The 112,998-nt window shown below is 50.5% G+C and overlaps 25 protein-coding genes across 25 annotated transcripts; 15 read left to right on the top strand and 10 right to left on the bottom strand.

Annotated features, from left to right (window-relative positions):
• The first annotated feature begins 1,290 nt into the window (after nucleotides 1-1,290).
• THITE_2117040 (uncharacterized protein) lies at nucleotides 1,291-3,135 on the top strand. Its single transcript, XM_003654172.1, has 2 exons — nucleotides 1,291-2,319; nucleotides 2,381-3,135. Exons 1-2 carry the CDS (start codon nucleotides 1,372-1,374, stop codon nucleotides 3,011-3,013), a joined length of 1,581 nt encoding a protein of 526 aa, XP_003654220.1. The 5' UTR covers nucleotides 1,291-1,371; the 3' UTR covers nucleotides 3,014-3,135.
• Nucleotides 3,136-5,221: 2,086 nt separating this feature from the next.
• THITE_76756 (bifunctional delta12/omega3 fatty acid desaturase) lies at nucleotides 5,222-7,103 on the top strand (the record flags this gene model as incomplete). Its single annotated transcript, XM_003654171.1, has 2 exons — nucleotides 5,222-6,257; nucleotides 6,369-7,103. The coding sequence occupies 2 exons, from the start codon at nucleotides 5,222-5,224 to the stop codon at nucleotides 6,779-6,781; spliced, it is 1,449 nt and encodes a 482-aa protein (XP_003654219.1). The 3' UTR covers nucleotides 6,782-7,103.
• Nucleotides 7,104-8,635: 1,532 nt separating this feature from the next.
• Nucleotides 8,636-9,524, bottom strand: THITE_2117036 (uncharacterized protein). The gene is made up of 3 exons (XM_003654170.1): nucleotides 9,078-9,524; nucleotides 8,856-8,986; nucleotides 8,636-8,794 (listed from the first exon to the last, which is right to left on the bottom strand). Exons 1-3 carry the CDS (start codon nucleotides 9,317-9,319, stop codon nucleotides 8,715-8,717), a joined length of 453 nt encoding a protein of 150 aa, XP_003654218.1. The 5' UTR covers nucleotides 9,320-9,524; the 3' UTR covers nucleotides 8,636-8,714.
• Nucleotides 9,525-12,293: 2,769 nt separating this feature from the next.
• Nucleotides 12,294-15,052, top strand: THITE_2117033 (uncharacterized protein). The gene is made up of 2 exons (XM_003654169.1): nucleotides 12,294-14,356; nucleotides 14,409-15,052. Exons 1-2 carry the CDS (start codon nucleotides 12,620-12,622, stop codon nucleotides 14,907-14,909), a joined length of 2,238 nt encoding a protein of 745 aa, XP_003654217.1. The 5' UTR covers nucleotides 12,294-12,619; the 3' UTR covers nucleotides 14,910-15,052.
• A 775-nt stretch (nucleotides 15,053-15,827) lies between these two features.
• THITE_2117031 (glycosyltransferase family 31 protein) lies at nucleotides 15,828-17,756 on the bottom strand. The gene is made up of 2 exons (XM_003654168.1): nucleotides 16,464-17,756; nucleotides 15,828-16,279 (listed from the first exon to the last, which is right to left on the bottom strand). Exons 1-2 carry the CDS (start codon nucleotides 17,593-17,595, stop codon nucleotides 15,870-15,872), a joined length of 1,542 nt encoding a protein of 513 aa, XP_003654216.1. The 5' UTR covers nucleotides 17,596-17,756; the 3' UTR covers nucleotides 15,828-15,869.
• Nucleotides 17,757-19,215: 1,459 nt separating this feature from the next.
• THITE_2117029 (uncharacterized protein) lies at nucleotides 19,216-20,576 on the bottom strand. The gene has a single exon (XM_003654167.1). It carries the CDS (start codon nucleotides 20,486-20,488, stop codon nucleotides 19,478-19,480), a length of 1,011 nt encoding a protein of 336 aa, XP_003654215.1. The 5' UTR covers nucleotides 20,489-20,576; the 3' UTR covers nucleotides 19,216-19,477.
• A 1,185-nt stretch (nucleotides 20,577-21,761) lies between these two features.
• THITE_160478 (uncharacterized protein) lies at nucleotides 21,762-23,165 on the bottom strand (the record flags this gene model as incomplete). Its single annotated transcript, XM_003654166.1, has 1 exon — nucleotides 21,762-23,165. One exon carries the CDS (start codon nucleotides 23,163-23,165, stop codon nucleotides 21,762-21,764), a length of 1,404 nt encoding a protein of 467 aa, XP_003654214.1.
• Nucleotides 23,166-24,693: 1,528 nt separating this feature from the next.
• On the top strand, nucleotides 24,694-27,090 carry THITE_2117028 (glycoside hydrolase family 76 protein). Its single transcript, XM_003654165.1, has 3 exons — nucleotides 24,694-25,223; nucleotides 25,295-26,007; nucleotides 26,105-27,090. The coding sequence occupies exons 1-3, from the start codon at nucleotides 25,109-25,111 to the stop codon at nucleotides 26,690-26,692; spliced, it is 1,416 nt and encodes a 471-aa protein (XP_003654213.1). The 5' UTR covers nucleotides 24,694-25,108; the 3' UTR covers nucleotides 26,693-27,090.
• Nucleotides 27,091-27,621: 531 nt separating this feature from the next.
• THITE_132251 (uncharacterized protein) lies at nucleotides 27,622-29,110 on the bottom strand (the record flags this gene model as incomplete). The annotated part of the gene is made up of 1 exon (XM_003654164.1): nucleotides 27,622-29,110. The coding sequence occupies exon 1, from the start codon at nucleotides 28,720-28,722 to the stop codon at nucleotides 27,622-27,624; it is 1,101 nt and encodes a 366-aa protein (XP_003654212.1). The 5' UTR covers nucleotides 28,723-29,110.
• A 558-nt stretch (nucleotides 29,111-29,668) lies between these two features.
• On the top strand, nucleotides 29,669-30,448 carry THITE_2117024 (uncharacterized protein). Its single transcript, XM_003654163.1, has 4 exons — nucleotides 29,669-29,952; nucleotides 30,039-30,146; nucleotides 30,217-30,244; nucleotides 30,321-30,448. The coding sequence occupies exons 1-4, from the start codon at nucleotides 29,885-29,887 to the stop codon at nucleotides 30,348-30,350; spliced, it is 234 nt and encodes a 77-aa protein (XP_003654211.1). The 5' UTR covers nucleotides 29,669-29,884; the 3' UTR covers nucleotides 30,351-30,448.
• A 503-nt stretch (nucleotides 30,449-30,951) lies between these two features.
• Nucleotides 30,952-33,992, top strand: THITE_2117019 (uncharacterized protein). The gene is made up of 8 exons (XM_003654162.1): nucleotides 30,952-31,191; nucleotides 31,321-31,602; nucleotides 31,670-31,756; nucleotides 31,807-31,896; nucleotides 31,956-32,296; nucleotides 32,358-32,664; nucleotides 32,719-33,565; nucleotides 33,632-33,992. Exons 1-8 carry the CDS (start codon nucleotides 31,048-31,050, stop codon nucleotides 33,955-33,957), a joined length of 2,424 nt encoding a protein of 807 aa, XP_003654210.1. The 5' UTR covers nucleotides 30,952-31,047; the 3' UTR covers nucleotides 33,958-33,992.
• Nucleotides 33,993-34,920: 928 nt separating this feature from the next.
• THITE_2117018 (uncharacterized protein) lies at nucleotides 34,921-35,982 on the bottom strand. The gene is made up of 2 exons (XM_003654161.1): nucleotides 35,716-35,982; nucleotides 34,921-35,621 (listed from the first exon to the last, which is right to left on the bottom strand). The coding sequence occupies exons 1-2, from the start codon at nucleotides 35,851-35,853 to the stop codon at nucleotides 35,094-35,096; spliced, it is 666 nt and encodes a 221-aa protein (XP_003654209.1). The 5' UTR covers nucleotides 35,854-35,982; the 3' UTR covers nucleotides 34,921-35,093.
• A 484-nt stretch (nucleotides 35,983-36,466) lies between these two features.
• Nucleotides 36,467-38,592, top strand: THITE_2117015 (uncharacterized protein). The gene is made up of 3 exons (XM_003654160.1): nucleotides 36,467-37,412; nucleotides 37,488-37,533; nucleotides 37,593-38,592. The coding sequence occupies exons 1-3, from the start codon at nucleotides 36,663-36,665 to the stop codon at nucleotides 38,291-38,293; spliced, it is 1,497 nt and encodes a 498-aa protein (XP_003654208.1). The 5' UTR covers nucleotides 36,467-36,662; the 3' UTR covers nucleotides 38,294-38,592.
• Nucleotides 38,593-40,101: 1,509 nt separating this feature from the next.
• On the bottom strand, nucleotides 40,102-41,796 carry THITE_2117012 (uncharacterized protein). The gene is made up of 3 exons (XM_003654159.1): nucleotides 41,442-41,796; nucleotides 41,312-41,377; nucleotides 40,102-41,244 (listed from the first exon to the last, which is right to left on the bottom strand). The coding sequence occupies exons 1-3, from the start codon at nucleotides 41,581-41,583 to the stop codon at nucleotides 40,283-40,285; spliced, it is 1,170 nt and encodes a 389-aa protein (XP_003654207.1). The 5' UTR covers nucleotides 41,584-41,796; the 3' UTR covers nucleotides 40,102-40,282.
• Nucleotides 41,797-41,942: 146 nt separating this feature from the next.
• THITE_2117010 (uncharacterized protein) lies at nucleotides 41,943-47,084 on the top strand. The gene is made up of 2 exons (XM_003654158.1): nucleotides 41,943-42,079; nucleotides 42,148-47,084. Exons 1-2 carry the CDS (start codon nucleotides 42,046-42,048, stop codon nucleotides 46,944-46,946), a joined length of 4,833 nt encoding a protein of 1,610 aa, XP_003654206.1. The 5' UTR covers nucleotides 41,943-42,045; the 3' UTR covers nucleotides 46,947-47,084.
• A 980-nt stretch (nucleotides 47,085-48,064) lies between these two features.
• THITE_2078678 (uncharacterized protein) lies at nucleotides 48,065-50,116 on the top strand (the record flags this gene model as incomplete). Its single annotated transcript, XM_003654157.1, has 4 exons — nucleotides 48,065-48,822; nucleotides 48,880-49,297; nucleotides 49,403-49,794; nucleotides 49,882-50,116. The coding sequence occupies 4 exons, from the start codon at nucleotides 48,065-48,067 to the stop codon at nucleotides 50,114-50,116; spliced, it is 1,803 nt and encodes a 600-aa protein (XP_003654205.1).
• Nucleotides 50,117-50,881: 765 nt separating this feature from the next.
• THITE_2117008 (uncharacterized protein) lies at nucleotides 50,882-51,729 on the bottom strand. The gene has a single exon (XM_003654156.1). The coding sequence runs from the start codon at nucleotides 51,489-51,491 to the stop codon at nucleotides 51,309-51,311; it is 183 nt and encodes a 60-aa protein (XP_003654204.1). The 5' UTR covers nucleotides 51,492-51,729; the 3' UTR covers nucleotides 50,882-51,308.
• Nucleotides 51,730-52,077: 348 nt separating this feature from the next.
• THITE_2117007 (uncharacterized protein) lies at nucleotides 52,078-54,890 on the top strand. Its single transcript, XM_003654155.1, has one exon. The coding sequence runs from the start codon at nucleotides 52,398-52,400 to the stop codon at nucleotides 54,672-54,674; it is 2,277 nt and encodes a 758-aa protein (XP_003654203.1). The 5' UTR covers nucleotides 52,078-52,397; the 3' UTR covers nucleotides 54,675-54,890.
• Nucleotides 54,891-57,047: 2,157 nt separating this feature from the next.
• On the top strand, nucleotides 57,048-57,986 carry THITE_2117005 (uncharacterized protein). Its single transcript, XM_003654154.1, has 2 exons — nucleotides 57,048-57,305; nucleotides 57,429-57,986. The coding sequence occupies exons 1-2, from the start codon at nucleotides 57,176-57,178 to the stop codon at nucleotides 57,797-57,799; spliced, it is 501 nt and encodes a 166-aa protein (XP_003654202.1). The 5' UTR covers nucleotides 57,048-57,175; the 3' UTR covers nucleotides 57,800-57,986.
• Nucleotides 57,987-58,336: 350 nt separating this feature from the next.
• Nucleotides 58,337-59,751, top strand: THITE_2117004 (uncharacterized protein). The gene is made up of 2 exons (XM_003654153.1): nucleotides 58,337-58,835; nucleotides 58,943-59,751. Exons 1-2 carry the CDS (start codon nucleotides 58,573-58,575, stop codon nucleotides 59,346-59,348), a joined length of 669 nt encoding a protein of 222 aa, XP_003654201.1. The 5' UTR covers nucleotides 58,337-58,572; the 3' UTR covers nucleotides 59,349-59,751.
• Nucleotides 59,752-59,855: 104 nt separating this feature from the next.
• THITE_2117002 (uncharacterized protein) lies at nucleotides 59,856-61,100 on the top strand. Its single transcript, XM_003654152.1, has 5 exons — nucleotides 59,856-60,058; nucleotides 60,142-60,187; nucleotides 60,250-60,264; nucleotides 60,336-60,611; nucleotides 60,767-61,100. Exons 1-5 carry the CDS (start codon nucleotides 60,025-60,027, stop codon nucleotides 61,083-61,085), a joined length of 690 nt encoding a protein of 229 aa, XP_003654200.1. The 5' UTR covers nucleotides 59,856-60,024; the 3' UTR covers nucleotides 61,086-61,100.
• A 3,242-nt stretch (nucleotides 61,101-64,342) lies between these two features.
• On the top strand, nucleotides 64,343-66,435 carry THITE_2078668 (uncharacterized protein). Its single transcript, XM_003654151.1, has 2 exons — nucleotides 64,343-65,842; nucleotides 65,937-66,435. Exons 1-2 carry the CDS (start codon nucleotides 64,424-64,426, stop codon nucleotides 66,102-66,104), a joined length of 1,587 nt encoding a protein of 528 aa, XP_003654199.1. The 5' UTR covers nucleotides 64,343-64,423; the 3' UTR covers nucleotides 66,105-66,435.
• Nucleotides 66,436-70,707: 4,272 nt separating this feature from the next.
• THITE_2116996 (uncharacterized protein) lies at nucleotides 70,708-73,264 on the top strand. The gene is made up of 5 exons (XM_003654150.1): nucleotides 70,708-70,936; nucleotides 71,003-71,649; nucleotides 71,727-71,816; nucleotides 71,905-72,229; nucleotides 72,376-73,264. Exons 1-5 carry the CDS (start codon nucleotides 70,809-70,811, stop codon nucleotides 73,064-73,066), a joined length of 1,881 nt encoding a protein of 626 aa, XP_003654198.1. The 5' UTR covers nucleotides 70,708-70,808; the 3' UTR covers nucleotides 73,067-73,264.
• A 24,573-nt stretch (nucleotides 73,265-97,837) lies between these two features.
• Nucleotides 97,838-100,897, bottom strand: THITE_2052168 (uncharacterized protein; the record flags this gene model as incomplete). Its single annotated transcript, XM_003654149.1, has 2 exons — nucleotides 97,838-97,939; nucleotides 100,736-100,897. Coding segments are annotated over 2 exons (264 nt in total), but the record flags the coding sequence as incomplete, so codon positions are not given.
• An 11,426-nt stretch (nucleotides 100,898-112,323) lies between these two features.
• Nucleotides 112,324-112,738, bottom strand: THITE_2116993 (uncharacterized protein; the record flags this gene model as incomplete). The annotated part of the gene is made up of 2 exons (XM_003654148.1): nucleotides 112,324-112,476; nucleotides 112,542-112,738. A coding segment is annotated over one exon (153 nt), but the record flags the coding sequence as incomplete, so codon positions are not given.
• Between the last annotated feature and the right edge of the window lie 260 nt (nucleotides 112,739-112,998).

Genomic DNA, 112,998 nt, shown 5'->3' with positions numbered 1-112,998 from the left:
CGTGACTTGACCCCAAAGCGTTGCTAGATCGAAGTCCTTCGGAGGAGGTACTGGGTGCTTCTGGGTAAGTTCGCCAGCTTTGGTTGATTGGTTTCGTTCGTCGGGTACTGTTATTGTGAGAGGGTGGGAATCATCGCCTCTGCATGGATCCTCTGAGACTGGGCAAGAACGATGCCGGCCATCACCGGCACTGGGCAGGATGGATGGAGTGGCTGTCCTTGGCGTCGCCCGGCTGGCGGTGGAATCGCCTCGTGGCATGGACCTGGACCACGAGGGTGGGAGCGGGACCTGGACTGATCGCCTCTAGGCTGGCCCCAGGGGCGAGGGAAGAGGGGGGCTTCGGCACAGCAGCATCCGACTTTAACGGCAAGATATGGGTTCTCGATCGAAGCATTGGTGGATGAGGTGGACAAGATGAACTCCCTGATGGCTGTCGGCGCCCGTGGGTCTCGCTGAGAGATGGCAGAGCGTCCGGCTCTGAGCGGGGATGGATATGGGCACTGGTGAAGGTCTCGTTTGCAGGGTCGAAGTCAGAGTAAGTTGCCCTTTTCGATCGATACGAATATGAAGGAAAGAGGCTAACGGCGTTTCTTGTGTGTGCGGGCTAGCGGTACAGGAGAGACCGTCGGCCATCGGCTCACAGGCGCGGATTCCAACTTATACCTAACCTAGGGCCTGCGGTGTTGTGATGCGCTTGCGGCATTCCAACGAAATCTTGGATCACATCGAAGAGGTCGTTCCCGGTCGCTCCACACGGTGAGGCACATCGGCACGGGCCGAGTCCCAAGTTTCAAGTTTGTCGTGTAGGGCTGAAAGGTGTGAGTAGGGCTGGAAGGTGAGTTCGGACCTTGTTTCTCGCCCACGAAACTCTCAGTTTAATTCTCGTTCGCAACAGTGCGAAGCATTGGGCTCTTGTCCCTATTCTATCGGCATGCTCAAAAATTTTCGAATTTTCAACGCTTAATTTTCTCCAACACCGCAGATGGCACAAGTCTCCTGCCTGTCCACTGGCAAAGGCAGAGCGGGATGCACTACGGGCTGGAGCAACACTGGGAGCTCAGAAAAGTAGGGAAGAACATCCACGACCTTGAGGCGGCGTATGAAGCGTGTAGGGCTCCAAAAGACGACGACAGAGGGAAGAACGTCGCCCACGCCGTTGCCAGTGTGCCGCAGCCGAGCCGGCCCTTGACCGACCCCGAAAAACTCAGGCGCGCACTGGCGCAAGAGAAGGCAGCCGAGGATGCGAGACGCTACGCGGCCTATACTAGACCATTCCGCGAGGTTTGTTGTCCGACCCGAATAGGAGAAAAGTCGCATCGGCTAACGGCGACACAGCTACTGAGGCGCGTCGGCAAGCCTCCTGGCCGCGTCATGACTTGTACGTCGAACGGCCGGGCTTCCGGCAAGAGTTCTTCGGGCAACAATTTGCCAGTCAATCATTCCCCTAGCCGAAAGCGTCGAGGTCCTTATCCTTCGGCAGACACCCCTTCCGACCGGCATTCCGGCAATCAGCCTTTAAGAAACCAGTCCTCGGGCGGACGCCATTCGGAGTCTCACGCCTCGGCTAGCCGTCCTTCGGGGAGAATTACCCATAATGCTTCCAGCAGCCGCCCTTCGGATAATCCACCTTCAAATGATCGTCCATCAGGTAACTATGGGCCGCGTGGCCCTGCGTCGCCGAGAAACCCGTCCGGTAGTCACACGTCAGGGAATGGTCGTGCGGCACCTACCGAACCTCGTGCCGATCAGCTGAGGAGAGAAAGCGGGAGTAGTCGACGCAGCCAGACTAGATCGCCCCGGCGGCCGAAGGGTAAGCAGAAACAAAAAGAGGGAAGCCAAAAGCCAGCGGAGGACCGCAACGCAGGGCATCCTGGTGGCGACCAGAAACGGAATGTCCCTTATCTGAGGAGCTCTCGTGAGGTCAAAGAAGACCCAGTTGCGGAGCGACCATCTCGTGAGAAAACCCTGCGGCCTGTGCAGGAAGCTCATTCCAACGGGCGACAACCGACCAAGCCCCGCACCGCCGCCGAAGAATCCCGCCAACCTGAAGAGCAGGACCAGGGCGCCCGAGGCGGCATCGACGTCCGGAATCATGGGCGGGACAGGGAATCACCGAATGCAGAGAACGAAGAGAGCCTCCGCGATCTGCTGCTGCATATGCAGGAGACGCTCGACAGAGAGCGGGCCATGTACCGCGAGGGCCTGCAACAAGTCAAGAGGATGGCAGAAGACATTCTAAGGGAACAGCGCCAGTCCAACCAGGCGCTTCAGGAGGAAAGCAAGACTATCACGGCCCAGTTCAAGAAATGTAAAAAGCTGGTGGGTGGCGTGGCTGCGGTATTGACGACCAGCGAACGCTTGGTGCTAACAGAACTCTCAGCTCAAGAGACAGCAAACCTGGATCCAGAATCACTTGCCGGAGGAGGTGGTACCGAGCGTCGAGACGACGCAACCCCGGGGTCGCTCCGTAGACAGCAGAGAGTGGGACTATATCATGCGGTCGGTGAGCGTCAGCGAGGGCGACCCCGACGACGAAACATACAGGCCGTCGAGGAGCCCCAGCACGGAACACAGTTGGGAGGGTAGCAGCATCGAGGAGGGTTCGCTCGAGGCCGAAGAAGAGGAACTGGAGGACGAAGAAGAACCCGGCGACGAACCCGGTGACGAACCCGGTGACGAACAGGTGGAGGGCTCGGACGAGCCCGAAGACGAGGGATCCGAGGAGGAAAAACCGGCGGTTGATGAAGAGCAGCCCGCTCCGCCGAGGGACCCAGCCACCGCCGATCGGGGCAGCCGAAAGCGCAGGGCGACGCCGTCGGCGACGCCCAATCCGCGACCGAACAAGAGACCGGTCCGGGAGACGCCTGTGGTCAACCCATATCTGACCAGGGCCATTGAGAATCTCACGCTGCAGAAGCAGGCCATAGGGCAGCAGGTCCTAGAGCTGATGCAGCGCCGCGCCCGCGCATTGGAGGGCCGTGGGACCCGGTGGAATCCGCTGGTCTTGGAATGATAGATCCTCGGTCGGCTCAGCCCAGCAGATGCAGGCGGTCACTCACTCGGATGGGAATAATCTGTACAGTACAGGGTATACGACGGGCGGATATGTACGGAGTACACGGTGTGGTGTGGACAGTTGGGACCGTGCTGAGAGTATTCTCGCGGCACAGAGTTGTTTCAGGCGTCCGCTAGTTAATGGCAGATCGAATGTTTGTCGGGAACGTCCCCCGTCGGGGCTTGCTGAAAGTTCGTGATCCATGCTTGTTGTTTGGAGAGGCCGGGGCAGGCTATGGCCCGGCGCCCGGGTGCCATTGCCAAGCTCCGAAGGCGCAGCCTCCGGGGCGGGGCACCCCCGCCAGTCTGCCGCCGGCAGCCGAGTGCGCCGGAAAAAGTGCCGGAGCCATTCAATGCCTGGCTGCTTCTACAATCTGTCTGTCCCGGTCGAGGCGGGTTCATTCCACTTCATCCAATTTTTCACCTCCTCTCCTTTGGCTCTCTTTGGCCTCTTGGCAGGAGTCAGGGACAAGGAGCATCGGATGATGATCTCAACAAAACCGGCAGGGACCTTGGCGTTCCCCAACAGAATTCAATTACTACTCCACTTTCCCATAAGAGCACTGCAACACTCGACTTGCTCCCGATTGGTTGCGAGAGGGTGCCACTGCGGTTTGTCTCCTGTTGTCTCGCTGTGACGAAAACACGAAGAGATCTCCGTGTGACTTTGGGCTGGAATAAGGTATTTACAGTCACCCTCCTGACAGCGTTGCTGCAACCGGGGAATTCTTGCCATTGCGATGCACACACCTCTCTACGTAGCGTTGGTCTACCGACCGGAACCTTAAAAATCCAATGCTTGGCTACAGTGGGATGGAACGCTGGTTCCTGAGAAACTGTTTCGAGCGAACCCCGCATCCTCGGTTTGAAGCCGGATTGGACCGCCCCTTGCAGGGTTATGCAGGGTCCACGTGCAGGGCATCCCGGCAAGCAAACCCCTGTTGAGACCATCCATGGATGACCGGCAGAAAAAAAAAGTTTGCCAGGCGACATCGCGAATTTCGAGCTCTGCCGCGGTCCTTCGTGGTCCAGAAGGGATTGGCAAATGCTCTTGACTTTTTTTGCCATTGGTACAGGATTGACACACCTCGGCTCCCCCATTCACGGTGGGGTGTCTGCTGGATCACCCGCGCCCCTTCTCATCAGGGCTTTCATGATCTCTGGCCCGCACCAACTGGCTGGAAGCATGAGACAACACGCGAATGCCGGGCGAAAATGCACCCTGTTGATCTTCGATAGCCCTCTCCGAGCGGCTTAGCCCGATCGACGGCAGCCAACCGCCTGGGCCTCGGTAAGACAAGTTTGTGTTTTGCGAGTCTGTCCAGTTCACTTCAGCTGCGAATCTGCATCCTGCAATTGCATTCACATGCCAACCAGCCGAGATCCCGGAGGGCGGTGAGCCATGTTTCTTTTCCACTGTGCCGTTCCCGGGCGACATGCCATTGCCGAATTACGGGGCGGCCCCCTGAGCTCCCCCGGCCCCGGGACTGCCTAGCTGGAGTTCCAGATGTCGCCTTCCGCGCGACACGGGAATGAGGCCAGGAGAGACAGACACCGCGCCATGTGTGGAGCTTTCGTGGGGACCGTCCCGGAAGCCGACTCATGCGCAAGTGCCGCTGGTGAAAAGGTCCCATCAACCCCCCTTTTGCCATTGTCCCTTCGATGTTAAGATTGCCCAACTGCCACTCTCGGGTTTGTGTTGGCGTTCCTGCTGTGCTTCTGTAACCACCAGCACGCCGGGCCGTTCTGCCGTGTCCTCTTGTCCCTTTATTCTCCTCCTTCTGATCAAGTTTGCTGCTGGTTACTTCGCGGGCGGTGTCCCGAATAGGCATTCGCCCCAACAAATCGAAGAATCGGCCCACGGCACGGCGGAAGGGGCAACACCCGCACAGGAAATTTTCTGGACCCCTGGACTGACGGAAGGAGCTTCCCGGCCTCTTTTCTTCCCCCTTGACCCCCACACTCCCTCTCGAAGGTTTCTTCTCTGCTTTTGTGTCGATCGAGATTACGCTTGACGGTATGTAGCGCTTCGCGACGTCGCCATTGCGCACCCAGCCAGCAGTCAAGACTGTGTGCTAATCGCCTCCAGACCCCCTCGCCGTTGTCCTCACAGAACGCGGTGCACTTTCGTCCGGGGCACCAATTGACCCCGTCAAGGTCAAGCAACATGGCTCCTGTGACCGGTTCCAGCCTCCCGGCTGCCAACAAGCCGTTCCTGCGCAGGAACCTCACCGCGACTGCCATCGACTCGGACTCCAGCACTGTGGTGTCTCCTGTCGACTCGCCCCGTCCTTCGCCCTCGACCACGTCGCTGTCCTCGCTGGCTTCCGAGGATGCCGCACCCCAGAAGAAATCTGAGCAGTATGGCAAGCTGATTGACACGTATGGGAACGAGTTCGAGGTCCCCGACTTCACCATCAAGGAGATTCGGGACGCCATTCCGAAGCACTGCTACGAGCGCTCCGCCATCCGCAGCCTGGCCTACGTCGCCCGCGACATGATCTACCTCGCCACGACCTTCTATATCTGGAACAAGTTTGTGACGCCAGAGTACGTTCCGTCGCAGCCGCTGCGAGTGGTCCTCTGGGGCGTCTACACCTTCCTGCAAGGCCTCTTCGGGACTGGGCTCTGGGTTCTTGCCCACGAGTGCGGCCACGGCGCCTTCTCGCCGTCGCAGAAGCTCAACAACTTTGTCGGCTGGGTCCTGCACTCGGCCCTGCTGGTGCCCTACTTCAGCTGGCAGCTCAGCCACAGCAAGCACCACAAGGCGACCGGCCACATGGAGCGCGACATGGTGTTCCTCCCGCGCACCCGGGAGCAGCACGCCACCCGCATCGGCCGCCTCGCGCACGAACTTTCGGAGCTGACCGAGGAGGCCCCCATCGTCACCTTCCTCCAGCTGCTGGGCCAGCAGCTGTTCGGCTGGTGGAACTACCTCCTGACCAACGTGACGGGCCACGACAACCACGAGAGGCAGAGAGAGGGACGAGGCAAGGGCAAGAAGAATGGCTTCGGCGGCGGCGTGAACCACTTCGACCCCCGCAGCCCGCTGTACGAGAACAGGGATTCGATGTACATCCTGCTGAGTGACTTGGGTCTGGCCATTGCCATCTCGGCGCTCATCTACCTCGGCAAGACGTTTGGCTGGTCCAACATGTTTGTGTGGTACTTCTTGCCGTATCTCTGGGTCAACCACTGGTTGGGTAAGTTGCCAACTCTTTCTCCTCTCTTTTTTGTTGGCAACGACGAAAAAGAAGAAAAAAGAGGACACATGACATTGAAAAAAGAATGGGAGAGACACTGACCCGCCACAGTCGCTATCACGTACCTGCAGCACACGGACCCGTCGCTGCCGCACTACACGGAGGAGGAGTGGAACTTTGTGCGCGGCGCGGCGGCCACGATCGACCGCGAGTTCGGCTTCATCGGGCGGCACCTGCTGCACGGGATCATCGAGACGCACGTGCTGCACCACTACGTCAGCACGATCCCGTTCTACCACGCGGACGAGGCCACCGAGGCCATCAAGCCCGTCATGGGCCGCCACTACCGCTCCGACACGCGCGACGGACCCGTCGGCTTCATCAAGGCCCTGTGGAAGAGCGCCCGCTGGTGCCAGTGGGTCGAGCCCTCCGAGGGCGCCGAGGGCCGCGGCAAGGGCGTCCTCTTCTTCCGCAACCACAACGGCCTCGGCACAGCGCCCGCCAAGATGCCGCCTGTTGCGTGACGACGACGACGACAACGACGGTGAAGGCTGTACAATAAATATATAATGCGTAGTCGCGGCGGTTGTTATTGCGTGTCTCGTCCTGTCATATAACTGAAGTAGAGCTGGCGGGGAGAACGGTCTGACCAATGCCGCGTGCTTTGCACCTGGCACTACCTGTCGACTGTGGTTCTCTGTGCTCCTCCGGGGTGTATTGTTCATAGATGGCGGGATTGAGAGCTCAAAAAAGAAGGAAAAAGAAAGCTCGTCCGCGCGAGGTTCGGTTGGTTGGTTCGAGGCAGGGCAAGCAAAATAGAGCATTGCAGTTTCGGTTTCGTTTGAGTGTCGGTCGAGCCAAGGGAGCGACGGCGTCGCGGAATGCGGTTGACTAGACGGATAGACTTGTGTGTGCCTGTGCATCCATCCATCTTAATGAGACCACGGGCGCTTTGCCGAGTTCGCCTGCTCTGGGTTTGCCGGGTTGGTGGTTATCGTGATGATGGCTTGCTCTCTGCCAGGAGGCTGGTTCAGACCGGTGGAATGGCGGGCGGTGTGTTCAAACTACCTGACCTCAGTCTGCATCCTTCCAGGTTTGAATCGATAGGGGTGTGGCGCAGGCAAGATAGTGCTGCCGGGGGAGGGAGGGGCTGGCCGGGACAGTCGGATGGCGGCTCCTGGGTTGGAAACCCGGTCCGAGGCAGCGGAGAAGCATGCCTGGATGGGCTATGGGACCGATTTGCAGAATAACGTTATCAACTGTCTCAGTCTTCCTGCTTATGCATCCTCCTTTACGGGCTTTGCTTTGCTTTGCTTTGCTCTGCTGCCTGGCCGCCGACCTTCACTCATCCGTACACTACCTCATGTAGGCACTTGTGCTTGTTGCCTGGTGAGGTTCTCCGCAGTTTACCATCTCTCGCCTCTTCCTTGCTCAGGACCAGCTTCCCGATCCGGTTGTGCTCGCGTGTGTGCAGTGCGGGGAACTGCCAGGCAGATGACAGATGGTGGTGGTGTTGCATGTTGCATGGCTGAGCCACGGGCAGGTTGCTGAATCGAGAGGGGCCTCCCGGGGAAGGGATGGATGGCTGAGCAGCCCAGGTTTCTCCAAGATATCTCTTTCGTTTCTTCATCTGCCCGGTCCTGTAAGTGTCGGAGATACCTGAGGGACCTGAGAAACGGAGGACTGCTTCGTTGGGTTGGGCGCAGCCTGGTGGTGATGTGGGGTGTCTTGGCATCCCCGTGCATTGTCAGGCCAGGAGAAGGTAATTGCTACACATCTACAGTTGTGTACAGCGCAACGTCTTATTTCGATTTTCGCCGACGTTGATGTACTAGTAGTTGTTTTCTAAAGGGATGTTCAGCACAGCGTGAGGAACGGAGAGTGTGCTGGCTGCTGACCCGGATGTGATGTGCTACTGCTGTTTCTAAAAAGGGAGAGCGCGATGTAAACAGAAACGGAGCAGCCTGTGTGGCATGGGGTGTCGTTTCCTTGCGGCTTACACTCGTGTACTGCGAGAAATCTCGTTAGGTTGGTCTCACGATACCTCCCAGCGTGCAACGACGAACAGTCGTGGAGTTGTGGGACGATCGAGGCCAGGTTGGTTTGCTTGTGTGAGCCCTCCTTCAACTCCCTACTGTAGTGCAGGACTGCGATGGGGTGTTGTGTTGAAACATAACCTCATTTCTTCTCTTGCCAACTTGGTGACGAAAAAAAAACATCCCCCACACATAGGCACGGCCAGTGTTATAAAAGATATGGCTCCGTTTGCTGCCCATCGAAAGAGCGTTTGCTGCTGGTGACGGGATCAGCGTCCTCTGCCGCAATACAATCCAGACGTCAACCAGCCCGCAAGCATTACGACCCAGTCAGTTTGAGTCCCTCTCCAGACAATCCCCTCTTGGAGCCGCGGCCAGATCGAACCCTGAGAGGGTAGAGGAGCGAGCAAAGCAGCCCAAGCTAATCCTCGTTGGGGTCAATCATGTTAGCCTTGCCCCCAGCACACTGGAGCGTGCCCATGTTGTTGCTGATGCCGTCGTCTGATGTAAGTTAGCAGCAGCCAGCAGAAGTCAGGCCCGGACGCGGGCGGCATGGACATACCCAAGTTGAGCGTAGACCATATGGGGCCGCGATCGCCGATCAGTGGCGTGCAGGCGCAAGTGTACAGGTACTTTGCTCCGCCCGCCGCTTCCAGCATGGTGCAGTTCTTGCAGAAGTTCGAGAACTTGCCGCTGTTGACACGCAGGCCAGAGAAGGCCCGCTCGTTAGCACGGGTTCTTGGATCGCCCTCGTCAAATGGATAGCCTGAGCAGGGCAACGTACTAGACCTCCCACTTCATGTAGCCGCTCACTTGGTCCATACCGATGCACATGGGCAGAATGAGCTCGTTGTGGGACTGGGCCTCCACGCCGTCCGTGCTCGAATTGCAGCAGGTGGCGCGGAGAAAGAAGGTGTGGACGAGCTTGATGTCAGTACAGGTGCGCGAGAAGTTGCCGTAGGAAGAAGCCATGGCAGTGACGAAGAGCGATGCCACCGCTGGGAAGAAAAGCGTGGAGAAGCGCATCTTGCAACGGCGAGTCAATGCCGGAAAGAGGGAATCCTTAGGACAAGATTCACGATTCTGAAGAACGGAGTACCTGTCACCGTGAGTCGTGAGTAGGGCGTGTCGGCTGAGCTGGAGGAAGAAACAGCAGAGGCGAGGATGGTGGGTTGGCGGTTGCGATTTAAGCTGCCAGCAGTCTGTTTAGAGGCAAGTGTGCTCCTTCCCAGCGTGGTCGGAGAGAGAAACGGGTGGTGCCTGACCCAAATGAGAGATTAAGCAGCGGCTCGTGACAGCCAAACACATACTCGGGATGAACAGCAAACGAGGCAACTGCTAACCCAGAACACCAACGACAACCGCCCTCCGCCAATATTCACAGCCACTGCTGGAGAGCAAGTCCTGTGCTGCTCAGGTTCAACAACAGGGCATTGCATGATCTCGATCTGCGGTGGTCGCACAACATCACGGTGTGACCTCGGAGCGGTTCGAGGGGCAGTCAGGCCTCGAGCACCTCGACATCACGGCCGTGCGGTGTTCATTGGGGTAGTTTGGCCGACGGAAAGGCCGCTGCATCGGTGCCGCGACTGCCCACCACCGCAATTGCCCCAAGCTCTCACCGATCCCCGTGCAAAGTCCCCTCCCCCAGGCTCAGGCAGCCAACGTGGAGCTTCCCGGGCTCTTGGGTTCGCCGTGGGCGAGACCTGTTTGGCTTCCGGCCGAGCGCCTGTGCTGAAAGACATTCTCAAACGGCTCCCCTTTGCATGGTCACACCTAGTCAGCTGGAGCTTTCGGTGCATAGCGAACAGGGAAACCGATGATGAGAGATGTCTCAACGGATACGGCCGTGGGCAACCATGGCATGTTGGCGCGAAGCGCCGTGCCAAGCCGGAGAGGTGGGCTCGTGGGAAAGCTTGAATGGGCGTGCGTCACCACCGAGTTGAGGTGAGCCCGCCAGACCTTTGACCTCTTCCATATGGAGTATTCCGTATAACTAACTACGTATGGGCATCGTCGACACGGTTGGGCACTGCAGTCGACGGTGGTCTGGAACCGACGGACATCCAGTCTCTCATCCGGTGGTGAAACAAACCAGCCCGGAAAGCAGGGCCTGGACAAGAGTTAACAGCCCACGATTCGGCCCCCACAAACGACCATCAACGGACCGTCCGCAGCCGAGAGAAGATGAGCGAGAAACAAAGGCTGGAAGATCTCAACTGTCTGTCATCTCGGGGACAGTGCAAAGCGGATGCCTGAACTCCAAACAAACGGTGCCCCGCCGCACTTCTGCAATCGAGATTGCTGGCGGCCCCTCGTCATTTCCCACCCCTGTCTGGCCTGTGGTCTGGCCGCTTGGGCATGGGAAGCCATCTTTCCCCCCTTCCAGAAACTTTTAGCACGGAATTTTCCGTGCCTTGGTTATCCTCTGGACTCCGTACCTTGAAACTGGATCAGGTCAACAAACAGCCCGTTGCAATGGAATTAGTCGCAACTGGAATTTTTATTTAAAAACAGCAGAAGTAAACATTTCCACCACGAAGAAGCTTTCTTGAGACATCATCAACAAGCAGGCAAGATTGCACTATTCTCAGATCAGATTGGCGGTCCTCCCTCGCATTTGGTCTGCTGGCATTGCCAAAAGGCATGCAGGCTGACGTGCACTGGGCCGCGTTTCTTAGGTGGCACCCGCAGCCACGCCATTCCTTTGCTGTCGTGGGCCGTTTCATCAACATATGCTGGCGGTTGGCCCATTGCCCTGGCCTGTTTCCTCGTGAATGGCTGTACTCTGTATTTGGAGTTTATCGTGGCCGGTGGACCTACGCAGTAGTCTGGACCACTCCCGCTGTCCACAGTTAAACTCGCCCGAGTTTTGGGCCATCCATCACAGTGGATGCATACCATCGTCGCCTTCTTCTTCCTCTTCATGCTTGGGTAATGTTCCTAAGAGAGAGGACAGGGCATTTGCAAGCAATAAAAAGGTTACTGCACCGATCCCTGCGCTCCACGGTTGTTGTGGACGACCTCATCAAGAGAAGACAAAAAAAAAAAAAAAAAAAAAAAAAAAAAAAAAAAAAAAAAAAAAAAAAAAAAAAAAAAAAAAAAAAAAAAAACCAATAATAAAAAGTTGACTACTACGTTACCTACACTGGTGATATCTCGGGTATCCGTACTTCGCAGATACCGGAAATACCAACGAGATCAACACTTGTTCAGTAGGCAACGCTTACCTCAATTCCAAACTTGACCTTGGACGCCGGCCGACCGGGCGAAGCGCCCGCAGAATGGAGGCCAGAGAGGAGTTTGGTTCCGTGCCGCCGTTGCATGTTATCTCTTTCGGGATCTGCTCCTCTGATATCACACTCCGTTGTCAATTCCGCGTTGGCGACCTGCTGTGCCTTGATTTTGGCCCGTTTTTCTGCCTGTCCCGGCCGCCGCTTTTAATAGGTCCAGCAGTTGCAGTGCCTCCACTGACAAACTGGCTGGCAGACGACCTCCACTCCGAGTTTCCCGCCCCGCGCCTTCCCTCCCCCAATCCCGGCTCGCCCATCCCCGGTCGCCCATTCGCTGGCTGCATGAACCCTCCGAGTTAGCTCCCTCCGTCATTTGCTGCTCTTTTTGCGCTGGGATTTTCCTGCTCGACTCCCGCAATCTTGATCTCAAGTCACCATGACGCTTTTTCTTTTCGCTCTTCTCCGCGCATAAGATCGTCACCCGGTCGGCCCGTCGCTCGTTCGCGGTTTCTATCGCCCTCCTGGTTGTTAGGTCGCCGAAAGACGCCTAATTCCTGTCCATTCGCTCTAACTAAAATATTCGCCGCCAACATCGATCCGACTTTCGTTCACCAGCCCCTGCATACACAGTCACCCGAGTTGCCGCAACGCCGGCGATAGCGCAGGCAACATTCAATCGCTTTATTCCATACAGTTTATAATACGCCCTTGTTGTTTGCATTGTTCCGTGTGGCTCGTTTCCTTGCCGTCGCGACGCGTCTCCTTTTGTCCAGTTGTTGCCCTGTTCCTGGAACCCGGCGGCATTTGTGAGACACTTGCTCTCGGGAACTCGCTCTCAGGGGCTAGCCGCGCATCCGCGCATCCCCCCCCTCGATCGTCCCCAGACCCTGCGATCGACCTCAAGCGCCACACTCTCGGAACACTTGCTGCCTCATCGACTGCCGCTCCGCGCGCATCTCTCCTCCGTTTCTGTTCAGGCGGATCCAGACAACAACAAACACCGCGCATCTGATCGACGCACCACCGGAGGCAGGGCCTTCGAGTTCTCGCACACGCCGAGGCGCCGGGTTTCGTGTGCACGCATCATGCCAAAATGATGACCTACGAGCGGCCGCTTCACGACGTCGTTCTGCCTTCGCCGGGCTCCCCGCCAGGCATGACGGCCTCAAAGTCATCCAAATCGTCTTCGCTGAGCTCTCTGCCTTCGGATGACGGCAGTGTGCTCGCCGACGTGAACCACTTCGAGGACATTGGGCTTGATGATGCACAGATCGATCCGCGGGCCCTCTCCGACCAGCACCTCAAGACCGCGCCAAACCCTTACAGTGCCTCCTTCTCCGAGCTACGAGTCGTAGCGAAGCGGCCCGTGTCGGCCTCGAGTCCCCGGCCTCAGTACACTCGGGACTCGTCGAGGAATCGCCAGCAGCGCGACTTTACCACCCTCCCCAAGTCGCGGCCGAGCCTGCCGGTCCTGCAAAGTCAACTTCGAACCACCAATGGGAGGGTCGCTAGCCTGGGACTCCTGCCCGAGCCATGCACGAGTCCTCTTCCAGTTCGCGGCCTCGGCCGCCAACGTTCGCACACGTCGATGCGCCACCGAAGTCCGAGCCCGAACTTGTCCCTGTCGCTATCTCCGAGAGATCCGAATGTCGTGATGCAGCCGAGACGGAGCAGTTGGCAGTCGAATCGAGAGCGGAAGACGGTGCTCGAACTGGAACTGGAGTGTGACGAAGACGACGGAGACGAGATCCCGGACGGTCTCATTCTGGATAACGTCCCGATTTCTCCACGGCCACCTTCGGAGAGGTCCCACAGCCGGCCTCCATCCAAGGCGCCATCCCCGGAGCGTGCCCCCAAGGAAAGGGTACGAAGCATCGGCAATGGCACGCCGCCGGTAGCGCTCGCCCAAGGATCCCTCCGGTCGCCGACTTGGAAATCAGATTCGGCGCTGTCCACGCACAGCTCCCCTGCTTCCAGCCGCGTTTCAAGCCCCACTAGCGCGAGGGCCAAGAGCTGGTCGGCTGCGCTGGCGGCCCTCAATGACGAGGCTAAGGCGTTGACGGAGAAGCTGGAGGAACACGCGGAGGAGATGGAGCACAAGATCCAACAACGGTCGAGCACCGGCTCCATGCCCAACGCGAGGAGGTCGTCGGACCCAGAGACTGCTAAGCCGAGAGTGAAATCAGCGCTGGCAGAGTTGCCACCCCTGCGCCGTTCGAACATCATGATCGATCCCTTGCCGATTTCTAAAGAGAAGGAGGCGGTCCTGTCGCGCACCCGCCCGTCCTGGCTTCCGCCCAAGGATCCCGCCGAGGAACGTCGCCACCTGAAAGAGTACCAGAAGATGATGGCGCAGAGTCTCGAAGCCGATCGCCGCCGACAAGCTGCCAAACGAGCCCGGTCCGAGTGTCGCGACGTCGCTGCCGACAGCATCATGCAGATCTGGGAGCAAGACATCCTGCCGCGCTGGAACGATGCGATCCGCGAGCGCAGGACCAGGGACATGTGGTGGCGCGGGATTGCGCCCCGGAGCCGAGGCGCCGTGTGGACCCGCGCGATTGGCAACGAGCTCGGGCTCACCAAGACGTCGTATGAGGCAGCCTTGAGCCGCGCGCGTGAGGCCGAGTCGAAGGCGAAGTCGGGACACGGGAGGGCCGAGGATATGCGTGCCCTGTCGTGGTTTAGCGCCATCAGCAAGGACGTTCGGGAGCGCACGTGGCCCGATCTGCGCATCTTCCAGCCCGGTGGCCCGCTCCACCAGAGCTTGGTGGACATCCTGAGGGCCTATGCCATGTATCGGAGCGACATTGGATATGTGCCAGGCTGCAATGTGAGTTGGTTTGGTGGTTCAAGTGGAAAGGGACGAAGCTAACCGGGCGCAGACGATTGCGGCGCTCTTGCTCCTCAATCTCCCGACACCCACGGACGCCTTCATAGCGCTGGCCAACGTGCTGAACCGCCCTTTGCCGCTCAGCTTCTATCTGTCGGATGCCGGCGCCAAGAGCTCAGCATACAACCTGCTCCTGCATAACCTCTCGCAGAAATCCCCCATTCTGCACGAACATCTGACGCATTTGCCTGACCCCGACCCCGACCTATATCTTAATGACGTATTCACCGGCCTCTTCACGCGCCACCTCGCCCTGGACGCAGCCACTAGGCTGTGGGACGTCTACGTCTTCGAGGGCGACGCGCTGCTAGTCCGCGCTGGAGTCGCGCTTCTCCTGCAGAAGGAGATGGCGCTCCTTGGAACCAAGTCTATCGCCGAGGTCCGGACCGCCCTCGGGACGGCGCCGGGGGGTGGCAACAGCCCGCGTGTGGTGGGCGGGAGCGACGAAGAGGAACGCTGGATGAAGGCCGTGCGCGAGGCGGGCAAGGCCTGACTGACTGCGCTGAGGCTGGGTATATAACACCGAGGAATGGATCTAACGTGGTATAAACGGGGCAGTACTCGGGGCGGCGTTACGAGCGATTTGCTTTTCTCTGGGATGTTTGTCCCTGATCCTCCCTGTGGGTCAAGGACGGTGTTGAACCGTATGCGTTATGAATTCTTCTGGGCGTCCGACTTTCGTTGCTTTCTTCTTCTTCTTCTTCTTCTTCTTCTTGTTTCACCCTCTCATTCTTATCGCCCACCTCTTACCGTGTCCCTCGCGACTCGGCTATTGTCTATTACTTAATTTTCGACAGTGCCGCCTGGCGTGGCTGTTGGAGCTGTGTCTTGGGGGGAAATATTCTCTGCGCGACCACTCGCGAGAGGGCAGCGAGAGGGCAGACCGAACTGTCTTGCCTCTCTCTCTTTCTCTCTCGGAACGGAGCGCTTAGTTCTCTCTGCCCTGCCTTCGTTGCAGGGAGAGTGGCCTTGTTTATAGCTTTGTGATCTTGGTGGTTTTGTATACAGTGTTGGGAATGCAAAGCGGTGATGGTCTGGTGCACGTTCAGTGACTCACTGCGCCTACTGTGCGCGATCTTCCTTGCTTTTGATGATGTGATACGCCCGGGGTAGATATCCGTGGTAAGGAGATCGACGTGGTGATCATGAGGCAAGGCCGATGGGTCCCCCCGTCTTTCCTTCGCTTGGTGGTGGCCGTCCAGCACGCCTGGTCTCTTGTTCCCTCTTTCACACTGCTGCTGTCTCCAAGACGTATCGTACACAAGAAAAACCCAAGTGGTCCGTCGCAAATTGACCTTCCCGCGAACGCCCTTTTCCAATCCCATTACCAAAAACCCGTTGTATACACCGGAACAAAACATCCCTCCTGATTTAACCATTTTTCCCTTTCCAATGCCGTCCCACGCCAGTACCTTGCAAAACGTAGCATTCCTTCCCACCCCGTCTCTAGTTATTACCCCTCCCAAACGAGCTCAATCACCTCGTCCATGGCCGAGTCCTTCCCCTTCTTCTCCTCCTCCGTCGTGGTGCGATGCACATAGAACTGTCTGAGCTTGGCGGGGACTCCGTTGACAGTCGCCGCCGGCTCCTCGGCCACCCCGACCAGCCGGTAGCTCTTCTTGTCCTCGGGGGCCAGCGGCGGCCGGAAGGGCGCGTAGACGAAGTCGAAGTCGGAACCACCCCACCCGCCCCACGTGCCCTCGATGCGGCCCAGGTCCAGCGTCGGCAGCAGCCCCGCCCGGTACACGCTCACGCTGTACCCGTTGGCCAGCAGCGTGTCGTCGCCCAGCCGGAAGCGCTGCAGGAAGCAGTCGCCGCACACGCGCACCACCGCCGCCATCTTGTCGACGGGCGCGTTGTACCCTGCAGGTGGCGCGGAATGGAAGTGTCAGCGGTTTTTTTGGTCTTTTTGCTCTGTTGTTTGCTTGCTTCGTGTTCAGAAAGGGGGTTTTCGAGGGCAAGAATAAAAGTTCTCCTGTCTCGAGACACATGGCGGCCAAGGAGACAATGCATCGTTAAAGCAGAGGAGATTGTGCTTCTGACTTACATGACTTCCAGTGATGCACGCTCAGCACCCGGCGCCCGCTCTCGTAAAAGCCGGCCGGGTCGCCGCGCATGTCGTGCTGGTACAGCTCCGGCACGACGGTCAGCTTGGTCGGCGTGTTCAAGTATATGCAGTCACGCAGCATGCCGTCGCCCGAGATGATGGTCGTCTTGCGGATGCACGAGTCCAGGTGGGGCGCGAGCTGCCGCGCTAGCGGCATTGACAGGAACACGCCGGCCCCGCCGTACGACATGTACCCCCACTTGCGGATGCTTTCGAGGTTGTCGGCCAGCGCGCCGAGCCAGACCGGCGCGCTGTGGTTGTGCTGCTGGAGCATGCCGGACAGCGGGTGCAGCGAGGGGAAGAATGTGTCGTCGTCGAGGACGCCGAGCCACTGCGTTTGCGGCGTGGCGAACTCGAGCATGTCGCGGATGAGGAGGAAGTGGAGCTGCTCGACCGGCGCCGGGGACGGGAGGGGCTCGTTGGCGGGCGTGTCCTTCCGTGGCAGGCCGGTTTTGAGCTTGGGTGCGATGACGGTTGCGTCGATGGAGAGGTTGCGGTATGCGGCTTCGAGGGCGGCGAGGTCGAAGTTGGCGTCGGGTTGGTCGGCGTCAGCGACGACCACGATGAGTGCAGCGCCGCTGCCCGAGAGCCAGTGGGCAAAGGTCGGGAGGGCGTCTTGGAGGCGTCCGTATGAGGACGCCACGCCGAAGACGAGGTGCTGATACTGATGCTCGGGCTTAGGATACGCGGGCGGGACATGCAGTGAGAGCGGCTCGCAGGGGGGCGGCTCGGCACTCGAGCACCCATCAGCCAGGTTCAGGATGGTCTTGGTGGTGACGAGCGGACTGCTGACGTTGGCAACGACATCGCGATCGACGTCGCCGCGGACGGGCCGGATGCAGCGGCGGGTGTACACGATTTTTTGGGTCAAGGCCAGGTCTTTGGTGCGCAAGAATTCAAGGTCTTGCGGACAGGCCTTACTCATATCGCCATCGCGCCAGGTTGCACGATCTGGCGGAGGTGGTGGGGCTCGGGGATTGTGAACTCGGCGCGCGGTTAGGAAGACAATGGCCAGGACGAAGACCAGCAAGATCGAAGAGGACGTTCTTGCAGAGCACCGGTGAGCGAGCATCATGCGAGAGGCATGGACGATAATCGGGGACAGATCTGGTGGTCCCTCTGGTACAAGAACCGCAATTTGGAATGCCGCCAGAAACCCGGAAAAGACTCAAATCGTAGTGCGCCGCAGTCGAAGCTACGATAAACTGTTCGGGATGCCAAGCAAATTCGCTGGGTGCGTAGTGAAACGGGAAGCGGCAGCGAGACAATCGAGGGTGGTGATGTCGGAAGACTAACAGCCACGGTTTCTCGGCATGAGCATGAATGATCAAGCAGAGAATTGTGTTCCCAAATCAGACTCGGAGGTTGACGCGGCCGCAAAGATATAAGGCATGTGGGATAGAAGGCATGTGCGGCCTCGCACGACGCCACCGCCCCCAACACTGCTCTCGGCCCAGCAGCCTGTGATAAGTACTCCTGGTCCGGATACAATTTCGGCGTTTCAAGGATGCGGGAAGATCTTGGCTGCGGAGGTGGTTGATTGGTTGGTTGGCTGGATGGTTGGCTGGACGGTTGGTTGACGAATGTTCTGCTCCTGCTCAGGCCTTCCGCGAGCGCTGTGCGGATTACTGTGTACATACATCCTGTACTCCAGCTTGTGATCCTTCCAAAGGCAGCGTTGTTGGGGTGGTCCTGAGAGAACCTTCCGACTTGCGGGATGTCGGCGCTGGACTTAAGTTGCGGCTTTGCTATGCTGTTCTCGCGTAGTCTGTTCCACAGATGAGGCGCAAAACCGGCTTGTGAATCCTCGTGTACTGTAACCAAAGTGGGCCGATTGGAAGGCGAGGATGCCGCGCCTTGCGAGCCGTATCTCGTGCGCGCGGAATATTTTGTACCCGGAGGATGGTTTGGGCTGTTGTGTGGTTCAATGGTTAGTAAGCAAGACGGAGACGCTCAGAGCGTGAAGTACTGCGAGTAATCTCCGTCTGTGCAACCGCTGCGAGACTGTGGGCCGGGTTCTGGCTGCAGTGCCCATCACTGGCCCCTGTGCCGCTGTCCACATGCCAACATGCCTGGCCTGGGTACTGTACTCAACCCAGACGGGAATGGGACGGCAACACTGCTGCCTGAACACCTCGAGAGTCGCACCCCAGCTGTTGGCGACGGATTGGCCAGGGCTCGGGACACGCCTTTCTGGCGGGAGAAGACGACAGCCTCCCAACACGGTATGAACTGTGGGCGTGTGGTACTCGGTGACCGACAAAGACTGCGACTGGCAAGCTGCCTTATCAAGCACCATACACCAGCTCCACCGCTTCGAACGATTCGCGCGATTCGCCGCCTCAGAAATAGTTGCCCAAATCGATGTGGCCGCCAGTCTCGAGCAGCGGGAAGAGGTTGAGGGCACCAAAGGTCTGCTCCGCGTCGGCATCGAGAGATCCACTCATCAACGAGAAGTCTGGCGTCCGAGGGAGGGTCTCGGTCAATCCGAGGAAGCTGTGCTCAAGATCGAAGCTGAACCGCGGCGATTGACCGTCCACTTGCATCAGGCGTGACTTCTCCGATCTGCGAATGCCATCGGGAGTGTCGCTTTGCAAACTCCCTGAAAGCGCCTTGACCTGGCCCCTAGTCGCAGTCGTGCGTGGTGTGCGGGGAATGAGCCCGAAGAGCTGGGACGAGCTCTCCGTTCTCTGTTGGCGCTCCTGGATCTCCCTCCTCTCAAGATACTCCAATGCCGTCGTCAGGAGGGACTTGGCGATGAGTGAGTACTGCAAGGCGTGAGCATCGGCCTGGGCAAAGTACTCGAGGGCAGCGATGCAGGCACGGCAGTGCTTCTCGATGATGCGCCCGAATCCACCAAGCAGTCCAACGCCAAGCACAAGCGATGAGGCAAAGAGCCACGAGCTGTCAAGGGGCATGAGCCATTGGAGAGGAGAGCGGGGCAAGCAAGCCACTTACACGATCACAGGTGCGGCCCGTATCATCAGGCCTCGCTCGATGAGATCTTTTACCGGCTCCACCATCAAGATTGCAGCATCAATACAGGCATCGGCCAATTTCGACTTCCCAGTCATGGGGTAAGCTCTACTCTCTGCTGCAAACTGGCCGCCTTCGGATAACCGCCGGTGCAGTTCCACCATGAGAAAGGGCCGGGAAACGAGAATGACGGCGTAGTAGTAGGAGCAAAGGATTTGGCAAGCGCCATTCACCATCCCGGGTTGGTGATATCGCGAAGTGCCCTCAATGATGTCCTTGAGCTGCTGCAGCCACCGGGTTGACCACTCCCGAAGCTCTCGCGAGATGCCTTCGGTCAGCCGGGGGGATATCTTGCGGCGTGAGTAGATCTCCACAACAATGGCTTCGATCACGAGGAAGATTTGGGCGGCCGCGTCCAGGAGATCAACCGTTTCGTGGCCTGCTTCGTCATCGTGTGCCCTGTACTGGACCGTGCAGTCCAAGTCTGACGTGGCTGGGGGTCGTCCCATGGACGTGCTGAGAAATAGATCGAGAACCCTCAGGCTCTTCCAGAGACGATCCCTCTGCCGATGCAGCTCTGGGCCAAATCTGGCATTGACGGCCGTTCGGTGGATGCCGATCGAGTAGGCCGCGCGGGCTGCGATGCCGAAGAAAAGAAAGGCGGCATTGATCTGGCACGCCGTGAGTGAGTAGAATGTAACAAGGATAAAGAGCTGGACGCTGGCGACTCCAAGGTCGCCGCTGAGGCTCTCAAAGGCGAGGCTGCGGGCGTAGTCGAAGTACCGCTGGGCGGTGTTCTCATCCGACTTCCGGCAGCCAATGGCGAGAACGAGGTAGTTCACGGCCGACGACGTATTGGTAGCCCTATCCCGCGGACGGGGCCGCTCGGCCCAGGCGTCAATATCAGCAGCCAGACGTGTGTTGTCGAAGAGGTCGATCAACCCGGCGGTCACGTCGAGGTAGCTTGACACAACCGGACCAACAGGCATGGTGATAGGTGGAGGTTCGGCCCCATAATCCTCTGACGTGAACTCGCGTGAGTAGACATTTTCAAGAGCCGAATATCCACTCGTCTCGGGGGCAAACGCATTCGCGTCTACGCGCGTGGTGACAAGCCGCCGGACTGTCTGGAAAAAGGAGAGGGGCGCACAATCGCCGATGAAAATCAGCTTTCCCTGAGCATCACAGAGCAGGCGCGCCTCACGGGGCACCTCTGTCTCTTCGTGTTCCTCGAGAACGGCGAGAACGGTGTCCCGGTCCAGCGGGCGGTCCGGCCCGGGAAGCTGGGTGGGTCCGGCGGCGCCCGGAGAGGCAGCGGCAACAACCACAACCGGCTCAGCATTGGACGGTGCCGGCGTCAGCTGAGGGCGAGGTTGGACGGAGACATCCGAATCCTGACGGCTGGTGCTGATCCTGGACTGACCGGAATGCCTCGAGTGCGACTGCGTCGACGATGACGGGGAGCCGAGACTCTCCTGGACGGCTATGTCATCGGAGCGGGGCCTCGGTCGGCGACGCGGGGCCGTGAAGCGGCAATTGCCGGGCTGCCGCCTCCTGACGCAGTACCCGCACGGCTGGGCGCCGCTGCATTTGATCTTGCGCAGTTTGCAGAGATCACAGGCATTGGCTACACGGGTGCGGATTGTCGACCGGGTATCCATTGTTCTGCAGATTGAACTTGTTGGGTGGACGACTCGGAAGGAAGGGAGAGAAGGAGGAAGAGGGTCGGAGCCAAGCAACGGCTTCGGACGGCCCCACCTGCCTGCACCGACGACCCATGAACCCAACCTGGAAAGCGCACTTTCCGAACTTGAGGCCAATCTACTCTGGACACCACCCAATTTTTGACATGTGGATCACGCCTTCTGTTAGAGAATCGATGCTGCCTAGAACAAAACGCCTTCCTGTTCATGGCTCATCCTGTTGCCGCCCAATCATGTTTGGTGATCCTCGCGCTCCCACCGCAATGCTCCGCTCCGAACCGTGCGAAAGAGAGGCTGTCAAACGTTGGTGAAAGAGCATCAGATTTACCCTTCAAGGTTATCGACAACCAGCGAGGCAGAGGATCGCTGTCGATGTAGGCTCCGCACCACCCCAAATGCAAGACTAACCCCAGAAAGCCTCCTGCCCTCCTGCTTGACCGTCCGTACGATGACAGCCGTATGAGGGCCCGGAAACGAGAATGAAACAACCTGTGCACCTGGGCAAGTGCCCCGGAGAAAAACAAGACAGCCGGCCCCAAAACATCCATGGCCATCCCTCTCAACCCAAGGTCTTGAACAGATCCCCCGCGTACTGCACACACAGCCAGCCATACCGCTCCACCTCCTCCTTGGTACTGGCCCGGTTCATATCCTCGGTATAGATCCTCAGGCACTGCTCGAGCGTCTTCCGCGACTGCTCCAGCCCGGCCCTGCGCTTGCCTTTGACGTCCATCGTCTTCTTCGCCGACCGGGGGGTACCGCCGGTGCCAAGATTCTCACGTCCCGCGCCGCCAGAGCCGGTGCCGGCGTGCTCGCCGGCGTCGCCCATCTCTGCGGCGTAACCACCGTTACCGCTGGCAACACCGTAACTGTCATAATCAGGGTGCCAGGGATACTGCTGCTGCTGCTGCTGCTGCTGCTGCTGCTGCTGCTGCTGAGCCTGAACGCGGGCGCTCAAGGCCGCCACGTCGCTTGACACCTTGACCAGCGCGTTGAAGAGCACCTGGTGGCGGGCTGCCTCCCTCAGCCCCTCGATCTCTACGCGATCCTGCAGCTGGGCGAGGTCGGTGCGCAGGGACTGGAGCGCGGTGTCCTCGATCTTGTGGGAGTTGTTGTTCGCGTGGTCCGCGCAGCTGACACCCGCTGTGAGCTTGGCCTCGAGCGACTTGAGATGCTTGTTGATGGCCTTGAGGGTCTTGGTGTCCGCTGGGGCGGAGTCACCGGGGAGGATGGGGGAGAAGGGAGATTGTGCTGTCTCGCCTGACTCGCGGGGAGGCGTTTTCGGAAGGGTGGTCTCGGAGTGCTGGGATTTGGACTCCTTTATATAGGAAGGGGTCGTCGGGTTGGGGAAGGCCTTGAAAGTATAGTCGACTAAGGGGGCGATGTCGCTCGGGGAACTGATATCCATGGCAGACTCATCAGCCGCCCAGTTCTTGATGGTTCTGGGCTTAGACGGGCCGGCAATAGCCGGGACATATGTGTTCCAGTTGTTGATCGCATCCTCTTCCTCTTTCTTGATCTCCCGCTCGGCCCTTGTTTTCCGGATGTTTGCCTCTGGCTTGGGGCCGCTCTGCGCTGTGGGTGGCTCTGCACGATTGCGCGGGTTTTCAATGATCTCAGCTGCTAGCTCTTTGCCCTTGCTCTTCGATTCGACCTTCGCCTTCTCGGCCGAGTTCAGCAACCGGATCTCTTTGGCCGCCCGCTTGAATTGGAACGGAGTCGGAACCCTGATCGGGGTTTGGTTCCCGGCGACGGAACTGCCAGTCGCAGGACTAATGTCAGAGAAAGCCCAGTCGTTCTGTTCGTTGTAGGCATTCGACTGCTTCTCTCTGTTAAAGTGACGCCTCTTGTTGCGCTTAGCCCGCTTGGCCCGCTTTGCTGTGGGCGATTGCTTCAACTCTTCGGCCAGGCCACGCTTGATCGGTCCGGCCGGCGCAGAAGAGGAAAAGAACTTGGACTCCATCATGAAAACAGAGAACCTCTGGTAGTTCGGAAAATTGGCGTTAGAACATCGGGCAGAAAAATGTGTAGCAAACTCTGGAGCAAATCCTGAAATGAGATCGATCAACTCACCAACCTCGCGACAAGGCGGATTGTTTACCTTGGTTGGCAGACGATGCGCAATCAACAACAAGCTGGGAAGTGAGAGGTGAAGAAAAAGGCAGAAAAGAGGGCGCCAGGAATTGGCGATGACTATTCGCTCTGTCTGGCGACTGAGCGTATCGCGGGGAAGCAGACTCGGTCGATGAGCGCAAGTAGCGGAGGCATAAACGACGATTGTTGAAAGAATTCGTTGAGCGGGCTGCAGCAGAGTGTTGAATCAAATAAATTGCGCCCAACGCGGGAAAGCCGGGGTTTGGTTTGGTCCTGTCACCTGAGTAAAGAGTGTTTTTGGAGAGGACGAGAAAGAAGAGCAGCTGCCAAGGAAGAAACAGTGCAGCAAGTGAAAATGTCTTCCTTCTCTGATTCACTGTTTCGTGCTGGAAGTCTAGATTTACTTCACCGCAGGAATCAGCGGAATGACTAAGTCGCCCTAGGAACTCTAGAAAGTTGGTCCCAGGAAACTCGAAGCTGAGGATTCGCTTGGGATGGGAGCGATTTAAGGGTTCAAAACACGGTTTGGAGAGGTAAAATAAGGCAAGAAGCTTCAAGTTCGGAGTTCTGAAAACTACCTGATTGAGACCAAGGCTTTGCAAGAACTACCTAGTTCCTGAGCTAAGGAATCAGTACCGTGAAGTCTTTACGCTCCTTTGATCATGACGGTCTTCACACACTCAAGAGTAGCTCTGGAAAGAGCACAGTGCAGCAGTTTGTAGATCTAAAAGACTGGTACTACATGACCAGCCAGAAGACTGACTGTGAGAGATGAGCCGAGTGATTCCGGAGTTACTGGGTGTTTAGTGCCTAGGTTGCTGCCATGAAGACTATGTGACGGGAACTGGGTTGCTTAGAACTGGTTTGGCGAGCGCTGAGATCAAGACAATGAGCCGGGTATCTTCAACAAACTACAAACCGAGCATGGCAATTCGCTTCCCCACCTACCTTATGTACTCCTTACTTGCCTTGGCTATTCATTGTTGGATTCGACACTCCTGTAGCCTGGATGCAAGGTGAGGCATTCGCAATAATTAACTTGCTACATATATAGATCCTGAGGGAAACTCCCAAGTTGACGTCTTTTTTTGCTTTTATGTTGACAAGGGCTGTAGAGGTTGACACAACCAACCTGGAAGACAAGACAACGGATTACATCGAGTTCAATATCTCCACTTTTGGAAGTCCTGATGGAGGAGTAGCTCCCGCCAAGACGCCGCGTGGTCAAATACGAGGAGGCTAGAACCTTTGGGAAGCACTGCGGGCTTTGTGGACCAACAAACTCGGAAGTTTCGGCCGAACGTTCGCCCCGCAGAACAGCAACCACGCTAATCTTTCTGTCGGTTACCAACCTGTGTAACGTTAGTAAACCATTCGTGCCCTTTTAGTGTAGTGTGCCACAGTGCCAGAGAGGCGCAGCCAGGGCGCTAACAGAAAATCCAGGGAGCGCGCTCTGCGTTTCCTGTTTAGCACTGTCTCATCGGGCTCGGTGTTTGGGTGTCGCAGGAACAGACAGGCGCTCGGATCCTCAAACCACCCCTGGCCAACAGAGCGGGCCTTACGTCAGGGAACGACGGCCAACTGCCATAGGCGTTCAGCTGACGGTCAACGAGATCTGATGAACTTCGCAATCCAGTAGCTCGGGTCTCCCGCACATCGGGCCACTCAATTCCCTGTCATATCTCCTTGGAAGCCACTTTCCCTGCGCTGCGCCGCTCCGACAATCTTTATTTCCCCGCCAAACACGCGGGCTAGGTCCCGACCTCAGCCCGGCCGAGCGACCAATGCGTGAGGTCCGAGTCCGCCGACAACATGGGATGGGTATCAACCTCCAAGGCGACCGCGCTGCTGAGCGCCGTGCTCCTTGCCGCGACAGGCGCAATCGCAGCCGGCGAGGCCAAGCTGCAGGTTGATCTGAGTTCCCCTGGTGAGTTTTTTTTTGGCCTGGCCGCGGGGGAGGAAGAAGGCTGACATGAAAATGGGATGGGACGACGGCAGACTCGATCAGGGCAGCCGCGAAGATCGTCGCGGCCAACCTCTTTTCCTACTACCACGGCAATCAGCCCGGCCAGACCCCCGGCATCCTCCCGGGGCCGCCGCCGGGCGGCCCATACTACTGGTGGCAGGCCGGAGCGATGTGGGGGACCTACATCGACTACTGGTTCTACACGGGCGACTCAACATACAACGATGAGACGGTCCGGGCCATGGAATTCCAGTCCGAAAACAGCTACCAGCCAGCGAATTGGACGCTATCGTTGGGCAACGACGACCAGGGCTTCTGGGGCATGGCGGCCATGCTCGCCGCAGAGACGAACTTCCAGAATCCGCCAGATGGTCAGACACCATGGTTGACTCTGGCCCAGGCCGTCTTCAACACACAGGCCTGGCGCTGGGACATGGAGTATTGCAACGGCGGCCTGCACTGGCAGATCCCGACCACCAACGGCGGGTACGACTACAAGAATTCGATCGCCAACGTCGTGTTCCTCAACATCGGCGCCCGGCTGGCGCGCTACACTAAGAACGACACGTACGCCAAGTGGGTCGACACGGCCTGGGACTGGATCGAGGGCGTCGGCTACATCACCAAGGACTACAACGTCCTGGACGGCGGGCACACGGAGGAGAACTGCACCGATATTAACCCGGTTCAGTTCTCGGCTAACATGGCCGTCCTCCTCCACGGCAGCGCTATTATGTATAACTACGTATGTGGCTGGCCTGTTTTTTTTTCCCCCTCTCAACCCTCCGCGCCCATTTCCAAATCAAGGTTCCCCCACTAACACCCCCATCCGCCCCTCCCAGACCAACGGCTCCGAAAAGTGGCGCGCCCGCGTCGCCGGCCTGCTCAACCACACCATCGACTTCTTCTTCCCCGACGGCATCATGGTCGAGCGCGCGTGCGAGCTGCCGGACCGCGTGCAGTGCAACACGGACCAGCACTCCTTCAAGGGGTACATGCACCGGGCGCTGGCGACGACGGCGGTCGTGGCGCCCTTCACGCGCGAGCAGATCGTGCGCGTGCTGCGCTCGTCCACCGAGGGCGCCGTGTCGTCGTGCCTGGCCGACGGCACCTGCGGCTTCCGCTGGAACACGGGCTCCTACGACGGCGACAACGTCGTCGGCCCCGCCGGCCAGGAGATGAGCGCCCTCGCCGCCCTCAGCACCCTGCTCATCGACCAGCAGAAGGTGCTCAACGGCCCGCTGACCAACACCACCGGCGGCACCAGCCAGGGCGACCCCAGCGCCGGCGGCACCTTCAATGCGCTGGCGCCGCCCAAGCCCATCACCACGGCCGACAGGGCCGGCGCGGGCATTCTCACCGCCGTCGTGCTCGCGACGTTCCTCGGTGGGCTCGTGTGGATGGGCATGGGCTGGTCCGAGGGGTCGTAGGACGGCTTCGAGAGTTTGGGTCGTGATTAGCGTCTGTGAATGGACTTGTGTAGGGGGACTTAGAGCGTGTGTAAGTAAGCTGGCGTGGCGAGCATGTGGCGCCAGAGACGCGAGCGGTTGGACGGGACGCAGCGCTGAGCGGATTGATGTTCGACTGGGATCTCAATGTGCTGTCTGGCGTTCGGGAGGTGTGCTTTTATATCTAAGGGCCAAATATTATTAGGTTCTACTTGTGCTTGACCTTCGCTCCCTCCCTGAGGTCCTGCTCTCCTGCCTGTGTTGTATCCCTAGCCGCCCATGTAGTCCCTAACCGCCCACATAGCTCGTTCGCGAGTGGACATAAACACAATGCCGAAGGGTTCCTTGTGTCACTGCTTAGAGTCGGCCAGTCGAGTTTTAGAAGACGTGGCCTTCTCGTCAGATGGCGGTCCTCCAGTCTGTTGGGGAGCGCGAAGGATGATTGCCGGAATAATAAACAGCGTTGACTGGTGTAGACTGGGGCGCATCACTGCCATCTCGTCCGCTGCCAGCGTTGGGAAATACAACGCGTTCAGCTAAGTACCTCGATCATCCCGGAGGGCAAAAGCAAACGAGGATCAATTTTGAGTACAGAGTGTCCGCCTACCCTTTGGGCCTTCAACGAATGACGGGCCTCAGAAGGGATATACATGATTCCACAACAAACCCTCATACTGGAGGTAAAGTCAGGGCCACAAAACAAAAAACCTCCCTGGACTTGCCCCCCAAAAAGCCTTCCTGGCATCAAACGGAAGGAAACCTGCCAACTTCCACCTGATTCCACCTTTATTTTTTTTTTTTTTTTTCGTTTTCTCCTTTTTTTTGGTATTGTGTTTTTCCTTTTTTTTTCTCCTTTTATTTTTCAAACGTCCTCATTTCCATCCTCCCTCCCCCTTTGCTCTCTCTCCCCCTCAGCCTCCCCCTCGGCGATACCCAGCGCCACGGCCAGCGCCGCGCCACGGCGCCCACGAACCGCCAGGGGGCTGGTGCTGCCCGGGGCGCTCTTCGACAGCCCCAATCACATCCCCAAACTCCCTTCTGATCCAATCCCCGGCAGAGCTTTGGCCGTCGCCCTGCGGATAATGGGCCGTCGTGCGGGGCACCAGACTCGTACTCGGGCCCGCGGTCGCGTTCGGAAATGCGACGGCATTCACATTCGCATTCGCAGTCCCGGTCGCGGCCGTATTGGCGTGGGTGCGGGTGCTGGCGCCCGCGTGCCACGCCCGCGTCTGCGCGTTGAGCAGGCTCACGATGTCGCGCTCCTGGCGGGCCATGGTGGCCTCCAGCGCGGCGAAGCGGCCTTCCGCGGCGCCGAGGCGGCCTCGGAGCTCCGTGATGGCGGCATTCATCTTGTCGAGACGCGAGTCCTGCCTGTTGATGCGGGCGTCAATCTTGTCGAAGCGGACGTCCTGCTTGCCGAGGCGCGGGTCGAGCCTGTCGAGACGGATGTCCATCTTGAAGAGGCGGTCGTTCGCCGCCCTGTCGCGGGGCTGGCTGGCTTGGCGGTACTCGGCGAAGTCGGCCTCGAGCTGCTCGACGCGGCGGAGGAGGTCGGTGGGGGACGGGTGCGCGGGCGCCTGCGGTTGCTGGTGCAGGCTCGCTTCGCGGGCCTCGTCGGCGAGGGCGGAGAGCCGGTCCGCGATGTTCGTCAGCAGTTGCTGGTTGAGCGGCGCTTGAGCGGGCGAAGCGGAGGAAGAGCCGGCGGAAGAGAAGACCGACGATGAGGGAGGCGGCCACAAGCTGGATGAGGACGAATCAGCTTTGCTAAGGTTCAGTCCGATCTGTGCGGCGGCGTCTATGCCCTTGGACGCTTCGCCGGCGGCATTGCTGCTGCTGCTGTTGTTGCTACCCCTACGGGGCCGCTTGGCCAGGTTGGGACTGGGCGTTGTGGTGCGATCGCGCTTCTGACCCTGCTCAGGGACGCGCTCGGCCGCGGGGTCGTTGCCGGACATAGTCGCGTTCCCTTTGTGCTCCGACTGGGCTCGTCGCGAGCGGCGATAGCACCTCGGCATGGCTGAGAATGGAACTCTGGACCGGAAGCCTGGTTAGTCGCAACTTCGCCGACATCGAGCAGCAGAACCCAACTGGTCGCTTGGTAATAGCAACCAGTCGGTGCCATAGGTGGTGCCATACCTTAATTGTCGACCGACTAGACGAGTTTCAACGCGCTTCGACTGCTCCGAGCTGTCGAAACAGGCGACAAAGGTTGCAGAGATTTCAATCTTCTTGTCTTCTTCCTTTGAGATAAGAAGAAAAGGCCAGCGGCGGTAAGAGAGGAGATCAGCAGATGGTGCTCCGCCCGAGGTGGTATGGAAGAAATTGGTCTGGGAGGAAGAATGGGTGGAAGAAGCGAGAGAAAGGAGGGCCAGGATTCCAGAGGAATAATAGGAAGCAGGCAGCAAAAGAAAAATAGTCGGCCGTCGCCGGCCCGGAGCCAGCACCGGCCAATCACGGTTCCAGCGCCGATGCTGTCGGACTGGCGGAGGCGGGAGGTTGGACCGGGGCCGGACCGGGGCGGGGCCGGACCGGGGCGGGGCCGGACCGGGGGCCGGGGCCAGGCCGGGGGTCGCACATTCACGCTTGGATGCTCCGGCTCACAATTGTCATTGAGGCGCCAGGTTGTCTGCATAATCCTGTAATCGACTCGCTTGACGCAACCCAGGAATTCCATATTGAAGGCAGCAGTCTCCTCTCTCAATGTGCGAAGAGAGCTGCTCAACGACAGGTTCACAGATGGCTCTTTCAGGGGTGACTACCATTATGCAACTCCGTAATGCGGCTTCCCTTCTCTCCTTTGACGGGCTCACAGTTGGGTGAACTGGTAAATGGATCTAGCTGAACGTTTACTCTGTCAACATTCTTGGGTGAGTTTGGAGGAATTGGGATGTATGGACAGATTCATTGGGTCTTTGTGGCAACAGATCGTTGAGTTCCCGCCCCCTTATTGACACCGTTCAGGGGCTGACCCAAGGCGTTGCCAGGCGGGTATTCCAGGAATCCCCTGGGGCGTGTTGGCCCGTGCGATAAGGCTGTCCCATGCCAGCCGCATGCGGGTCAGCGCTAAGACATCCGACGTCGCAAATCCCGACGCCAGCTGTTCTGGGGCTAGGTGGCTCGCGTCTTCAACATCGCTAACAAACGACGAATCTGCCAGCCTAGGTAAGCGAGGCTGCGATGATGGCGTCGACAGCAATCAACGAAACGGAGCCCTGGAACCGGGAGACAAAACAAAAGTTTGAATCGTGTGTCCGCTCTGCTCCCCCCTTCCCCAATGCGCTCGATGCCGGCTTGCTGCTAATGTTCGAGCTTTTGGCCCACATCACAACAGCAAGGACCGCAGCGAATTCTTCGACCCATGCCAAGAAGCAGCCGCGCGGAGCATTCGGTGTTTGAACCGCAATGGGGGCGACCGGACAATGTGCACAGATTACTTTCAGTCAGTGCCGGCGGCCTGGCGGAGAACCACCGGATCGGAATATGTGTTCGCTGACGGGGCTGTTTCACAGGGCGTATAGGGACTGCAAGAAGTCATGGGTACGCATGCGACGACACCTGTTTGCCCCTCCTCCATCGAACGGCGACCGCTGACTCGAAGCCACCATGCGGACAGATCGAGAAGCGGAAGATGGAGAAGCGATGATGGCGCCCGTTGAGATACGTCACTCCAGGTCGACGAGTCGGTCCGAGACGGCATTCACAAGCCAGCATGGGGTTACTTGGTGGGGGACTGGCGGTGTATGATTACATGCAATTGTGCGGATGATTCGAATCGGAGGCTACTTGCGGCACCGACCGGGCCGATGGTGGGCGTTTGGAGGTCGAGTGGGAGCTAGACCATGGGAAGCTGGATCATGCACCACGATTTGTCGACTCGGAGGAGCAACACTGTTGGAGTTGGAACTCGTCTCGCGAAGAGCAAGACGCGAATCTCTCCCCCGCGGATCTGCTGCTGGCGGATAGGTGGTGACCCTAGGTGGGGCCCAAACTGGTGGAGCACGGACCAAGCTCAGCAATCACCCCGCCAAAATGGGACCTGGTTGCGGCCACCCACCGAGGCTCGTCGACATGACTGTTCGATCTCCTTCGCAACTTACGAACTAGCTCTTCTGGCCTTCTCTACGTTGGAGGGCAGGCGTTGGCACTGATAGCCGAAGCAAGATCGATCGTCAACCCGGCCGCGAGGGAGTCGAGGGCCAGGGTGTGTGTGTCCGGATTGCTCGCGGCCGTTTGCAGCGCGCTATCCCGCCAAATTGCCCCTCCCCCACGTTGGGCACAGCGAACCTTAATCCGTGCTTTTTTGGTGCCTTGCACAAGAGTCGCAAATCCCGCTATCTGCCATGTCTGCATACAGGTATGGCCGCCCTGCCCTGCGCGGCAGCGTCGACGTACAGTTGCAGACGGCCTTCAGCGACGGGAACTGGAACACGGTCATCCGTCTCGCCGCCAAGCGCGCAGCGGCCACGAAGGATCCCTACTATGAGGTGTGTCTCACCAACCGTTCGTCACACATCTCACACCTTATTCATGATGTGCCGTGTCATGTCCGCCCATGCATGTGACGATGAAGTGAGCAAGCAGCCTGGTACTCACGCATCCGTCTCGTTCATCAGGCTGTCAAAATCTGTGCTGAGTCGCAGCTGGACGGCACCGCCGAAAAGTGTGCCGTCCTGGCCGCCGTCGACGAGCTCGTCAAGAACAAGAAAACACCCGACATCGACATCATCGAGCTGTACGAGTGGGCATGCCGCGACTTGTTCAACTATGATGTCGAGTATGCCGACACCCTGGGACCCCTGAGGGCCCGCTGGGCCAAGGCCAACCCCAGCAGCCCCCTGGCCCTGCAGTGCCTCCAAGCCTGTTTGGAGAAATGGGATCTCGTGAGCGCGCAACAGGTCCGTTGCCCCCAAAACTCTTGTCCCCGGCGTGGCACTCATCCCTAACGTGACTTGTTCCCGCCAGATCGCGACCACCTTGGACAAGACCCACGCCAACACGGCGGACCGCCGGTACATGTTCTGGAACATCACGCTCACCTTCCTGCTTTCAGTGTGTCTCCCTCTCTGACCGCGTGGCCTGCTCGAGACTGACATGGACAGGTCAGCCCCCAGTGCACTGATGCGTCTCGCAAGGTGTACAGCCTTCTCGCCGTTCGGCAGCTCGAGCGAGCTGCTGACCTGACCGAGAGCGTAAGTCGACCGTCATTCCTGGAGTGCCGAAGTCCTGCTGACCTGACCTGCTCCTCAAGTCCGCGAAACTGGAACCCACTGACAGGGGCTTGTTGACCGAAGAAGAGATCTGCCTCTATTACCGTGTGCTGCGCAGCCATGGAACCAAGGAGGAGTTCATCTCTCGGCTGCAAAGCCCCAAGTTGGGCGCCATCAGCCAGCTCAAGGAGGGCCGCAAGCTGCTATTTTGCGAAGGCTTAGACGCGCTCGAATCCTGGGGCGAGTGGGACCTAATCTACAAGCTCTGCCGCGAAGCTTTGGTCCTCGGTCTCGAAGGGGCTACCTCTCCCTTCTTCGTATGCGACCTGCAGACATGGAGAAAGTTCGCGACGGCCGCCAGCAAAACGGCCGATCCAGACGGGTAAGGAAGCCCCCTTCCGCAACATTCCGGATCTTTGCAATGTTTACAGGTTCTGCCTCAGTTCGCTCGCCGAGGTCCAAAACATCCTAAAGCGGTACATCGAGATCAAAGACAAGGCAAGCGAGATGTACAAGAAGAATCTTAGCTTGGCGCTCCTCGAGACTACTTTCCGCCTGCCTGCGACGGCCGTCAACCCGACCCGCGAAAACGAGCGCTTGTCCGCTAGGGTCATCCAGATAGGGCTGTTTCTGGATCAGTACTTCGAGAGGCTGTCCGCATTCGACGACATCAAGGGCTACGTGGCCGAACTGAGCTTCGAGGAAGTCAAGGCTCTGATGGAAAGCGTGGTGCCTCGAATACTAGACGAGGTATGTCTTTGCATTCGCTTGCCTAGACTGCTTTCTGCTGACCAAAGTGTCCAGGATGCCAACAAGACACGCAAGATCGTGCTCGAGGCCTTGTCATGCAAACTCCGCTATCTTCTCTCCACATGCCCGCAAACACTCACCCCCCAGCCCTCGGTTGTCGAGGGTCAACCGCAGGATAAGCCGTTCCAGTGCCGGCTCTGCAGCAGCCCGGCCTCTCTTCCGTGCGAGTGCTGCCTCAGGAAACTTATACTCGACGCAGCAACTGCATATGAGCGAATAACTGGCGAGAAGGAGCTTTTGGCGGCCATCCCCCGCTTGGATAAAGATCCCAGGCTGGATTTGGCGCTCGTCATGGGCGCAGCTCTCCTCAAGCTGTCAGGGCTGCGGCCGCGGACATCGGACGTGACCCGGTCGCTGTGGCAGGATGTTGACCCAGGCCTGTTTTTGCAAGCCGTGCTCCTTCTCGACGCCCAACTGAAGGAGACGCCGGGCGACACCGAATTGCGCCTGTTACTTGTTAAGCTGTACCTGCTCCTCGGCTGTGCCTCGTACGCGTACCAGCTCTGGATCCCGCTCGACGTCAAGAGGACAATCCAGGATGCCCTCAGCCCCCTGTTCTTCGACAGAATATCTGCACTTGCTCCCGGCCTGTTTCAGGGGAATCGTGGCTTGATGGAGCCATTACGCAGTTTCTACAACCAGAGCCTGCGCGAGAAATCGCCGGTGCGCATCTGGGATGCCTTTTGGGCAGGCAGCTACACCAGCATTCTGGACATGACCGAGTTCGACGGCAACCTTCGCAGGAGTTGCACGCTGATGATGACGCTGGTAGAAGAGCGGCGGGCGATCAGGTGCTACGGCGGGAAGATTGACTGTGAAATCGAGGAGCACCCGCTTACTGGTGAGTTCTCGCTGCACCATATCCTTTTCCAGCTCTGTGTATGTACCGGCTGACAACCAGCCTCAGAAAACATCGATGACGACACGACCCTGGTCGACAAAACTGACCACGGGCCCTTCCCCAACCTCGAGAGCTTCCACGGCCCCGCGATGCACGAGTTCCTCAGCCGCGGCCCGGGGCTTTCGGTAGGTTTTCTACATCCCCGCTCAGTCACACCCAGTTCAAGATTCCTGACCCGCCGCAGAACGAGCGTTCGCACCTCGCCTTCCTGTCGGAACAGTACCTCGATCTCCTGTTGTACAAGCCTCCCAAGGACTACAAACCCTCCTCCAAAACAAACGAGGTCGCCCTGCGCGACCGCGACTACGCGCTCGAGACGCTCTCGCGTCTGAGCAACTCGCTGACCGACTTTCTGCACCAACCGTCCACCGCGTCGCGCCTCACGGCGCCCGAGACAACCTACTACACCGTCCTCTCCCTCCTCTCCGCCGCGCTCCTCATCGCCCTCTCCACCCCGCGCTCCGAACCCGTGCCCAAGACCCTCTCGCTGCTCAGCTCCTCTATCAAGACCGCCCTCACCACCCTCCGCACAAGCATTTCCCCGCCCTCGCCCCCATCCCCGACCACCAACGGCACCACCGGTGCCGCAACCACCGCCACCACCCCGACAACTCGCAGCCCCCAGCTGCCAACAGCGTGCACGACGCTGACGGAGCTGCCCACCCTCGCCGCGGTGCGCGACACGGCGTTGGCGATCAAGCACAGCGCGGCCTTCGCGCTGGCCGTCCACGACCGGGAGCTCGCGCGCGACCGCAGCGGCCGGTCCGGCCTGCACCGCGACGCCCTGGCCGAGATGAAGGCGCTGCACGAGGCCGCCGCGCGCGCCCTGGCCGAGGCCAAGGCCGTCGTGATCCGGCTGAAGGAGGCGCTCGGTGAGCCCGGGTGGTTGGATCGGCTGCTGGACGTGGCGTTGCCTCTCTCGGAGGGTGACGATGAGGGCGGACGGGGGAAGGGAGGGGAGGGGGAGGAGGTGGTGGTGGGTGGATACCGCGGGGAGATCGCGAGGTTGATTGAGGAGGTTGTTGGCGGCAGGGCGGCGGCGGAGGAGTGGGCTGGCCGGGTCGTGGAGAGCTGGCGCGAGGTGGTGAAGGGGTGGGGGATGGTCAGGATGGAGTAGTTCATGGTGGGAGACTCGGAAATGGCTGCAGTTGGCAAGGGGGTGTATGTGGAGGGGCAGAATTCAAGGTATGAAGTTAGTTGGCACCCATCTAGGAAGTCAATACATGCAACGGTGGCTTCTCCAAGCTGTCCCCTCTCATATGCCTATGCCCCTACCCATGCTCCCTGGCACCATCGCTCGCTATGTATGCTGAGTTGTCATCATGTCCTAAGCCAAGCATGCACTCAAGAGAAAATCAAGACCACAGTTCAATGCTCGCCTCAGAGATAGTTTATATCGCAACTCTTGACCACGATATGGGTCACCAAACGAAGAAAAAAAAAAAAAAAAAATGAATATCGCCTGCCTTCAACGCCCCACCGGGTATCCGGAGCTGCTACTCCGCCGCCTCGCCTTGCGCGCCAGCACCTCGCGCCGCTCCTCCTGCAGCGTCACCCAGACCCAGAACCAGCTCATGGTCTCGACAAAGACGAAGGTGAAGAACAGCCGGTTCTGGAGCGCCGCGCCGCCGCCGCCGGCATCACCACTGCTCCCGACCACGGAAGGGTGGGCGAACCAGCGCCCCGGCGACGACGACGACGAGGACGAGGACGAGGACGACGAGGACGAGGAGGGGAAAGCGGCATGGTTGTTGGGGTCGCCGTTGCGGCCGGCGAGGAGGAAGGCGAGCGGCGAGGACGCGCTGAAGAAGAAGGAGTAGAGCGCCAGGCCGAGCGACAGCGTCAGCCGCAGCGGCGCCTGCATGCCCCAGTAGTGCACCAGGCAGATGTCGTCTGGCAGGGAGAGCGTCGCGAGGTCGCTGATGCCCGAGGTGGCGAGGACGACGGCGAGGAAGGCGAGCGCGGGCGAGGGTGTTTCGAAGGCGCGTGAGTGCGGCTGGAGGGCGAGAGGGGAGGGGGGGTGTTTGGTTAGTGGGAGTTTTGAGTTAAGAAGGGAGGGTAAGGATGGGGAGGAAGCTTCAGTAACGTACCAGGCCCATGGATTCGCCTAGCAGGTAGACCACTGCTTGATCGGCCACTGTGCCTGGGTTGGTGAAGAAGAAGAAGCCCAGGGTGATGTGGAAAAGGCAGAGCGATGTGAGTATGGTTCGTGCCGAGATGAGTGCCATGATGAGAGAGGTTCGGTGAGGATGGAATTGTCAAGATTGGACATCAGAGATGGCGCGCGTTCGATGATTTATGGACTGTTGGGCCGGGAGACCAGCGCCATGCGGCAGGGAGCCTGGGTGCCTGGGTGGTGCAAGTCGCACGAGCTCTGCTGCTGTGTACGGAATACTGCGTCGAGAGGTAGGGGGTGACTCGGGTAGGCGCAGCGCATGTGGGCGCAGCAGAGCGCTGGTATCTGCAGTTATCCTCGTGACGGTTATGTCAGCTCGTTCGTGGTTCTAGGTTTGCTCCCCGTCCTCGTTGGGCCCGTCCGTTTGTGGCCGCCTCCACGAGGCGGACGACGCGCTTCTTTGGCTTGGTTGGCTTGGATTGTGCCACGGATTGACAGAACGGAAGGGGAAACAGGCTGATGTGCCTTATCTTGCGATAACTAGACTAGGGCATCTGATTGGCTCCATGCGCATAAATGACCCACTCAGCCCACCAGCCACAAGTCGTGCTTGGTGTTTTGAGAGCCACCGCGGGGTAGTTAACTACTGTGGCTGTAGCTACCCCTGTCGACGCTGAGGATAATGGTGGCATATCCGCACAGGTAGCGGGGTTCCTCAGCCTCTCATTCAACGCCATTCACGACTTGCTGCCTCCGGGGGGCAGCATGCTGAAAAACCGGTTAACAATCTGTTTTATTTATTTCCCGTAGGATCTGAAGGGAGATCAAAACCATGCATTGCCCACAATAACAGCATCGACGACGAAGACGACGACGACGGCCGGAAGGAAGAGCCCCCTCCAACCCCAACCCTCGGGCACCATGGCAGAGGCACCAGACCAGCCCGAGCCAGTGCTCGACCACGAGCGCCACCTGCGATACTGGAAGATGTGTCTGCAGTCGCCGCTGCCCCGGCACTACCTGTCCAACGAGGGCAACCGCATGGCGCTGGCCTACTTCATCATCAACGCCATCTCCATCCTCACGCCCCCACCCGCCGCAGCCAGCCCGATGGGGGGTGAACAGCAGCAACAACAACAGCAGCAAGAACAGCAGTCCGCTTCCCAGCGAAAGCCACCACTGATCCCCCCCGAAGATCGCAGACGGCTGCGCGGCTGGGTCCTCTCGCACCAACAGCCCGGCGGCGGCTTCGCCGGCACCTCGTCGCTCGTCTTCCCCCTCCAGGCCCCGTACGAGCAGTGGGAGCGCGAGACGGGCGCGCGGGAGGCGGAGGGGGCGGGGCTGGCCAACCTACCGGCGACGATGTTCGCGCTGCAGCTGCTCGCGCTGCTGGCCGACGAGGACGACCCGGCTGGGGCTTTCCGCGGCATGGACCGGGTGCAGACGCTGCGCTGGCTGCGGCGGCTGCAGCGCGCGGACGGGAGCTTCGGCGAGGTGGTGAAGCTGCTGCCGGGGCATGGCTGGTTCATTGGTGGCGGGTACGATATGCGGTATTGCTACCTTGCCGCAGCGATCCGTTGGATGTTGAGGGGGGATGTGAAGGAGGGCGAGCCGGGGTGGGTGGAGGACATTGATACCCGGGGGCTGGCAAACTATATTCTGAATAGTCAGGTACGGCCCCCTTCGTAGCAGACCTGGTGCTGATCTTCCCTTGTTTCCTATAGTTATGCTGACTGAATGCGCCAGACCTATGACGGCGGCTTCGCGGGCAGCTCGCAAGAGGAGCCACACGGTAAGTAGCAGCACCACATCTCCCCGCTCATCATGGTCGCATTTCACTCACTCGACCAGCCGGCTACGCCTACTGCGCGATCGCCGCCCTCTCTCTGCTCGACCGGCCCCTCGAAAACAGCACGGCCTCCCACCCCAGCCAGACGCTCCACTCCGGCATCCGCGACATGCCAGGGCTGATCCACTGGCTCGTCTCACGCCAGTTTGCCTACCTCGAACCCAACTACAATAGCGACAACACGGACAACAACAACATCGAAGAGGGAGAAGAAGAAGAAGAAGCCAACTTCCTTCTCCCGGCCCGCCTCTCCGACCTTTCGCTGTCCCACAACCTGCGGCATGTCGCCTGCAACGGCCGCTGCAACAAAGTCGCCGACTCGTGCTACACCTGGTGGGTCGGCGCGGCGCTGGCCAACCTGGGCCGGGGCGACCTGCTCGACTGGCCCGCGTTGCGGCGCTTCCTGCTCGACAAGATGGCCCACCGCGTCGGCGGCTTCGGCAAGCACCCGGGCGACCCGCCCGACGTGTACCACGGCTGCTTCGGCCTGGCCGTGCTGGCCGTGATGGGGGAGCCCGGGCTGAACAGGTTGGACGGCGCGCTGGCCGTGCCGGTGGGCACGGTGAAGATTATCGAGCTGGCGCGGGCGGCGTTGGTTGAGAGCGCCAGGGAGGAGGGGGCAAAGCTCGGAGGCCGGGCCGTGGAGATGGGAATTGCCATGAGGGGCGCAAAGCCGGCTTGGTTGATTGAGGCCGGCGGCTAGGTCGACGTGGGCCTGGAAGGGGCCGACGCCAGTGTGTCCCACCGCAGCGGTTGCATGCGCTGTAATAAAGCATGCTGCAAATCAAGCAGGAGTATCTCGTCGTCACGATGACGCGTTCACAGCATGCGTGATTAACCGCTTGTATCCCTCCACCGCCTCCTCCAGATCCCGCACCAGCAGCCCCTCGTCCTCGCCGTGCGCCACCAGAATGCTGCCTGGCCCGTACAGGTAGTTGACCTGCTCGCCCTCGAGATTCGGCACGTCCGTCCCGTAGTTGGCAACCATGGTCTCGAAACCTGTCACCAACGAAGTTAGCGGCTGCCACAGCCCCCCTCCTCATCACATCAAATCAATGTTGAACCCTTGGAACTGAGCTCTCACCCTCGACGTCACAATCGCACTCCACCGGCCCATACCCCCCGCGCACCTCCAGCTCCAACGCCTCGGCATCCGCCTCGCGCAGCACGGCCCTCATCCGGCCCTCCACGACCCGGGCGCCGGCCGTCCGATTCCCCACCGCGACCCTCACCGCGACCCGCGCGCTGGCCTCCTCGGCGATCACGTTGGCCGCCACGCCGCCCGCCAGCACGCCTACGTTGACCGTCGTCCGGCCGAAGCGCGCGCTCGCGCCCAGGTCCGCGTCCAGCAGCGCCGCCAGCCCGCGCACCAGCGCCGCCGTCGCGCTCTTGCCCGTCCCCGGGTACCCCGAGTGGCCCGCCCGCCCCCGCGCGCGCACCGTCGCCCCCAGGATCCCCTTGTGTCCGCACGCGAGCCGGTTCTCGGTCGGCTCGCCGAACACGGCCGCGCGGAGGCGCGGGCGGCGGGGGGAACCAGGGTCGTCGTGATCGGGGTGGTTGGGGTGGCGGTCGGTGTAATTGGCTAGCGAGGCGGAGAAGTGCTTCATCCCGTCGCCTGAGGTCTCCTCGCCGACGACGAAGAGAAGCACGACGGCGCTGCGGGGGATGGACCCCGCCGCGAGCAGGGCGGTGGTGGCGACTATTTGCGCGGCGAGGCTGGCTTTGGCGTCGACGGTGCCCCGGCCCGAGAGGAGGGTCGTCGCGGGGATGGAGGTGAAGTTGTAGGGGACGTGGGGCGGGATGGCGGTGTGGTTGATCGCGTAGGGGATGTACGGCGGCACGACGTCGATGTGCGAGGTTACGAGCACGCGGTCGTCGAGGGTGCGGTCGGCGTCGCGGCCTGGCCACGCAAGCACGTTGTACCGCTCTCGGCTGTCGGGGTTGTTGTCGCTGGAGGGTGACGGCAGGCGCTGTAGCTCGACCGTGTAGTTGAGGTCTGTGAGGACCTTCTCGAGAAGAAGGGCGGCGGCGCCTTCGGAGCCACTTATTGAGGGGACGTCGACGAGGGCTCTGTGGAGAGAGAGGAGCGGTACGCGGTATGGAGGCGCATCGCCGTCGTTGCTGGGTGTAGTTGTTGTTGTTGTAGCTGCTGCCTCCGTGTCCGGGCGATGGACGAGAGGATGCTGCGGGCTGTCGCTAATTGATGATGCCGAGATCAGACCGTATACCGCGCTGCAAAGCAGCAGAGCCTGCTTTGCAGGCTTCATCTTGACTTCTCTGCCTCACAACAATTCAACCGGGAACTTTGGGTCCCGTCTGCTGTCCTGCGGGGCGGAGAGAAGCTGTCAATGTTGTCGGAAGCACAATGAGGTCATCTTCGGCGGAGCAACCCCAGCCACTCAGCACCCCTGCCAGGGCGGGACAGGCCGCTAGCGCGACCCTGGTTGTTCCATGTTTCATATCCGTACACAATACACTATAATCCGTACAGTAAACTCGAGAGCGTCTCTGGGAGCCTCAAGCAAACCGGTGTTGTTGCACTACTTATTGGCTCGGGACGGGATCGCAACCAAGAGCTGGGTGAGTGGTAGGTGACCAGAAATGTACGAGTATTCCCTTGTCTAAAATCTATACTAAAGACAAGCCGCAATCTATCCCGCATCCTTCCCTTCTCGTCTGGAATCGACATATCCTACCAGCGCCACCTCTCGGGCAGCACCTGGCTAAAGTCGAACCTGCCGTCCGCCCCCTTCACGACGGTGCCCCGCTCGGTCACGATGGCGTCGATCAGCGCGTGAGGCGTGACATCAAAGGCCGGGTTCCACACCGCGATCCGCTGGTCGGCAATGGCGACCCTGGCGGTCCTGCTCGGATCGATGCTCCCGTCGGCGTTGACGACGGCGCCGCTGATCTGCGTCAGCTCCTCGGGCTTGCGCTCCTCGATCTTGATGCCGGCGCCCGTCTCGGTGTCGAGGTCGATGCTCGTCGTCGGGGCGGCCACGACGAACTTGATGCCGTGGTGCCGCGCCAGCACGGCCAGCGCGTAGGTGCCGATCTTGTTGGCGGTGTCGCCGTTGCGCACGACGCGGTCGGCGCCGACGATGACGGCGCCGATGTTCATGCGCTCGCGGTGCTGCGCGAACAGCGCGCCCGCCATGCTGTCGGTGACCAGCGTCGCCGGGATGCCCTCGAAGACCAGCTCGAACGAGGTCAGCCGGCTGCCCTGGTTGTACGGCCGCGTCTCGGTGCAGTAGGCGTGCCGGAGCAGGCCCCGGGCGTGCAGCGTGCGGATGATGCCGAGCGCGGTGCCGTGGCCCGACGTGGCCAGCGAGCCCGTGTTGCAGTGCGTGAGCACTGAGATGCGGCGGTCCGGCGAGGCGTCGAACTGCTGCTGCAGCCAGGCGGCGCCGAACGAGCCGATCGACGTGTTGTTCTCGAGATCCTTGGCGAGGATGTTCTCGGCCGCCTCGATGTACGAGTTCAGGATGGCTTCCTTGGCCTCGGGGTGCGCCAGCCCCTCGAGCTTGGCGGCCCGCGCAGCCAGCTTGAGCAGCGCGATGGCATTGGAGAGGTCGACGGCGGTCGGCCGGCTCTCCTTGAGGAAGTCCAGCCGCGACTCGATGTAGGCGATGGTGTCTTCGGGCGTCGTTGCGGCTGTCCAGTGTCAATCGGCATGGGTCGCGGTCGTGAGTGTTCGGGGGGCCGCGAGGTGTTCACCCACTGCAGCTCCCGTTGTGCAACTCCACCGCATGCGCCAGAGCGGCCACGATGGCGATCGCCGGCGCCCCTGAAAAGTTTCAGCCAGAGTTCCGTCGAGGCGTTTGGCTGTCAGCTTCTGTGTTGCTACTGACCCCTTACTCGCATGGACCGGATGCAGTCAAAGGCTTCTTCGGCCGTCGACACCTCATCGTAGTGGTGTTCGTGGGGCAGTCTGAGCTGATCCAGCACTAACAGCTTGCCCCGCGAATACTTGATCGCCTGGAGGGTTGCCATGGCGGCCAAAGGAACCTGGAAGTTTGGTTCGCAGAACTGTGAATTTGAGGAAAATCAGCGAGTGCAAAATGGGTATATGTGAGCGATTCGCAAAATATCAATATACAGTTCACTCAATTCAACGAGCGAAATGCAGGGAGAAGGTCTGCTGAAAGTGAAAATGTCTCTCCTGGGGACCTCGACCTCGACCGCCCGCGATATGCCCCGCTGTGGACTTGGACTGTCCAAAGGTTTTGGCGGGGCTGCAATCAGGTTGCAGGGGTAGCACGACATCCGGCGCTATTCCCAAAACGTGTGCCACTCAGCTCCAGCGTCCCGCAGTGCGTTGCAAACCACCCCTGTCACACCTGTAACTGCTGCCACTGTCCAACAAGAGCCGTTGCGGTTGAACCGGCAGCCTCAGGAGCTTCCGCAGCGTCGCCCGAGGGTCATGCCATTGACTCCGCCCGCGTGCTGTCCAGCATGGAACAGCCATTTTCGACCTCCAAAGTGACAGGTATATTTTGATCACGAACTCCCTCCACCAGAGACTGCCACGCAATTGACGATTGACTTCGGCTGCAGTCGAGTACTTCGATCCGCACGATGTCTACAAGCTGCTGGCGCCGGGGCTGATCCCCCGACTACCCCTCCGCGATCTCAACTGGCAGTCGCACGCCGGTCCGCTGCGGTCCATCGGCACGCTCCATGTCGAGCTCGTTCCTGCGGGGGCCAACCATTCGGCCGTCTTCAGTCCCGTCTCTTCGTCGAGCCCGAATCCGAACCCGAAACCGCCAGTGCCTGGCGACACCGCCGCTCCCCAGAGCCGCGACGATGGATTCCAGACAGCCGCTATCGGGGGCAGGGCAGGCTCCACGGAGCAGCAGCCAGAGACAACGAGCAGCACGCTTCGTCCCGTGGTGGGAGCGGCTACGAAGGAACGCAGGCACCAAATCCCGGGCCTGCGCCGGACGCCATACCTGAAGGTGCTGCTGGTGAGATGCGACGACAACGAGACGTACAAGTCGACGACGCGTGCCGAGATACGCGAGTGGATCAAAACCAACACGGCCGGGTCGCAGGGCAAGTCGGGCAGCCACGCGGAAAACCACGATGCATTCGAGTGGCTCATCATCCACGTGGTGCTGCCAAACTCCGTCGCGGCCACCCAGCCGCGCTTCTCCGGCAAGGCGCCCGACTCGGGCTCCGAGGCGACCAAGACCTCGGCGGCATCCCGTTGGCGCGCCGGTTCGAGCACCCTCCTGGAGAAGATTCGCGCCGACTTCAACGGCTCCTCCAAGGGCGCCGTCGACCGCGTGCGCCAGATCCGAATCGGCATCAACGACGTGCCGTATCACATGCTGCCGCGCGTTGTCCCGGCCGTGCCCACCGGATACCAGGAGACGGAGCAGGACAGCGAGAACGCATGGGCCGACCTGATTGCCAAGTTCAAGGAGCTCATCCTGTCGAGCTTCGACAGGCGAGTCTCCCAGTACGAGGAGGACATCAAAGAGAAAGACGCCCAGAGGAGCCTGCCCGGCTGGAACTTTTGCACCTTCTTCATCCTCAAAGAAGGCCTCGCCCGCGGCTTCGAGAGCGTCGGTCTCGTCGAGGATGCCCTTGTAGTGTACGACGAACTGAGTGTCGGGCTGGACAATGTCATTCAGGAGCAGGCAATCGCGGGATCTGCCGAGACACACGGCGGCGCGCTGCTGCAGTACACAGAAGATCTGAAAGAGCTGGCCCAGAAGGCCATGGCCGAGATTGCCGGTGGCCACCTCGAGTTCGACGACGAAGAGGCTGTCGATCTCCAGTCTGGTGAGAAGAAACAGCCCGACAACTTCGATAGCATTCCCATCAGCTCGACCAAGAAGCTGTACCGGGATCTCATCCTGGCGAACAACGTGTCGCTGTTCGACTTCAGGTGCTACATCTTTTCTCGCCAAATCGCGCTGCTCCTCCGGCTGGCAAACGCGTGGTCCTCGCGGGAGGAGCTCCTGGCTAAGCTCAAGGAGCAGCAAGAGCTAGTCCCCCGCGGCGTCGCCCCACGGACACCTCTACCGAAGATGGCTGAGGAGCCGGAGAACCTGCTGCGCCTGGCCGAAGTCTGCAGACGAACCCTCGAGTTCGTCCCCGCCGTGTCCGCGGTCATGAGGGCGGATATCATCTCAGCAATGGCATCCGCGACCAGGGGCGACGGAGGCGCGGCCGAGTCCCAAGTCTCCTTGGACCCGCTGCTCTCCGAGGTGGTCGATAACATGGTCGCCTCTTTCGCCTTCTCGGTCGCCCAGCAGATTCTCGCTCAGACGTCTACCAAAGCCCTCCCGATTCCGCCGTCCACTCTCGGCCCCCCGGAAGGCCACGAGCAAAAGACGTCGATACCAGAGCCGAAAACGATTATGCTTCCGACCAGGAGCTCATCGCTTCACATGCAACCGGCGCAACGACCCCCGCCCAGTCCCGCCGGGTTTCCCGGTCCCGGACGCCCCGAAGACAGCATACCGCCTCCTCCGTATGTCAAAGCTGGTCTCGAGGAGCTCGCGGCGCAGAGAGCCGAGCTGTGCGCCTTGTCGAGGAATGTCCTCGAAGAATGCGGCAAAAAGCGAGGCTGGACTGACGGCTGGGCAGCCGTGCCCACCGTTGGCGAGACCCGCATTGCCGAAATGGAGGACATCAGCCTAGACGCCGAGGACGACAAGGAAAAGCCACAGTCCGAGACAAAGGCTGGGGAGAGGTTGCAAACGTCGGTCGCTGGCGTGGGCAACACCCTCCTCCGCACCGCCCTGGCCAACAAGGACGACTTCTACCGCCTGTACGAGACGCTGATTGATAAGGCACTGCGTCACTACACGGTGGCCAACCACACGCACTCGGTCCAGTCCAACCTGGCCGACCTCGCCGTGCTCAAGTTCCACCTGGGCGAGTACAGCGAGGCGGCCTTCTATTTCTACCGTGTGATTCCCTTCTTCGGCGAGAGCGGATGGAGCCTCCTCGAGCTGTCCATGCTGGTCATGTACGCACGGTGTCTGAAGGATCTCGGGAGACTTGACGACTACGTCAACCGGGCGCTGCGCCAGCTGCTGTGCAAGGCCGCCGCCGCCGAGCGGGACCGGCTGCAGCAGAAATCGCGATTCCGCCTGGGCCTCTCATCGCCCACGCAATACCCCGAGAGATCAGCGATATCGGGGTTTTTGCCCGACCTGTTGGATGTGTCAGCGTCGCTGGAAAAGGATACAAGAATCCCGTTAACAAGCCTGTTTTGCGACATGGGCCTCGACGGCCCGCCGTTCTACGACGACGGCCAAGACAGCTTTTCTCTCTTTCTGGACCTCTATAGCTTGCTGGTTGACGAGTTCGAGGCGACCTCGGTCAGTATGCGGATCTCAAGTCCCGCTTCTTTGGGCAACAAGGAAATCTGGCTACAAACTAAAGGCCCCGTTACCCTCCGACCAGGACCGAACAAGGTGAAGGTGCAGAGCACTGTCATGATGACGGGCACTTTCGAGGTAGACCTGGTGCGCGTACGCAGCAGCAAGGTGCTGCTGCAGTACGAGCGAGACGGCAGCCAACCGACAGAAAAAGCCTCGACCGCGCTGAAGAACCCTCGCGTGACCCTGTACCAGCGCACCAGCTGCCTGGACGTGCAGCTCGTCGGTGCCCGAGACCTCCAGCTCGACAAGAAGAAGTCGTTGGATCTCGAGCTGTCGACCGGCTGGAACGAAATCACCAGCTGCGAAGTCAAGATCAAGTCCGCCACTGGCGGTCTGAGGCTCGTCATGAGCGAGGCCGAAGTGATAGGGTCGCCGCAGCCGACAAAGTCCCAAGGGGGTGTCTTCACATTCGGCCCCATGGCCGCCCACAACGTAATCAAGATCAGGTTTCCTTTCACCGTCGAACAGGACCTGCTCGACGTGGCGGTAAGGGCCGAGGTGACCTACTCGACAGACAAGGGGTCGTTTACCTTCTTCAAGGCATCCTCGGTGCCAATCTCTCTAGCGCTCGAGGTCAACGTGCAGGACATCTTCAAGCACGATGCGCTCTTCTCGAGGTTCGCCGTATCGACGGCGAATGACAGCCCGCTGCGGCTGCTCAAGAGCGAGTTGCTCAGCTCGGATCTGTTCGAATCGCACTTTGGGCAGCCGCCGAGCCATCCGGTGCTGGTTTTCCCCAAGCAGCCGGCCAGCTTGCTCTACAAGATCACCAGGAAACCAGGGTCCAAGCTCGGACCCAAGGTCAAAAAGACGCTGTACCTCAAGCTCTACTACAGCATCATCCAGGACGAGATCGACGCGCTCTTCGAGCAAGCTCTTACCGCGGCGCTCGAGTCGACTCCCTTGAAGGAGTTCTCCAAGCTGATCATCTCCAAGGTCCGCAGCCGGGTCCGAACAGGACTCTCGGCGTACGACCTCGAGAAGGCGACGCTCCTTGGCGAGCTCCCGACGTCCTTCCTCTTGTCCACCAACTGGGAAAAGCAGTTCGCCGGCCTCGGGTCGGGGCCCCAGGACGGCAGCGGCAGCGCCGCCGCCATCGCGACCTTCCTCCGCAACTGGTTGCACAGTCACCCTGTCCTCGACCTCCCACAACCCGAACCCAGCTCGGCCTCCACCAGCACCACCGACGCCACAACCGTCATCCAACAACAACAAAAAACGATCCTCATCCCGGTCGACATCCCCCCGGTCTCAGTCGTCCACACAGCCGACATCCGGCTGCACCCGCCGCTGCAGTCCCTCGCCGGCTTGTCCGGCCTCGACCCCGGTCTCAGCGAGCGCGAGAGCAGCAGCGGGACGGGCGCCAGCTGCCCGACGGCGGTGGTCAACCAGCTCCTGCCGGCGACGCTGCACCTGCGGTGGACGCGCGCGTGGGACACGGCGGCGGACGGCCGCGCGCGGGCGCAGGACCTCGAGTTCGGGTACGAGGTCAGCGCGCCGGCCGACACGTGGCTCGTCGGCGGGCGGCGCAGGGGCCATTTCGTCATCCCTGCCATGGGCGAAGACGCCGGGAAGGAGGGGAAACCGGGTGAAAGCACGGTGATAATGATGAGCTCGACGGTGGAAACGGAGGCCGAGATCCCCCTCGTGCTGATCCCCCTGCGCGAGGGGTATCTCCCCTTGCCCTCGGTGGAGATTAGGGAGGTGGGGTTCGGCGATGGGGAGGGCGGCGCCGGCGGTCCCGGCAGTGGTGGTGGTGGTGCTGGTTCGGGGCCAGGAGGCGGAGCGTATGGGCATTGCGAGATGGACTACAAGAACGTGGGCGAGGCGGTGTGTGTCGTGGCGGACCGCGGCAGGGTCACGGTCAGCCTGGATGCGAGCGGCGCGTCCGGGGGCCCGCTGGTGCTGGAGTGCGAGAGCAGCGGGATGGGAATGGGGCGGGTGGTTGTTTGAGTCGCCCCGGCGGCAGCGCGGATAGTTACGGGATGGGTATGCCCTGACTTATTGATGAGAATGAGATGAAGGGTGGGTGGAGTGGTGATTTGGAGGGCGGTTCGGTTCTAACAGACATAATAACTAGTGACTGGGTGGTTCAGAATCCTGACATATATTCAATGTCTTCGCAACGCTTTGCAGCTTATAAGGGGCTGGTATCCGTCTAAACGCGATGGATTGTCATCGGTACCTCTCCAGCTCCCAGTTGAGATGGCTAAAGTGAAAAGTGGAGCATGCCATTACATACAACCGAATGCAGCTCGTTGAAGCTGGTATCAAACAGTTTTCGTTGTCCAACATTGATTTCCGAAGCAGGCATGACGTCACCCTTGACACTGAGCGCGTCCAGGTTACACACACGCTACCTGACCTTACTGAGGTGCACAGCAAGGCATTGGGCTCGGGTATCCGTACATAAGATGCCGTCCGATGGATCCTGTTCCAACAACCGGGCATCCCAGTCTGCACGCGAGTGTGGTGTATTCTTCAACAACCCCTAAGCAGCCAATAAGTTCTACCCTTGAGGCAAGACGCGGCGGTTTCCATCCATGAACTTCATGTTCATCCCGCGTCGCAATTGAGCAGAGTCATGCACGAGACCCCGAGTCGCCGGCTGACCATCCGATTCCAATCTCACTCAGAGCGCAATTCCAAGAATTTTCTTTTAGCACCGCCCAAATTCCAAAATTATACAGCATTGTATTACCTGTTAGCCAACGCACTTACATTGGGTCCCACGGTGACTCTGTCTCAGTTCTCCAAATCTGGCGGATAGCCAAGCTGTCGTGGCATAACGCAGCAAAGACTCGGGGTGATCAGTGATCGGTCACACTGCCGGACCATCGGCGCCGGTTGAGATGCAGACTCGGGACCCTCCTCCGACGGGGGAACCCTCCCTCCAGCGGAGCACCTCCTCCCCATCTCTCGCGGACGGTTCCCTCCACCCGCACCTCCCAGAGCGGCCTGCCAGCACGCCGGCCGAAGATGGTGGCGCTGGGGCAAGCAAGCACGCGCCGCGCCGAGACGGCGGAAAGGTCCCGCTCCCTCCCGCAGCCAGCGACCTGCGCGAGAAGTTCATGGTCCAGAAGCACAAGCTGGCCGAGAAGAAGGAGCAACTCAAGCAGAAAACGAAGCCGCCCGGCGGCTTTGACCCCACGCCGCTCCCGGACGCGCCGCCGGGATACACACTCCGCTTCATCTTCCACCGGGCCTGGAACCTGCCCGTCGGCGACTTCCACCTCAAGTCGGCCGACCCCTACCTACACGCCACCCTGACGGCCGCCGTGCCGAGGCGACACAAGGAAGACCCCCTTCTGACCCACCGCACCCGCACGCTGCGGCGGACCACGGAGCCCGCCTGGGAGGACGAGTGGGTGGTGGCCAACGTGCCCGCGTCCGGCTTCACGCTCAAGTGCCGCCTGTACGACGAGGACTGGCCGGACCACGACGACCGCTTCGGCAACGTCACCATCCGCGTCCCCTATGTGGACGAGCACTGGGAGGGGCTGGGTCCGGACGGCCGCGTGTTCGACGTGAAGAAGCGCGCCGGCAGCAAGCGGGCCTACCTGGTCAAGGGCGCCGCTTCGGTGCTCTGCAGGGCCGGGCCCATCACCCCGCGGCTGCACGTCAGCATCAAGGTGCTGGGCAAGTCGGCCCCGCCGCACGCGCAGATGTACACGGTCGGCCCGACGACCTTCGTGAAGCACTACAGCCCCATGATCGGGAGGCTCACCGGCGTCAAGGTGAACAAGGACGAACAGGCGGACGCAGCATCTCCTTCCTCCTCCTCGTCATCCGCGCCGAAGAAGCGTGACCGCCGGACCAAGAAATATGAGTGAGTGCAGAACGCGCCGTTCTTGCCCGCACGTACGGACGGCACTGACGGCTCCAGCTTCCAAGCAAACGAGATCCAATTCTCGGGCCCGGTCCCGCCGAGGCTCTACCACCGCTACGTCGAGTTCCGCCCCATGATCGGGCGCATGTTCTCGTCGCGCGGGCTCCGGGGCCGCATCCTGCACAAGGTGCTGCACAAGCAGCACAACCGCATCTACAACTTCGACGCGAGCACCGAGTACGGCACGTTCGCGCCGTGCAGCGAGGCGGCCACGCTGCAGTTCCTCCGCATGGCCCACTTCGACGAAGGCGGCCGCATCTTCACGTACGTCCTCACGCTCGACGGCATGATGCGCTTCACCGAGACGGGCAAGGAGTTCGGCATCGACCTGCTGAGCAAGCACACGATGCACTCGGACGTGGCCGTGTACGTCGCCTGCGCCGGCGAGTTCTTCATCCGGCGGCTGGCCCGTCCGGTGGATCATCACCCCGACCAGCAGCACCACCACCACCGCCATCACCACCACCACGGCGACAACGACGAAGGCGACGACAGCCACCACCAAACCCACGACTCCAAGCCCAACTCATCCACCAACAAACCGCACCACCCGCACACCCCCTCCACCCACACCCATCCCCCTCCCGAACCACCGGACCCAACAGCCAACCACCCCCCAACGCACCCCCCACACCAACCGGCAGGCGGCCCGCCGTCCGCCCCCCCGCCGCCCAACCCGCGACTGTACCAGCTGATAATCGACAACGACAGCGGCACGTACCGCCCCGACGCGGCGGTGCTGCCGGACCTGCGCGGGTTCCTGGCGCGCAACCTGCCGGGGCTGGACGTGGCGGCGCTGCACTGCGCGGACCCGCGGCTGGCGGACCTGAAGCGCGCGCAGCGCGAGGCGAAGCGGCGGGCGGCTGGTGGGGGGGTGGCGGTGGCGCTTGGGAAGAAGAAGAAGAAACGCCGGTCTAGGTCTAGCATAAGTAGACTGGCTGGTGGTGGCTGTGAGTGTGTGTGTTGGGGTGGGAGTGGGAGTGTGAGCGACGTGGACAGTGCGGCGAGCTCGGCGGAGAGTCGGCTTGGGAGGATGGAGGCGGAGGCGGAGGAGGAGGGGGCGCGGGGCGGGACTGGGGCTGCCGGTGCGGGAGCGGCAGCGGCAGCTGGAGGGGGTGCGGCGGTCAGGAGTAAGAGGGAGAGGGTGTTTGATGTGGTCAGCGAGCCGGGCAGGTGGAGGGAGGCGCTGGGGTTGAGGGCATCGCGGCAGGGGCAGGCGGCGGGGAGGGCGTAGTCGGTGGTGATGATGGTGATGAGTTATGGCCTCTTTACGTTTAGGGTAGTTGGGTGTTTTGGGTGGCCATTTCTGCGGTGGCTAAGTGCTGGGGCGGGTAATTGGCGGGGGCGTTTGGGTATGGCGTTGCGTAGGGGGTTGGGCGGGCGGTTATCTCCTGGGGAGAGCAACTCGAGAACCATTTTGTGTCCTGCCTTGTGTTCGATACGGTTCTCGGCTGCGTATAACAGCTTGAAGTAGGTGATATCGACCCTACGCCTGTCAATTATCTTCAACCCTCATACTGGACCACAACCACTTCCGCCCTAGGCCAGGCCATTCGAAATGGACGGATCGATGGAAAACAAACATATATAACGACAGTAGTCTCTCCGAGGGCGACGCAGCTACGGAGTAGTTGGCGATGGTTTTCTTGTGTCTCCTGCATTCTTGTGTCTACTGCACAGGTTAGTGGGCATTGGCTTGCAGGGACAATCCACAACCAGCGCAAGGCGTGTGACTTCACATGTGCGAGGTGTTGAAGAGTCATCAGCATCAGCGAAAAACTCGTCGTCGCATTCTGATGATACATAGGGTTGCTATTGACAAGTTTGGATCGCACTGAGCTTGAAAAGGAAAAAAAAGAAAAAAGAAGAAAAAATCGAGAACATTGCCCAAAATAGTATGTGCCCCGCTGTGGGTCTGACCTCAAACTGCCCGGATGCATGGGCGGACGATGCTAACTTGAGCGACACCAAACTAACGTTGGTTACGGAATAGTTGACGACGGAATACTGTCGTATTCATGTCCAGTGTAACAATTTTGGACCTTCTGCCCGAAGACCCCGTTCCACAATCGCGTCCCAGCTCCGTCCAGCGTGTTGAACGCTGTCTCGCCATCTGGCGCCAGCTCCCTCCTGTCTAGCCTACCACGAAGCATTCCTCTCGTTACCCCAAAGAAGGCGGCCGCATTTGTGCCGGCGGTAGCTAGTCCTCGGGTTAGCTAACGCTAAAGTCCGTTCCGGGCACATGTTAACGTTTAACGCCTGCTGAGAACCCCACGGCCGATCCGCTCGTGAGCCGCCTCGTCCGACCCCTGAACTGACCGGCGGACCCACTTCGACTGCGTTCGGCTTGCCCAAGCTCCAAAAGCCCGACGCCATCTGCGAACGTCGGGAAAAGCGCCCACGGTAATTCCGTATTCGCAAGCACCTCAGTCGGGCCGCGCAAGCCGTTGATCTCGGCCCTCGCACACCGTGACACGCACGCACTGGGACTCCCAGGTCCTCGATCCAGCAGCGGATGACGGCCGGATTCCGCCCCATCGCGGCGGAGGAATGCTCGCAACCAAGGTGAAGGCTGAGGCGCTTGGGCGGAAGGCCAAGGTGCGTAGCATCCTCTCTGTTTCTCTATCTCTCTCTCGCTCTCGCTCTCTCTCTGTGTGTGTCTCTCGCATCTTCGGAGTCTGCTGGCTGGGAGTGTTTGAGTGTTACTGACCCAGACCGTGTCCGTCTTAGCTTGCCCAGTCGTACCAGGAGCTTCTCGAGTAAGAGACCCGCGTACTCCAAGCATCGTCCCTCGCCCGCCGCCCGCCGCCCGCCGCTCGTCGCATCCCGCTAACTGTCGCTGTCCGCAGCGAGTTCTCCAACAAGGACCTCAAGTCGGTCGGAAACTACACCCTGGGTCGGCTGATCGGCAAGGGCTCGTTCGGCAAGGTCTACCTTGCCACCCACAAGCTCACCAATGGCTCCAAGGTGCGCGCGCTGCTAGACGCCAGATGTTTGCCGCGGATGGGACCGACCACGGCTGACGCAACCATGGCTCCAGGTCGTGCTCAAGTCGGCCAACAAGGACGACTCAAACCTCGCTCGAGAAATTCACCACCATCGTCAGTTCGTCCACCCCCACATCGCCCGCCTGTACGAGGTCATCGTGACCGAGTCGTTGGTGTGGCTCGTTTTGGAATACTGTCCTGGTATGTCCCGCCGCCGCAACTCGGTAGACCGGTCGGTCCGCGCTCGAATGCTAATTCCGCCCGCCAGGCGACGAGCTGTACAACTACCTCCTCAAGCACGGCAAACTCCCCGTCGACAAGGTTCAAAAGATCTTTGCGCAGCTGGTCGGAGCCGTCTGCTACGTCCACCAGCAATCCTGCGTCCATCGGGACCTCAAGCTCGAAAACATCTTGCTCGACAAGCACGAGAACGTGAAGCTCTGCGATTTCGGTTTCACGCGCGAATACGAGGGCAAGGCCAACTATTTGCAGACCTTCTGCGGGACAATATGCTACTCCGCCCCGGAGATGCTCAAGGGCGAAAAGTACGCCGGCGAAAAGGTTGACGTATGGAGCCTTGGCGTCATCCTCTATGCGCTGCTCTGCGGAGAGCTGCCCTTCGACGACGATGACGACGGCGTGACGAGGACAAAGATCCTGACCCAGGAGCCTACCTACCCGGACCACCTACCCCCAGACGCCCTCGATCTACTGAAGGGGCTCCTCTCAAAGCGCCCTCTGCTTCGGCCTACCCTGCCCGACATACTAGCCCACCCGTTCCTCGCCGAATACGCCGCGCAGCAGCAGGAGATCCTGAGGGTCGAGCGTCCTGAACCCTTCTCGACGCCCCTGGAGAAGGAGACACTGCATCGGATGCGATGCGCCGGCGTGGATATCGACTCGGTCATCGAGAGCGTGCTGGCCCAGAGATGCGATGCTCTGGCGGGCTGGTGGACCCTTCTGATCGAGAAGGAGGAGCGGAAGCAGAGGAGGCGGGAACGGAAACGCAAGGAAAGGGAGGCGGAAAACAGGTCCTCTCGCCGCTTCTCGCAGGCGTCAAGTCGGCTGAATGCCTTGGCGACCGTGGAGGAAGGGGGGTTTGTGAAGCTGTTGGATCCTCCGCCGCCCAGGACACGGGGCAGAAGCGAGAGGAGGAGCGGCCACTATCCCGGCCTGGCAATCCCGGACATGCCCGATTTCTCGGATCTGTCCAAGGTCGCAAACGGAAATCTGAGCCCAGATAGCGAAGTGCCGCCGCCGCCCATCGACAAGGACTCGATCCGATCAGTTAGTTCCTCCAGGAATCGCAAACCAATACCCCCGCCCAAGGAGGGCGTCCTACGGAGCGCACGGTCCAGGGGCTCGACGCTTCACCTGGTGACGACGAGCGACGCTTTGGAAGCCAAGGGTGCCTCGCAGGCGGCCGACCCGAAGAAGGTCAAGAAGCGGCCGTCGCACGCTATCATTGCCACGTGGAAGAACTGGACCCACTGGCTCTTCGAGAACACGAGGCGGAACAAAGGCTCGAACAAACGCGGAAGCCAGTCGACGCCGAATCTGCTCCCCAAACCAGCAAGCGGAAAGGACGGCAAGTCCAAGGAAGATAGCCCACGGCCGCAGACGAGCAAATATCCCGCGAGCGGTGCGGCATCCACCCCCCAGACCGTCAGCCTTCCGAAAGGAGTCGTGGCCAACGGTTTCGCAGCGAGGGGTGCCGCAGCCACAGGGGGGCATGCTTCTTCTTCTTCGCACGCACCCATATCTCCGGGGTTGACCACTCCACCGATCCCGGGCCCGCGCCTGCACACCTCGGGTTCGTACAAGCGCCACTCCCTGTCCCCCTCGCCGCTCACCCCGCGCTCGGCCAGGCGGCGGTCATCCGGCCCGAACGGGCTGCGCGGTCGCAAATCGACCTCCTCCTCCGTCTCGTCCGTCCGCTCGCTGCACCACACCCACCACCACAGCCACAGCAAGGCCAGCTCGACCTCGTCCAACGGCTCCGTCTCCACCTCGGTCTCCAAGACGCCGTTGCAGACCACCCGTAGCCCCCACCACTCGGTCAAGGTCCTCCCCGCGACGCCCACCACCGGCACCTTCGCCGGCTTCCCGAGCAACATCCGCCTCGTGCGCGACCGCCACGGCCCGCCCCTCCACTTCTTTAACGAATCCCTGCCCATCTCCACCGCCGCCGCCGCCGGCCCCTCGTCCGGGACGCCCACCCCGGGGAGTCCCATCCCTTCCAGCGGCAGCGGCGGCGGCGTGATGTTTGCCAAGCGCAAGCGGAACCTGTTCAAGGGCCCCATGCTGACCCTCTCGTCGCATCACTTCCACCACCACCACAACCACCACCTCAGCGGGCGCGAGAGCGGTGGCGCAAGCGCCGGCCCCGGCGGCGGGTCCGGCTCCGGCTCCGCCTCGGCGAGCCATTCGCGCAGCGCCAGCGCGAGCGGCCTGGGCAGGCGGAGCGGGGAGATCACCATCCAGGAGGAGGACGAGGATGAGGAGGAGGAGGCGGGCGGGGTGGATGGCGGGGGTAGTAGTGGTGGTGTTGCTGTTAGGGGCGGCTCTCTGGGTGGGGAGGGCGAGCTGGATGTGGGAGTTGAAGTCGGGGAGGATGGGGTCGAGGAGGTGGATGCGTTCAGCCCGATTGTCAAGCGCCCCGGGGAGATCGTGGAGGAGAAGATTTATGAGGAGGGCGAGGAGGTCGAGGGCGAGGAGGACGCCGCCGCGCGCCGAGATTCCCCCCCGAGCGGCGTCCCGGGGCTGCAGCCTGCTGCGGCTCTCCATCCGTCTACCGGGGCGTGAAGGGAGGTGTGTTGGCTTGTTGGTTTGCTGTCTGACCCTTGCATAGTTACAGAGCGGGGTTTGAAAAGGGGGTTAAAGCTGAAGCGGCCGGTGGTTGGTTCGGGGTTGTATGTGTCTTGGTGTACCGATGATACGTCATCTCGGTGTCGTCCTCTTTCTCTCGTTGTTTGCTTTCTTTTCCTTTGTGTTTCATCTCTTCTTCTACTTTTTTATTCTGTCTCTGCTTCTTCCTCTTCTGATATACCTCGCATGTATTGATTAGGGATACCATCTGTTGTATAGGCCGGCCGGTCTAGTGGGGTTGAAGTCGAGGTGCTAGTTCCAGGTAGATGAGACAGCGACTTGTATAGGTAGACGGGCGAATGAGCATGCGTCGGTTGGGGAGTTGTCCTGTCTCCCTGTGCAGTTGAGTGTCTTCGTGCCATCAGACGATGCCTTGCACTGGTCGGCGCTCTGCTGCCCGTGTTGTGGTTATGGGAGTTGCTCTTTCTGTTCTGCTGCCTGCTGGTCTCCGGGAGAAAGTTTCAAAGCATCGTCGGCGCTGTTCCTTGCCTGATCAGACCAATATTGAATCTTCAGTCTGCTTGCCGCGCTGCTCGCTCTTACTATCAAGCTTGCTAGGGCGTTGGTTGGATCCCAGTTTGGTTCTCAAATCCACAACTCTACGGCTGCTGTAACTTAGATGTCATTCAATGGTCAACCTCAGTCGAAACTGGGGTGTACAGTCTTGTCCGCACTCTTCGATGTTGAATCGTCACACATGACTTGAATGCATGCAGGGACGGAGCATTACATACATCGCGGCGGTGCGCCTGGTTATCCGCCGTTTCATCTGCTCATCACTATCAATAGCGAGATGAGACGGCACAGCCGCGTCAGGAGTGTCTCCAGGTTGTGCTACCGTCTCGTGGGTTAGGCGTGTTCTCAACTCTCTCCCGCGTTGTATCTGCCACCAAGTCCTCTCAAGCCGGCACCTCACTCATTGTGACTGTTTCTCTTTGTTATTCCGCGTTTAGCGTGCTCGCCGTCCTTGTCTCGTGGTAGACTGGTCAGGGTGTGCCGTCGACTTCTCTTCGGCCAAGATGCAAGCAGTTCCGCATCCATGGCATCATCCACGCCCACATCTGCGCCAACGACGACATTAGCACCAACGTCGGCCAGCACGACGACAACAGCCTCCTTAACGACCTCAGGAACCCCGCAGCCGTCCGACATCTGCCCGGCCGCCCAACAACACCGTCGTGGCGCCGTCGCTCTGCACCGTGCGGCACGTGGGTCGTTGAGACTCCGACTTTAGCGGCAGTGGCAAGACGACGCTCGCGTCGTTCCTCGCGGCGGTGCCGCCAGTGAGCGGGCCGGCGGCCTCGAGAGGGCCGAGAGGCAGGGCAGGGCAGCGGTCGGTTCGGGCTGAAGCTATTTGGAGGTCGTCAAACAACATACATGGATAATAATCTAACTGCATACCTATATGCCTACCTGAGCGATTGTTTGAAATCTTTGATAGATTAACACTTTGTACCCCGGAGAGCCGACTGGAAGGACATGGAAGAAGACATCCTGTTTTACATTCCCGAGTTTTCAGGAAGAAAAATCTTAGCTGAAGGGCTATTTCGCTGTCCCTTTGCCAGTGTGATAACATAGGTTGGAGCAGCATACCAATTATGAATGCTCGACTAACCACCTACGTAGCGACCGAGACTTTCTGACGTGGCCACCGAGACCGTTCGTCGCGCGGATACACGCTTTTCTCCGACCTCGTCTATGCAAATGGCCCTCATCGGCCGTCTCTCACTGAACAACAGACAATCAAATTCGGGCCGTCCCACCCTCGTGATCATGAACCAGCCAGTCTTTGAGGACAGTCTTGGGTGGCGCATCTGACCTGTCACATTGAAGGGAAAGATTGCACTTGCACGGGAGGCATCCTCTGGACCACATGAGTGACTCGCTCAGCTGCGTGGCCCCCAACATCTCCCCACTAGCACCAGTAGTCAGGTAAGATTTGATGGTGTCCCAACGTAGCTGGGGAACCGTTGGCATGCGAGTCCTCTCTGACTATACATCTCAGAGCAGGTAATGAGGCGGGTAGTTTAGCAAAGCCAAGTTGCCGTTGGTATTGGGAGCAAGTCAGCACTGGCATGACTGACTGCATAATGCACAAAACATGAAACCTCGAATGCGATAGAGGTGTATGCATGTCACTTGTCTCATACGTTGACGGCTCGGTTGCCATTTCAAGCTAGCAAAACAGGGAAGCTAGATTTGCAGGCCGGCGCCCATGACGTAGCATTCCCGCCACCGAGTGAGCCACACCACCACACCCAGGACAATACGGAGTATGCTCGCGTTCTTGGTCTGACTGGCTTGCATCATAACGAGGCGAGATGAAGGATAAATCTGGGAATTCGTAGCGGCCTTTGGGCCTGCAAGTGAGCGAGTTGATACGCGACCATGCTCTAGTGGCTGTCAATCTTCCGCACTTGAGATCAACATACCCACACATGTACACCGTCGCGATGGAGTGGGTCAAGGAGCAGTACAAGAAGCTGTACGACATATGGGTTCCCTGGCTCGAGGATCTCTACCTCCGCTACTTCACGCGCGACAACAAGGCGAGCTACACCACGCGCGGTGAGAACCCCCCTCGCCCCCCTTCTTACCTTCTTCCCAGCCATCACAACCCCCTCCCGCCTCTGTCCTGAAATTCCTCAAGTCCCTAATTGACCAACCCACCAAACGTGAATTTGTTTGCAGAGAACCTTAACAAAGCCAAAATCACCAACGTCTCCCGGATCGACGCCCTCCAGGATGGCGTGCACGGCCTCGCCGCCGACCAGCTGGGGCAGGGCGGACTGGCCGGCCCCGTCGGGGACCTTGCCTCGCGCGAGGGCGTCAACAGGGTTGAGCGCAGGGGGAAGGACGAAAGAGGCGAGTATGTCCCCCAGCAACTTGCGGGCGGCGAAGGCACGGCAGCAGCTTCTGCCGGCGGAGTGGGCCAGGCGGTTGCGGGCGCGGGGAACGCGCTCGTCGGAGCCGTCGCGGGCGGGCAGCAGGCTGCTGGGGCTGTGAAGCAGGGAGCGGAGAAGGCGGGGGACTGGCTGGGGTTTGGGAAGGGGATGGAGTGAGGATGGGAAGTGAGTGAGAGGTGGCACGGTTAGCATGACGCGAGTGAGGAAGATGGCTGGATGCGGTTTTGATTTTTGGGATGGAATGGCGAAGGCAATTGGTTATGAGTGCTGCGAAAACATCCCCGGCTCGTTGTTTCACTCGAGATTGGAGCCGAAATGACCATTTGTCCATGTCGTCAGTGTCGAGGCTCGGTTGAGATGCTCATGCATATTCCATACTCAAGAAACAACGCGGTACTGATTCTCTCCCGTGCCGTCTTACCAACTCGAAGCTCGAGTCGAAGGGGTAACTGGCCTGCGGCAGGAAATTCAAGGCGGCCAAAATCGGCTTGGTCATGTTGACAGCGGAACCTGGGCAGGACAGGACATCCAGACTAACATTGGAGAACCTGGTGGGCTTGAAGACTGGTGGGAAAAAGGGAGGCTTGATGGGCGGGTCGCGGTTCCCAAGTCTAGACCCGTCGTGGCGTTGCGCCTGCATGCCGGAAACCACCGCATCACCCCACCAGAGACCCCTGACATGCGCCGCAAGGGCCCCTGCGCATGGGCCACCAGAGAACATCTGACGATCCGGGCAACCGCCGAGGAGCTTAACGGTCAGCTTTGTGACGGATTACACGACCTTCTCTCACCTACTCATCTTTTTTTGCATTCACTCCCTTCGCTCTCTTTTTAGTAATAATACCTGCCCGTTAACTCGTGGTGTTGGCGAGTTTGTGGCAACGCACTCCTTGAAAACATTGGTTTCGCGGACCGGAAAACGGACCACCATGGCGCGACGACACCACCTCACGCTCACCCTAATGGCTGTGATGATCTTTCTGGGCTTGACGTACATCATGTCCAGCGGCAGCGCAATTAGCGACCGCTACCCCGCGGGAATGCCCAGCGGCAAGTGGAGCAACCCAGAGCAGGGGAGTCGTACTGGAAGCGCGAAAGGCAGCGACAGCGACAGCAACCCAGCGCTCGGCCTCTCGGAGAGCATCCTCCAAGGCGGATCAATCGCGCCGAAGCTGGAGAATGCGACAGCAAAGTAAGCGCGCACACCCACTCTACTCACCTTGCGACCGCCCCACCACCCCCTTCTCCCACTCCTTCGCCTTAAACCGTCGCTGACTGACCCCTTCCTCCCCATCGCAGAGCCGAACTGGGCCGCGCCTCATGGAAGCTCTTCCACACCATGATGGCGCGCTTCCCCGAGCAGCCGACGCCCGAGGACAGCCTCGCGCTCAAGACGTACATCCAGCTGTTCGCGCGGCTCTACCCGTGCGGCGACTGCGCCTCGCACTTCCAGAAGCTGCTCAAGAAGTTCCCGCCGCAGACAAGCAGCCGCAACGCGGCCGCCGGCTGGGCCTGCTTCGTGCACAACGAGGTCAACAAGCGGCTCAAGAAGGAGCAGTTCGACTGCAACAAGATCGGGGACTTCTACGACTGCGGCTGTGGCGACGAGGACGGGAAGAAGAAGAAGGAGGGGGAGAGTGCCGACTTGAAGGAGAGGGATGGCGTTACGGTGGAGAAGCAAGAGGGGCTGACGAGGGGTGGGTGAGGAAAGCATTGGGTTAGGCGTTCCTGGCGTTTTTGGGTATGTGGGCTCGAAATATTGCATTTATATGTGCCGGCTGAACTTGCGGTGGCATTTGGGTGGTTTGGCGACTCGACGCCACGAAGACGGATGTCTTTGAAGAGCAAGCATTCGGTCTGGGTACCGCACTACGGCTTGCAAGATCTACAAGAGCTCCGTCGAGTTGCTCGACAGGGGACGATTGGGAAAGCGCCACTGAGATCCCGGGAAGCAGACAGCCGGGAGTGCTAAGTCCGAGCAATTCCTCGGCGGTTCAAGCCATTCAAAATCCATAATACATATAGTAAACCGAATGAAGTCATTGCTTTGTCTCACCTCGCTGTCTCCCCAGAGTCGCAGAGTCGAGCGCCGCCCATTTGAGTTCTCTGGTGCGATAAGATAAGCGAGGTGATTGAGCCGGGGTCAGCCGCTCACGTGACGCGCTTCAGCCTGGCAAGGCGAACGCGTCCCGGAGCTGCCTTGAGCTGGGGAAGCTCCAAGCTCGCCGACAACCCACGACATTGCCTTGCGAATTCTCCCAAACCCCTCCGACCCCTCCGACCTCCGACCCCGACCTGCGAACCCGACCTGTGAACGATATCAATTTGTTCTCTCCGTCCGGATTCTTCGTCTCTCACACAGATACCCAACGATTTCGAAAATGGAATTCGGCAACTCGGGCTCGCTGAGCGAAGGTAGGTTGACGGCGCCGGCCACCCCACTGCTCCACGATTCCGACGACTCCAAAGACCGGCTCACTGAACGCCGTGGTGAACAGATGGCATCCATCTCGATATGGACCGGTTGAAGAAGGGGGAGGTCAAGTATGTTGTCTCCGAGCCAGCGGTTAACCTCTCCCGCCACCGCATCGCTAACCGCCTTGCAGCCTAGGCACCTCGATGTAAGCCCCGAACTTCTCTGCGGAACCACCCGAGATCCGGCGAACCATGCCCTAACCGAAACCGGCGACAGCATGGCAGTGACATTCAAAGACGGCGTCATCCTGGGGGCCGATTCGCGCACAACAACGGGCGCCTACATCGCCAACCGCGTGACCGACAAGCTCACCCAGGTACACGACACCATCTGGTGCTGCCGGTCTGGGTCGGCCGCCGACACACAGGCCGTGGCCGACATCGTCAAGTACCAGCTCGAGCTGTTCTCCATGATGAACGGCAAGCCGCCGACGACGCAGACCGCCGCCGCCATCTTCCAAGAGATCTGCTACGCCAACAAAGACCGGCTGACGTGAGTGCACATCTACGCCCAACCGCACACGTTCCCCCCCACAATCAATACCCATACACGCATGTGTATACACATGACATACACAGAACATATGGGCTTCCTGCCGTGTCATCTTGGGAGCTCCAGGCTGACGAAGAACCGTTACTCCTTCACAGAGCCGGGCTCATCATCGCGGGCTGGGACGAGCGGCACGGCGGGCAGGTGTACAGCATCCCGATCGGCGGATCGCTGCACAAGCAGCCCTACGCGATCGGCGGGTCGGGCTCGACGTACATCTACGGCTTCTGCGACGCGCACTGGCGCGAGGGCATGGACGAGGCGGCCGCCGTCGACTTCGTCAAGGCCGCGCTCCAGGAGGCCATCAAGTGGGACGGCAGCTCCGGCGGCGTCATCCGCTTGGTCGTGCTGACCGCCAAGGGCGCCGACAGGCACCTGTACCTGCCCGACACCGGCTACAAGGTGCGGCATCAGTGATCGGTGCAGTCAGTTGTCGCGGGGTCAAGTTACGAGGTGGCTTGTCGTTTGGGTGATGGGCGGCGGCAGCGGCGGTGGTGGTGGGCGCTAACCGGGGACAATTGATGACCTCTGGCCGGCCTAATATGAACCCGGGTGCTGGCTGGGCGTTTGTACAACAAACGAATAAAATTCTGTTTCGGGTCATGAACGCGGGCGCGCGGCGGATGCCCTCGTGGCAAGCCGTGGATGCACATGCGCTCTAACCTGACGCGGAATGGCCGGACGCATCGCAAGGGGACGATCAGCGGGAGACGGCGGTGAAGAGGGCCGGAACCAACGGTTTGCTTGCAGGCGGCACGACGCGTGTCGGTAGTGTACAGGAACAGGAACAGAGGAATTCTCCTGTGAGATGTCCTTGCGGCGCGCATGGGGATACGTGAACCTGCAACCCAACGGGATCCCGCCGCGGTAATTTGTGGCGTCCCGGATCACAGGCGAGGGTGCGTCCCGGAGTTTTATTTGCGATCGCTTTGCACACACTTATTGCTTTCTGTTATCTTTTATCTCGCGATCCGGGTCGATTGAGAGCCGTGTCTATGCAATCTTGACTCTGTCCGCTGAGTATCCGAGTCGGTAGTCTCTCCGTGGCCTCTGCATCTCATCCGAGTAATCCGTCATGTATTGCGGGCTCCACCTCGGGCCGCCCTCGGGACCCGGCCGGGAGATATGGGCCATCCGAACCCGTCAGTTCCGAAAGAAGGGGTACAAAAAACTGTGCCCGTCCGATGGTTGTGCGATCGATCTTGGCAAGGCACCCTCCGGTACCCAACCCGAACTGAATTTGGGACCGTCTCAAATCAGGAGGGGTAGGGAGGTGGTGGACAGAGGAGTGAAGAATGTCGGTGAGGAGAAAGCCCCCTTACCCCGCTCTTCCCCCAAGGACACCCCTCCTCGTGCTCGTCTCACGCTTTCAGATTGGCTGTGCCCAAGCGCGGGGGAGTCCAAGTTCGAAATGCGCTTTGAACTGGATTCCTCGAGGGTCAGTTGGGTACTGTGTAACAGCACGCATTTCTGGAAGCCACGGAGCACTGTCGTACAGCGCCGGGCTGCGCACGTTCGTAGCCGTTCGTAACAGCAGACGCACGAAATCTGCGCGGCATGCTGCATGAGAACAGGAGCAAGCAAAAACCAGAAATGTCAATCTCGGATGCCCGTTTCCCTGGGCCGGGAGAGATTGGCTGATGCAGCTAAGCGGAAAGGACTCGGCATGGCTGTAGCTATCTGCATCGGGGACAGGTGAGCATAACAGGTGAATACACAACAACAAAGGGGCTCGTCCCCGAGGTCATCTTGAAAAAGGTTGGAGCTCGATAAGGAGGAAGGTTTGCTCGCTGCTCGCGGCTGGACCCCACACAGCCCACGAAGCTGAACAGCCGGTGGGGCCGTCGCAACCGCCGCTTGAGTGGGTTAGCCGTATCTGATCAGCAGCCCACTTTCTGTTATCAGTGCACGGTGGACGGGAACCCGAAACGTCGCAATGCACCAAAATCCGGAGGCCGCATGTTCCTGATTTTGGAAAAATATCGTACCGATCCTCTGATGGAAAAATAAATCTACACTACGATTCAAGATCCCTCTTGGGTATGAGTTCGAGATGACTCGAATGATCCCCCCCTATTCTGTCCTGGAATGCAAGTGGGAGGTTGAGCGGGAAGTTGGCGCCTCGGCTCTTGTTAGTGCAGCGGCTGGGCCCACACATTGAGCTTTGGCCCGCCTCCCCTGGTCGGCTCTTCGCTACCACAGTACCTGAGTTATCCACACACGTGGCGAGACTCCGGATCGTGACCAGGACCGTCGTTATCTGTGCAGCTCCGCTGAACTCACCCACGCGGGACGCTCCGCCCAACGCCCGTCTTCCGCCGCAGGGCAGCAAGCTATTTCTTCTCACAGGAGCTGCGGCCTTGGTTTCCCTTTTGTTACCCTTTTTTTTTTTCTCTTTGGCTTGTGGTTGGAACCGGCCTGGGCTGGATCGCAGAGATTCTGGAGCGCGCGGTTTTCGAACTTGGACAGCAGACCACGCTGTCGTTTCGATCAACGTTCTTGCCTCCAGGGCTGCCCTCCAGCCCTCCGGCCGCTCCTTCGCATTGCTTCATCCGCCAAGGGTCGTTCAGCGACAGTCCTCGCCATCCCATCCCACCGCTTGTCTGACTTGGGGTCGCTGATATTCCAGCCGCTGTTCTTTCATTCATTCGAGCGTTTGCCACTAGCCTTCTCGCAACGGGCGATTCCGCCGAGGCCTTTAGACAAAAAAGCTTTGAGCCTTTCTATATCTGTGTGACTTCGCAGCCCGTCATCGCGTGGCCAGGCGCGGCGCGTCATTCCTATCCACCCAATCTTTCGCCTCTCGGATGCCACGACAGACAGTCCGTCCCTGCCAGGTATTCTTGCAGCCGCGTCTTTTTACGGAAAGGGGGCTTTGTATGAGCTGAACAGCAAATCGCTCCTCCTGGTAAGTTTCATTCTTTCTCGTTTGTCCAGCTTTCGTCGGGTGACGCCGTTAGTCTTCGTCGTCCCAACAGTTTGCGTTTTGCTTTTCTGCGATACGGACAACGGTTCCTGCTTTTATCTCGTTGGGCGTCGCTGCGGTTTGGTTTGTTTGCTGTTGGATAGCCTGCGCGTGTGTTGTGTTCACCGCAAGGGCCTCGGTGGCGTCATCCCCCGAGTCGATGCCAAATTCAGTCTGTGGCTCGCCAAGACACAAAGCATCACCAGCTTAACGGCGCGTTCCATGCCTCGAGTTCCATGCCTCGACTCTCCAGTCTGCATAGCAACAAGCCTGTCTCGGCTGGCGCGCAAACTTACTTGCCTTGTGCGGGGACTGTGAGGCATTCACCATCACCTCCCAACAGCAACATTCCGCTGGCGACCGTGCGCGCTGCGAGTACACAAGCCAGTGCCGCTCGCAGCCAACACTCATCGCTGCGGTATCCCCTCAGCTGCTCTTTCCCGCCGTCTTTTCCATCCCGCAACACACGGCCTGCCGTTGACAAGCGCTAGTTGGACCCAACTCTCTTTTCTTTTCTTTCTTTCTTTCTTTCTTTTTTTTTTTTTTCCCCTGCTCCCCGTGGTTCTCTCCCCTTGCGCCGTTGTTCGCCCTGGAGTTGAGCGAGAAAAGTCGCGCCGGGCCAGTCCCGGCTCTTTATCGCGGACCCAATATTTCGCAAACCCCTTGCTAATTCCCCGCCGGCTGCCACACAGCCACCCTGCGCCTGATAGTATCCGCGTCTCGCCATCAACCCGAAAACACCTGCCCCCCGGCACTCAGACCAACCCGCAAGACCGCCGAAGAGGACAGTATGGCTGCCCTCATAGGCGATGTTTTCGCTGACTCCTCCTCGCGCTTTTACGGCATGATGGGGGGCCATTCACACGACATCCACTATCAAAGCCGCTCTGTCAGCCGATCCCGCGATCGGGATGCCCAATCTCACCACCCGCAACGCTCGACCGCGAGTCCACAGAGGGCATCTGGATCCGTCGCAGCCGCGCAAAACCAGTCGCGGAACAGGTTAGATTCACAACAGCAAAGCGGCAAGCAGACCCGTCCCGGCCGCACCGATACCACCGCTCGACTACCTTCCCCTCCTCCATCGTCGTATGCGCCCTCCGAAACGTCATCTGGCAGCACGCAGCCACAACACGACATTCCGCGAGATGGTTCGCTGGACCCCATTCACGGGTCGTTCTCTGCCTCCGACTCTGGCGCCTCGTCAGCGAGCACGGCCGCGACCGTAATACCGCCTCCGTCGAGGGCCATGCCTTCCCCTGGGTCCGACAGTGCGCCGCCCTGGAACTCCTCCGACGTCCAGATGACAGGAGCTTCCCTGGCTCCGCCACCCCTTGACGACCCACCTGAATCGCCGATTCAGACGCAGACAACAATCCGGGTCCGCGATCTTGCGCACATTCAGAGTCTGGCAAGGGCCGACCTGCTCACTGGCACCAGGCCCGGAGTCCTGAGCGATCCACCCCTACAACAAATGAAATACGATATCAGTGGTATGCCTATTGGCGATATTATAGAAATGGTTGCCGCCCTTCTCACCAAGATCACGACCACAAATGACCTCCAGCACGACGCCCTCAACCGCAACGCGCACCACCTTAGGCAGGCACAGGCGCAAGCGAGGGGCGATGAAGGCGCCGGGGAAAGCAGCATGAGCCCACTAAGCAGCAGTGTCCTTGCCTTCCATGGCAAGAACGTGCCCGCTATCACCATCCTAAGCTACCTCAGCCGCATCCATAAATACTGCCCGACCACGTACGAAGTATTTCTCAGCCTGCTGGTTTACTTTGATCGGATGACGGAGCGGGTCAACGATATGGTGTTGAAGAGCGAAGAGGCTCGGCGGGTGCAGCTCGAAGGACACCAGCCGCATCAGCAGCAGTCACAACCCGCGCACACGTCGGCAGGGCCGAGCGACCCGGATAAGGACACAGACATGCGTGACGACGACGATGATTCGAGCGAAGGAACCGAGACGGACTCGGAGTTAGCGGATTCGACAGACGGCGACGACGAGAGTGTAGGGCAGGCAGGGAGAAAACCGGGAAGCGTCGCGTCGAATAGCCATGCCAACATTCACGCCGCGGCTGCGCATGCCACGTACTTCGTTGTCGACAGCTTCAATATCCACCGCTTAATCATTGCCGGGGTGACCTGTGCCAGCAAATTCTTCTCCGATGTGTTCTATACCAACTCGCGTTACGCAAAGGTCTGCCCTTTCTCCACCCGTTCCCCCATGTCAAGAGTTGTAATTTGGTTGTTCAAAAAGACCGTCTGCTGACGTACCCCTTCCCCGGTTCCAGGTTGGCGGTCTTCCTCTCCCTGAACTGAACCACCTGGAGCTGCAGTTCCTTCTCCTCAACGACTTTCGCCTGGCCGTGCCCGTCGAGGACCTGGAGGCGTACGCTACCATGCTCGTGGAATTCTATGCGCGCGAGGTCGTCGCTCAGAGGTCGCGGCCTGTTGACTGAGGGCACACCAACTGCGACCCACAGTCTGTCGTTGGTTCGGATGCCAAGGGACTGGTGGTAGCTGGGAGGGATGGGGCCGATCCTTTTATCGCCGGATCGGCCTTCGGACCGGGATTGGAAGACGGATACACGGGCATACAGACAGTTGCTGGCGTTTACCTACTAGACGACGATCCGGCGTTTGGGCAAAGGGTTCGACGTATGAGGACTGGAACGGCCGAGGGGAGATGACGGTTGATGTGGACAGGTAGTGAGACGCGCTGCATTTGGTTGCGGACGTGTTAACCTATTAAAGCGTACCTATAACGCACTTACAAGAGTTGACCTGTCTACCTTCCTACCTCTCTACCTGCCTGCCTGCCTGTTCGCCTCGCGTATGCTTTTTTGTCAGCTGCTGGGTGGTCAGATCCCACCGATGGCTAGGGTAGATGCTACCTACCTAGAGTACCTATGAGTACACCAGCTTCTGACGCAATTTGAGTTGCCTCCAAGGTCGGCGCCAGCCGCGGATGAGGATTTCAGCGACATTGCATCAGACCGGCATCAGGCACGCACAGCCACAGAGCAGGGACATCGATCTCGAGTTCCCTGAGTCTCGGCTCGCTCTGTTTTCTTGTCGCCTGCACTCGAGACGTAGCTCTTGGTAAAGTGCTTGTGTTGTGTGCGTTCTCCGTTAACTCGAGCCACTTGTCACTGCCACGGCTTCCCCCATACCAAGGATGGGTTGCGGCGAGTTGGACTGACCGTGCGAGTTGACATGACGTTATGCGTTCACTGACGCGGTCCATATAAAAGATCTGTTGCCAAACCTAAGACCGACGCCGCAGTGTATGCGGATCGAGATGAAGAACCCATCAAGCAAATGAAGTGTACAATGACAGGGAAAGAGCAAGAAGCGAGAGAGGCTGGGCTCGGCTGCACATCTGAACTGACAGGTTGTCAGGTCGCTTGATCGTCTGATCTTGGTTAGCAAAACCATGTAAAAATTCGCGCCCACTCGGGGAAGAAGTTGTTGAGGAGCGATTGTTTACGGCATAGAATCCACTCACTAATAGGGTACCCCCTTGTGTACCTGCAGGAACCTGCGCATGTGAGGAGAACCAGCTAGGGATAGTGTACTTCCATAGTGTACACAACATTGCGCATCATGGACGAGATGTGCGCATGGGTCGCCATGCAAGCAAGTGAGTGGCAACGAACGACGCAGTGGTGTTGTGTAGTGTACACTACCCGACACTCCCGAGGGCGACTGGAAAAGTGGGGGATTCTCGCTACTCTCTCTTCTTTCGACCCCTCAAATCCACTACGCAGTTTCCCTATTTCCACTACACACCATAGATGGTCCGTGCGCTCCCACCAAAACTTGGCCACGAGTGTCACCACGCCCCCCAGCCAACATGCCACAACAGGAATCGCGATAGGAACTGCTGAGAGATTCAAACGGTCAATTGCCACGTTGCTTACCAAAGGAGAGGGCATTTGCAAGACGGAAACAAAGCTGTGTTGGCGTTGACCAGAGCTGCTTATCGATAACGTAAGGTCACGTTACTTCAGGGATGCTCAGGGAGCCGCTTATCGATAAGGCAAGGTCACGTGACTCTAGGGACGCTTAGGCGCGATTCCTGTTGTGGTATGTCAGAGAGGGAAGATGGCGACGCGAGCTGCAGCATTTTGGTAGGAGCGCACGGACCATCTGTGGTGTGTAGTGGAAATAGGGAAACTGCGTAGTGGATTTAGGGGGGTCGCTCTTCTTTTGTTCTGGAAGAACTCTCTACCCGAGGGCTGAAGGGAAAGTGGGGATTTTCGCAGCCCTCTCTCCTTCCAGGAGAGAGAGGCACAAAATCGCCAGACAGACACTTTTCACCAGACAGCTATAGTTAACCCTAACCTATAGGAAAAAATATATATATAACTCTAACCCTATCTTAAAAAAACTAAAATCTCAAAATATATAGCTATTATACTAGGAAATATCCTCTTAAAGTTTTATCAACTTTGGTTAAGTCGTTGTTAAGACATTTGAAGTTCAATTCTGCACTAACAAAGTTTGGTGTAGATTTTGGTATGTCGGTGATTGTCCGGCAATTTTGCGACGTCCGGCAATTTTGTGCCCCTCTCTCCTAGAAGGAGAGAGGGTGGCGAAAATCCCCACTTTTCCTTCAGCCCTGGGGTAAGTGTAGCGAACATCCCCCCACTTCAACAGAGATCCCCACTTCTCCATTTGCCCTGGGGTAAGACCACAACCTCGCATTTTTTACACTCGGATCCGAGGCGAAGGATTCATCAACTCTGTACTCCACGTACGCGAGTGTAGAGTTACATTACATTAGGCAGCTACAGATCACATAAGGTGCTATTGCATGTAGATAGGTACCTATGTACAAATGGTGCTTATGTATCTTGAGGTTTCGTACATTCCACTGCTTGTTGCGTACAGATTATCCTTACCTTGAACTGAGATCTCCTAGTCCATGGCTCAAATGTGCGCAGAAGCGTCGTCTTGGAGTTGTGGAATTAGCAGTGGGAACTTGGGCAGGGAAGATCCCTTCACAGTAGGTCACATGACACCCCTGTGCCGATGGTACACTAGAGCCACGGGTGGGGTCGTCCAATGACAACTGAGAAGCTGAAGTACCTTAGGTCTGGGGGGAACTGGGGGGAAATCCACGGATGTACTGTGGGATGGAAGACACAGGGAAACAACACCAGAAGTACTTCATCTTCAGTGTTGTCGAGCAACAGTACGCCATGGGGACCTGCCTCTATGTGTATTAGATATATACTGTACAGAGACGGGTCGGATACAGTATCAAGGGAGCCTCAAGATTGCCGCAGAGCCCTTCAGGCTGTGATCGATTTGCGATCGCGTTGCAGAGCAGCTCACTTTTCGCAAGGAAGCAGCGAAGCAGTCGTTCGTCGGTGGTTTCGAGAGAAGTCCAGGGTGGCATGGATGTAGTGTAACGCCACAGCGCGAATTTCTTCCAAAGCGACCCAGTCACGGATTCGCCGACGAGGCCTCGAGGCCTCGACTGTCATCAGGCCATAACTCAGCTATACTAGATACGCGCCAAGTTACACCATTCTGGACCTGACAAGTGTGGAGTCGCAATTGCACCAAACTTAACTTCACCTAACTCCGTACACAGTTCCAGTTCAGGGTCCTTCGCATCAGCTCACGCCTTGAGGGTTATCGGGCCGATATCCCCACTTCACCCCAGACCCCGCGCCAAAGGAGCCGACGTGAAGAAACGGGGAAGCGAGAGCGGGGGCGCGTTTAGCGACGTCAGCCTAGATCGCCAAGACTTCGGCATCGTGCGCACTATCCCCCTTGAGAATGCTGTGTCGCGGCAATGCCGTGCCGAGCCGGCGGGTTTGGCTTGCGCGAAGCATGCGAAACAACGCGCGTAGATCGGATGAACGTTCACCAGTAATCAGTGGGACTTACATAGTGGAGGTCCATGGCACCGGGCCCAAATTGACTGGAAACTGAATCATTCGGTTTTCAGTTGTAAGATGGAACCTTGACACTGTCCATCCCCCGTCGTCGCACAGGACGGCAATACTCCGGAATATTATGGTAACGTCGCATGCTAGGATCGTCCCTGCTGCAGTAAGCTGCGGGGTTGGGGCGCGACTTGCCATTTGCCCGCCTTTGTCGGTTGACCCGGCGCTGATGGGCCGTTGGCGCATCGACTTCTTTAAAATGACAACCCCTTTTTTTTAGAATGACAACCCCGATGGGCGGCCCGTGCGTCTCCCACCAAGTTTTGCAGCGCATGTCAATCGCCACAAGAATCGCTGCAAATCGACGATGTTCCTGACGTTGTTGAAGAGCCGGGAGGATGCAGATTTAGTGGAAAACGCGGAACTAGCTGAAAAGCTTAAAGATGCAGTAGAATCAGCCTTGCACAGCACGGTAAGGTACATAAGCCTGGAATACTGCCTGTCTTGACCGCCTACCTATGTAGTGCAGCCCGCAAGTCACGTGGTGCTGCCTTATCGATAAGAGGCTACATTGAGCTTTGCAACGTCTTAGCCAGGCCATTGGTGATGCGCGGTGCAAGATTTTGGTGGTGGACGCACGGGCCGCCCATCGGGGTTGTCATTCTGAAAAAAAAGGGGGTTGTCATTTTAAAGAAGTCGTTGGCGCATGGGCAGCTATGCACTAGCGTAGTGGAGTGTAACTACGGAAACTCCGTAAGGTTGTGAATGTTTTGGATGGCGCAAGCTCGGCCCCGGACGTGGGGACCCCGACTGCGGGGACTTCTGACCTTGATTTTGACCCTGGCCCACATGCTCCCCACCTTGGCACAGGCGCCGATCACTTGCATCTCCTGCCCGTTGCGGGCGAAGTCGGTGCAACTCCACAGGTACCGTGTGTTTGCAGCCGACAGGTGCAGGTCCAAACAAATGTTCAGATGGCCTCCTCGAGCATATGCTCGTTCAGGTACCCATGGCAGACCCCCTGGCTGCAGTGTACTCGCAGTATGACACATATTTAAGCTGGTCCGGCCCCGGCTTTTTTGTGTTGTTTCTTGCTTTGCGCTCCTGTCTTTTTGCTCTCCAGTTCCCGAGAACAACAAGTGCCTTGTGCCAAGAACGGACCCTGGGGAGGCCAATTGCGGCGACACGCCATCCTCACTCACATTCATCGCTTCAGAACAACCGAGCAGCCGAACGCCCTGCGTCGCTCCCGCCGCAGCCATGGCGGACAACGGGAGCTCCGACAGCATCCGCGCCGGCAACGATTCCAAGGGCGTTGCCGAGGACCACCTCGAGAAGGGCGTCTTACGCACCGAGCATGTCGACCTCAACCGGAATCTCGAGGCCAGGTGAGCTACACAGCGGCCAGCCTGCGGACCGGGGGAACAAATCTTACTGAACCATTTCCCGTCTAGGATCAAGAACCCGCTCGAGGGCATCCCGCGCGACGAGCTGATGAGCCGCGTCGACGCGTTCGCGCAGGAGAAAGGCCTGACTGAGCACGTGGCGCTGCTGCGCAAGGGCGCCCTCGTGGCCCAGGACCCCAATGCCTTCGAGGACATCACGGGGCCCGAGGCCCTGGATGAGGAGGAAAAGGAGGTTCTCCGCAACGAGATCCAGCACAAGTGGCGCCTTCCCTTGCGGCTGTATCTGACCATCTTCACATGCTCCATCGGCGCTGCCGTCCAAGGCTGGGATCAGACCGGCTCCAACGGCGCCAGCATCTTCTTCCCCAACGTCTACGGCATCGGGACCAACAGCACACGCGACACCATCCTGGTGGGCCTCGTCAACGCGGGCCCCTACATCGGCAGCGCCTTCATCGGCTGCTGGCTCTCGGACCCCATCAACAACTATCTCGGCCGCCGCGGCGTCATCTTCGTCGCCGCCCACTTCTGCCTCTGGCCCGTCATCGGTTCCGCCTTCTGCCAAACCTGGGGCCAGCAATTGGCCTGCCGCATTCTCATGGGCATCGGCATGGGCGTCAAGGCGTCGACTGTGCCCATCTACGCGGCCGAGAACTCGCCCGCGGCGATTCGAGGTGCCCTCGTCATGTCATGGCGTAAGTCCCTGGCCCATCCATACCTTGACGGACAACAGTGGCGCATGAAGAGTGCAATGCTAACAAGATTACCCCAGAGATGTGGACGGCTTTCGGCATTCTCCTCGGTACGGCTATCAACCTAGCCGTCTTTAGCGTGGACAATATCAACTGGCGGTTGATGCTGGGTGAGTGATCCTTCCTCTCTCTCTCTGCTTCACGCATTTTCTCCCTTCCCATTCGAAACCAGCTTGCTGATTTTCCGGCCCTGTGCAGGCGCCCCCTTCATCCCGGCCGTGCCTCTCCTTTGCCTGATCTATCTCTGCCCCGAGTCGCCCCGCTGGTACATGAAGAAGGACCGGTACAAGGACGCCTGGGATTCCATGGTGAAGCTCCGGAACCACCCGCTGCAGGTGGCACGCGATATCTTCTACATCCACTCACAGCTCGAGCTCGAGTACCAGCTCCTGCGTAACAGCACATACATCCAACGCTTCATCGAGCTCTTCACCATCCCCCGCGTGCGCCGCGCCACCCTCGCAGCATTCACCGTCATGATCGCCCAGCAGATGTGTGGCATCAACATCATTGCATTCTACTCGTAGGTTTCCCAGCCACTCCGAAGTCTAAAAAAAAGGGGGGGGGGAAAGGGAGAAAAAATCAAAAAAAAGAAAAGAAAGAAAAAAGAAAAGAAAAAAGAGCCTTGTGTTGCGGGAAGAACGCTGTCGCTGACATCTGGGGTCACAGGACCACCGTCTTCAAGGAGAACGGATCCGACGAGTTCCACGCCCTGCTCGCGTCGTTCGGCTTCGGCCTCATCAACTGGGCCTTCGCCTTCCCAGCCTTCTGGACCATCGACACATTCGGCCGCCGCTCGCTCCTGCTGTTCACCTTCCCGCAGATGACGTGGACGCTGCTCGCCGCCGGCCTGTTCACGCTGCTGGACATGGGCACGGCGCGCACGGCGCTGGTCGCGCTCTTCGTCTACCTCTTCGGCGCCTTCTACTCGCCCGGCGAGGGTCCCGTGCCGTTCGCGTACAGCGCCGAGGTGTTCCCGCTGTCGCACAGAGAGGTCGGCATGGGCTTCGCCGTCGCCGTCTGCCTGTTCTGGGCCGCTGTGCTGGGCATCACCTTCCCGTTCCTGCTGGCCTCGACGGGCACCCTCGGCGCCTTCGGCTGCTACGCCGGCTTCAACTTCGTCGCCTTCATCATGATCTTCTTCTGGGTGCCCGAGACCAAGCAGCGCACCCTCGAGGAGCTCGACTACGTCTTCGCCGTGCCGACCGCCCGCTTCGGCCGCTACCAGCTCACCGAGGCCCTGCCGTGGTTCATCAAGCGCTGGGTGTTCTTCCAGCGCAAGGCCCAGCTGCGGCCCCTGTACCAGTTTGAGCAGGAGAAGAAGGCCAAGAAGGAAGGGGAGACTGCCGTTGTTGCTTAGGTGTGATACCACAGTTACTGTTTGTTGGCTGCGAGAGAAAGTAGGGCAAGTTATCTGATGGTGGGATTTGCGAGCTTCCCAAATCGTGTACCTAGGGTGCTACAATCGGACCCCGGACTGCCGATTAGCTGAAAGACAAGCAAAACAACGTCTCTTAAGCAGAGGGAAGCTTTAAACCCTAGCAGTGGTCGGCAAACTACATCTGTGCTAGTTGCATTGAATGAGCGATGGGCTTGAGAAAATGTGTAAAAAAAAACTACTTTACAAAGGTATACAGTGGGAGTAACTATGACTCTCTCTTAAGACATTGTCAGGTGGGGAGTTTAGCTAGGGCGGCACATCTGTTAAACCTATAACGCAGGTGTCCTAAGGGGGGCTTATAGAGAATAGAAATCTCTAATAGAACAAAGGGTAAAAGTCCCCTTGATTTTGATTTTCAGTGTGAATATAAACTATGAAAGTGTAGCCTATCGATCCTTTAGTCCCTCGAAATTTAAGGCTAGAGGTGCTAGAAAAGTTACCACAGGGGTAACTAGCTTGTAGCGACTAAGCGTTTATAGCGACGTCGCTTTTTAATCCTTTCGATGTTGGCTCTTCCTATTATACCAAAGTAGAATTTTTATTATTATTATTATTATTAATCTTACACCGAAGAGGCACTTAGCGCCTCGCTACTAAGGGCAAACGGTCCCTTCACCTCTATATACACTACTTACGTATAGCGCCTATGCTACGTTCCCGCTATATAGGGCGGGCCTCCCTAGTTCCTTCTCTCCAACTCGCTAGAACTCACCTTTCTAGCCTAGTGGCGACGGAGATATCGCGGCCTATACAGCCTATTGCGTACTACTTACGTATACGATACGCTCCTAGTGCGAGTGCCGTAGTCGCTAGGTATACTATATACTCGAGGGGAGCGGCTAGAGGCTAACCTTCCTATGCCTCCTCCTCTTCCTATTGCGCCTCTTGCCTACGCCTTAGTCCTTATAGCTAGCCGTTAGAGGCTCCTCTACTACGTTGTTCTAGCTACTATACTCCTACTATATACTTATAGAGCTTTCCGCCGATCCCCTATATCCTACTTTACCCTCGACGTTTAGTTTAAACGCTAGCTAGTACTCCTATAGGCGCCTAATATATATTAGCTATCCTATAAGCCTCTAGACGCCTCTTCTACTCCTAAGTAGTGTAAATAGTATATATTGATCTTAGATATAAGGCCTTCCTATAGTAACTGTAGGGTCCCTATAGTATATTGTAAAGTAGACAATGGTCTTAGGTACTTTGCTATAACGATAAAGCGGTATAGACGTATCTAGTACCTTCTTCTAGAATAGGAACTGCCTAAGGCTAATAGCCCTAATTTACACCTATATAAAGAGAGAGCTTTGCACTTTACTAAAATCTTTATATATCTATAGTACTTAGGTAGGGGGTTCTAAGATATATAGGTCTACTACTTCTCTATAGTATACCCTCTCTAGCCTCTTAGCGTCTATATGGTATATCTATAGCTTTCTATATACCTTCTACTCCTTTACTATAGCTACGTCTATATCGATATATAGCTATAGCTCTTAGGGTTTCTAATCGTTGTCCTTATTGCTCTTGCTCTATACCTTTATTACTATTGCTAGGTAGTATACAAGGAGCTAGTCCTTGGCCTATAGTTGCCTTTACTCTATAGGAGACTCCTTTATAGCTAGTTCTACTACTAGGGCGTAGCGTATATAGTACTGCTTCTTCAACTTTAATACTACCTTCGTATAGACATTGTATAGAAGTTATATAAGCCTAGTTTTCTAGAGCCTCTGCTTAGTATATACCGCCTAGCGGTTAAGGTATAGATCGATAGGGGGTACCTAGGTCTTACTTTCTAGGTTATAGATTAGTATAGCTTTATATATACTAGCAACTACCTAGAGGTAGCCTAACTACGTTATACTAAAGCTATATATAATCCTATAGAGAGTCCTTTTAATTGGCGTTAAGGTATACTACGCCGCTACCCTATATAAAAGGACGCTTCTAATGACCTTTGTATAGATCTCCTAAGCTTATACAATATATATCTTATATATCTTTGCTATAAGTCTTGTAAAGGTAAACTTCTATATAGCTATCTTAGCCTTAACCGCCTTCTTATATACCTAAAACGAGAGCTTATAGTCTAGCTATACGCCTAGGAACCTCGTTAACTCTATAGGTATAAGTCCTAGCTAACCTTCGCTAAGGATATTAATGACCTCTATATATAGCTACTATACCTTTATAAAATGGATAAGCTCGCTCTTCGCTAGTTTAAACTATATCCTTTGTTCTATAGCCTATTTCTTATATTTAGCAAACCCCTTCTCTAGTATATAGTAGTACACTAGTGTATCTTATCTAAATGTAAGAAGGTTAATGTCATCTATATATCTAACTATTAGGAGCCTAGTATACACTTCGAGGGCGTAGAATAAAGGGGTGATAAAGAGGATAAATAGCACTAGCGATAATAGCGAGCCCTATAGTGTACTTTACTATAGAGTTGTAGGCTTAGCTATAATCCTATTAAACTATAGGTGTACTATACAATCTTCGAAATAGCTCTTTAGGAGTATAATTAGCTTCCTTTTAAAGCCTAGTTCCTAGAGCGTATATAGTAGTTAGATCTAGTCGACCTAGTCGAAAGCGCCTTTTAGGTCTAATTACAATAGTAAAGTATAGGCGCTATACGCCTATACTATCTTTACTATATTAGTTACTACCTAGATTGCTACCTCTATAGACCTATATTGCTAGAAGCCTATCTATATCTCTAGGAGTAGCTTATACGCCTTAGCTATATATATTACTTAGTCTACGATAGCCGTCTCGATAATCTTGCCTACTATACTAAATAGCGATATTAAGTAGTACGCTCTAACCTCCGTTAGCTATTCTAGAGACTTCCCTAGCTTCCTAAGGACAACTACCTATATAGTATAGAATCTATATAGGAAATGCTCTAGTTTAAAATAGGTATATATAATTGCTATAAGCACCTTCGACAGCTTACCCTCTTTGTTATAGGCCTTAAGGAACTTATTAGTAAAGAGGTCCTTGCTAAGCGTCTTGTTTAATCCTATATAGCTTATAATCTCTATAATCTCGGCTCTATAGACCTCTTAGTCGATAAGCGTAGTATTGCGAAAAGACTCTTTAGACTAGTCTTAGTCGAGGATACTATTGTACTACGCCTATAGTATAGGAAAGAAGCGTTCTACTAGCGCCTTAGCCTTCTAGGTATACGTTATAGTGCTCTAGGGCTTGCTAGGTCTTAGCTAGAGCGCTAGCAACACTAGAGGCTTAGGGCGTTAATAGCTTTAAAGCTATACCTATTTCTCAATGTCCTATATTAGCTTCTGCTCCTTCGACGCCCTAGCGAGCGAGTAGCGCTAATATAGTGTCTATAACCGATAGGCGTAGCGCTTAAAACATTATACTGCTTTATAGTAATAACTTTAGGAGCTCGCTATATAGCTTAACTACTAGGTGCGTTTAGCCCTCTTTACTTCTTATATTGCCTTATCGACTTTAAAGTTCTACTATAGCGTATAGGACCCTTGGTTAAACTTATAGTATAGGGCTACTACGTCTATAATACTAGTTAGCTTATATATAAAGGTATCTACTATATCTTTAAGTTCCTCTACTATATTAATCTCCTTTAATAGAGTTAAGAACTAGGCTTTAGCTTTATACCTTTTATAGTCTAATAGCGCCTAGCTATAGCTCTATAATATAGTAGTTCTACTGCTACTCTCCTTTAGTAGTACTTTAGCTATCTAGGGTATATAGTCTAAGTCTACTAAGTTAAAAAGTCCTAGCTATTAGGTATCGCTACTTTATATTACTTAGATATAGTCGATTATACTATCTCTATTACTTTGCTATATTTAGGTAGACGTAATATATAGTATATAAAGCTTAAGCTCCTATTCTATTATAATCTAGAGTAGTATACTTGCTAATTAAAAGGTCTTATTATACTTGTCCTATATTAGGTAATAGGCGTTGAAGTCGCCTATAAGTATATTACGCCCCCTTAGCTCCCGCTCTACTAGGGCGTAGAGTAGCGATCGCTACCCTAGCTCCTAGTTAGACAAGTAAATAGACTATACTATAAGGGGGTCCGATCCTTCTTTCTTAAATGTTATAGCTGCCTAATCTTCCCCCGCCTTAGCCAACTATATTGTATAGTCGAGGTGCTTGCTTATATATAACGCCGCCCTACTAGCGCTATACACTATCTTATACTAGCCGCCTTGTCTATAGGGTAGGGCTAGGGGGGTTATATCTAAGTAAATTAGCGGCTTCTAAATTACTATTAGGTCGAACTCCTCCCTACCCTCTAGCGCTTAGTTAAAGTAGTTTCTACTACTATCGGTGTTCTAATAGAATACTCTTAGCGTTATAGCTATATACTTAGTATAGGATAGGGGCCCTTAGTCATTACTATATTAGGTTATAAAGTTGGCTCTATACTTGTACTATATAGGGGCGTTATATAAGTAGTGCTTCTATTCTATACTTTAGCTCCTTAAAAGATTTATAAGAGTACTCTAAATTAGAATAGGTCTACGCTATTAGAGCGCTTTACCCTTTAGATATTAGTAGGCTAGCCTATCTTAGTAGGGCGCTTCCTTAGGCGCTATTCTCCTAACTTATCTTCTAAGCTCCTATACTATATACTCGCCCCCGTCGCTACTACTACTTGAGGCTAGGGTATATAGAAGGTAAATAGGCGGTCGTTAAACCGCTCTCTTATATATTAACGCTACTCCTTCGCTATTTTATAGCTTATATTAAAGGCTATATAGGCGCTTCTATAGTTAATATACTTTAGCCTATTCCTAGCTAGGTTAGTCTTTACTAGGTATTTTACCTTTTGCTCCCTCGCTATATCGCTATCGCTATACGCTATATAGGTATAAATTAGGTAGTATACCTCTTCCTCTTTATAGAACGTCGCCTTATATCTCTACTTCTTATATTTAAAGTATAGGACTATATACACTATACCTTTAAAGCGTTTATAAAGGTAGACTATATAATTGAGTAAGACCCCTTAGTTAATAAGCCTTGCTACTTCCTCAACTATATATAGCTCGACTAGTATATATATTGTTCGTAGCCTCTAACTATCTTTAGCGTTGCCTTATAGCGCCTATAGCCTTATATATATAATCTAAACCTTGTTCTCCTTCGCTAGGTCTACCGCTAAGCGGCTAGTGTTACTTCTATACTTTGTTAAAGCGGCTAGCTAAACACCCTTTATAAGCACTATAAAGGTATAGCGTTTAAGCATTGTAGTTGCTTTAAACGTAGCTATAACCTACGTTTTATTGTCCTTATTAGTAAACTATATCTAGTGGTCCTCTTTAAAGGTAACTACTATATTCCTACTCTTTAGCAGCTTCTACACTATAATTACATCGTTTCTATCACCCCCTATCGTTGTTCTTATTATCGCTATAGCTATATTAATCGCCTAGACTATATTACCTATACTTCTATTAACGATATCTATAGGTACTTGCCTAAGGTCTACTATAAGCTTGTAGAACAGTTTCTTCGATATATACTAAATGTGGCTTTTAAGTAGCTAAGGCGCTATCGTCGTAGCTATACCCTGCCCTACTACCTATACTTAGGTCCTCGTTTATATACCTTTAATGCTCGTCTATATCCTAACTTTGTTCTTAATTTGTATAACCTCCTCTTTAATATAGTCGACGCTTCTATATAGCTTATATACATTGTAAAGGCATTTTAGCTCGTCTTAAAACACTTTATAGTAGTATATATATATAGCTACCTATATATATAGCTATATCTCTAGTAACACTAGGGTATAGAATTCTTATAGAAGCTTTAATCGCTTATCACTAGCGCCCTTAGTATATATATTCCAATTGTTTATAGCTCCTATAGGAGGGAGTCTAAGTCTTTAGTCGTGTCGGTCGGGGTATTCGTATATATTAGCTGTAGTGTTGCGACCTACAGTGCTCGACGCTAGGCTACCGCTATCGCCACTACGACCTATATAGCTACTACGCCCCTTCTACAATATTGTAGATAGGGGTAATTGGGTACGCTAAGAACGCTTGTGTTATTGGATTCGGTTTTAGCGCAATAGTTCCTTCGTAATCGGCGTTTAAATACGAAGAAGCTCCCTAGCTAAACGGTATTAAAGTAGAATTTAATAAGCGTTAGATTGTTCACCCACTAATAGAGAACTATTATAGCAGTAAATGTAATGTGCTAGCCTTATAGCGTTCTGTAGATAAGCGTACAATGTTCTATTTAGCTACTTTAAGGGAGAGAAAAGAAGGAGTGTAGGCTATTATTATAGCATATACGCGAGTCGCTGCTAAACAGAGACTAGCACAACTCTAAGGCGGATATGACGGCATAGCACGCTAACCACCGTTATATGACTTGCGCACGGACCTGTCACGTGACTATATACCTACGTGATTTCCTAAGTTAATAGATTTATAGGATTCGAGTCGACTTCTAGATTAGGAAAGAGGGGTTGACTAGCTAATAAGGAAAAAACGCGCTAATAAGGCAAACTATGTCTTACTCTATAGTATATAGACCTTGTAGCTCTACTGCAAATTGTAGCCCTATTGCAAATTGTCTATACGCATTGCCTAAGGTATTTAAGTATAGTTTTCTACTTATATATTAATAGTTTTCCTCTCTCTCTTTAGACTTAAAGTCTTTGTTAATCAAAGATCAATTTAGCTACGAGTTATCTAATATTTATTTTACTTTACTATAATATTACTTTAAGTCTTACTACTATAAGCCTATAAAGGCGATATAATATCTAATATAGTCTTTCCTAATAGGACTAGTTTAGTTAGCTAGGGAACTTAAATCTCTAATAGAACCTTCGACTTACTAACAATATAGTACAATAGGTTGGCTAAGAACCAATTGGCACTAAGGATAAACCGTCGAGTATATAATAGGTTGCTAATAGCGAAGCAACCTCCGATCAACTAGTGGCAAGTAGTACAATCACCTTGTTAAAGCAATTCAACTATATTAATCGATAAAAGAAGTCTTAAAAGAGGTATAATTCCAACAATAGCTTATAAGACAGAGAATATAGGTTATACTCCTAGGCCTATTGAATAGGGCTAGAACATTTAGAAGATTAATCTAGTAGATCTCTATAAGTTCAATGTAGAAGGTAACTAAGGTATCTAAATTTAATTGAAAATCAATAATTTAACTCTATTTAGCTTTTAAACCTAAATAACTACTAACTTAATTAAAGAATATAAACTTATAAATCTTATTCCTAAGTTTTTCAATTAAATTAGTTAGATTAAGTATTTAGCTAAAGAATAGGAGATAGATTTAATTAAACGCTATCTAAGGCTTAAGAATAAATATATCGCTATTACCTATTTCCCTTAGGATAATAAACTAATTGCTTTTAAAGAGATCTAGCCGTTAAGTATTAAATAGGTCGATTAGTTATAAAGCGACGATCTTATTAAGATAATTCGATCGATTATTGTATAGCGCGATATAGTAATTGGATAGGCTATAGCTCTATAAGTTATCTATAATATACTAGCTAATTCGATAGTAATGCTACTTATAAAGGTCTAGCAATTTAAGCGAGAATAAAGCAATATCCTTAACTCTAAAGAACTTTCTACTTTATATATCTAAGTCAAGGCTCTCTTATATAATAAGATAGTACTAGAAGATAAGAGGATAGACCTCTTTAAGAAGATTGCTAATATAGTCGATTTATAGGGCTAAGCTATACCTTCGACCTAAACTAAACTACTATAAACTAAATTATATACTAAGTTATATAACTCTAATCGTCTAATTTCAATGATTAAAAAGACTTTTAAATCTACAACTTATATAAAAACTATAAAGATTGTTGACCTTAAGAAGTTTATTAATAGTAAAGACCTAAAGTACTTAGTCTAGAAGGTAGCTATACTTTAGAAGATTAAAGGAAACTACAAATTGTTTTTAATAGAAGATTTGAAATTTAGATATATAGTATCCTTTATCAGTAGCAAAGCGATAGAGGCCTTTGTACTATACTTTGAAGAAAATACTATAAAGCTAATTACCAATCTTAATAAGCTATTTAACTTTTTAGATAGTTTTTATACTAACCCTACTAAACTCTATTATATAAAGAACCATTTTATAGTCTTAAAGATAAGATCTATACTCTACTATAAGTTCTTTACTAAGTTTATCTATCTTACTACTAAGTCTAAAAAGCTTAAAGACAAGTAGAAGGAGGAGTTTTATACTCAACTCTCTTAAAGCCTATATTTCTAGATAGTAAGAGATCTAGTTAACCTAAATATTAACTTTAACGACTTTATTCGCTTTAGCTACTAGTTTTACCTACTTTAGGAGATAGCTAAGAAGGATTAAAAGGATAGAAAATCCAATTAGTCGAGGTTAAGATAATCGAATAGAGGATTAGCTCCTATAAAGAAGAAAGAGAAGACCCCTTAGCTAGATAGTTCTAATAGAGGTAAAGCTAAATTAGATTCTTTTAGACTCTTTTAGAAGGAGTATAATACTCTAAAGGAAGAAGGTAAGTACTTCTATTACTAGGAGACTAGTTATATAAAAGCGTAGTACTTAAAACGTATTATAGCTATAATTAAGAAGATAGAGGTAGACCTAGAGAAGATAACGAACTTAGTTAAAGAAAATAAGACTAAGACTATCGAATTAGAAAACTAAGAGCTCTAGAGAAAGTAGACTCTAGCTTAGAGCTAGATATTAGGTTAGCGGTTACCTAGGTAGACCTTTAGTAGCTTATAAGCAGTTAAAGCCTTTCCTTCTTTTATATATTAACTGTTAATAGAACTAGTATTACTATTACTATATTCGTTAACTCTAGAGCAAATAGTTATACCTTTTTTAATTAAACCTATATAAAGCGAATCGCTAAGAAACTTAGTGTTGAGGAAATATTACTCGAGACTCTAATCTCTATAAAGGACTTCCAAAGTAGATCTATAGATCTAATTAACTTAATTCTAAAGTTCGACCTCTAAATCAATAGAAGAATATAGAAGGATACCCTATTCCTAGCTCTCGATATAGAGAAGGAGCATTAGCTATTACTAGGCTAATAATAGCTCGTCTACTATAATATTCTACTAGATATTCGCTAATACTAATTAATCTAGCTTAAAGACAAACTATATGATCTAGAATAGAGCTATATCTTTGAGATTCCTTATAACTTCCTTGTTCCTATTACGGTAAAGCAAAACAAGTGCTAGATAACTCGTAGCTAAATTAATCCTCGATTGACGAAGACTTTAAGTCTGAGGAGAGAGAGGAAAACTATCAATATATAGGTGGAAAACCGTACTAAAATACCTTAGGTAGTATATATAGACAATTTGCAGTAGGGCTACAATTTGCAGTAGGGCTACAAAGTCTATACGCTATAAGGTAAGACGCAGTTCGCCTTATTAGCGTGTTTTTCCAACTTAGGAAGTCACGTAGGCGTATAGTCACATAATAGGTCTATATATAAGTTATATAACGGTAGTTAGCGTGCTATATTGTTATATTACCCCCTTTTGAAAAAACGTTGTACCTATATAACAGATATATTATAGTCCTTCGCTAGCTATTAGTAATTAGAAGAGTTAGTTTACAAGCCTATTTTTTATAAAGTTTATATAATTGAGTTCTATAGGACTTAGAAATCTGCCCTATAGCCCACTGGGCTATATAAGTCATTATATCTAGGCCAGTAGGTATATAAGAGAGCTAGGATAAAATGTTATCCTACAACCTTATAGTAGGTTTATATATATATACAACGTCTCCTAGATCGAGTTAGATCGCGTTGTCTCTTAGGTATTAGTAGGTTATTATCTAGATGTTCGTTATTAAAGTAATCCTCCTTATAAGCTTTTAGCTATTATAACAACTATTGCAGTAGTCTAGCTATATAGAAGAATGCTTTATAGAATTCTTAAAGGTAATATAGTATATTCTTAAAATTAGTAGTATTATACTATTTAAGGTCCTCGCCTTAACTAATCTATTTAGTATAGTATTAGAGTTTCCCTTTAAATATTTAAGAGGTAAGAATCTTTTTAACTTACTATTCTAACTTGTTGTCCACTTTAATTAGCGGCTTAAGCTAAGGTTCCTAGCCTAGCAATAGGTTATTTAGTGCCTTCTAAAGTCGATCTAGGGTAAACATTAGATATATTTTCTAAGTCTTAGGTAGCTTTAGCTTATAAGAATAACTCTTCTTAGCGATAATTAGAAAAGGTTTAGCAATAAGGTAATCGAGCTTATCACTTAGTTAGTTCGTCTATTAATAGCCCTTTGTAATATAGACCTCTTAGCTAACTTTAAACTCTTCTAGTCGTTAATACTTATTCGCTTACCGCTTTTAAACTTCTTAGGCTTTCTATATACTTTCTTTAGCAAATTAGACAATAGAATTAATTTTAGAGAGTATCTCCTAGGCTTTAATATAATTAAGCTTATCTTTAATACTATTAAATTCTCGAATATACTTCTATTAATTATAGATTATCTAAGGGAATATACTAGTCTCGACTTCGAATATAGCAAGGCTAATAGACGAGTAGAGTAAAATAGCTTAAGTAAAATCTATTATAGGCAATAATTAAAGGAGCTTCTTTGTACTTAAACGCTGATTACGAAGGAACTATTGCACTAAAACCGAATTCGACGACGCGAACGTTCTTAGTATACTCGATTACCCCTATCTACAATGTTGTAGAGGGGGTGTAGTAGCTACGTAGGTCGTAGTAGCGATAGCAGTAGCCTAGCGTTGAGCACTATAGGTTACGACACTGTAGCTAATGTATATAAATACCCCGACCGATATAACTAAAGACTTAGGCTCCCTCTTATAGGAGCTACGAACGATTGGAATATATATACTAAGGGCGTTAGCGATAAACGATCGAGGCTTCTATAGGAATTCTACGCCCTAGTGTCGCTAAAGATATAGCTATATATATAGGTAGCTATATATATATACTACTACAAGGTGTTTTAAAACGAGCTAAACTACCCTTATAATATATATAGGCTATATAGAAGCGTCGACTATATTAAAGAGGAGGTTATATAAATTAAGAACAAGGTTAGGACGTAGATAAGCGTTAGAGGTATATAAGCAAGGACCTAGGTATAGGTGGTAGAGTAGGGCGTAGCTACGATAGTAGCGCCCTAGCTACTTAAAAGCCGCGTTTAATATATACTAAAGAAACTGTTCCATAAGCTTATAATAGACCTTAGGTAGGCATCTACAAATATCGTTAATAGGAGTATAGGTAATATAGTCTAGGCGGTTAATATAGCTATAGCGACGATAGGAGTAACGACAAGGGGCGGCGGAAGTAGTGCGATCGTAGTATAGAAGCTACTAAAGAGTAGGAATATAGTAGTTACCTTCGAGGAGGACTACTAGGTATAGTTTGCTAATAAGGACAATAAAGTATAGGTTATAGCTATATTTAGAGCAACTACAATATTTAAATGCTATACCTTCGTAGTACTTATAAAGGGTGTTTAGCTAGCCGCTTTTATAAGGTATAGAGGTAACGCTAGCTACCTAGCAGTAGACTTAGTAAAGGAGAATAAGGTTTGGATTATATATACGAGGCTATAGGCGCTATAGGGTAGTACTAAGGACGGTTAGGGGCTATAAACGATATATATACTAGTTAAGCTATATATAGTCGAGGAAGTAGCGAGGCTTATTGACTAAGAGGTCTTACTTAATTATATAGTCTACCTTTATAAACGCTTTAAAGGTATAGCGTATACAGTTTTATACTTTAAATATAGGAAATAGAGATATAAAGCGACGTTCTATAAAGAGGAAGAGGTATATTATCTAATCTATATCTATATAGCGTATAGCAATAGCAATATAGTAAATGAGTAAGAGGCAAAATGCTTAGTAAAGACCGACCTAGCTAGGAATAGGCCAAAGTATATTAACTATAGAGGCGCCTATATAGCCTTTAATATAAGCTATAAAATAGCGAAGGAGTAGCGCTAATATATAAAGGAGTAGTTTAACGACCACCTACTTACTTTCTATATACCTTAGCCTTAAGTAGTAGTAGCGATAGAGGTAAGTATATAGCGTAGAAGCTAGGAGAATAAGTTGAAAGAATAGCACCTAAGGAAGCGCCCTATTAAGGTGGACTAGCCTACTAATATCTAGAGAGCAAAGCGCTCTAATAGTATAGACCTATTCCAATTTAAAGTACTTTTATAAACCTTTTAAAGAGCTAGGGTATAGAATAGGAGTACTACTTATATAGTACCTATGACGGCATAGCACGCTAACCACTGTCATATAACTCGTGTACAGACCTGTCACGTGACTATATACTCACGTGACCTCCCGAGTTGGTAGATTTGTAGGATTCGAGTCGACTTCCAGATTAGGAAGGAGGGGTTGACTTACCGATAAGGAAAAACGCGCTAATAAGGCGAACCGTGTCTTACCCTGCAATATATAGACTTTGTAGCCCTACTGCAAATTGTAGCCCCACTACAAATTGTCTATACGTACTACCTAAGGTATTTGAGTATAGTTTTCTACCTATATATTAATAGTTTCCCTCTCTCTCTTTAGACTTGAAGTCTTTGTCAATCGAAGATTAATTCAGCTACAAGTCATCTAGTACTTATTTTACTTTACTATAACATTATTTTAAGTCTCTCTACTATAGGCCTACAAAGGCGATATAATATCTAATATAGTCTTTCTTAACAGGACTAGTTTAGTTGGCTAGGGAACTTAAATCTCTAATAGAACCTTCGACTTACCAATAGTATAGTGCAATAGGTTGGCTAGGAACCAATTGGCACTAAGGACAAACTATTAAGTATACGATAGGTTGTTGATAGCGAAGCAACCTTTGATCAACTAGTAGCAAGTAGTACAATCACCTCGTCGAGGCGATTCAACTATATTGATCGATAGAAGAAGTCTTGAAAAAGATACAATATCGACAATAGCTTATAAGATAGAGAATATAGGTTATACTTCTAGGCCTACTAAACAAGGCTAGAATATCTAGAAGATTGATCTAGTAGATCTCTATAAGTTTAATGTAGGAGGTAACCGAGGTACTCGAATTCGATTGAAGATTAGCGATTTGACTTCGTTTAGCTTTTAAACTTAAATGATCGCTAATTTGATCGAGGAATACGAATTTACAAATCCTATTCCTAAGTTTTTTAACTAAATTAGCTAGATCGAACATTTAGCTAAGGAATAGGAGATAGATTTAATTAAGCGCTATCTAAGGCTTAAGAACAAGTATATTACTATTGCCTATTTCCTTTAGGATAACGAACTGATCGTTTCTAAGGAGATCTAGCTATTGAGTATCGAATAGGTCGATCAATTACAAGGCAACGATCTTATTAAGATAATTCGATCGATTATTGTATAGTACAATATAGCAATTAGATAGGCTATAGCTCTATAAGTTACCTATAATGCGCTAGCTAATTCGATAGTAGTACTATTTACAAAGGTTTAGTAGTTTAAATAAGAATAAGGCAATATCCTCGACCTTAAAGAACTTTCTACTTTATATACCTAAGTCGAGGCACTCTTATATAATAAGATAGCATTGGAAGACAAGAGGATAAAACTCCTTAAGAAGATTGCTAATATAGTCGATCTATAGGGCTAAGCTATACCCTCGACTTGAACTAAACCGATATAAACCGAGATATATATAGAGTTATATAACCTCGATCGTCTAATCTCAACGACTAAAAAGACTCTTGAACTTATAATCTATATAAAAACTATAAAGATTGCTAACTCTAAGAAGTTTACCAATAGTAAAGACCTAAAGTATTTAGTCTAGAAGGTAGCTATACTTTAGAAGATTAAAGGGAACTACGAATTGTTTCTAATAGAGGACTTGAAATTTAGATATATAATATCTTTTATTAGTAGTAAAGCAATAGAGGCTCTTATACCCTACCTTGAGAAGGATATAGTAGAGCTAATTAATAATTTTAATAAGTTATTCGACTTTCTAAACGAATTTTATACTAATTTTACCGAACTCTATTATATAAAAAACGATTTTATAGTCCTAAAGATAAGATCTATACCCTATTACAAGTTCTTTACTAAGTTTATCTACTTTACTACTAAGTCTAAGAAACCTAAAGACGAATAGAAAGAAGAATTCTATATTCGACTCTCTTAGAACCTATATTTCTAGATAGCGAGAGACCTAGTCGATCTGAATATTAGCTTTAACGACTTTACTCGCCTTAGACACTAGTTCTCTTTACTCTAGGAGATAGCTAAGAAGGATCGAAAGGACGGAAAATCTAATTTACTAGGATCTAGACAACTAAACGGAGGATTAGCTTCTATAAAGAAGAAAGAAAAGACCCTTTAGCTAGATAGTTCTAGTAGAGGTAAGGCTAAATCGGGATCTCCTAGGCTCTTTTAGAAAGAGCGTAATGCCCTAAAAGAAGAGGGTAAATACTTCTATTACTAGAAGACTAGTTATATAAAGGCGTAGTACCTAAAATGTATTATAGCTATAATTAAGAAGATAGAGGTAGACTTAGAGAAAATAATAAACATAGTTAAAAAAATAAGACTAAGACTACTAAATTAGAAAACTAAGAGCTTTAAAGAAAGTAGATTCTAGCTTAGAGCTAGATATTAGGTTAGCAGTTACCTAGGTAGACCTTTAGTAGCTTATAGGTAGTCGAAGTCTCTCCTTCCCTTATATATTAGCTATTAATAGAATTAGTATTACTATTATTATATTCGTTGACTCTAGAGTAAATAGATATACCTTCTTTAATTAAACTTATATAAAGCGAATCACTAAGAAACTTAGCGTTGAAGGGATACTATTCGAGACTCTAATCTCTATAAAAGACTTTTAGGGCTAATCTATAGACCTTATCGACTTAATCCTAAGACTCGACCTTCGAATTAATAGAAGAATATAGAAGGATACTCTATTCTTAGTCCTTAATATAGGGAAGGAGTATTAGCTATTACTAGGCTAATAGTAGCTCGCTTACTATAATATTCTATTAGATACTCGTTAGTATCGACTAATTTAGTCTAAAGATAAACTATATAATCTAGAATAGAATTATATCTTTGAGATTTTTTATAACTTCTTTATTTTTAAAGCACTAAACCTTAAATATTAAAAAGATATTAAATAGAGAGACTAAACGATAGAGCGTTAAAATTAGTGTTAGAAGGCTTAATAGTAACTATAAATATTAAAGTATAGAGAAATACTCTCTAAACCTTTATTTAATAAATCCTATTAATTAGTATAATCTACTAAAGATCTAGAAATATATTAATTAGTATAACCTAAAATAAGCCTAGAATTATACTAATCGGTATAACTCGAAGTCTCTAAAACGTATACTATTAGGAGCAATCTTATTGAACCCCCTAAGAAACCCCTTTAGAAGGTATTGTTCAAAGGCGTATAGGACGATAGCCTTTAGAAGATAGACTAGGCACTAAAGGGTAAGGAATTTATCCTTTTAAGAACCTATACTCGACCTATAATACCTAAGGAAGAGGAGGAATAGGCTACCTTATAGGTAGAAGAGGGCGAGCGACTATAGATTTTAGAAGACTCGATTAAAGCTATAGTTATCTCTACTATAGCCTTTAATAAAATGTTTCTTAAAGGAAACCGACGAGGGAATTCTATACTAAGGTTCATTACAATCGCCTAGATCGACTAAGCTATTAAGGCTAAGAAGACTAATAAACTCTTTAACGACGAAGACAAAGAGGTCTAAGCCTAAGTTGAGGAAACGATTACGAAATACCTTTACTTTATCGAATTTACTAATATATTTTTAAAAAAGGAATTCGATAAGATGCTACTAAAGTGTAAATACAACTATAAGATTGAACTTACTAGACCGCTACCTTAGCGAGTAAGCCCTTTATACTCCTATACCCTCGACTAGCTAGAGACTATAAAAAAGTATCTAGTTAAGAACCTATAGAAGGGTTTTATCGAGCTAAGTACCGCCTTATATAGCTCCTCTATACTCTTCGCTATTAAAGGAGATAGGACCTAGAGATTTTACGTCGACTACCAAGCTTTGAATAAAGTTACTATTAAAGACCGCTACCTACTACCTTATATTGACGAAACTTTATAATAACTAGGAAACGCTAAAGTCTTTACTAAGATTAATATCTAGTAAGCCTTCTACCGAATCCGACTTACCTTTAGAAGCGAAGACCTAACAACCTTTTGAACCTAATATAGTCAATTCTACTATAAGGTCCTACTATTTAGCCTATATAATAGACTTACTATCTTCTAGCGATTCGTCAATTCCTAGTTTTTCAAGTACTTTGATATATTTATAATCGCCTATATCGATAACCTAATTATCTACTTTTAGAACAAAGAAGAGTACTATAAGTATATACGACTTGTCCTCTAGAAGCTATACGAAGTAGGTCTTTAGGCGGATATTAAGAAATATAAATTCTATACTACTAAAACTAAGTTCTTTAGGTTTATCGTTAGTATTAGAGGTATCTAAGTAGACCTAAAGAAGATCGAGACAATAGTTTCTTAGGACCGACCTACTACTATATAGGGAGTATAAGCCTTCCTTAGATTTTACAACTTTTATCGCCAATTTGTCTATAAGTATAGAAAGATTATATGTCCCCTATAGTGCTTGACCGTTAAGGGAAAACTATTTAAGTAGACTAAAGAGTGTAAAGAAGCCTTCTAAGAATTTAAAAGGCGAATAACCAATACCCTACTCTTTAAATACTACGATCCTACTAGAGAGAGCTAAATCGAAGTCGATATATTTGGTAGAGTTGTAGCTAGAGTCTTCTAGTAGAAATATAACGATAGTTGGTACCCCGTCATATTCTTCTTAAGAACGATGTCTAGACTAGAAAGCAATTACCCTATCTACGACAAGGAGCTCTTTGCCATTGTATATACCGTTGAAGAATAGTATCTAATGCTATTTAGCCTCTAGTAGTAGTTTGATATCTTATCTAACTACTATATATTGTAATACTTTATATAGAAGAGGCTACTTAATATATAATAAGCTAGATAGGCCGAGCTCCTCTTCGCCCTAGATTTTTAAATCGTCTATCGACCTAGTAAATAGAACGCTATTGCTAATACCCTATTCTATAAGGCCAAGGAGCTCGCTACCTAGAAGGAAGTCTAAGAAGCTTATTATACCTAGATGATCCTCCTTAAGAGCAAGCTAGACTTATAGATCCTAAAGGAGCTAGAGTTACTACCTAAAAAGCCTACTAAGTACGACTTATAGTATATAATCTATTAAATCGAAGCCGATAAATCTAAGCTATCTCGCCTACAACGACTTGAAAGATATAAACTAGTAGATACTATCTTTAAAGCGAACTAGAAGAGCGAAGCCCTAGAGAGTTTTTAAGAGCTCGCCTACTAGAATAATATCGACTAGACCTTAAGCGATAATAGCCTTCTATTAAAGGGAGGGAAGCTAATAGTTCTACTAGATAGTTACCTATAAACCTACCTATTAGCCGAGATCTATAACTAGATCTCTATAGCCTACCTAGGTAGGAATAAAATATAAGAGTTAGTCTAGAGACAATACTTTTAGCTAAGGTAAATAAGAGATATTAATAGATTTATTAGGAATTGCTAGACCTACCGACGTTCCTATATACTCTATAACAAGCTACTAGGCCTTTTTAAGCCCTTAGAAGTCCTTATAAGACCTTAGCAATACGTTACTATAGACTTCTACACAATGCCTTAAGATAAGTTAGGCTATAACTAAGTCTTCGTCGTAGTAGACCGTCTAAAGAAGTATAGCTACTTACTCCTCTACTATAAGACTACTACTACTAAAGAGATAGTACAACTCTACTATCGGTATATTTAGTATATTTATAGAGCCTTAGAATCGATTACTTTGGACTAAGGCCCTTAGTTTATCTCGATATTTTAGGATAAGTTCTATAAGATCCTTAGAATTAACTTATATCTCTCTTTTTTAGAGTACCCTTAGACAGATAGACAAATCGAAATTATAAATCAATACCTCAACTAGCGTCTACACCTCTTCGTTAACTATTTCTAAGACAATTAGTTAGAATTACTACCTACAATAGATTTTACTTAAGCTATTTTACCCTATTTGTCTACTAGCTTCGCCTTATTCAAGGTTGAGACTAGTATACTCCCTTAGATAACCTACAATTGGTAGAAGTATACTTAAGAATTTAGTAGTACTAAAGATAAGCTTAATCGTACTAAAGCGTAGAAGATACTCTCTAGAATCAATTCTACTATCTAATTCGCTAGAGAAAGTATATAGAAAGCTTAGGAAGCCTAAAAGTAGTAAGTGGATAAGCATTAGCGGCTAGAAGAATTTGAAGTTGGTTAGGAGGTCTATATTATAAAGGGCCGTTAGTAGACGAACCAACTAAGCGATAAGCTCAACTACTTAGTCGCTAAGCCTTTTCCAATTATTGTTAAGAAGGGTTATTCCTATAAGCTAAAGCTACCTAAGACCTAGAAGATATACTCGGTATTTACCTTAGATCGACTATAAAAGGTATTGAATAACTTGTTACTAGGTTAGGAACCTTAGCTTAAGCCGCCAATTAAAGTAGACGACGAATTAGAATAGTAAGTCGAAAAGATTCTTGCTTCTTAGATATTCAAAGGGAAACTCTAGTATTGCACTCAATAGATCAGTTAGGGCAAGGACCCCGAATAGTACAACGTTATCAATTTTAAGAATATACTATACCGCCTTCGGGAGTTCTATAAGGAATTCCTCTATATAGCTAGACCACCTTGGCGATTGCTATAATAGCTAAAAGCTTATAAGGAGGATTACTTCGATAATGAACACTCGGATAATAATCTACTAGTATCTAAAGGACAATACAATCTAACTCGATCTAGGAAACATTGTATATATATATAAACCTACTATAAGGTCGTAGGATAACGTTTTATCCTAGCTCCCTTGTATACCTACCGGCTTAGATATAGCATCTTATACGGCCTAGTAGGCTATAGGGCAGATTTCTAAGCCCTATAGAACTCAATTGTATAAACTTCGTAAAAAATAAGCTTATAAGCCAATTCTTCTAATTATCAACAGCTAGTGGAGGACCGTAATATATCTATCGTATAGGTATAACGCTTTTTCAAGGGGGGGGTAATATAACAGTATAGTACGTTGACTACCGTTATATAACTCGTATACGGACCTATCACATGACTATATACTTATATGACCTCCCAAGTTGGTGGATTTATAGGATTCGAGTCGACTTCTAGATTAGGAAGGAGGGGTTGACTTACCGATAAGGAAAAACGCGCTAATAAGGCGAATTGCGTCTTACCCTATAACATATAGACTTTGTAGCTCTATTGCAAATTGTAGCCCTACTACAAATTGTCTATATATACTACCTAAGGTATTTGAGCACAGTTTTCTACCTATATGTTGATAGTTTCCCTCTCTCTCCTCAGACTTGAAGTCTTCGTTAATCGAGGATCAATTCAGCTACGAGTCATCTAGCACTTGTTTTGCCTTGCTATAACAGTACCTCTATATAGTATAAGTATAGAGCTAACTTTATAATCTAATATAGTAATAACTAAGGGCCTCTATCCTATACTAAGTATATAGCTATAACACTAAGAGTGCTCTATTAGAATACCAATAGTAGTAGAAATTGCTTTAACTAATTACTAGAGGGTAGAGAGGAGTTCGACCTAGTAACGATTTAGGAGCCGCCAATTCGCCTAGATACAACCCCCCTAGCCCTGCCCTATAGGCGAGGTAGCTAGTATAAGATAGTATATAGCGTTAGTAGGGTGGCGCTATATATAAGTAAGCGTCTCGACTATATAATATAGTTAGCTAAGGCGGGAGAAGATTAGGTGGCTATAACGTTTAAAAAAGAAGAATTGGACCCCTTTATAGTATAGTCCATTTACTTGCCTAACTAGGAGCTAAGGTAGCGGTCGCTACTCTATACTCTAGTAGAGTAGAAGCTAAAGGGGTATAATATACTTATAGGCGACTTCAACGCCTATTACCTAATATAGGATAAGTATAATAGGACCTCTCAGTTAATGAGTATACTACTTTAGATTATAGTAGAATAGAAGCTTAAGCTTTATATATTGTATAGTATACCTACCTAAGTATAGTAAAGCAATAGAGATAGTATAATCGACTATATCTAGGCAACGTAGGGTAGCGGTACTTAGTAGCTAGGACCTCTTAACTTAATAGGCTTAGACTATATACCCTAGGTAGCTAAAGTGCTACTAAAGGGGAGTAGCGATAGAGCTGTTATATTATAGGGCTATAGCTAGGTGCTATTAGACTATAAAAGGTATAAGGCTAAAGCCTAGTTCCTAACTCTACTAAAGGAGATTAATATAGTAAAGGAACTTAAAGATATAGTAGATACCCTTATATATAAGTTAACTAGCATTATAGACGTAGTAGCCTTATACTATAAGCTTAACTAGGGGTCTTATATACTATAGTAGAACCTTAAAGTCGACAAGGCAATATAAGAAGCGAAGAGGGCTAAACGCGCTTAGCGATTAAGCTATATAGCAAGCTCCTAAACGTATTACTGTAAAGCGGTATAGCGTTTTAAACGCTATACCTATTGGTCGTAGATACTATACTAACGTTACTTATTCGTTAGAGCGTCGAAGGAGCAAAAGCTAATATAAAACATTAAAAGATAGATATCGCTTTAAAGCTACTAATGCCCTAAGCCTTTAGCGCTACTAGCGCTCTAGCTAGGACCTAGCGAGCCCTAAAGCGCTATAATATATACCTAGAAGGCTAAGGCGCTAGTAGAGCACTTCTTTCCTATACTATAGGTGTAGTACAATAGTATCCCTAACCGAGACTAGCCTAAAAGGTCTTTTCGTAATACTACGCCTATCGACTAGGAGGTCTATAAAGCTAAGATTACAAAGATTATAAGCTATATAGGATCAAATAAAGTATTTAGCGAAGACCTCTTTACTAATAAGTTTCTTAAGGCCTATAATAAGGAGGGCAAGCTGTTAAAGGTACTTATAGCGATTATATATACTTGTTTTAAACTAGAGCATTTTCTATATAAATTCTACGCTATATAGGTAGTCGTCCTTAGGAAACTAGGGAAGTCTCTAGAATAGTTAACAGAGGTTAGGGCGTACTACCTAATATCGCTATTTAGTATAGTAAGTAAGATTATCGAAGTAGCTATTATAGACTAAGTAATATATATAGCTAAGGCGTATAAGCTGCTTCTAGAGATATAGATAGGCTTCTAGTAGTATAGGTCTATAAAGGTAGTAATCTAGGTAGTGACTAATATAGTAAAGATAGTATAGGTATATAACGCCTATACTTTGTTATTGCAATTGGACCTAAAAGGCGCCTTTGACTAGGTCGACTAGATCTAGCTACTATATATATTCTAGGAACTAGGCTTTGAAAGGAAGCTAATTATACTCTTAAAGAGCTACTTCGAAGATTATATAGCGTATCTATAGTTTAATAGGATTATAGCCAAGCCTACAACTCTATAGTAAGGTATACTAAGGGCTCGCCGCTATTACTAGCGCTATTTATCCTCTTTATTACCCCCTTGTTCTATACCCTTAAGGTATATATTAGGCTTTTAATAGTTAGGTATATAGATAATACTAACCTTCTTATATTTAGATAGGATATACTAGTGTACTACTATATACTAGAGAGGGGGTTTACTAAATACGAGAAATGGGCTATAGAACAAGAGATATAGTTCGAACTAACGAAAAGTAAGCTTATCCACTTTATAAGGGCGTAGCAGCTATATATAGAGGTCGTTAATATCCTTAGCGAAGGTTAGCTAAGACTTATATCTATAGAGTTAACGAGGTTCCTAGGCGTATAGCTAGACTATAAGCTCTCGTTTTAGATATATAAGAAGGCGGTTAAAGCTAAGATAGCTATATAGAAGTTTGCCTTTATAAGACTTATAGCAAAGACGTATAGAGTATATATTATATAAGCTTAGGAGATCTATATAAAGGTTATTAGGAACGTCCTTTTATATAGGGTAGTAGCGTAGTATACTTCAACGCTAATTAGAGAGACTCTCTATAGGATTATATATAGCTTTAGTATAATATAGTTGGGCTACCTCTAGGTAGTTACTAGTGTATATAAGGCTATACTAGTCTATAACCTAGAAAGTAAGACTTAGGTACCCCCTATTAATCTATATCTTAACCGCTAGGTAGCGTATATTAAGTAGAGGCTCTAGAAAACTAGGTTTATATAGCTTTTATATAATATCTATATAAAGGTAGCGTTAAGGTTAAAGAAGTAGCGTTATATATACTATACCTTTGTAGCGGGACTAGCTATAAGGGAGTCTTCTATAGAGTAGAGGCAACTATAGGCTAAGGACTAGCTCCTTATATACCGTCTAGCGATAGTAGTAGAGGCGTAGAGCGAGAGCAATAAGGACGACGATTAAAGACCCTAGGAGCTATAGCTATATATTAATATAGATATAGCTATAGTAAAGAAGTAGAAAGTATATAGAGAGCTATAGATATACTATATAGACGCTAGGAGGCTAGAGAGGGTGTACTATAGAGAAGTAGTAGACCTATATACCTTAGAACCCTTTACCTAAATGCTATAGATATATAAGAATCTTAGTAAAATACAAAGCTCCCTCCTTATATAGGTATAAACTAGGGCTATTGGCCTTAGGTAGTTCCTATTCTAGAAGGGGGTACTAGATACGCCTATACCACTTTGTCGCTATAGCGAGGCACCTAAGACTATCGCCTACCTTACAATATACTATAGGGACCCCACAGTTACTATAGGAAGGCCTTATATCTAAGATCAATATATATTGCTTATACTACTTAGGAGTAGAAGAGGCGCTTAGAGGCTTATAGGATAGCTAATGTACACTAGGCGTCTATAGGAATACTAGCTAGCGTTCGAGCTAAACGTCGAGGGCAAGGTAGAATATAGGGGATTAGCGGAAAGCTCTACAAATATACGGCAAGAGCATAGCAACTAGGACAACGTAGTAGAGGAGCCTCTAGCGGCTAGCTACGAGGACCGGGGCGTAAGCGAGAGGTGTAATAACAAGAGGAGGAGGCGTAGGAAGGTTGGCCTCTAGCCACTCCCCTTAAGTATATAGCGTGCCTAGTAGCTATAGCACTTACGCTAAGAGCATATTACGTATATAAGTAGTATACAACGGGCTATATAGGCCGCTATATCTCTGTCGCTACTAGGCTAGAAAGGTGAGTTCTAGCGAGTTGGAGAGAAGGAACTAGGGAGGCCCGCCCTATATAGCAAGAACGTAGCGTAGGCGCTATATATAAGTGGTGTATATAGAGGTGGAGGGACCGTTTGCCCTCAGTGGCAAGGCGCTAAGTGCCTCTTCGGTATAAGATTAATAATAATAATAATAATTATAGGCAATAATTCTAACTAATTGTCTTAGAAATGGTGAATAAATAAGTATAGACGTTAGTTAAGGTACTGATTTATAATTTTAGTCTACCTATCTATCTAAGGGTACTTTAAAGAAGAGAGGTGTAAATTAATTCTAAGGATCTTATAGAACTTGTCCTAAAATATTAAGATAAACTAAGGGCCTTAGTCTAAAGTAATCGATTCTAGAGCTTTATAGATATATTAAATATCCTAATAGTAGAGTTATACTATCTCTTTAGCAATAGTAGTCTTATAATAGAGGAGTAAGTAACTATACTTCTTTAAGTGGTCTATTATAATAAAGACTTAGTTGTAGCCTAACTTATTTTAGAGTATTGTATAGAAGTCTATAGTAATATATTACTAAGGTCTTATAGAGACTTCTAAGGGCTTAAGGAGGCCTAGTAGCTTATTGTAGAGTATATAGAAATATCGGTAGGTCTAGCAATTTTAGATAAACCTATCGATATCTCCTATTTACCTTAGCTAAAAGTATTGTCTCTAAACCAACTCTTATATCTTATTCCTACCTAGGTAGGCTATAGAGATCTAGTTATAGATCTTAGCTAATAGGTAGGTTCTTAGGTAACTATCTAGTAGAATTGTTAGCCTCTTTCCCTTTAGTAAAAGGCTACTATCGCTTAGAGTCTAATTGGTATTATTTTAGCGAATAAGCTTCTAGAAGTTTTCTAAAGCTTTATTCTCCTAGTTTACTTTAAGGATAGTATCTATTAGTTTATATCCTTTAAATCGTTATAGGCGAGATAGCTTAGATTTATTAGCTTCGATTTAATAGATTATATACTATAAGTTGTACTTAGTAGGCTCCTTAGGTAATAACTCTAGTTCCTCTAGGATCTATAGGTCTAGCTTGCTCTTAGGGAGGACCGTCTAAGTGCAATAGGCCTCTTAGACTTCTTTCTAGGTAGCGAGCTCTTTAGCTTTGTAAGATAAAGCGTTAGTAATAACGTTTTATTTACTAAGTCGATAGACAATTTAAAAGTCTAGAGTAAAGAGGAGCTTAGCCTATTTAGCTTATTGTATATTAAATAGCCTCTTCTATATAAAGTATTGCAATGTATAGTAGTTAGATAAGATATTAAACTATTACTAGAGACTAAGTAGCATTAAATACTATTCCTTAATAGTATATACAATAGTAAAGAGTTCTTTATTATAGATAAGGTAATTGCTTTCTAGTCTAGATATTATTTTTAAGGAAAACGTAATAGGGTACTAACTATCGTTGTATTTCTATTAGAAGACTCTAGCTACGACTTTGCTAGATATATTGACTTTAATTTAGCTCTCTCTAGTAGAGTCGTAGTGCTTAAGGAGTAAAGTATTAGTTATTTGCCTTTTAAACTTTTATAAGGCTTCCTTATACTCTTTAGTCTATTTAAACGGTTTTCCTTTAATAGTTAAGCGCTATAAAGGTTATATAATCCTTCTATACTTATAGATAAATTGGTAGTAAAAGTTGTAGAATCTAAGGAAGGCTTATACTCCTTATATAGTAGTAGGTTAGTCCTAAGAAACTACTATTTTAATTTTCTTTAGGTCTACTTAAATACCTTTAGTACTGATAATAAACCTAAGGAACTTAGTCTTAGTGGTATAGAATTCGTATTTCTTAATATCCGCCTAGAGACTTGCTTTATATAGCTTCTAGAGGACAAATTGTATATATTTACAATATTCTTCCTTATTCTAAGAGTAGATAATTAGGTTATCGATATAAGTGGTTATAAATACGTTAAGGTATTTAAAGAACTAGCAATTGACAAATCGTTAAAAGGTAGTAGATCTATTATGATAGGACCTTATAGTAGAATTGGCTATAGTGGGTTTAGAAGGTTATTAGATCTTTGTTTCTAGGGGCAAATTAGATCTAATAGAAAGCTTATCGAATATTAATTTTAATAAAGATTTTAGTATTTCCTAGTTGTTATAAAGTTTTATTAATATAAAGTAGTAGGTAGTAGTCCTTAATAGTAACCGCATTTAGAGCTTAGTAATTAATATAGAACCTTTAAATCCTATCTCCTTTAATAGCGAAAAGTATAAAAGAGCTATATAAGGCGGTACTTAGCTTAATAAAACCCTTTTATAGGTTCTTAACTAGGTACTTCTTTATAGTTTCTAGCTAATTAAAGGTATAGGAGTATAAAGGGCTTACTCGCTAGGGTAGTAGTCTAGTAAGTTTAATCTTATAGTTATATTTGTGCTTTAGAGATATTTCGTTAGATTCTTTCTTTAAAAATACGTTAGTAAATTTAATAAAGTAAAGGTACTTTGTAATCGCTTCCTCGACTTAGGCTTAGACCTCTTTATCCTCGTTGTCGAGAAGTTTACTAATCTTCTTAGCCTCAATAGCTTAGTCGATCTAGGTAATTGTAATAAATCTTAGTATAGAATTTCCTTGTTAGTTTCCCTTAAGGAACATTTTGTTAAAGGCTATAATAGAGAGAACTATAGCTTTAATTAGATCTTTAAGAATCTATAGTCGCTTACCCTCTTCTACCTAGGAGGTAGCCTATTCCTCCTCTTCTTTAGGTATTATAGGTCGAGTATAAGCTCTTAGGGGAATAAATTCTTCGCCTCTTAATGCCTAGTCTATCTTCTAGAGGCTATTGTCCTATACGCCTCTAAACGATACTTTCTAAAGAGGTTTCTTAGGAGGTTTAGTAAAATTATACCTATTAATATATATTTTAAAAACTTCGAGTTATACCGATTTATATAATCCTAGGCTTGCTTTAGGTTATACTAATTAATATATTCCTAGATCTTTAGTAGGCTATACTAATTAGTAGAATTTATTAAATATAGGTTTAGAAAGTAACTCTCTACACTTTAGTATTTATAACTACTACTAAGCCTTCTAACGCTAGTTTTAACACTCTATCGTTTAGTCTCTTTACTTAATATCCTTTTAATGTTCAAGGTTTAGTGCCTTAGAAACAAGAGAGTTATAAAGAATGTTAAGGATATAACTCTATTCTAGATTATATAGTTTATCTTTAAGCTAAATAAATTAATATTAGTAAGTATCTAGTAGAATATTATAGTAAATAAGCTACTATTAGCCTAGTAATAGCTAATACTCCTTTCCTATATTAAGAGTTAAAAATAGAATATCTTTCTATATTCTCCTATCGATTTAGAGGTCGAATCTTAAAACTAAGTCGATAGAGTCTATAGATTAGCCTTAGAAGTCCTTTATAGAGATCAAAGTCTTAAGTAGTGTCCCTTCAACGCTAAGTTTCTTAGCGATTCACTTTATATAGGTTTAATTAAAGAAGGTATAACCGTTTACTCTAGAGTTAATAAATATAGTAATAGTAATACTAGTTCTATTAACAATTAATATATAAAGGAAGGAGAGGCTCTAATAGCCTATAAGCTACTAAAGGTCTACCTAGGTAACTACTAACCTAATATCTAGCCCTAAGCTAGAGTCTACTTTCTCTAGGGCTTTTAGTTTTTTAATTTAGTAGTCTTAGTCTTATTTTCTTTAACTAAGTTTATTATCTTCTTTAAGTCTACCTCCATTTTCTTAATTATAGCTATAATATATTTTAGGCACTATACCTTTATATAACTAGTCTCTTAGTAATAGAAGTATTTACCTTCTTCTTTTAAGGTATTACACCTCTTTTAAAAAAGCTTAAAAGATCTTGATTTAGCTTTTCCTCTATTAAAACTATCTAGCTAAAGAGTCTTTTCTTTCTTTTTTATAAAAGCTAATGTTCTATTTAATTGTCTAGATCTTAATTAGTTGGATTTTCTATCTTTCTAGTCCTTTTTAGCTATTTCCTAAAGTAGATAGAACTAGTAACCAAGGCAGGTAAAGTCGTTAAAGCTAATATTTAGGTCAACTAGGTCTCTTGCTATCTAGAAACGTAAGCTCTAAGAGAGTAGAATATAGAACTCTTCTTTCTATTTGTCTTTAGGCTTTTTAAACTTAGTAGTAAAGTAGACGAACTTAGTAAAGAATTTATAATAGAGTATAGATCTTATCTTTAAAACTATAAAATTGTTTTTTATATAGTAGAGCTTAGTAGAGTTGGTATAAAATCTATCTAAGAAGTCGAATAATTTATTGAAATTAGTAATTAGCTTAGCTATATCTTCTTTAAAGTAAAGTATAAAAGCCTCTATTACTTTACTACCGATAAAGGACACTATATATCCGAATTTCAAGTCCTCTATTAGAAACAATTTATCTTTCCTTTTAATCTTCTAAAATATAGTTGCCTTCTAGACTAAATACTTTAGGTTTTTGCTATTAGTAAACTTCTTAGAGTTGACAATCTTTATAGTTTTTATATAGGCTATAGGTTTAAAAGTCTTTTCGATCGTTGAAATTAGATGATTAGGATTATATAACTCTATATATATCTTAATTTATATCGGTTTAGTTTAAGTCAAAGGTATAGCTTAGCTCTATAGATCAACTATATTAGTAATCTTCTTAAAGAGCTCCATCTTCTTATCTTCTAATACTATCTTATTATATAAAAGTACCTCGACTTAGATATATAAAGTAGAAAGTTCTTTAGAGTCAAGGATATTACCTTATTTTTATTTAAACTACTAAACTCTTATAAATAGCACTATTATCGAATTAGCTAATATATTATAGGTGACTTATAGAGCTATAGCCTATTCAATTACTATATTATACTATATAATAATCAATTAGATTATCTTAATAAGATCGTTGTTTTACAACTAATTAACCTATTTAGTACTTAATAGCTAAATCTCCTTAGGAATAATCGGTTCGTTATTCTAAGGGAAATAGGCAATAGCGATATACTTATTTTTAAGCCTTAGATAGCACTTAATTAAATTTATCTTCTATTCTTTAGCTAAATACTCGATCTAGCTAATTTAGTTGAAAAACTTAAGAATAGGATTTATAAGTTTATATTCCTTAATTAAGTCGGCGATTATTTAGATTCAAGAGCTAAACAAAGTTAAATCGCTAATCTTTAATCGAATTTAAATACCTTAGTTACCTCCTATATTGAACTTATAAAGATCTATCAAATTAATCTTCTAAGTATTCTAGCCTTGTTCAATAGGCCTAGAAGTATAACCTACATTTTCTATCTCATAAGCTATTATCGAAATTATACCTCTTTCAAGACTTTTTTTATTGATTAATATAGTTAAATTGCTTTAATAAAGTAATTATACTACTTACCACTAGTCGATCAGAGGTTACTTCGCTATTAGCAACCTATTATACGTTTAACGGTTTATCCTTAGTGCTAATTAGTTCCTAGCTAACCTATTGTACTATATTGTCGATAAGTCGAAAGTTCTATCGAAGATTTAGGTTTCCTAGCCAACTAAACTAGTCCTATCGAGAAAGACTATATTAGATATTATATCGCCTTTATAAGCCTATAGTAGTAAGACTTAAAGTAATGTTATAATAAGGTAAAACAAGTACTAAATGACTTATAGCTAAATTGATCCTCGATTAACAAAGACTTTAAGTCTAAAGAGAGAGAGGAAAACTATCAATATATATATAGAAAACCGTACTAAAATACCTTAGGTAGTATATATAGACAGTTTATAGTAGAGCTACAATTTGCAATAGGGCTACAAAGTCTATATACTATAGGGTAAGACGCGGTTCGCCTTATTAGCGCGTTTTTCCTTATTAGCAAGTCAACCCCTCCTTCCTAATTTAGAAGTCGACTTGAATCCTATAAATCTACCAACTTAGGAAGCTATATAGGCGTGTAGTTACGTAACAAGTCTGTATATAAGTTATATAACAGTGGTTAGCGTACTATACTATTATAGTTGCTACCTAAAGAGCTTACTAAATATAACTTATAGTATATAATCTATTAAATTGAGACTAATAAATCTAAGCTATTTTAACTATAACGACTTAAAGAATATAAACTAATAGATATTATCTTTAAAGTAAACTAAGAGAGCGAGGCTCTAGAGAGCTTCTAAGAGCTCGTCTACTAAAACAATATCGACTAGACATTAAGCGATAGTAGCCTTCTACTAAAGAGAAGGAGGCTAATAGTCCTACTAGATAGCTACCTATAGACCTATTTACTAGCTAAGATCTATAACTAGATATTAATAGCCTACTTAGATAGAAATAAGATATATAAGTTAGTCTAGAGATAATACTTCTAGCTAAGGTAAATAGGAGATATCGATAGGTTTATCTAGAATTGCTATATCTACCAACGTTCCTATATACTTCGTAATAAGCTCCTAGGCCTCTTTAAGCTTTTAGAAGTCCCTATAAGACCTTAGTAGTATATTACTATAGATTTCTATATAATACTCTAAGATAAGTTAGGCTATAACTAAGTCTTTATTATAGTAGACTATTTAAGGAAGTATAGCTATTTACTCCCCTATTATAAGACTACTAATACTAAAGAAATAGTATAACTCTACTACTAATATATCTAATAGACTTATAGTGCCCTAGAATCAATTACTTTAGACAAGGGTCCTTAGTTTATCTTAGTATTCTAGGATAAGTTCTATAGGATCTTTAGAATTAATCTATACCTCTCTTCTTTAGAGTACCCTTAGACAGATAGACAAATCGAAATTATAAATCAATACCTCAACTAACGCCTATATCTATTTATTAATTACTTCTAAGATAATTAGTTAGAACTACTATCTATAATAGATTTTACTTAAGCTATTTTACTCTACTTAACTACTAGCTTTACCCTATTTAAGGTCAAGATAGGAATATTCCCCTAGATAATCTACAATTGGTAAGAGCGTACTTAGGAATTTAATAGTGCTAAAGACAAGCTTAACTATATTAAAGCCTAGAAGATACTCTCTTAAGTTAATTCTATTATCTAATTCGCTAAAGAAAGTATATAGAAAGCCTAGGAAGCCTAAAAGCGATAAGTGGATAAGTACTAATAGCTAGAGGAGTTTAAAGTTAGTTAGAAGGTCTATAGTATAAAGGGCCACTAGTAGATAAACCGACTAAGTAACAAGCTTAACTACTCTATTACTAAGCTTTTTCTAATTATTGCTAAGAAAGGACATTTCTATAAGCTAAAGTTTCTTAATATTTAGAAGATATACCTAGTAAGTCTTTGTATAGAGCTTCTTTATACTTGAACGCCAATTGCGAAAGAACCGTTGAGCTAAAATCGAATTCGACAATGTGAACGTTTTTAGCGTACCTAGTTACCCCTGTCTACAATATCGTAGAGGGGGCATAGCGGCTACGTAGGTCGTAGTGGCGATGGCGGTGACCTAATAGTAAGCGTTGCGAGTTGCGACACTATAGCTAATGTACGTAAGTACCCTAACCAACGCGACCGAAGACTTAGGCTCCCTTCTATAGAAGCTATAAACGATTAAAATATATATATTAAAAGCGTTAGCAATAGAAGATCAAGGCTTTTATAAGAATTCTATGCCTTAGTGTCACTAGAGATATAACTATATATATAAGCTATTATATATATATACTACTATAAGGTGTTCTAAGATAAGCTAAACTGCCCCTATAATATATACGAGCTATATAAGAATGTCGACTATATAAAAGAGGAGGTTATATAGATAAAGAATAAGATTAGGCTATAAGTAGGCGTTAAGGGTGCTTAGACAAGGACTTAGGCCTAGGTAGTAGGGTAGAGTATAGCTACGACGTTGGCGTCTTAGCTATTTAAGAGCTATATATAGTATATATTAAAGAAGCTATTCTATAAGCTTATAGTCGACCTTGGGTAGGCGCCTATAGATATTGTTAATAGGAGTATAGAGGATATAGTCTAGGCTATCAATATAGCTATAGCTACGATATAAGCGACTATAGGACGTAGTAGAAGTAGCGCTATTATAGTATAGAAGCTGCTAAGGAGTGGGAACGTAGTAGTTATATTTAAAGAGAATCGCTAGGCGTAGTTCGTCGACAAAGACAATAAGGTATAGGTTACTACTATATTTAGGGCGACTATAGTGCTTAAGCGCTATACTTTCGTAGTATTAGCGAAGGGCGTTTAGCTAGCTACTCTAACGAGGTATAGAGATAACCTTAGCCGCCTAGTAGTAGACCTAGTAAGGGAGAACAAAGTCTAGATTATATATATAAGGCTATATATATTGTAGGGTAGCACTGAGGGCGGTTAAAGGCTATAGATAATATATATATTAGTCGAGCTCTATATAGTTAAAGAAGCTATAAGGCTTATCGATTAAAGTATTCTATTCAACTATATAGTCTACCTTTATAAACGCTTTAAAAGCATAGTGTATACAATCTTATACTTTAAATATAGAAAATAGGGGTATAAGGCGGTATTCTATAAAGAGGAGGAGGTATACTATCTAGTTTATACCTATATAGTGTATAGCAATAGTAATATTGTAAAAGAGAAGGAAGCGTAGTGCTCTATAAAGACTAACCTAGCTAGGCACTAGCCAAAGTACGTCAACTGTAGAGGTGCCTATATAGCCTTTGATATAAGTTATAAGGTTGTATAGGAGTAGCGTAAGCGTATAAAGGAGCAGTTCCTTAATCGCCTACTTACGTTCTATATACCTTAACCTTAGATAACGACGGTAGTAGAGGCGAATATATAGTATAGAAGCTAGGAAGACGAATTAAAGGAGTAGCGTCTAAGGAAGTGCTCTACTAAGGTAGGCTAGCTATAACGGTATAGTACGCTAACCACTGTTATATAACTTGCGTATAGACCTATTATATAACTACACGCCTATATAACTTCCTAAGTTAGTAGATTTATAGAATTCAAGTCGACTTCTAGATTAGGAAGGAGGGGTTGACTTGCCAATAAGGAAAAACATACTAATAAGGCGAACTACGTCTTACCCTATAGTATATAGACCTTGTAGCTCTACTACAAATTATAGCTCTACTATAAATTGTTTATATATACTACCTAAGGTATCTCAACATAGTTTTCTACCTATATATTGATAGTTTTCCTTTCTCTCCTTAGACTTAAAGTCTTTGTCAATCGAGGATCAATTTAGCTATAAGTTATCTAGCATTTGTTTTACCTTATTGTAATATTACTTTAAGTCTTACTACTATAGGCCTATAAAGGTGATATAATATCTAATATAGTCTTCTTAATAGGACTAGTTTAGTTAGCTAGAGAACCTAAATCTCTAATAGAACCTTTAACTTGCTAATAGTACAATGCAACAGGTTGGCTAGGAACTAATTAGCACTAAGGACAAACCGTTAAACGTACAATAGGTTGCTAATAGCAAAGTAACCTTTAATCGACTAGCGGTAAATAGTATAATTACCTTATTGAGGCGACTTAACTATATCGATCAATAAAAGAAGTCCTAAAAGAGGTATAATTCTAATAATAGTTCGCGAGATAGAAAACGTAGGTTATACTCCTAGGCCTACTAAATAGAGCTAGAACACTTAGAAGATTAATCTAGTAGATCTCTATAAGTTTAATGTAGGAGGTAGCTAAGGTACTTAAATTTAATTAAAGATTAGCGATTTAACTCTGTTTAACTTTTAAATCTAAATGACTATTAACTTAATTAAAGAATATAAACTTATAAATCTTATTCTTAAGTTTTTCAACTAAATTAGCTAGATTAAGTATTTAGCTAAAGAATAGGAGATAGATTTAATTAAATGCTATCTAAGGCTTAAAAATAAGTATATCGCTATTGTCTATTTCTCTTAGGATAACAAACTAATCGCTTTTAAAGAGATCTAGCCATTGAATATTAAATAGGTCGATTAGTTATAAAGCAACAATCTTATTAAAATAATCTAATCGATTATTATATAGTACAATATAGCAATTAGATAGGTTATAGCCCTATAAGTTACCTACAATGCACTAGCTAATTCGATAGTAGTGCTACTTATAAGAGTTTAGTAGTTTAAGTAAGAACAAAGCAATATCCTTAACCCTAAAGAACTTTCTACTTTATATACCTAAGTCGAAGTACTCTTATATAATAAGATAGCATTAGAAGCCGAGAGGACGGAGCTCCTTAAGAAGATTACTAATATAATCGATCTATAGGGCTAAGCTATACCTTTAACTTAAATTGAACTAATATAAACTAAGATATATATAAAGTTATATAATCCTAATTGTCTAATCTCAATAACTAAAAAGACTTCTAAACCTATAGCCTATATAAAAACTATAAAGATTACTAACTTTAAGAAGTTTACTAATAGCAAAGACTTAAAGTATTTAGTTTAAAAGGTAGCTATACTCTAGAAGATTAAAGAGAACTATAAATTGTTTCTAATAGAGGACCTAAAATTCAGATATACAATGTCCTTTATTAGTAGTAAAGCAATAGAGGCTTTTATACCTTATTTTAAAGAAGATATAGTTAAACTAATTACTAATCTCAACAAATTGTTCGACTTCCTAGACGAATTTTATACTAACTCTACTAAGCTCTACTATATAAAAAACGATTTTATAGTCTTAAAGATAGGATCTATACCCTATAGCGAATTCCTTACTAAGTTTGTCTACTTTACTACTAAGTCTAAGAAGCTTAAAGACGAATAGAAAGAGGAGTTCTATATTCAACTTTCTTAGAGCCTATATTTCTAGATAGCAAGAGACCTAGTTGACTTAAATATTAGGTTTAACGACTTTACCTACCTTAGTTATTAGTTCTATTTACTTTAGGAAATAGCTAAGAAGGACTAGAAAGATAGAAAATCCAACTAATTAGGATCTAGACAATTAAATAGAGGATTAGCTTTTATAAAGAAGAAAGAAAAGACCCTTTAGCTAGATAGTTCTAGTAGGGGAAAGGGTAAATTAGGATCTTCTAGGCTCTTTTAGAAAGAGCGTAATACCTTAAAAGAAGAAGGCAAATGCTTCTATTGTTAGGAGACTAGTTATATAAAGGCGTAGTACCTAAAACGTATTGTAGCTATAATTAAGAAAATAGAGGTAGACCTAGAGAAGATAACGAGCTTAGTTAAAGAAAATAAAACTAAGACTATTAAATTAGAAAACTAAGAGCCTTAAAGAAAGTAGACTCTAGTTTAGGGCTAGATATTAGGTTAGCAGTTACCTAGATAGACCTTTAATAGCTTATAAGTAGTTAAAGCCTCTCCTTCCCTTATATATTAGCTATTAATAGAACTAGTATTACTATTATTATACTTGTTAACTCTAGAGCGAATAGTTATACCTTCTTTAATCGAACTTATATAAAGCGAATCGCTAAGAAACTTAGCGTTAAAAGGACACTACTCGAGACTTTGATCTTTATAAAGGACTTCTAAGGCTAATCTATAGACCCTATCGACTTAATTCTAAGATTCGACCTCTGTTATAGCAAGGTAAAACAGGTATTAGATGACTTGTAGCTAACTTGATCTTCGATTGACGAAGACTTTAAGTCTAAGGAGAGAGAGGAAAACTATCAATATATAGGTAGAAAACTATACTAAAATACCTTAGGTAGTATATATAGACAATTTATAGTAGAGCTACAATTTATAGTAGGGCTACAAAGTCTATACACTATAGGGTAAGACGTAGTTCGCCTTATTAGCGTGTTTTTCCTTATTAGTAAGTTAACCCCTCCTTCCTAATCTAGAAGTCGACTTAAATCCTATAAATCTACTAACTTAGGAAGTTATATAGGTATATAGTTATATAATAAGTCTATACGCAAGTTATATAATAGTAGTTAGTGTACTATATTATTATATTACCCTGTCTTCGAAAAAACGTTGTACCTATACAATAGATGTGTTATAGTCCTCTGCTAGCTGTTGGTAATTAGAAGAATTAGCTTACAAGCCTATTTTTTACGAAGTCTATACAATTGAGTTCTATAGGACTTAGAAATCTGCCCTATAGCCTACTAAGCTATATAAGTCGTTGTATCTAGGCTAGTAGGTATATAAGGGAGCTAGGATAAAATGTTATCCTACGACCTTATAGTAGGTTTATACATATATACGACGTCTCCTAGATTAAGTTAGGTCGCGTTGTCCTTTAGATACTAGTAGATTAGTATCTAGGTATTTGTTATTAAAGTAATTCTCCTTATAAGCCTTTAGCTATTGTAGTAACTGTTATAGTAGTCTAGCTATATAGTGGAATACTATATAGAATTCCTAGAGGCGGTATAGTATATTTTTAAAATTAGTAGTATTATACTATTTAAGATCCTTACTTTAACCAATCTATTTAGCGTAGTACTAGAGTTTCTCTTTAAATATTTAGGAGATAAGAATCTTTTCGACTTACTATTCTAATTCGCTATCTACTTTAATCAGTAGCTTAGGCTAAGGTTCTTAGCCTAGTAATAGGTTATTTAGTACCTTCTAGAGTTGATCTAAGGTAAATACTAGGTATATCTTCTAGATCTTAGGTAGCTTTAACTTATAGGAATAACCCTTCTTAGCGATAATTAGAAAAGGCCTAGCGATAAGGTAATTAAGCTTGTTATTTAGTTGGTTTATCTACTAGTAGCCCTTTATAATATAGACCGCTTAGTCAACTTTAAATTCTTCTAGTCGTTGATACTTATTCGCTTATCGCTTTTAGGCTTCTTAGACTTTCTATATACTTTCTTTAGCGAATTAGACAATGGAATTAATTCTAGAGAGTATCTCCTAGGCTTTAGTACAATTAAGCTTATCTTTAGTACTACTAAATTCTTAGGTATACTTTTACTAATTATAGGTTATCTAGGGGAGTATACTAGTCTTAACCTCGAATAAAGCGAAGCTAGTAGACAAATAGAATAAAATAGCTTAAATAAAATCGATTATAGGCAGTAATTCTAACTAATTATCTTAGAAATAGTTAATAAATACTTATAGGCGCTAGTCGAGGTATTGATTTATAATTTCGGTCTACCTATCTATCTAGAGGTACTCTAAAGAAAAGAGGTGTAGGTTAATTCTAAGGATTTTATAGAACTTGTCCTAGAATACTAAGATAAACTAAGGGCCTTAGTCTAAAGTAATTGATTCTAGAGCTCTATAAGTATATCAAATATATTAATAGTAGAGCTATATTATCTCTTTAGCAATAGTAGTCTTATAATAGGAGAGTAAGTAACTATACTTCCCTAAGCGATCTACTACAACGAAGACTTAGTTGTAGCCTAATTTATTTTAAAGCATTGTATAGAAGTCTATAGTAATATACTGCCAAGGTCTTATAGGGACTTCTAAAGGCTTAAAGAGGCTTAGTAGCTTATTGTAGAGTATATAGGAACGTTAATAGGTTTAGCAATTCTAGATAAACTTGTCGATATCTTCTATTTACCTTAGCTAGAAGTATTGTCTTTAGACTAACTCTTATATCTTATTCCTACCTAAGTAGGCTATAGAGATTTGGTTATAGATCTTAGCTAATAGGTAGGTCTATAAGTAACTATCTAATAGAATTGTTAGCCTTCCTCCCTTTAGTAGGAGGCTACTGTCGCTTAAAGTCTAGTTGGTATTATTTTAGTAGGTGTCACAACGGGCAAAAGGACATCCTTGCCCTGCAAAGGCTAGGGGCACCCTATATACTATGCGCGACACACCCCCCCAGACCTTGGGGGTCAACCACAAGGGCTGCCAAACGCACAACCAATCATAAGGGCTGCCAAACGCACAAGTCTCTGTTTTCCCAGACTCTCCGCTTTCCGTAACCCGACCAGGGTCCCCATCAGCGTTGCACGCTAGGGCGTCGACGGTCTAAACCGAGCCGGTCGGACTGTGGTTCGAACCATAGACCTTTGCGTGTTGTGGCTGCTATGCGCAGGGAACGGCCGGCGAGATGCAAGACCACTGCGCGAACCGGGCTCATAACTGTCACAACGGGCAAAAGGACATCCTTGCCCTGCAAAGGCTAGGGGCACCCTATATACTATGCGCGACAGTAGGCAAGCTCTTAGAAGCTCTCTAAGGCTTTACTTTTCTAGTTTACTTTAAAGATAGTATCTACTAGTTTATATCCTTTAAGTCATTATAGGCGAGATAGCTTAGATTTATTAGCTTCGATTTAATAGATTATATACTATAAATTGTATTTAGTAGGCTCCTTAGGCGGTAACTCTAGTTCCTCTAGGATCTATAGGTCTAGTTTGCTCTTATAGAGGACCGTCTAGGTATAATAGGCTTCTTAGACTTCCTTCTAGGTAGCGAGCTCTTTAGCTTTATAGGACAAGGCGTTGGCAATAGCGTTCTACTTACTAAGTTGGTAGACGATTTAAAAATCTAGGGCAGAGAGGAGCTTAGCCTATCCTACTTGTTGTATATTAAGTAGCCTCTTCTATATAAAGTATTGCAATATATAGTAGTTGAGTAAGATATTAAACTACTATTAGAGACTAAGTAGTATTAGGTACTATTCCTCGATAGTATATACAATAGTAAAGAGTTCCTTGTTATAGATAGGGTAATTACTTTCTAGTCTAGATATTGTTTTTAAGAAAAATATAATAGGGTACTAACTATCGTTGTATTTCTACTAGAAGACTCTAGCTATAACTCCGCTAGATATATCGACTTTAATTCGACTCTCCTTAGTAGGGTCGTAGTACTTAAGGAGTAGGGTATTAGTTATTCGCTTTTTAAGTTCTTAGAAAGCTTCCTTATACTCTTTAATCTATTTAAATAGTTTTCCTTTAACAGTTAAGCGCTATAGGGGTTATATAATCCTTCTATACTTATAGATAAATTAGTAGTAAAAGTTGTAGAATCTAAGGAAGGTTTATACTCCTTATATAGTAGTAGGTCGGTTCTAAGAAACTACTGTCTTAATTTTCTTTAAGTCTACTTAGACGCCTTCGATATTAACGATAAACTTAAGGAACTTAGTCTCAGTGGTATAGAATTTATATTTCTTAATGTCCGCCTAGAGATATGCTTTATATAGCTTCTAGAGGACAAATCCTATATATAACGGCATAGCACGCTAACCACCGTTATATAACTTGCGTATAGACTTGTTACATAACTATATACTTATATAACTTCCTAAGTTAGTAGATTTATAGGATTCGAGTAGACTTCTAGATTAGGAAGGAGGGGTTGACTTGCCAATAAGGAAAAACACGCTAATAAAGCGAACTGCGTTTTACCCTATAGCGTATAGACTCTATAGCTCTACTACAAATTGTAGCTCTACTATAAATTGTCTATACGCACTACCTAAGGTATTTTAATATAGTTTTCTACCTATATATTAATAGCTTTCCTCTCTCTCCTTAGACTTAGACGCTTTCGATATTGTTATACGAACAAAGTGGGTGCTACCCGACCTCGTCAGCCAAGGTAGCAGAGCACTCAAACCAAGCAGGAGCTTTGGAGGAGTGCAAGATGGATGTATTGCAAGAGTGTAGAATGCGGGCAAGTGCCTGCCTAAATACAGGAGTGTAGTGGCCTGTGCGTAAGGTGGCCTATGCACTGTTGTGGGGCCTAGTGGGCCCAGTGGGCCCAGTGGGCCCACACTTGCGCAGTTGGCCACAGGTGGCCACAGGTGACCCACAACTGCGTATAACAATTGCCCCCCCCACGAACAAACAGAAAAGCTGTCCTTAGCTTGCAAGTCCATTGTATCTTGCACCTCAACCATCTAACTATTCAACTATTCAATCCACCTGTCGGGTTCCTTGATCGGGGCGACTGGCCGGTTGGGTTCTTTGATCGGGGCGACTAGTCGGGGCGGTTGATTGGAGCGATTGATCGGTCGGAGGTTGGAACGGTCGGAAGGATGGGAGCTAGGCCGGGGCGACGAGGTCTTGGAAAGTGGTCGCGATTGACAGTTGGAAGGATGGGAGCCGGGCTGGGGCGACGAGGTCTTAGAAAAAGTGGTCGCGATTGACGGTTGGTCTTTGGGAGCCGAGCCGGGGCGGCGACGAAGTGTTGAAGGTCGCGATTGACGTTGTTGCCTTAGATACCGACCTCTAGGTTAGGTCACGCTCTTTGGGTAGCTACCCTTAGGAGCTCGAGGGCTTCGCAATACTTGGAGACCACCTAAGTAAGCAAAACCACAAGTGCTTCCTAGCAGGGCACTTGGGGCACCTGCGCCCATATATAGTTGCCTAAGCTATATAACGTGGTACTGCTCGGGCACGCTGTTGATAATGAACACTGGCTCCCTTACAAAGGAGTCTTATAGTTCATCGTACAGGTTCGAGTCCAGTAGTAGGCACCACTTGTTACACGAACAAAGTGGGTTGCTACCTAGCCTCGTCAACTAAGTAGCAGAGCACTTAAACCAAGTAGGAGCTTCGGAGGAGTGTAAGATAGATATATTGCA

This window comes from Thermothielavioides terrestris, chromosome 3, assembly GCF_000226115.1.
Source record: "Thermothielavioides terrestris NRRL 8126 chromosome 3, complete sequence".
Lineage (NCBI taxonomy): Eukaryota > Fungi > Ascomycota > Sordariomycetes > Sordariales > Chaetomiaceae > Thermothielavioides > Thermothielavioides terrestris.
The sequence above is the reverse complement of the archived record's forward strand: the minus strand, read 5'-3'. Positions and strand labels throughout refer to the sequence as shown.

What these genes read in the sequence shown, in the direction of transcription:
- THITE_2117040 (XM_003654172.1), top strand. Translation starts at nt 1,372, where the DNA reads ATGACTTGTACGTCGAACGGCCGGGCTTCCGGCAAGAGTTCTTCGGGC. An exon ending in TCAAGAAATGTAAAAAGCTG is followed by an intron (nt 2,320 to 2,380) that starts GTGGGTGGCGTG and finishes CAGAACTCTCAG; the next exon opens with CTCAAGAGACAGCAAACCTG.
- THITE_2117036 (XM_003654170.1), bottom strand. Translation starts at nt 9,319, where the DNA reads ATGCGCTTCTCCACGCTTTTCTTCCCAGCGGTGGCATCGCTCTTCGTC. An exon ending in TACATGAAGTGGGAGGTCTA is followed by an intron (nt 8,987 to 9,077) that starts GTACGTTGCCCT and finishes GCGTGTCAACAG; the next exon opens with CGGCAAGTTCTCGAACTTCT. An exon ending in ATGGTCTACGCTCAACTTGG is followed by an intron (nt 8,795 to 8,855) that starts GTATGTCCATGC and finishes AACTTACATCAG; the next exon opens with ACGACGGCATCAGCAACAAC.
- THITE_2117033 (XM_003654169.1), top strand. Translation starts at nt 12,620, where the DNA reads ATGATGACCTACGAGCGGCCGCTTCACGACGTCGTTCTGCCTTCGCCG. An exon ending in GATATGTGCCAGGCTGCAAT is followed by an intron (nt 14,357 to 14,408) that starts GTGAGTTGGTTT and finishes AACCGGGCGCAG; the next exon opens with ACGATTGCGGCGCTCTTGCT.
- THITE_2117031 (XM_003654168.1), bottom strand. Translation starts at nt 17,595, where the DNA reads ATGCTCGCTCACCGGTGCTCTGCAAGAACGTCCTCTTCGATCTTGCTG. An exon ending in CGTGCATCACTGGAAGTCAT is followed by an intron (nt 16,280 to 16,463) that starts GTAAGTCAGAAG and finishes CGCCACCTGCAG; the next exon opens with GGTACAACGCGCCCGTCGAC.
- THITE_2117029 (XM_003654167.1), bottom strand. Translation starts at nt 20,488, where the DNA reads ATGCCTGTTGGTCCGGTTGTGTCAAGCTACCTCGACGTGACCGCCGGG.
- THITE_2117028 (XM_003654165.1), top strand. Translation starts at nt 25,109, where the DNA reads ATGGGATGGGTATCAACCTCCAAGGCGACCGCGCTGCTGAGCGCCGTG. An exon ending in GGTTGATCTGAGTTCCCCTG is followed by an intron (nt 25,224 to 25,294) that starts GTGAGTTTTTTT and finishes GGACGACGGCAG; the next exon opens with ACTCGATCAGGGCAGCCGCG. An exon ending in GCGCTATTATGTATAACTAC is followed by an intron (nt 26,008 to 26,104) that starts GTATGTGGCTGG and finishes CGCCCCTCCCAG; the next exon opens with ACCAACGGCTCCGAAAAGTG.
- THITE_2117024 (XM_003654163.1), top strand. Translation starts at nt 29,885, where the DNA reads ATGATGGCGTCGACAGCAATCAACGAAACGGAGCCCTGGAACCGGGAG. An exon ending in ACAAAACAAAAGTTTGAATC is followed by an intron (nt 29,953 to 30,038) that starts GTGTGTCCGCTC and finishes ACATCACAACAG; the next exon opens with CAAGGACCGCAGCGAATTCT. An exon ending in GGGACTGCAAGAAGTCATGG is followed by an intron (nt 30,245 to 30,320) that starts GTACGCATGCGA and finishes CCATGCGGACAG; the next exon opens with ATCGAGAAGCGGAAGATGGA.
- THITE_2117019 (XM_003654162.1), top strand. Translation starts at nt 31,048, where the DNA reads ATGTCTGCATACAGGTATGGCCGCCCTGCCCTGCGCGGCAGCGTCGAC. An exon ending in AAAACGGCCGATCCAGACGG is followed by an intron (nt 32,297 to 32,357) that starts GTAAGGAAGCCC and finishes GTTCTGCCTCAG; the next exon opens with TTCGCTCGCCGAGGTCCAAA. An exon ending in CGAGGAGCACCCGCTTACTG is followed by an intron (nt 33,566 to 33,631) that starts GTGAGTTCTCGC and finishes AACCAGCCTCAG; the next exon opens with AAAACATCGATGACGACACG.
- THITE_2117018 (XM_003654161.1), bottom strand. Translation starts at nt 35,853, where the DNA reads ATGGCACTCATCTCGGCACGAACCATACTCACATCGCTCTGCCTTTTC. An exon ending in TAGGCGAATCCATGGGCCTG is followed by an intron (nt 35,622 to 35,715) that starts GTACGTTACTGA and finishes CTCGCCCTCCAG; the next exon opens with CCGCACTCACGCGCCTTCGA.
- THITE_2117015 (XM_003654160.1), top strand. Translation starts at nt 36,663, where the DNA reads ATGGCAGAGGCACCAGACCAGCCCGAGCCAGTGCTCGACCACGAGCGC. An exon ending in ACTATATTCTGAATAGTCAG is followed by an intron (nt 37,413 to 37,487) that starts GTACGGCCCCCT and finishes TGAATGCGCCAG; the next exon opens with ACCTATGACGGCGGCTTCGC. An exon ending in CTCGCAAGAGGAGCCACACG is followed by an intron (nt 37,534 to 37,592) that starts GTAAGTAGCAGC and finishes TCACTCGACCAG; the next exon opens with CCGGCTACGCCTACTGCGCG.
- THITE_2117012 (XM_003654159.1), bottom strand. Translation starts at nt 41,583, where the DNA reads ATGGCAACCCTCCAGGCGATCAAGTATTCGCGGGGCAAGCTGTTAGTG. An exon ending in CCGGTCCATGCGAGTAAGGG is followed by an intron (nt 41,378 to 41,441) that starts GTCAGTAGCAAC and finishes GAAACTTTTCAG; the next exon opens with GGGCGCCGGCGATCGCCATC. An exon ending in GTTGCACAACGGGAGCTGCA is followed by an intron (nt 41,245 to 41,311) that starts GTGGGTGAACAC and finishes GACACTGGACAG; the next exon opens with CCGCAACGACGCCCGAAGAC.
- THITE_2117010 (XM_003654158.1), top strand. Translation starts at nt 42,046, where the DNA reads ATGGAACAGCCATTTTCGACCTCCAAAGTGACAG. An exon ending in TTCGACCTCCAAAGTGACAG is followed by an intron (nt 42,080 to 42,147) that starts GTATATTTTGAT and finishes CTTCGGCTGCAG; the next exon opens with TCGAGTACTTCGATCCGCAC.
- THITE_2117008 (XM_003654156.1), bottom strand. Translation starts at nt 51,491, where the DNA reads ATGCTACGCACCTTGGCCTTCCGCCCAAGCGCCTCAGCCTTCACCTTG.
- THITE_2117007 (XM_003654155.1), top strand. Translation starts at nt 52,398, where the DNA reads ATGCTCAAGGGCGAAAAGTACGCCGGCGAAAAGGTTGACGTATGGAGC.
- THITE_2117005 (XM_003654154.1), top strand. Translation starts at nt 57,176, where the DNA reads ATGTACACCGTCGCGATGGAGTGGGTCAAGGAGCAGTACAAGAAGCTG. An exon ending in GGCGAGCTACACCACGCGCG is followed by an intron (nt 57,306 to 57,428) that starts GTGAGAACCCCC and finishes ATTTGTTTGCAG; the next exon opens with AGAACCTTAACAAAGCCAAA.
- THITE_2117004 (XM_003654153.1), top strand. Translation starts at nt 58,573, where the DNA reads ATGGCGCGACGACACCACCTCACGCTCACCCTAATGGCTGTGATGATC. An exon ending in CTGGAGAATGCGACAGCAAA is followed by an intron (nt 58,836 to 58,942) that starts GTAAGCGCGCAC and finishes TCCCCATCGCAG; the next exon opens with AGCCGAACTGGGCCGCGCCT.
- THITE_2117002 (XM_003654152.1), top strand. Translation starts at nt 60,025, where the DNA reads ATGGAATTCGGCAACTCGGGCTCGCTGAGCGAAG. An exon ending in CTCGGGCTCGCTGAGCGAAG is followed by an intron (nt 60,059 to 60,141) that starts GTAGGTTGACGG and finishes CGTGGTGAACAG; the next exon opens with ATGGCATCCATCTCGATATG. An exon ending in GCCAACAAAGACCGGCTGAC is followed by an intron (nt 60,612 to 60,766) that starts GTGAGTGCACAT and finishes ACTCCTTCACAG; the next exon opens with AGCCGGGCTCATCATCGCGG.
- THITE_2078668 (XM_003654151.1), top strand. Translation starts at nt 64,424, where the DNA reads ATGGCTGCCCTCATAGGCGATGTTTTCGCTGACTCCTCCTCGCGCTTT. An exon ending in CCAACTCGCGTTACGCAAAG is followed by an intron (nt 65,843 to 65,936) that starts GTCTGCCCTTTC and finishes CCCCGGTTCCAG; the next exon opens with GTTGGCGGTCTTCCTCTCCC.
- THITE_2116996 (XM_003654150.1), top strand. Translation starts at nt 70,809, where the DNA reads ATGGCGGACAACGGGAGCTCCGACAGCATCCGCGCCGGCAACGATTCC. An exon ending in AACCGGAATCTCGAGGCCAG is followed by an intron (nt 70,937 to 71,002) that starts GTGAGCTACACA and finishes TTTCCCGTCTAG; the next exon opens with GATCAAGAACCCGCTCGAGG. An exon ending in CAACTGGCGGTTGATGCTGG is followed by an intron (nt 71,817 to 71,904) that starts GTGAGTGATCCT and finishes GGCCCTGTGCAG; the next exon opens with GCGCCCCCTTCATCCCGGCC.